The 133,149-nt window shown below is 38.8% G+C and overlaps 2 protein-coding genes across 2 annotated transcripts; both read left to right on the top strand.

Annotated features, from left to right (window-relative positions):
- The first annotated feature begins 45,400 nt into the window (after window positions 1-45,400).
- Window positions 45,401-101,812, top strand: HBS1L (HBS1 like translational GTPase). The gene is made up of 18 exons (XM_088529855.1): window positions 45,401-45,544; window positions 49,310-49,375; window positions 49,597-49,734; window positions 51,988-52,182; window positions 76,925-77,033; window positions 83,879-84,123; window positions 84,569-84,734; window positions 86,744-86,861; window positions 89,653-89,799; window positions 90,454-90,528; window positions 91,332-91,449; window positions 91,639-91,707; window positions 94,950-95,054; window positions 97,051-97,141; window positions 98,692-98,800; window positions 99,110-99,210; window positions 100,174-100,318; window positions 101,173-101,812. The coding sequence occupies exons 1-18, from the start codon at window positions 45,502-45,504 to the stop codon at window positions 101,182-101,184; spliced, it is 2,052 nt and encodes a 683-aa protein (XP_088385981.1). The 5' UTR covers window positions 45,401-45,501; the 3' UTR covers window positions 101,185-101,812.
- A 2,189-nt stretch (window positions 101,813-104,001) lies between these two features.
- On the top strand, window positions 104,002-111,839 carry ALDH8A1 (aldehyde dehydrogenase 8 family member A1). The gene is made up of 7 exons (XM_010214458.2): window positions 104,002-104,322; window positions 107,527-107,674; window positions 108,093-108,248; window positions 109,622-109,771; window positions 110,396-110,652; window positions 111,100-111,261; window positions 111,371-111,839. The coding sequence occupies exons 1-7, from the start codon at window positions 104,185-104,187 to the stop codon at window positions 111,821-111,823; spliced, it is 1,464 nt and encodes a 487-aa protein (XP_010212760.2). The 5' UTR covers window positions 104,002-104,184; the 3' UTR covers window positions 111,824-111,839.
- The last annotated feature ends 21,310 nt before the right edge of the window (window positions 111,840-133,149 follow it).

Here is a 133,149-nt window from a genome sequence, read left to right as displayed (position 1 = left end):
TGGGGCGCGCCCGTCGGGTGCAGCCCCCCGCCCCGGCACGACGGCGGGGAGCTCCGATGGGGGGACAGCGAAGGGGGCAGGGGCGCTGCGGACTCCCCCTCTCCGCGGTGTGGGGCAGGCGAGGGGCGCGCGGTGGCTCCCGCAGCTCGGGGGTCGGCCCGGGCGCCCCGTGCACCTGCTGTGGGGCGGGAGGCGCGGGCTGCGGGCACGGCAGCCGGCCGGGGGGCGGCCGCCCTCGGGAGAAGACAGGATAAACTGAAATAAAATAATAAAACAACATAAATAAAGCGGGGCCGGGGCAGGGGGAGCTGGCTGCCCCAGCCGCGGTGGCTGCGCGCCCCGTCCCGCGGGGGGTTTTTGCTCAGTTCCCCGCGCGGCTGTCAGGACGCGGCCGGTGCCCGGCGCGGCGGGCTCGGGAGAGGCGGTGGGGTCCGCCGAGCTCCAGAGAGCGCGTTTGCTGATACAGAAATGAGTCAGGACGTGAAAAAAATGGCGAAACATGCAAAGCTGCCGGGCTCGGCTGCAGCTTGAAAGCGCGGGGCGCTGCAGCGGGGCCTCAAAGGGCCGCCCGCCGCCCATCAATGGGGCCGCCGGGCCGGGCCGGGCCGGGCCGGGGAGGGGCAGCGCCTCCCGCCGCCGGGGCCGCCGCTGCCGCCGGGACCGCCCCGAGGTGGCGGCGCGGAGGGCGGCGCTGCCCGCCTGGCACGGGACGGGACGGAACGGCACGGGACGGGACGGGCGCGCGGGCAGCCGGGCGCTCCCCGGCGGGGGCTCTGCTTATCCGAATCAGCGGGGCGGGAGCCGCCATCCAGCCCGGCCCCGGCTCCGGTCCCGCTCCCGGCTCCGGCCGCTCTTCGCCCACCCGCAAAGCGGATCTGCTGCACCGGGGCCGGTGTGGCCGGGAGGGTGGTGGCCCCCTCGAAGAGTTCTGTGGGGAAGGGGGAGCCTGAGCCTTGCTAAGGGCGGGAGGGCTGGGGGACCACGGATGCGTTAGCTCTGTGTGGGACCCAGGCCGCTCTGCCAGGCGGGCGCTGGCATCAGCAGAGAGCGATGCTACGCAGATCCCCTGCATTATGGAGATTATTTTATTTTATTTTATTTTATTTTATTTTATTTTATTTTATTTTATTTTATTTTATTTTATTTTATTTTATTTTATTTTATTTGTAAAGGTCAAACCGTATTTGGGGAAAAAAGGAAGTCAGGAGACTGGAGAGAATGTACAAAAATGATGTTGGCTCCTAATAGCACATCTGGGTGTCCATGCTATATCTAGGCGCCCTTGCTGAGGATTGCGGTTGCTGTGTTCCCTTCATATGGAAAAAGGACATTAATCAGGCAAAATCAAAACTAGTAAAAATCCACAAGAGTGGAGGCTTTTTATTTTCAAAATGTTGCTTTCATTACTGATGACTAGAATTATACAGCTCTGCTCGGATCTAATCTTGAATTCCTGGCAGAAAGCTGTTTAAATCAAGAGTGACTTCTGAGTGCCACTCAGCCCGTGAGTGTGGCTTATGTAAATAGGCCTGGAGCGGGGCCTGCAGTCAATACAGCTGTAAGGGCATGAAAGGATTCAACGGATCTGCTCTTGCAAGCACCTTCTACCTACTGGGAATAGCTCCGCTACTTTCTGTGACTGAAAACACTCAGTTCAGTGAAATGCCATGGTCGTGTCACCTACCATTTCCCATAGAGGTATGACCTGAAGCGTGCAAGGTTGCATCTCTTCCTGCTTCCGTGGGAAACATTTTCCCATGTTGATTTTTGCAAATAATTCAATGTTAACTGAGACAAATCCACCGTCTTCCCGATTTGGATGTAAATTTGCTGAAATAAATGCAAAGAATGTCTATTATTGCTCTCAAGAGAACTGTTAATATGCACAATTTTCTTCTGAAGGTTGCATGTAAGACTACAATTCTTCTCCAGTGACTCTGAATAAATACTTTTTTTCTTTCTTCCTCCCAGAATATAAAAAAAGACATTTGGTTTGTAAAAATACATGAAATCACAAATAAGACATGGTTTTACTGAGCTTAAAATAAAGAGGGAAATAACACCCTGATGTAAAGATCAGTTTTCCCCTTGTCTGCATACGTAAAAGCCACTAAAATCACTAAGGCATGTGCGTGCACACTACTGCTGTTGCTTCATTCTTAATGTTTAGCTAAAATGAGCCACGACTATACTGTTTTTTTTTTCTTTTCTGAGCTTGTATAGCTTGAGGCAATACAGGGTGTGAGGGTTCTTCTTTATAGTATATCCCTGTCAAAGCCCTAAAGGAAAAGAAATCACCCTTCTACACCTGAACTTAAAGATCATATCCCCTAGATGGGCAGTAGCAGCCCTCTTCTTGTATTACTCTTCCAACTTCATTAATTAGTGATGTCTCTGAGCCTGTTTATAGTAATTGCATTAACTGACAAAGAGTAATCGTAAACAGTATAACTACATGTTCTGGTGATATTTTACTTACCCAAATTATATAAGCAATTTAATAAAAGTAATTATATAAATGGTAAATACACATTGAATTACTTGATTTCCTCCACCTTTACTGTAAACACAAACCTCAAAATGGAGTTAAAAGCATGGTTAGAAAATTTCAAAAATCTTAGTTAGACATCAAACCCAGGACGTTCATCCTTAATATTTTCCTGTTGCAATACGCTGTTTAGCTGGTATGATTTGGGCTGTCCTGTGTTATTCCTGGACTGCCAAACCGGGCCAGACGTAACCAAATGGATTGTAAAGGAAAGTTATCTGGGAGTAGAGGAATAATAAACCCTTGGATTTTGCAATTGGATAGGAGGTTGTTGCGTAACTTCTTTCCAGGCTTTGGAAAATCCCAGCAGCAGTCTTAATGTATATGTTGATCCTACTTTTTCTGATTTGTTTTTACAGAATCTTAAAGGAATACTGTCAAAACCGTGTCTTAAAATATGTGTGATTGTACCCTTTTTATCTTTCTTTTTTTTTCTATATGTGATCACATATGTTAGAAACAACCACCTGTCCTTTCCTCTGGTCCAATGGCCTCTCAGAATGCCAAAAGGATCTTTATAAATGCTTGTTAATATATGTGCTTTTTGTTTACTTTCTGCATTTCTCTCAGCCAGTGCAACGAAAATCAATAGACAACTTTCACTTTTTTTAGTTTCACTTTTAGACTCGGTACTGCAAAGTTTCAAATGCAGTCATGGTATTTTTATCATTGAAAATTGGAGTTTTGGGGATATTTTGGCCAGGAATGCTTTCAAGAACTGTTACTAACACATTTGAAGCAAAATGCCAATGTATGTTTTCCTTTCCTGTAGTCTTCGTGACGCAGTTTTTCATGAAAGAAGATTAGAGGAGCAATTGAAGTCTCTGGGGAGGTACATGGGAGGCTGGGGTTTAGCTCTGGCTGTGTCATAGACCACGTCCCTTAGAGACATGCGTTTCTCCAGCTCCCTTACCTGTGGATGTGGATCATGCTCATGGATCCGCGCCCACAGAGCCGTTCCAGGAAGGCGTGCGGGGAGCGCGAGCGCGGCGGCTGCGCTCTGGCTTCCTGACGGGTACCTGCCGCGGAGGTGCCGCGGGGCGTCCCCACCACATTTGCATGTGCCCAGGGCCTCTGCCAACGAGCACGGACGTGAAAACGGACCTGGCTCTGGAGTCGTTTGGGCCAAAACAGGTAGCAAAACGTGGGCCAGCGAGAGCATTTAGTGGTCCACACCATCATCGCCCCGTGCACGCTTGCAGGCAGGCTGGAAGGGCAGAGAAAGGGCCGCGAGCTGAGATGAAGCCGTCTCAGGAGCTTTCCTCCACCAAACCAAGCAGATCCCTTTCTGGGATGCAGATAATAAACACATTGGCCACGATCACCTCTGTGCTGCTGCAGCACTAGCTGCGGCTCCAGGTCGTGCTGGCAGCGCATCCACGTGTAGAAAGGGGCGAGGAGGAGCTCCAGCCTAGGCGTTAAGCCTGACACCTCCCTTGACAGCGATTCCTGGATTACGGACACACACATTTGGAGCCTGCTACCACTGTGCTCTCTCGTTAACACACCAGAGCAACTACACTGAAAATCTGCAGCGCATTGCGGCATAAAGCTAGAATGAGACAGCTATGATCCAGGCTTACCAACTGAGTGTGTTATTTATTTCTGTCTTTACATTACAGTTAGCCTTAGCTCAGGCCAGATAGTTATAAGAATCCAGTCCTAAGGCTAGATTGAATCAACTGAAATGTTATATGAAAAGGATAAACCCCAGAATGACAGAACTACTCCCTTTCTGGTGGGAAAATCTAGATTTTCCTGATGATAAAGCTTTAGATGATTCTGCTGGTTGCAAAGGTGCAGGAAACTCAGCCGGGACCAGAGTGCTTCATGTAGCTCTTGGGAGAGAACCGTAGGTGATGGCGGCCTAACGTTAGATTGAAGGGCAGGGACATAACTGGGTGGAATTAGGATCCTCAGTGCAGGAGCAAAGGCAAACCTTCCACCTCTCAGCAGAGGTGTTTTTTTTTTTTTTTTTCTGCGGTAAACCCTCTTTGTTTGTGTATGGCTTGGAAGGAGAGCAATGCCCGAGGCCTTTCAACTGCAAAAATAGAGTACTATAGGAGCTGAACATATGTCATACAAAAGCTGTTGTTTCATTTGTGCTGAAACGGCACCATATAGGAGGCGCAAAATGAGGCTGGGGGCAAAAGGCACCAGTTCCTCCGGCCTCAGCGTCTAATGGGCTGCCCAAACACAGCGGGCTGATGGTGCGGCAAGTGCAGTGCCCCCGTGAAAACTGCTCTGCTTCCACTTCAAAAACCTACATCGTCACACAGAAAGATGTTTTCTTTCTTTTCTTTTCAAAGAACAGTGCTAACACTAGGTCACATTTGTTGCCTATATGGCTCTTTCACCTACTCTTGTCATACAGGAAACTATATGTTTTCTTGCCTTTATTTTATTGCTAGCAGCTAGTATTTCAAAGGCAATTGCGGCACTTATTTATTTATTTAAAGCACGATGTGATAAAAAATATTACTCAATTTTGATTAATAATGCAGAACAGGACAAATAAATGTAAACAGAGGCAAATAAGTTTATTTTCTTAAGTGATTCATTTAAGCATGCTAATATGTCAAGGAGTAGCAGTATGCCGCTCAAAATGATAAAGTAAAGCCTGCTCACAAAAGAAGTGATTTGCTCTGCGCGCAGGGTTTACCTAGGAGGGTGTGGTTACTATAATGTATGCCCGGCTGGCAAGCACCGAGGCTTTTGTTCTGGGGCTGCTTTTGAACGTGGCCTCTGTGGGAGCTGCGCCTTTGCGCCGGGGCGACGGAGGAGACTCCGGCCTCCTCTCTTTCTCACGGCTCGGCCCTTGGGAAGGCCGAGTGGTGCCTGCCAGGCCTGGGCGGCTCTGAGGGGCTCGGAGCAGAGCTCGCGCCAGCAGCCACGGCAGCGTGGCGGGGTCGAGCACGTGCAAGCGAGCGCGCTCACTTGCTTGTGCATTGGAGGACCTACACCAATGTCTCATCCACGCCAGTTGCCGAAGTGCAGCCCTTTTTTTTCTCTCACACACCACTGGGGACACCCACTCTCCCCTTACAACAGGCTTTTCCCACTCTGCTTCTGTTGATTTTGCTACGCTGGAAAAAAAATTATTCGATATACCCTGCTTTAAATGAGAGGATGGACAGCCTCTTGTCCAACCTGTTGTCTATAACATTAATGGATTACTTTTTGTATTGGCAGATATGGAAAGGAGATGCATGTCCTTCTGTGGCCCTAGCTTGCCCATTGCAGTCTATTAGAGGTTTCGTTTTATAGATTAGACTGCTTTTAACCCCATCCTGTCACAGCTGTGTAACACATCACACACAAAACCCAACATCCCACTGTCATCTTGCTATTTTTGATATATATACATTTCAATATAAATCCACTGTTTTATTTACTTGTAAGCTTTTCTCTCTCAATCTTTCTGCAAACATTGCACTAACTTGGTTAATTCTTCTTTTTGTGTTCTTGGTACTTACTCTACCACTATGGTAGCCTCATGAAGGCTAGATGGTAAAGTTTTTCATTTCTCACCATATTTGTTTTACAACCTCAGGCCGTATGTCACTCCTTTCTGTATTAGTCAGCAGGAGGTGGCAAAAGATTGGCAAGAATAGTCTTTTTTTCAGGCGAAGACTGAATTAATCACCTCCATTTTATACCTTGCGACCCTCTCTACCCACTGATAGCTCTTTGACAAGAGCTTGTCAAATTATGTTTTCAACAACCTTATGTATACAAATAACATTGTGTGCCTTCCAGTCTTCTTTGCACTCATAAGCTTTTCCATTTAATTCAATTAAGCTATTCTTATGTCAAGTCACTAGTTTTGAAAAAAGTTTGCTGGAACCTCATGCTAGTGAGACTAAGGAATTAAATAGGTGAACTAAGTAGTTAATAGGTGATTGCTATTACTTAGACAACTTTGAAACAGACCCTGTGTTATTACTGAGTATTAGTGTCCAATAAATGTTGTATATTGTGTTTGAAAGTATATTCGCAGTATGTTTTTTGGCAGTATTTTTTTATTTTTTATGTGACATGGTATCTGCGTTCATTTACATTCACTGTGCTTTCCCAGTGAATTTGCTTTCCCATTTACTTTCCTAGGGCTGTAAATGCTTCGGGGACGTGCAAAATAATTCCTGAGCTCCCTTGTAACTGTTGATGGACAACATTCAAAAGCTTGGGGGCTTGACTGGAGAGGAAAAGGACGATGGAAAGTATTGAAAAGCCTTATCCTCAGATTAGGTCCTGAAGATACATGGGCAACTAAATAAAGCCTGGGTATTTATTTATCTTTAGGGATTTGGGCCTTCCTAGCTGATTTAAAAAAGGGGTTACTCCAGCAAAGCAATGACATAGGTGAATCGAAAAACAGGTCTATTGCAAGACTGTCTGGCTGAAAATGTTTGGTTTTTGTAGCTCTGTGGTGCAGGAACTACCAAGATAAATTGTGAAAATGAAAACAGCTTTAAAAGACAGGTGTCAAAATGGAATTTTCTGTGCTTTCCTTTACTTCTGCCTTTAGTGAAGACTGGTTAGTTATATAGAAAATGATACTTGGAGGACTCCTTTTACATTTCTTATTTAGACACCTTAGACTCTTGCTGTGCACTAGTTTGCACATGTAAAAGAAGCCATTAACTTTTGCATTCACACTTTTCAGTGCTTTCATTATGTCCATTATGAATGATGGCACTTTCTGGACACAACAGTGTTTGTGCCCCTGTTCTTTAAAGCTTTATTACTTCTATTTTGTGCTTCCCATATGTTTCCGGGGAGAATTCCCTTCTTTCTTTTGCTAGTCTTGTTTCTGCTTGCTCTTTTTGTGTATGCCAATTAATAATGAAGACTGTGTGTGTGCTTCCCCTCCCTATGGCACAGTGTGGTTTTTCTCTAGCTCTCACTTTCTGTGAAAAGTAGGCCATCTACTGTTGCTTTCTAGTATGGATTATAGATCTCAGTAAATGGTCATATTATGCATATAGCTTCCAAGGTGTGCTTCACAAGTGGAAAGCATGTTCTTCTGCTTTTAGGACACACTACTTTCTGGAAGTATTGGGAGGAAAAAGTCTCCAAGGCACACTGAAATCCTAACCAGTTTCTTTTTAATTTTTTTCCCTTTTTTTTTTTTTTACAGTGAATAATGTATTTGAGTTATATATCCAGTTCCCATTATCTTACTGTCTGTGATCGTGTAAAATAGCGGTCAGGTTTGTTCATCTAAAAGCCTTCTCAAAATGGAAGTTTTTCAGAGTTATACATGAAGCCCCATCCCATCCAGAGATGTGCCCCCATCCCACACAGGCCAGAGGAGATGGCCTCCTCTAGCCTTTAGACAAGTTTTAGTATCAGGTTTTGTCAGTTTAGCACTTTTCTTCTTTTTCTTTCTTTTTTTCTTTTTTTTTTCAAAGTGTGGTTACGAACAGAAAAGTGACTTTAAAAATTGAATCTTTGTACAACCCATATCTATTCTCCATATGTCCTCTGAGTCATATCTGGATAGTATGTTGACAAAAACAAGCTCTAGTGCTGTCAGCACTGTAGAGCGTTTAGAGCTGTGAAAAGGGAGCCGGATCATCATCTGCCCGTTGTATCACCAACCAGGTCAGCAGTTGGGTTCTGATTCCTCAGTTATTTTTGGTCATGTTACAGAAACTGAGCATCAAGAGTGCTTGAGTTTTCTGAGGTGAGCTTGCTGTGGGGACACTTCACAAGAAGAAATGGAAGAATTATCCAACTTTACCCTAAATGTAAGCTATGGCCAGAAAAGCTGTATCTAGCTGTATCTGATTCTTATCTAGCAATAATGATCTCATCAAACTGAGGTACAAGCAAGTGTCAATTGGCCAAGTGACCATGACTTGCCATGCAACATTATTATTGGGAAAAAGAACTTCCTTTACTTAGTCACCTATTATGCTTAAGTCCGTGATAAAGTACTACTTTGTCCATTGAAAATAAAGCATGAATATCCTACCTTTGTTACATTTCTTTTTTAAACTTTTTTTTTTTGTTCACTTTCTGTCTCTTCATGTTTTCATGTAGAACTTTAAATAAAATTGTTTATTCTGGTTTTAGGTAAATTGGAGTTCTCAGGGATATTCCATTTTCTCAATTAGAAATACAGGTATGATGGTAGTCTCTCCAGGGAGCACTTTTTTGTGTTTTTTTCTAAATACACCTACTTTACATAAGTAAAATTGCAGAACAATTCCATTTTCCCGAGTAAGTATCTTCTTATCTTTAAATTGGTCACCAACAGAGAGGCAGTAGAAGTACCTTAAAAAAAAAAAAAAAAAAAAAGCTCTGAGATTGGTAAAGTGAAATGGATCCTTAGTGGTTAGTGGGTAGAAATATAGGGCAAGTAATGGCAACCCACAGATCTTAAATAGGACAATTAGGGAACCAGCTGAATTGCTGGGGGGTGCATATGAATAAATAAAGCATCTACCCGTAGTGATCTTTCACTTGGCAGATGTTGCTTTAATTTGATGAGAAGGCCAGTGGCTGCTTAAATCCTCATTCTCTGCCCAAATTTAACTGGAATGCAGGACTCTTGAGTAGGAACTAAGAGTTTGCTGTGGCCTCACACCAGATAAGCGCCATTATGCATCTGTGACAAATGACTTCTTGACAGGCATGCAGGAACCATCTGATTACATAGGAAGAAGTAGAAACTAAGCTCAGATGCCCTTGATATCAATCTAGCAAGCTAAGGCACATGCACACTTGCTTTGCTCTGTGATGGCAGTGCCTTCTAGAGGTCAAGAACAAAGCAGAAGGCTTTTACTTGTGGTTAGAAAGGACTCATAATTCTTGAGGAACCTGGTCAGTACCGAGAAACATTTTGAACATTTCTAATATAAATGGTGCAATAGCCAGCAGTGCCAATGCTTGATATCAAACTGTCCAATTCTACTTTGCATACTTAGCCAAATAAATGCTACGAGATCTTCTTAGAGCTCATTACTTCCCTTAGAGCTGCTGCTTCAGGCTGCCTTAAACTTGGGAAGAAATTTTCTATCAGTTCTAGTTCACCTCTTCACAGGTTCCTTTGACTATGCAACTGCATGGGATGCAAACTTCCTGTTGAAATAGATATGCATTAAATATATTTTTATATTTTCACACTAGCAGTCTTTACTGGAGGTTGGTTCTGTGGCAAATCATGTGACTTTTTTGACCTCATATACCTCTGGGCCTTGCAAGCAATTGAGGCAGTGTTGCTGTTTCTGTTGTTGCTAGGTACTCCTGTTAATCATTTTCTGTAGAAAAGTACTGACATGATTTTACTGAGACACATTTTCGTGTGATTTTTGCAGATCTCATCTTTTTGCTCATCTTTGCTCCTCACACCAGTATTCCACATATTGTAAAGGTTTAAAGTCAACTGGACGTTGTCATAATAAGACCAGTACAAACTCGATCTTCTGCAGATAGTATTTTTTTTTTTCAGCTGTTGGTCACTGAGATGTTAAGTGCTTTTCTGTGAAGTCTGTTTGTTTTAGCTGACATAACAGGAGCTGATCTGCAGTAACTGTGCCAAGGAAGGATCATCTTGTCTACACAGTTCATCCAGGCTCTGCCTTTGCTTGAGGATATTGAAGGCTGGTGATAATGTAGTAGAAAATATATCTTGCCAGCAAAACTTTGAAACTTTGCCCTGTAAACTGTGGCCTTTTTTTTCCCCTTTTATTTTTTTAATAGTTCTTCTGGAATTCCCCAGTAAGAAAACTCTTAACCTATCCAGTGACATTTTAGTTGTACTTGGCAGCCGTACAGTTAATAAGTATTTTGTGTAATAGTCTAGCCCAGTTGGCTATTTCTGTCCACATAAAGACTTATATCCACTCTTCTCCCAGTGCTTCTCAGACAAAGGTGGCATTATCAGAACCACCCCCCCACACACACACACTTTGTACTGCCGTACCAATATGTCAGAATTCAGCGATTCTCAAGGTTTTTTCTTTTCTTTTTTTTTTTTTTGACTTGTTCCAGGCTAGTATGGAAATACTGTGGTTCTTTTCAGCAGTTTCTAAAACCCTCAGGGCCATCCTGTCTTCTATTTTCAGTTTCCTCTCCAGGCTTTACGGATTACCCTAACCCTACAGATGAATATGAGTTTAGCTTGTATGTAGTGATTCGCCGCTCTTTATAAAGATGCAGTATTTTGTGGCTATTTACTTTGTAAGGTTTTGGTCAGTCAAAAGTGTTTATTTTTTTTTTAAATGACATTTTTCAGAAGAACCCTGTAGCCTGTAGTTTACCCTGACTCTGTGGTGGCTTTGCTTTCTTCCACAAAATAAATGTATTTATAGTTCTGCTTCTGTAACTGGATACTGATCGTTATGAAAACTTTCCATGGGGCAACACTGCACATGACTTTGGAGTATTTGAGCTCAATATTCTATTGGCAGAAATCTTATGAAAGAATTAGTCAGAGAAGTTTTACATGATTTCATATATAAGAGGAAAGAAAGATAATTGTTGCAATCTATGTGAAAAGTAACAATACCAAGGATACTCTTTGCTTTATAAGACAAATTTTTAGGCTAAGGAGTACAGTAAGCAATATTCTTCTGTGTAGGGTATTAGAATGGTATATCCTTTTCTATATGGTATATCCTTTTCTTTATGATAGAGATGAGCTGACTGTGGAGAATGACCTCAGTATTGCTATAGACAGCAGTGAAACTCCTAGAAGATTCATTTGTAGAGTACGTGTCTTCATCTTGTGTCGTTTCACAGGAGAACAGCACAAAATGCACAAGCTACTTCCCTTTGCATGAGGAAGATACTCTCCACTTGCAGTTATCTCCTGCTCTCTCTGAATTAGTAATGGTGATGCAGGCCCTGATTCAAGGAAATATTTTTGTGCTTGATAACCTTAAGGGAACACTCAAACCTTCTTGACCTCATTTTAATTAAGCACATGCCTGAGAACTGTACTGCATACAGAAGAACTGAGTCAGCCTTCCTAAACTGGCCTCTTGCTGAAAATACTGAGCAGCATTGCCAGTGGCAAAAGAGTAACTTTAAAATTAAGAGTGTTGGCCAAATGAGGAAATCTGAAGGTAGGCACCAATAGCAAGGAGCAAGCTATGCCCAAGTCTTCTTGAAATATCACTTCTTGGGGAAGCATGTTTAACTGCCCCATGGCTTTGTTAAGAGTGGCTAGCTGAACACCTTGCTGTCTTCCCTCCTTGGATTTCTTCACATAGTTTTTGATTTTCATGTACGCTGTGTTGTCTCATCCTGCAGGTCCTGTTGCTGCTGCACTTTGATCTGGCTAATTCTTCTTGATGAGAAATGAGAGCTGAGACCACTCTGCACCACTGCTATAAGAAATTGTTTCTCCAGCTTTTTATTCTTCTTGGCTCGCAGTTCAAGAGATTCATGCTCTTTAGATGGTCCCTTCAAACTTCGATATCACTTCTGTTGTTACAGCATTACCACTCAACAGATTTTTAACCTATGACCTTCCTACACACAAGGAAGGTCCTGACAAGCAGTCCTTGTGCGTTGTCTCATCTGTAACCTGTCCTTTCATGACTGGTTCTCCCATTGAGCCATCCTGGATGACATTAGCGTGTTTTAGCTTGGGTTGGTAATGAAGACCATTACACACCAGCCCTGTCAATAGAAGCACCAGGCCTGTTTTGAGGCTCCTGGGCTTGCCATGAATTAGGAGATCCACTTCCAGGCTTCGTCAGTGCTGTCCACCTGAGCAATAAAGCCAAAGAAGAAAGGCTTGGCATGTTCCTTCTTAATGCCTTTCATTCAGCACACAGCTGAAAAATGACCTTTCCTCTGGCATTTCCTACATTTTGCATTTCTCGCATGTTTGTGTCCAAGATCCCTCTCTAAATGCTGCCTACATCTCTGATTGCACATGCTTGCATTTTCTGCATTAGTTGGGAATACTTTTGTAATGTCTGCCCCAAGTACTTTGCCAAAGCCTGACTTTTTATTTCTTAGGGTCATCTTAGTGGTATTCTCTAGGGTGCCAGTGGTGCATGACTAGAGAGCCATCCATCAATTCTTTTCAGAAATACTAATTACAAGGATGTCGCAAATTTAATCATTCTCAAAGTCATGGAGTTACCTCTTGGCAAGTATTTTGTAGAGTCTCCCTTTGGTGTATTATCATCTCATAGAGATTTATTTGGACATAAAGTTATAGTTAAGTTCGCTGGAGATTTCAAAGCCTTTCTTCTTGATTAGGAAAGCTCTGATTGGCAAAGCAGTGTTTGCCACTTCCTACCCCATTAGAGATTAAGGGATTTGCCCTACCTTTTACCACCCTTGTGTTGCAACATGATAGCCATATATGAGAATTTCTTCCCTTCTGATTAATCTATAACTTTGCCAATATTTTAATGCCTCAGAGGACGAAGACCAAAGTTAGATTTTTGTCTTTACAAAAGTTAAAACTGCTTAGCTTGAAATCACACAGAAAACACATTAGTGAAAACAGTACAAATCACGGTATGAATCTTCTTATTGGGGTCCAGCCTGAATTGTATTAATTTGGGTTAGCTATCAATTTAGGATAAAGCTTATATGAGTTACATTTAGATCATATAGGGTTTAAATCAATTTTATTGCATCAGTTTGAAGGTGCTGTTTTAAAATTATGTAATTTTTAATATAAACAAGGCCTCACTGGTGATATATAAGCAATATAATTTAAAGTCAATCAGACTCTCTATTTACATCCATTTCTCTTATTAATTTAATACTAAAACCCACAAGTCACAGTACTGGAAGATCTGACAAGCTCACTTCCAGTGATTAGTTGCTTCTTTTCTGTAGTGAGGTTTGGGCACTGGGCGCACAAACTACCATTCAGAAAGCAAAATTAGTAGGGCAGTTTTGGAGATGCTAAGTGAGGCTGTGTAACAAATAACAGAGAGGATGTAAAGGAGTAAATTTAGGAAAGGGATTGTTAGAACTGATAGAAAAATATGTGCACATATGTGCATATATTAGCCTATATATCCATTTAAATAGACAGAATCAAGGCTCAGATGTCACTCTGTATTTACTTCTTAGTTCTTTTACAGGCTCCTTTCGTGATGTCATATGTCTGCTCCTGTTTTGTAGTAGAGTCAATGGGAGTATTCTAGGCTAAATGAGAGTAGGACAAAGCACCAAACAAAATGAATGAAGCTTGATTCTAGGCAGGATGGATGACTTCCAGAGCTGCGAATCATACAAATATAACTTCTACAAGTGCTCAAGCATAGTCTTGAAGTTGCTGAAGTCACTTGTCAGGCTGGGAGTGTAAGAGGAGAGGACTGCAAGCTGCCACAGAGCAATTGCATGACCCAAGCCAAATCATTTAGCCTCAGTGTGTCTAGCTTAGGGACTGGTACAAAGGGTAATAAAATTTATCTTCCTTAGAGGATGTTGTAAAAATAATGCATTAAAGTTCATGAGAGTCACTGCAACTCTGGTGATATAAATCAGATGGAAAGTTACTGAAGCAAAAAAAAAAAAAAAATCTCTGAGAACTAGTTTTCTTGTAGAACAGTAGAGCAGTCTCTCCTGCTCCACTTCCCTCTTTTAACACAGTTGAGGTCAACAGAGGCAGAAGCAGCTGTTGTGTCTTTTCTGAGTGCTACAGAACTTTAATGAAGAGTATTTGTGGTATTTTCAAAAAGGGGAGCCATATTTATGTCCTTTTCTTAATGCTTCAACATCTTTGGTATGAGAAAGTTCAGCTTGGGTTTTATATCAGATATTTAAGTCTGTTTTTTCGTGGAACACAATGCGACATGAAGGATAATGGTATCAGAGACAACCACAAAAATGAAACCTGGTTAAGTAAAGTGGGGCTTCTATTTCATCTAATTATTTCGAACTGTTGTCCTTTTCCCCTAACACTTAATCACCTCAAATACCTAGACTATTTGTGAAAAAACTGCCCTTCTTCATTTTTAATATTCTGATCTTTCTGTTGAGATTTCAGAAATCTCAAAACGCAGGTAGGACCTCTAACAATGAAACTGCTGATGTTCAAAAGCAGAAAAGACAACAGAGCAAGCAAAAATTTGGATAAAACAAATAATCTCTTTAGAGGGCAAAGAGAAATATACCATTGTGTATATAATATATATATAATTAATATTATTTACTCTATGGCAATAACCAGAGCTTCAGCTACGAATGATAATAGTAATGATATTAATTCGGGTCCTTGTCTGAGGCCTACAGAAGTCAGTTAAAGGACTCCCATTGTTTAGAAAGGATAATAGATCAGGCCCTTTCAGAATGCATTTTGGTAAACTTTGTACAACCGTTATTTCATAAAAGAGAAATAGAGTTTATCTCCTTTTTGCACTCTGGGGTTCTATCAGCAGAATGACATCCAAATAAGCGATCCAAACACAAGAAAAGTCAAAATTGTTCTAGTATAGAGGGTGTAACAGTTTTTAAAGAGTAGCAACACCATGACACATGAGAGAGCAAAGGAGGGAGAAGGAAAGAGTGAGAGAAAATAAATCACACAGTAAGACTGAAAGGCAAAGAAGTAGAGAGGCATAAAAGCAATTCTGCAGCTTGTCCAGTCATGCTAAGACCTGAGCAGGTGGGAAAGTACAGCTTTATAGCTTTAAAATTTTATATTGTTTTTCAGCAGAAACACAAAAGAGACTTTTTGAAAAGTGAAAAATGTTCCAGCAAGTTTCGGAACAGGAAAGAGGTTATGCCAAATTATTGCTGATGTTCAGCCTTTACAGGTGTGCTTTCACCTTCTTGGGAAATCCCCCTCATTTAATCTCACAAAATGTATCAGAAAGATTGTAAGCAACTTCCAACATGATGTCTTTTTCTTTGGGTTTTCAAGCTGCAGTGAGAGAACAGGAATTAAGATCTTTACTATGTATGGATGAAATCATGTGAACTCACACAGTGTTGCTGATAATGGCGTTGTGGAGGGACGCAAATCGTCATGTTTAAGGAAACATTTAGCAGAGCAAGGTCCATCATAAGCTGTTTGCTGTGTTTGGTTTTTCTCTGAATACTTTTACCCAGGCTTCTCAAGAGAATTCTACCATTAAAGTAAGAATTATGTTACATATTATTGCATTTTAGTAGACAAGTGTTGACTGTAAGAAGGTTTGGCCTTTATTTTATATTATTTTCCAATGCAAATGATTCATAGGAAAAAAAAATTTAAACTATCATACATATCCTGTCAAAACAGGAATATCTTATAAGATACTTTTATCTAGTTTTTAAATAGTTTGAATCTTATTGGAACATACAATTTCACCTTCTGTATGTTATTTCAGTTTTCTCATGCAATTTCATTTTTATTTAAGTAATATTTTTATCTTTAAAACTTTTACATCGAATGTGTGCATGCTGTTTAACCTTAGAATTACCAATGGTTATACCCTGACATCTTGTAAAATCTTGTGTTTTCATATAGTTGTTTTGATATTTCCACAGAGACATTTTGGAATTTGTGCAATTCATCAAACTCCAATATTCTGAATCTTTGCCCCACATTTTGAAATGCATTATCTGCCATTAAGATAACTATCAACACCATTTTCTTCTCCCTTCTCATGTAGTGCATAGGAGATTAAAGATCCTTCCTGTCTCTTTTCATTTTTCATTTTTCTTTTTTTTTTTTTTCATTTTTATTTTCATTGCTCTTACCTTCTTATTCCCATCCTAACACTATGGCCATAGTGCTAACCCAAACCTCTTCGCTTGCACCCTGCACTCAAACTGTGTGCCGATGACACACAGGTTTTCCACCTGATCTGTTCTTCAAGAGGAAGCCCGAATCTTGCTTCACTTACATCTTAACCCTTCCCAGACAGAAGAAACTGAAAAGTTTCTGGTCTCTTTTTATTAGGAAGCTTCTCCATGGACACTGTATCATACTCTTAGCTATACTTGCAGTCTTTTAAAATACACCATCTTAATATGACTCTAACATAATTGCAACATTTCCAAAGACTATCGTGTCACATTTATCCGCTGTCTGACCACAGCGATGAGTGTAACCCGCTACACCTGGGACTCTTTGAATGTGCAGCTCTTTACTGGGGAACTATGCGACAGCAGCAAACAACCTACAGCCCAAAATACAGCAGAGTAAAAACACGACCCTTTTCCTTCCTGTAGAAGCTCAGTTGTTACAGGCCTGATATAAAAACCTAGGCATCTGGAACAACAAGAAGGCCACATCTCATTCTGTTTTGTTTTGGTGAGATACTGTCTTTTTTTTTTTTTTCATTGCTGGTTAGTATAAGCGACAGAATGGAGAATGAATAATTCAATGAGCTCTTGCAGTAATTGTGTAAACATACTGTGAGAAAATGGGCATAATATTTGACAGAAAGTCATATATATATTGCTTCTGTGTGTCAAAGAAAATGTACAACATATTCCCCTATCACTGCAATTAGAAAACATGAAATATTTAAAAGTTTACTATAAGCACAGAGAAAAATATTCCATTAATTTTAATTTATTTTTCATTATTACTATTATTTAGTTATACTCAGTAAATAAATTATTATGATTAAATACTGGAATAAGGTGAGAACTAATCAAGATAGAACATGCTCAAGAAAATATATATTAATAATTTTGATTAATTTCTGTGTCGTTAGATTCTTACTGTAAGGAAAGGCATAATAAAAGATTTTTCACCAAAAGCCTGATCTAAACCTCGTGAAAGGTAACAGGTATGTCACTGTTCCAGTAAAACTGAATGATAAGGTTCCTTCAACAGGAGGAGTTAGATTTTGAGCTAGAGGAACTTTCCTGACTTGTGAAAATTTCATGTTTGTATTTTGCAATTTAAGTTCCTATTCCTGTAAGTATAGCTGATTAAAAAAGGAAACAATAATATCAACAAAATGGGTGCAAATCTTCAAGTTGCTTGCTCAATTGTATTGTAACATTTTTTCAATAATGTTGCATTTTTGACAATTTTTTGCAATTTTATCAAAATATTATTTCAATTTTCATATTCTGCATATTGATATTGTAGTATATATGAATATGTATTACATACTTATTTTAACCTTTTCTGCCATAACAGAATCCAAAATCTCAAGGCCTAAAATAAATATTTTGAGTTCATCAAAACAAATATTTAGTGCATATCTCAATTTGGAAAAATAAATCTAATATTTAAGTTTTCATCCTGATTTGGGATGAAACCTGATGGTGCAATCTCAGCTTCTCAATGAGGTAACATTTCTAAGTCTCATAGTGTTGTCCCCCATTCTCTAGTCACAGGCTTGGCTGACCAACAAGTCTCTTTGAAGTCAATGGGATTTTTGCCATTGAGTGAAACAGAACGATTGCTGGGAACTTTATTTTGCTTTGCTTGTGAATAAATATATATTTCTCTTCACTTTTACTACCTCCTTTCGCCTTACACCACTTTTGTCATTTCTTACTGCCATGACCACTTCAGGCTTCATAGACTACTGTGGTCTGGGTACTGTGGTTCGCTTACGGTCGAAGTATCTCTTGCCATGTAAGAATTGTCTTACTGTGATGCTTCTTGATGTCCTATCTCTCTGTAATCAACAAATGAGCTTGCTATCTGAATTTAAACTGATGTTGACTAGCTGGGAGGAAGGACAAAAGAGGAAGGAGGTTCATGTGGTTATGGTGTTAGCCAGAGCCCCTGGGGATGAAGGTATATTTCCTTGCTCTGCCACAAACATCTGAAATGAGCTCAGACAAATTGCTTAGAATACTACCCAAAAGAGGGTGCAGGTCCCCAAAATGTTACTTAGGCAGAACAAGATCCTCTCTTAAAAATCATGGTACTGAAAAACATGCTTCTACATTTTTTTTTACCTACTCGTGTGAAAAAAAAAAAAAAAAAAAAAACACGCTTCGATGTGGACATGACTGAGCAGCTCAGTATCCAGCTCATGCCTAAGCTTGTCTGGAACAAAAAAAAGCCCTTGGCACTTCTCCACCTGCCTCCCAACAGTGCCATGGTCTGGCTGGCATGCTCATGTGCTCCCTGCCCACCAGACTGTGTCCTACACTAGGAGCACCTGCCAGGGCTTTGGAGAAGTTTTTACTTGGTAACCCTATGGCTAAAGCACTCTGCCAGGCTATGGGAAAAACAAGCACGAGGCCCTTTCCTTGCCTGTGTGCTTTGATGACCACTGCAAGGCTCTTAGGCACTGCTTTCTCTGGCAGTTATGTGCTGAAATTGAAGCACAGTGCCCTACCTGTATGTCTGGGTTTTACAGACCTATGACTTTTATCTGCACTTAAGGCTGTAAAATGGACTGGTGACTTCCTGAAGGACACAGTCAGGTCTTTGGCAGCATTGTAATATCTGTACATTGGAAGTAGGCTTCTTTACCTCAGAGTTTTTGGCCTGGTGAGCTCCAGATGGTGTCTTGTTTTGGGTGCTGGCCCCTTTGAGGGGTTCTGCTCTCTACGGGATGGCTGGGACCTGCCAAGAGGCTCTCTCTTCCCCTGCCATGTAATCACAAGTGTTCCTAACATAGTGCCCTCAATGCAGATTGAAGCCATACTTTTGAAATCAATCCCTTCACCGTCCGTCTCCACCAGATGTGTTCATGGTGCAGAGTGGCTTGGGAATGCAAAAAAGTGGATTCTTTTTCAAGAGGAACTAGGCAGGAAGGACACACACTAGGAGGGCACCCGATGTTCTGCTAATGAGCTTCCAGGATGTGACACCACGCTAGAGCTGGTCAGTGAAAACCTCCCGAGATGTTTGCAAGGTGTGCATGTAGCGTCAGCTTTTGCATGCAAAACCTCCCTTCCTCTTGAGCTACTCCAGTTGCTAATGTACACACAGTATGGAGTTAGGTGGTCAGCCCCATGACTATGTCCCTTTTTGTACTTAATTTCAATTATTATTTTTATCTCAGTTCCCTGTCTAGAAATGGGAATGACAATATTACTCTACCTTTCTATGGATAGTTACTGCATTTCACCCTGTGGTTGTAAATCAGGTATTATCCTGCTTGGGTAAAGTTTTCATGAAAGTAAGGAAATACTTTTCTTCTTACAAAGATAAATATTAGGCCAATTTCTGTGCTCAGTTAAATGCATGTAATAACTAAGGCCTTCAAGTCTTCTTCTCCTACTTAAACCTTCATAAAAAGAGTCAGAAAATCTGTTAATCTTGCCTCTGAATTGTTATACTAAAAGGCAACCAAATATTGTCCTCCTTTTTGCAACAAGATGGCTGGGGGGTTATGGAAATTAAACAATTCAGCAGTCTTTTACAGACTTTCACTTTACTCTGGTGTATTTTTTTAGTGAACTCTACTCCACACCTCCTTTTTCACAGGTGTATTTGATGGCTGTACATTTGACCTCCTTTCTCACCCCTGTTTGCACTCTGTCACTAATAACTGATGAGTATAACTTCTGCAAAAACTGGCTTTTGTCTGTATCTTTCAAGTCTTTTATTTTCATATCCTGACTCTGCTGGTGATAACTTAAAAAAATACAGCCTTTGTTTTATTGGGAAGAGGAATGGATTTAAACCTGTGTTAATTAATCTTAGATAAAATCTTGAGGAAAACAAGACAATTGTAGTTTTTAAGTCCTTTAGGATAAGGGAATTTAACAGAGCTGTAAATAGAAAAAGTTTATGCTATTTTAAGTTTTTAAACCTTATGAAATATATCTTTGAGTAGGATGAGGATGGGTTTGAAATCTGGTATCAGAATACTTCAATGACTGGTATCTACGTGATATTAATTTTGAAGATGCTTCTTAGCTCTAAAATATTGAAGAAAGTTCAAAAAGGCTAGGTCCACTTTTTCAATATCAGCTGAAATTATTACCATTTGAAATGATTTTCTCGGTGTCAGGATTGTAGCATAAATAATGAATAAACTGGATTAAAAACCATATTCAATTATCTTCTTTTTTTTTTTTCTATTTTTAGCTTTTTAGAGACGATCTGTACAATAAGTATCTAGCCAGGTGCACAGAAAAGCAATGTATAGTTTCAGTATGAAAATGACCATCTCTCTTTGGCCCAAACCCTGTAATATGTGCATTATATTACACATTTGTGATTATCAGCTCCAGAGACCTGAGAGTTAAATAAGTCTACCATGTCCTGCAGTAAATTTTGGATAGGATCATTGGTTTCCTTTTCTGAGTTGATCACTGGCTCACTCACAATCCTTGAACGTGTCACTTGGGGAAATCTTTTCTAAAAAGTCCCCCACATTTTGGGTTCTTCTTTTTTTACATAGCCTAATTTAGACACCTGCTGGTAAGTGTTTAAAGCCAGACAACCGTAAACAGTGGCATGCAAAATCAGTGAATACTTTTCAGACTTTTTGGCCTTACCTCTGTATGGCTGAATAATTTCTGGTATGATTCGGAAGGCCCAAATGAGTTACATCAGGGCTGAGTTGTGAATTTTAAGTTAATATTTATACATATTTTTGCAGAAATGATGATCAACATTTTAAGACTTAAAGGACTAAAGATAATTCTTCAAATCTACTTGTTTATCAATCTGTTAAACATATGTCCTGTTCTGACAAAGTTCTGTGACTTTCTTGATCAAGGATGAAGATGCTTATTTGTTAGCTTCCATAACTTTAGGGAGTTAAGCTAAGATTGAAATGAGCCACATACTTCAAACTGATGCTATCAACAAGATGAACTGTAGCTTAATTCACAAATATTAGGAATATGATGAAGAAGAGAAAGCATATTTGATGGTCACCTTTTTATTGCTAAGCTTCATCACTGTAATGAAGATTTAAAAGTAAAATTAAGAAAAAAAAAACCATTAAAAACCGAAAAATCCACAAGAAAAAGAGTCTGACTCATGAAAGGGATGTCCTTATTTTCTCTATTGGTAAAAATGAATCACTTGTGTGTGTGAAAACAGAGTGAAAAAAAAAAGATCAACTGTAAATATTGCTTTCTTTTTCCTCCCTTTTATCCTGTTCTTGCACCTCCAAGCTGTGGTTGCTATGAAAAACAAATGACATTTACTGAAGTGATATCCACAAAGGCAGAGACTCCATGATACCCAGTCAGCTAACATGGAAGTTAATCTATCTTCCTTTATTCTCTTTCGTTTTCTTGGTTTTGAGACAAATATAATTTCTGAGGCTCAGTTCACAGAATCACAGAATGGTTCAGGTTGGAAGGGATCTCTAGAGATCAACTAGTCCAACCCCCCTGCTCCAGTAGGGCCACCTAGAACATGTGGCACAGGGTGGCATCCAGGTGGGTTCTGAAGATCTCCAGAGAAGGAGACTCCACAGCCTCTCTGGGCAGCCTGTTCCAGGGCTCTGTCACCCAGTTGATCCATCCTTGAACAGAGAACAAATATCTTGCAGTTTGGGGAAACTGTATGCTCAGCTAAGGTGTCTACAGTGGTGTTTTGCTTGAGCAGGCTTTTGCATCTTTGATGCAGAAACCTTTTGCTTGACATTTTAGTTTGATCTGTTTATGATGATGTGTATCTTATTGTACTTTGGTCTCCATGAATAAGGCTAGTCGTTCTCTGTGGAGTCTGTGCTAGGAAAATAAGGAGATCTACAGCTAAAGATGATTTGACTGTAAAGTTAAGAAAAACTATGAATATGATTCAGCGACTAGCAGAAATCCTGCACCTACGCTATATTTCAGTGGATTTTGGTGTATGGTATAAAGGCCTAAGTATGCAATATGTACAAATGGCAGGTAAAAACAGAAGCAAAACCAACTTTATCAATTAATATTTTTTTCAATAAAAATGCCTTATAAATTTGAACTATATTTTCTTTTTTTTTCTCTTTTTTTATAAACCTCGCCAGTAAAATACCACCAAAAAAATCAAATATTGCAGGTATTTAACATAATAGCATTGAAGATTGAAGTAAAATTGAAGTAAAATCAAGCATTAATAGTCCAATTATTGTCCAAACTCTTCTTAATATACTTCAGTTGCTCTGCTAGTGAAGTGTCTTCCACAACATGTTCAAGAGACTTTTTCGCCTGTCTCTGTACTAGCACAATATTGTTTGTATTAGCTTCAGTGGTCTTTGAATCAGAGCCATAACGTTTTCTACTTCACAATAAAATATGCCTCTTCCAAAACTTTTTATTTTTTATTTTTTAACAAGCAGGTAATGTCCTTCAACCTCTTATTTAATAGAGGAACCAAGACAGCTCCCAAGATTTGAAAGAGGGTTGAGAGAAAAGCATACCTGGTATGCAACGTGGATGCAGGCAGGTACTGTATGGAACTCATAGTGTGGAAATAGATTGGCACTGTCAGAAAGCTTTCCAGCACACAGAAAAAGGAGATTTGTTTTTTTTTTTTCCTAGCCATGTGATATTATTGTCTTTCTTCCAGTTTGCAAACCACTTCAGTTCTTTTTCTGCCCCATGGCCTTCTGGCTAGACAGTTCCCCTTCCTGCATTTGCGGTGTTATTTCCACATGGAACATTTTGCAAGTTTCTCTCTTGCCTTTCCATTTGGATCACTCTTCCCATTCAACAAAATTAGTATGAACTGTGATCCTTTTCACTTTCAGCTGCCCACAAGTTTTGTAAGCATGACTTTCTATTGTACTGTGCAAGTCCCTATGGAATCATTAAATACACCTGGATTCAGAAGACCCATGGAGGAATCTGCTTCCATATAGCATGGCAAGCATACAGTGTCAAAACAGGTGTGCAGGCAGAAAGTAATACATTATCTGCCTCTCCCTTATCTGCTTGGTCTGCTGCCTGTCGAAAAATAAATTAGACTGGTTTGAAGTCAGCTGTTGTTGACACACCCTTGTTGCCTGTTTTTATCACTTGGTTATCTTTAAGGCGCTTAAGATGGATTGTTCAGTTATTTGTTCCAGCGTCTTTATAGACTTACTGGTCTATAATGTTCTACAGCTTGCATCTTCTCCTCTTTTAAAAGCAATTTTATTTGTCTTTATTTGTCCTCTTTTTGTTTGTCTATTGCAGCTTCCTTTGTCCTCCTCAGGTTCTCAAAGGCAATCACTAGTATTTGGGAAATGATTTTGGTTAGTTCCTTAATCTAGAGTAAATTTCACCTGGCTCAGGCAGCTCAAACACACCTCACCTAAATAGTTTTTAATCTGCTCTTTCTGTCCTTGTTAAAAAAGATATTCCCTTTCAAATGCCTGGTTGAAATTCATCTTTTATATCTGTGTGTGTTTAGGCACGTTTTCTCTCTTGTACTAAACAATGGATCTTTACCTTGTTTTCCTCTTCTTTCTAATACAGTCATAGTAACCTTTTTTTTTTCTTACATTTTATGCCTCATGAGAATTTCCACCTGAGGTTTTCTGATTTTTCTCCAGATGATCATGCTTAGAAATATTGTTATAAAGTAATATGCTTCAAAAGTGCTTGCTGTAACTGTTGAAATCCTAACTCAAAGGCCAAGAGATGCAAGTTTAATTATTGCTTAGAATTGCAAAAATAAACACAACATTTCAAAAGCAATGAGAATTAAAGCAAATGGGAAACAGATTATGATCATTATACAAAACGAAAATGACCTCTTCATGTGACTCAGAGCTGAAAATCAACAATCCAGCAGCTATTTGTTATATGGTGATATAACAATATGTTGTAATGCAGTATGCTAGATAATGCATTGGTATTTTAATATAATGAATTAGAGGGAAAAAAAAAGAAGTGACTGATGTTATCAGGAAAAATAATGTTAAGAGTACAATATCATAAAACCTCATTTTTTTTCATTTATATTTCCAACTATTTCCTTCTATTTTGGAAGGTCATAGTCATAGTTTTGACAGAGGAATACCATACCTACCTCACAAATAGCTTCTGTGAATATTTACTGTCTTGAGCATGATCATGCACCTTTCTTTCTTCTGTCCAGGATCCCAGAGTTTTTTAAAGAGTGTGTGTTTTCTTTTAAGGGCCTCTAAGCCTGTTATATTTGCTGTTTTGACTGGCTTGACTTCTTACTTCAGCAATGCAGCTGAATTACAAATCTCACATTAATTTTAATTCTTCCTTTTGATAACATTAATAAAAAGGAAGTCACTCTTACTGGGGGCAAGGAATAAAGAGAATTAAGAATTTGAAACTTGTAGAATAGAAGAGAGCGAGAATCAGGTTAGCTGGTTAGAAAACGAAAAGATGAGAAAGGAATAGGGGAGACTCATGAACAAGAAGAGGATAAGGATGACATTGGAAAACAGGGCGTTACTGTGACATTTTAGGCTTTGTGGGAATCCACAGGCTAGCGGATTTGCCTTTTCTTGGAGGCCCTACAATTGGCACTACAGCTCTGTTGACTACGGCAGAGAGAGGTGGTTAATGTGTCATTCTTGTACTGTATGAAGCTGGGTGCAGTTCACACATAGCTGCTATGGCAAGATTATGAGATATGAGTCCGTGCTGTGTTTGAATTGCTAAGCACCCCGGAAAAGACAGCACAGAAAGAAGAGGAGCTCCAGGCGCAGACATTTCCAGACTGTGCTACGACCTTGCTCCAAGCCCCTTCCAACCCTTTCCACGGGGCCCTGGTAGAATGAGTGAAGAAAAAGTTCCTTCATGCCCCAGCTGTCACCACTTCCTCTCTCAGGATCTCTCTATCTAGTCTTTGGCGATACACACTCTGAATCTTGCCCCAGGCAACATGCAGATTATTTTAAGTGGCTTAGAGGAGCAAGAGAGTTGGCTGCAATAGGGTATCAGACAGAGCAGCAAGGGGACTAGCTTTGAATTTCTGAATACTGTTGTGGCCATATTATCTTCAAATAGAGACTAAGTTATTAATATGTAACAATTCATAAGGGGATTTTGAAAACACTAAAGGGCAGTCAATGCCTAATCCCTGCTGAAAGTAGATGAGAGTTGGGAATTTGACACTTAGCTGTACTCCCTTCTGAATCACTTGGCAAGAGAAAATTAAATTAAGGAAGAGGCAGCTTAAGGAATGTTGCAGAGGAGCGTAGAAATAAAGTGAGGGAGTAGATGAACACTAAATTACATCTTGGGATTCAAAGGAGTAGTGCAGTCAGCACTGGGAAGTATGTGAAGCAGGAAAATACATCCGCATATAACTCATATAGAAGTTTTTTTTAAAAAAAAAAACATAAAGGGTTTTCGAGTAATTACAGGTTTTATTCATTAAAATCAGTTGTTGCTTCGTTAGAACATTTGTAGTGTGGCTAGTCAATGACTGTAATTTGTAGACTTGTATAGATACCCTTTCAGGGAGACCAAGCAGCTTTACTCCGATGTCTAGTATTATGTTTAGAATATCACTATGATTGTTACTATAACACAGCTTTATCTATACACTATTTAGGTTTGCCAAAATAAATGGAGATGTAAAGGAAGGAGAGGGATGGTGGCTGACTGAGTGATGTTCAAACTGTCAGATTCCTTATGAACAAATTAGCTGATCCTTATCTAGTTGACATTGGGAAACCATCCAGGATTTTTTCTCTTTTTTTTGGGGGGGAGTGGGAGGTGGATATTAGATGACTTTTTATTGGAACCAAAACAACTGTTTCTCTGGCTCTGATTACATCCTTCCTCATCACAGAGTGCTTAGTCTGGCTAGCAGAGTCTTACTCCTTTTTTTATGCATCCCACATGTGCATCAGCATGAAGGGTTTGGGGAAGGAGAGAGGGGAATCTCTCCACTAAAGGCAAGCAGGAGGGAAAAGCCTGAAATATGCTGATTTGGGTATGGGAATGCTGAAGCTTTCCCAGAAGACTAAGCTAGAGCTGGGCTATTGCACCACATTGCAACAGGCAGGACTTTTTTTGATCTTTCTCAAACGGACCTTTCCTTTCCCAGCTACTTGGGGATAATTTTGTGATCTTATTTTGTTTTCACTGAGTCTATTGAAACCAAACCCCTGAAAACAAATGCATAGAAGGCAACTTCTGATCTGATAGGCTTCTGTTGTTATGTTAGAAAGCTGTGCCATTTTTCAGTTGTCAGGGGAAATATCTCTGTGTGCATATGATGTGTTTAAATGTGTTGCTTGGGAGAACTCTGCAGAAGTCTGTTCTTCAAGTTCCATTCCAGTTCCAGCGGGCTGGTCCACCAGCTCAGCTTTCTCGTTGAAGAATGAACAATTTGTTACTTCAAATACCTCTGGGTTATAAATTAAAAGTGAGGTTTGGCTAAGCATCATAGTTGCTGGATACTGGGGAACTAAAAGGCCACAACCAGAGGGAAGAGAAGGAATCTCACGTCTTGTGTTCGGAGACAAAGACAGAGGAAAAAGAAAACCCTTGAAAGGGGAAAATTAAGAGCTACAGCAACCACATATTAAAGCTAATTGCCCAGACACTTTTCAAAAATTGATTTAAGTTGGTGGGGGGAACTTAATTTGCTCTTGGCAACAGGGTAGAATGCTTAATTCAACTTAACAAAAATACGTTTTTCGAAAGAGGAAACAAGACTGACAGAATTTTGGCATGTCAACAAAAGGCAAGAATACAAAAAGAAAAGGATTAGTGAAAATGAAGATCAAGAATGGATCAAAAATATATTGGCTAGAGTCCAGGAAACATTTGTTACATTTTATAAGCAAAGCTATTCTTTCCAAGTGTGTAGAACAGAGGAACTAGCTGATCTTTACCTAAAGGGATATTGGCCACCCTGTGTGCTAATGAACAGATGTCCCCATAAGAATCAAAAAAGCATTGATCTCCATACTGTAACTGAAATGGAGTAGACTGCCAGGTCCACGTGCATGAAAAAAAAATGAAAAATTCAGTAAGAATTTGCACAATTATATTGACTTATAAGTAAACAATAACACCTACTTAAGTAGGTGTCATGTTGTAAACATGGCACAATAACTGTTTTTTTACTTTTATGAAAAGCTTTGCTAGGCTTTTCTTTCTATTTATTAGAAGACAAGGACTTGAGGCATAAAATTATAAGGCAGCAGACTTGGGGAGAAGCCTGAAGGGAAATATTTTTTTTCCATGTGATGCACATGTGTATTGCTGGAAAAGCCATGCCACACAATAGGGAGAAGACCCAAGTATAATTGAATTATAACAATTCAGTAGAGGATGTGTCCATCAGAAGTTTTCAGTTTAAGAGATCCCAACCTGCTGCTGGTCACTGCTGAGACATACCAGCATCACTCAGTATGTGCTCTCATTCCTTCTGTTCCTGCTTAACATTTTTGAGGGTGCACCATAGATGCATCATGCACCATGCAGCTACAAAAAACAGATGCTGAATACTGAGCTGGATCAGTCTTAAGTCTGACCCAGTCTGCATATTCTTGCAGTTTAGTCTTGCATTCCTATGACCTGCTTTTTTCCTGAAATATTTTTTCTAACAAGCAATTTAGGACAAAGTTTTTACTGACTCCCAGCTGAGACGTGGTCACTGATGTGTAAGCAGACCTTCATAAAGTCAAGGAGATTAACTCATACCTGGCTGACAAGGGTTTAGTTAACCTCTTCGATATTGATATAAGAGCATCCAAGTGGTCAGCAGCTATGACTCAACACAGTGCAATTAACCCAACAGCCAAATACCCTGTTTTCTTTTCATGTGGTTGCAGATACCAAACTCAGAGTAGAACAAAGACTTGGAGCAGAATTTCTGGAAGAATTGTCCGCTATTCGTCCTCTCCCTCCAAAATTTTCAAGCTACTTCTGTGTAAGGAGATGCAGTAGACTGAATAAACTGAAGAAATTGCACCTGCTGTGAGTTCAGAAATGTCATTTGTTTTACTCAAATAATTTATCTCCAAAGCAGATTAAACTCAAGGAATGACTTTCCAAAACTATTCAAAGGTATTGCAAAACCATATAATGGCAATTTTCAAATCAGTGGCCTCACAAAATTTGTATGAATACTTTGAGACCTCTGTGACATTTTTATCATGCCTAAACTCAGAGAAGGCGACAAAAAAGGCAGAGAAGGCGACAAAAAAGGTTAAGGACAGAACAGTGTGGAAAATGTCTTGCTAACAGGGCTAGTAATAACAGATCTGAGTCTTTCACTGCTAAACTCTTTCTACATGGGCATTGCTGAATGTATGAATTTACTTTGATTTAGCTTGACTAAAACAACCCACAACTGTCTTTTTTTTCTGAGATGGAAAAATATATATTTTTTCAGTTTTATATTATGTCATTTGGAAAGGGATTCATGCTTGACTGGAAGAAACGTTATCATACCTGACAGAACATTTACTGATCTATTTTTATGTGTGTAATGCTATTGGTGCAAATAAGTAATTAAGCATTCCTGCACAAATAAGGTATGAGTCACTGGCTTAAACAGACACCATGCTATGATGGTACAGAAGATACAACCAGATGATATTCCAGTGGACTATGAGCATGAGCTCCGTTGCCTTGTTCCACTTCTTGGAAAATCACCACCACAAGTAGAATTAAGAGCAAATTACAGTTGGAATTGCAGCAAAGATCTTAATGTACCACATGAGGAATGGCCTCTCATGATACAAGGAGAAAGAATAACATAAGCTTTTGATAGGAAAAGCTGCCCAAACCATTTGTTTGAAATAATGTTTCTGGAAAAAAAGTTGAGATTATTATCAGAGTGAAAAAAAAGAAGTCAGTGAATCATCAAAAGTCACTTGCAGTGAATCATATTGTGGTCAGAGTCTTCATATGCCAAGCAGGTATTTTTCTCAAAGAATAGCTTTTGGGGTTTCTTTTTCTTTACATTTCAGTTAATCAAGTTAATACTTAGTCTTGACACTTTTACAGTGGTTCATAGGGTTCAGGTTGTCATACTATTCTATTCTGCATGATTAAATTATAAAGGGGTATTCTGCATCCATTTATAAGCTCTAATCCTTTTATAAGTCAAAGCAAAGACAGCTGAGCCTGCGGATGGATTACAGTGATTTGAGAGAAATCTAGGTATAGATATGTACCCAAGAAGTACTCTCATGCTGATTGCTGTAAGATGGTTTGTGGCATCTTCCTTCCCAGACCCTTGGTGCAGCCCCTGGTGCACCCCTGAAGCTAGTGAAGTGACTCATGTTTGACTGTACTGGGCCTTGGATCTGGATCTGGTCCTGTAGACCATAGTAACAATATTGTGCATTGACATTATTGCCTCTGATGTTTCCAGGATGATGCTTTTAGCTGTTGGCCACATCCGTGTCTCAGGTCTTGAAGCAGAGGAATGAGCTTGTGTCCCAGATGTCCTTCCTAACTCCTGCCATGGGAAGCACCTCTGCAATGACGGTTCTTGGAAGTTCAACAGCAGCTAGGTGGGTAGGATTTCATTCTCCCGTAATGTGTGATTTATTGTGATATCATGCTAATTCTGCCACGATATTAGCTTAAAACTATTTCCAACCTATTTTCCATAACACATTAATTAATCAGTAGAATTTTCTATTTTTACTGCAGTCTGTTATTGCTGAGACTGTTATTGCTGATTTTTAAGATGATTTTTCATTTGTCTGTTTTGTAGTTCATTTTCTATGTTGTACATCATATATTTGTCTTTGGAGTTTTTCATTTTTTAAACCTATTAATACAGAACTGAACCCAATAATTGATTTACAAATGCTGTTGCTTATAACTGCAGTTGGAAGATGTGAGTACATATAACTGGTAATTGCGCAACTGAAAAATGTGAATGAATATATGTAATACATGTGCCAGACAGTTTCTCTGGACATTTACTACTTTAGAAAATATTTTTTGATGAATTTTTAAAGTTGCTGTGTATATTTTTTAAAGATTAAATATACAGTAACTATTTCATTTTAAAATAATTCATTGCTGTCTTGCTGATCTGGGGGAAATACTCTTCACCAGGACAATACCTTCTTTCACATACAAGGCCTGATTCCCTGTGCAAGCTCAATTTAATGTCAAGAAGATTAAAGCGGTAACATAGCTTTTCTGCCCTCGCTTCTCCCTCCTGGCATTCTTGGATTGAAATCCAAGGGTTTGCTCTATGTGAAATAAGAACAGCTTGGCCGATAGCTCCCAGGACTGCACAGCTGGGAGCACGTGCTAACCTGCTGACCAAGCTGACTCCCCACAACCCTTGTTACTGTTAATCTGGTTTTAAGGCAGTTTTGCCCTTTTGTCCATCTCACTGAGCCTTGCCCAAGGTGGCACGTGGAAGCAGTCAGTTTGATTTTCTTCTCACATATTAGAATACAGCCAGGGAGGCTTGTATGAAACAGTGTGGTTTGCGAATGTGTTATCTCCTTTCTGTTGTTTGACAGACTTCTCATCCCCTGCTGACTCATAAAAAAAAAACAAAAGCTGGCAGAGAAGCCACGATGGGCCATGTGCCCCACTGGTGATAGCAATGAAAAAACAATGTCTTGGACTGAAAGTTTGTTTTAGCCTTTGTTTCAGAAGATACTTCTTTGTTATCAGTCTTTCCTTTGAAACATAATTTATTTCAATGAATTGAATGAAATTTTGTCCTTTGCTAGTTTTGAGAATGCTCTTTTCATAAATATATTTATATGTATACACACACGCACAAATACATGAATGATTTCGGGGCAGCTCTTCTTTTTAAATTCTACTTGAGATTTTTTTGTTAGTTCACTTTGGAGAAAATTGATAATGTCAATCAAATTGAAATGATAATCAAATTTCCTGGATGCCTATTTGTGGATGAAGTATTTAAATGTTCAGTATTCCATATTGGCACATTTAAATAAGCCTGCATAAATATATTCAAAATATTAATTAGTCTTTTTGTACATGTATAATTGCATTTAAAGATCATTTGGGGTAATTCTTCATGCACATGTTTATTGAAAAGGCTACTTCATGCTGAATGTTTTTGGTGATTGCAAAGAGTTTCATGTATTTAATATGTTTTGCCATAAGCAGAACTGCTGACTTTCTGCAAGTTTGAATCCTTTCTCCCCCAGCACTTTCCACTACAGCAGCCCCTGCTCTACAGTAATTCCCTCAATACCTCAGTTGTGAAGGAGATAATGGCATTGACCTAGAGATATCAATGTACTTGGTGGCCAGCTGCAGTGGCTGTGACTATGTGACTATGTTGACTGGCCAACTAGGCAAATGTTCTATGCAACCGCTGAGTTCCCATGGCCTTTTGCTCCAATGGAGTACTATTTTGGGACAGTTTCTACCCCATAACCATTTTCTATGAAAGAATTAGTATCACACTTATCACCAAGATTCTTACTTCATTTTGAATTTTGCAGAGACTGGCTAATGAATTCAGAATATTCTTGGCAGGAGACACAGAAATGAAGGGACAGACAGACCTCCCGACAAATAGCACAACATAAGAAAATAACTTCCCTAGGAAACCAGGCTAAAAAAGGTAAACAGAGCAAGTATCTAACACCTGACTTACAGCATTTTCCCCAGCTTTTCGAAAATTCTAGGACTACATTTGGCAGTCCTTGAAAACACTTTTCAAAACTTTTGGTGTTTTTGTATCCTCTTGGCTGATTTTGTATCCCCTTGGCTGACTTCAGTCTTTCTTTTCTCTTTTTTTTTCTTACTTCTAGTATTCAATGACTTTTAGCACCTGTTGGCTCTCTCATTTCCCACACTTTGTGTCATCATGTGATAATACCAGCTGAAGGACTTCTTCTAAAACAACAACCACAGAAGCAGACTGTGGTTTTGAGAAAGGCACATCTTGCAGAGGGTGGCATCTAACAGTGTTGTGATACCACCTGCATCTATGGTTGAAGTAGTCTCTAAAGTTATGTGAATCATATTTGACTTCTTATGAAAGCCAGGTCCAATATAGGATCTTGAAAATAAAAGTAATTAGCTTTAAAAAACATTTAAAAAGGAACATATTTTAAGCAAGGAGGTCAATTACCTCGGTTAAGGTAATTTGAGGTCATATCCTGACATGCCATGACTCCTATTCCTTTGTTTTTACCCCAGATTCTGGCCACAATCTCTGTGGCACATTGCAATCCCATTTTGGGATGACCGTGGAGTGGTTTTAGGATGGGATCAGTTCTATTCACGATGCTCCTCATTCGAGGGCTGCAGACATCCTCTTTCCTGAGTCCTCATTCCCTGCCTGCAGGCTTGTTGACTGAGGAAGGAAGTGACAGCCTTCCCCTACCAGAGACCAGGACATGCCACCATCATGACAGAGTTATGATTGGATAGCGACAGTCAAGATCTCCCTCCTCCTTCCCCAAAAAGCCAGATAAACCTAGGATGCCATCAACAGGAATTTCTCAAAGCTCAGCAGCTCTGCTTGTAGAGTTGGGTCTTCTCTTCATTATTAGTTTTAACTGGAACATACAACGATGTTTGAAAGTTAGATACTACCTCTTCCCCCCAGCCTCCAAACGGTAAGAAATAGTGACAGAAAAAAAAGAGGCTCTGATGGATAGATAAACCTTTCATATACTTCCTGTTATTCCCTGATATGAAAGTGAATAATGGATAGTCCTTGTTGCTAACCTGATCCTATGGAGAAAATTCAGAAAAGAAGAAAAATGCTAACAGTATATCTAAACTCATACTACAGTGTTATCTACATGGTAAATATTGATTTCTCCATCACACTCCAGAAATATAGTTCATTTTAAGACTGTTTCACAAACAGCTGTATAGAGTTGTGACCAGTTTGCTTCAGCATCCTTCATCTTTCTGCAAATTCTCGCAATTTCCAACTCTTACAGTTTTATGGAGACTTCTAAGCTATTTTGTGGGTTCATTACATTTACCATGATCTCATGATCAGATGCATCAAAGCTACGACTTTTCCCTTATACACTGGAGTTACTTGGAGTAAAACCAACCTACCATCTGCCAAGATTGCTGCTACATGCTTATCTTCTCCAAACTAAGATGTCCATAGGTAAGGTAACTAACTGCTCCATCTCTCTGCTTTCAGCTACAGCCAGCCGACGTTCAAGTACAGTTTTCATAATACTTTTTCTTTTTTTGGAAGATAAACAACAACAACAAAAAAGTATATGCAAGAACTGGAATGCAGGTTGTGATTGTAAGGGTAATCATCTCAGCAGTCCTAAGGCACCCAGACTCTGTGTATTATTTAAGTTTATTAGACACACAGTAGTCAAGACAAATAGAAGGGAGGAGAAAGGGGAGTATGTACACAGAGAGTTGCTTACCAGACAAAGTAAATTGCAAATGGAAAACCTAAGAGAAGAATGACTGGAAGCTTAGAGAAAGGTCACGGAGCTATTTTTACACTTGTAAATAAAACAGGGCCAGGGCTCATACTCACACACCCTTCAGTGGTCAGGGATTTTTGTGTGCTAGTCTTGACCTTTTTTTCTACCTGTGAAATATTTACTGTATAAGATTAGGATAAACTAATATATCTAAAAGTCATGCACTAATCCAAATAAGACTCGATTCAGATAGTTCATATAGGCAGTCAGATTGTGTGATAACACTGATCTCTCTCAGATTTATAATATGAAAGGATCACTATTCCTGGCCATGACAGAAAAGAAAGTTTGTCAGAAAGGAATATAACCTAAATAGAAAGAAATAAATCTAAGGAACAAATATATATGGATGGTAGCTGCCTCAAGTTTAAAGATGGTTTTATAGTTAATGAAAGCAGAATCTAAGTAGAAATGAACTATTTGTGGGTTCACAAATTTGTGGATTACATCATAAAGGAACATAAAATATTCTCTTCCAACCTTAATGGGTGTTACTAGAAAAAGGCTCAGAGTCTTCACTAGCTGTTGGATGACGCATAAATAAGTGCAGTAGTTCTAGTTTAACATGTTAACGTGTTATTCTTGAGAGATAACTTTTTGTCTTTTTTGTCTTTTTTACATCAAGGCCAGCTATTTAATTAATCTTTTTGTAAATGTTTTCATGCATTTATGAAGATCACTTTTTTTCTTTCTTTTTTTTTTTTTCTGAGGGCAGAACTTCTGATCTTTCAGAATCGGGTGGGTTGTGAGAGCAAGAGATGGAAATACTGAAATCACCTCGTTTTTGTTTCTGGGTGGGAGGCCCACAGGGAACAGAAAAAACAAGTTTCCTCAGCCCAGACAAGTTTAAGAAGATAATGTAAGGGTGAGGGTTGAAACACATTCTCTGATCGTCTGCAGGCCATGCATTTGATGAGCATAGAGCCCTTATTGTTGGGGATGTACAAACGCCTCAAGAATCGTCACACTAAAATTGCCAAGCATTCACTCCTCAACAGAACAAATTTGCACTAATAAATGGGGAGATTTGTTGAGAAACTGTGTGGATTCTCGCTTCAATATATCAAAGAATGGAGAAAAAGTGTTTCTTAAGGAATCTATACAGTCAACCTCTTCTGATTTATGATGGCTTAGCTGTAATTCTTTATCAGGAGGGGATGTCGTAAGTCGTGAGAGCACAGTTAAGAGTATCCTCTTAGGTAGCTGCATGCAGAGCATCCTCATAGCTCCCTGTCTCTTGCACCTAGGCCCACGAAGTCCTGTGATTCTTGCTGTGATCCCGTCTGGCTCTCGTGCCAGTGAGTCACAGCGGCATTTTTCTTCTACCTCCAACCACCTTACCACTTGAAAAGCTCTGAGCTGGCTTCGCTTCCTGGTTTTCTGGGCTAAGTTTAGTTCACGAGAGGCTGCTGAGCTGCTATAAACAGGTAACGTGGAGCTGGGGTTCACCACAGTTGCCAAAGGTGAAGCCAGGGTCACAGACACGCAGCAGGAAACTGCCAGCTGAAGGAGGAAACTTGCTTAATACAAGAGCTCTTCAAAATCTGTGAATATACTGATAGCTGGTTAGATGCACAGAGATGGATTTTATGTCTTCAGACTGTCCAGTACATTACAAAGAGGGAGTAGTGCAGGCAGGCTGTCATTGCCTCCAGAAAATGTCGTTACAGCCCCTAACAAAGTTGTGTCCTTCTCCCTGTTAACGAGGTCCAACTACTATCACCAGAAATCTTAATAAATAGCAACTGCAAGCTAATATTTACACACTCTGAGAAAACAGGTCTACACACAGAAGAAAATATACAGCCACTTTGCTCCATTGATCTGCTGAGCTATGGTTATACAATACTCTTTGTGTTTTGTTTTTATCCCTCTTCTCAGGAAAAGAAGGGAAATAGAATAGTAAGCAAACACAGGCTACACGTTCTGCATAGACCTGGTAAAAATGATTGATTTTGAAGTAATTATTTAATGAGTTGGCTTTAAAAAGGCAATTATTTAAAGATCTGGAATCTTTATTATCACCAATGTCCCTTTTCCTTGAAGATTCAGTCATGGGGAAAATGAACATAGAAGAATCCATTATTCCTTTCTTCCCTGGGGCTGCAATTATAATGTTAGGCCAGATAGTACCTATTACCTGCCTGCTTCCTGTTATTTTTGGAATGATCTTGAAGAGAGTGAAAGTGCTTGTTCACAGTGTGGGAATAGGAAGGTTTTATTTTATTGTAAGTTGTGTATCTGTCCAGTATTTTACATGGATCAGAAGGATCTAAGGATCAGAATCCATTGAATTCTATGCGAGCCTTACAATAACGTCAAATAAATTTGGGTGGCATCCTCAAATAACAAGAATATGCATTGTGTAAGGATCCTAGGATGTTGTGTTATCATTCTCAGCAAATGCTGCACACCATGTGGCAGTGCTTGCAAACAGCACTATTTTCACTTTCTTAACCTCACAAAGTATTTACTGTTCACACAGTTAAGTGTGTTAGCTTTGTATTATGCTTAGACTATAAATAGTCACATTTGCTTAGACCTTGAACAGACTGCTTGAAATTCAGCATTCTCATAGGAATAAAACTTGTTACACTGAAGCAACACTCTAACCCATTCACCAGCTAAAATAGCGTAACTTTCCCTCCAACCTTGCTAATGCAACGAGATTGAATTTAAACAGGTTCTACCTTTTGTTACTGATAAAAAGCACTGTTAGAGACAAGTTTAGCTTCCAAAAAAAAAAAAAAAAAAAGAGTGACAAGATATTGTAAAGACTAGTGATTCTTTTGGGTAGGATAGCATGTAGGCACAATCTTACAAATGTTTTTGTTTCTGCAGAAAATATATGCAAAGACTTGACGTTCCTCAATCATTATCACTATTTTCCTTTTTTTTTTCTTTTTTTGATTTATATACCTTTTCCATGGATACAGTTTTGCCATCCCTTCTCATTTATTTGATCTCCCTAAGTTATTTTCAGCAGGAAATATTCCCCATAGATCCCAAAAGCTCACTGTAGGACCTTGGAGTAGATGGTAACCAGTGCCAGTAAATAAGGCTTCTTTAACTTCCGTTGGTAAGTAATGTGGTTTTCCACTATTACATATACAGCTTTGGAATCTGCTCAAAATGACTGCATGAAGTAAAAGACAGGAAAATCAGTTTTTCTGGATCTATATCCAAAATAATATTTCTTTTTTAAAGAAAGAAAAGCATGTCACTTGCAGTCAGATTATGGAATGGAAACATTAAATCCTGTGAAACTATAATTAATCTGTGCCTGCATATTCATTAATTAAGGTCTCATTCTCATAAAGGAACATTTATTTCAGGAACCTAAATAAGTTCTACAGCTAGTACATATGCAAAATACTCTAAGATTAGAACTGGACTCTCAACACACCGACAATCTTTTCAGTGGTCATGAATAAATGCATGTTTTTATTATTTGAGTTACTGCTGTTCTACCAGTGCTGCTTTTGTGAGCCCATCTGTACTCAATATGGTTCAAAGACAGAAAAAAACCCACAATCATCCTTGTTCCAAGGAGCTTATGCCGTGGGACAAGCATCCTCTCTCATTGAGCAACAGTCACCTTTCAACATAAGTTATGCTTTTAAAAATTCAAGTCAATGGATCACAAACAATCTCCTCTTCCTTTTTTTTTTTTTTTTTGTTCGCAAATTGATCCTTTTCCTTGAGGTGCACTCAATGATAATGTGTCAAGTCTGCTTTAAAATACCGGAAAGCTTTGTGTCTTTCTTGTGAAGGAAGACTTGTACGAGCACACAGTATTTGCTAAACCCCTCTGTTTTTGTAAAGTGGCAGGTTCCCTCAGGAGGCCGGGGGAAAATCCGGTACCGCACCCAAGCCTCTTCAAGGCCCTTCCCTCAGGCACAGTTTATTATCTCAAACGCAAACTTTGCAGAGCTCAGGGTGATTTCCCTGGACTAAAACTACCCACCAGGGCCCCCAGAGGCAGGAGCCGACCCATCCACCCGAGTCCCTGGTCCTCAGCAGGAGTCACTGGGCGCCTTTCCAGGCAGGTCAGCGCCTTGCCCAGGGCTGGCCGGGGGCAGCGGTCCCCTGCCAGACCCCGAGGGGCAGAGGGCTCCCTTCCTTGCCTCTTCTTCACTAGGTTTCACTTTTCTTTTTTTTTTTTTTTCAAAAAAAACAAACTATATCTTGTGTTTTCACAGATAACATCCATTGACATTTTTTCTCACTGCCTGAGAAGACAGATAAGAAATTTGCTCTACCTATTATTATCTTTTGTCACTCAGCTCATGGTTCCTCTAGTAGCGATAGGGTGTCTCCCTAAAACAACTTACTCTGCCGGAACCTGATGTACAGTTTTGCAGTTTTGTGCCACCACAGTTGTCCCCTTCGTAGGCTTCGCTGGTACAGCTAACGTGAAATTGATACGTTAAAGCCAATGCAATTTTCTATATTCTCTCTTTGCCGTGGCATTTACTAAGAATGAAATGTAGATTTTGACATGAGCATCACTGAATTAAAACTGAGTAGATATATGTTTTGTTGATTTCATTGATAACGTTCACCCTCGTCCTGCTTGCAACACTTCCCATCGTTCTAAACTTCCGTTTAACAAAGTTAAGTGGCCAAGGTGGACGTTGCATCACTGCTGTAAATTACAGTTCCAAAGTTATGGCCTGAAAACCAGCAAAGCACTGAGGCATCCATCTAATGTTTCACCAGAATAGAGCTATTCATTGGCCAGTAGATGCTAAAATTTACTGCTATGGGGTTAAATTAATTCCTGATTGAATTTCACTGAAGTCACTTTTACCTGCCTTGCCAAGTAAATTATACTGATCTAATTAATCCATGCTTAATACTGCTGAGTATCCATCATTAAACATTGAATAGAAGTCATGTCATTATCTCCTGAACATCCTACCATCAACTTAACTAATGTGGATAGACTGTGACTAGATAGATACATTAAATACTTGAGACACCAGGAACAGTTTCTGCCAAATAAAACAAGCCGTTCAGCAAAGTGATGAGACCTGGATTCTTCTGCACTGCCGGCCCTGTCCCCTACCTACCCTTCCCAGCAGTAACCAGAGCTCTTACCACAGCTCCGGGACGCCGTCCCTGGGCAAAGGATGGCACACGTTGTGGCTAGCGTGAAACGCTGCACACACAGAAGGTGGAATCATTCAGTTTCTGAGCATTTTCCATTTTTGTGACTACTAATTTGAGTGCCTCTTGTATCTTACCATTGCATTTTATGAACATTGAAGGAATATGAGAGAAGTTTTTTCCTTGTGACTTGTTTCTACAGAAGTTTGTGAAAGAAAAGCCGACCAGATTACTGCATGTAGAAGGAAAATGTACTTAATTCTTGAATTCCATGAGCACAAAGGAGAAAGAGACCGTGTCGCTCTGTTCAAACAGGTAGTTGTTATTAGAACTTGCATGTGGTAGTCTCTGCAGGCGTTATCTGCAGGAACAATCAGCGCACAGTACACATTGAGCATGAACTTCTGTGCAAAATCACCTTATGCACAATACAGGGATAGAAAGAACCACTTTTTTTTCCATTGTGTTCATGCATGTATTGGGGAAAGTGACTTCAGTGCTAACCAAATTCAGCAGCTATAGCACTGCTGGGTCTTTCACGGAATTCTAGGGAATTCTCTGTATGAATACAAGCATACAGAAAACTTTATCATAGGCTTTAATAGAAGATGGAAGTACGGCACAATCATAAACAAATTCACACAAAGCAAATTATAATTTCAATTGTGTCAGCAGAGTTTGAATGTAACTAATCTGCACTCAGAGGCAGCTCAGGAAGCAAGACATTGGCCATTTAAGAACTGGAGGTAGAACAATGTTTAACTAGAAGAGCAGCATCAGTTAAGCTCCTGGCGCCAGTATTAAAATTTTCATTCATAAAGGCTGGGTCACATTTCCTTTTATAAAAGAGGCGGATAAGAAAACTGGTGAGGTGAGAAAGATATCTCCAGTTAAAATGAAATCCTGCCATTGCACACAAGGAGGTTGTTGGTGAGCCGTAAGACCAAAAGTTTACATGTTCCTTTTTGTAACATAAAATGTACAGACTAGGAAAGTTTTGACTGGTATTTTTTTTTAATTGGTGTTTCTCCTTTACACTTTGTGGCTAATGTTTTCCTTTTATCAAGGTCTTGCATATTTTCAGCACCCACCCAACTCTGTGGTATTATATGCATTTTTTAAAGGTCTGAGTGACAAGTACATTGATATAAGTGAATCATCATTTTGCAGGCATAAAATTTTATCAGATTGGTTTTCAAGTAGATTTATACATTTAAGAAAGTGCATCTGCCACACATGATTAGCCCATGGAAGATAGAACATTTGTTCTACTAGTGAGTGACAGAATTTTGTACTTCAAACACATGAAGCAAGCTAGATAGATAGTAAATTAGCATCTTGTTAAGTAGCTCCTGGTTATCAGATACAGTAATCAAAACTAAACTAAAAGGATATTGTGTAAGATTAGGCTAAGTTTCCATTCCCTGCTAGTGTCACTCTTTTATGCTCCAGAATACACAATTTGAGTCTAGGATGTAAAAAAACATAAACGAACATCTGAAGTGCGTTGTTTCCTGCAGGATGCAGGATGAATTAGCAATGTCTGCTGTTGCAAAGTCTGCAGTAAATGAGAATTATTTCAGAGAAAGAGAAACTTGCTAATTTCATGTACAATTACCCCTTTAAAAACAAGTTTTAAAGAAAACAGAAATACTTCAGTCAAAGTCTGAAGCACAGTATCAGTCCGAATGAAGCCACATATCTTATTTATCTAATGATGCTCCCCATCACACTTCATGGTAACATACATCTCTTTTCAGCCCTGTCACAATTCTGTAGGTTCACTTATGAGTCTCATGTGCAAACAAGGGCGGTTCATTAAACCCCTGCATGCACCAGATCCCTCAAAGAGGTGACTATTTGGGGTTTCCTCGACGCAGCGGCTGCACCATCACTGCCTTCCGCATCACGTAGAGTACCCAAAGTGCCTGCTGCAGGGTGCGGACGGCTGCACGGCCTGCAGCGTGGACGCGCGACGCCGCTCCACGCTGCCCAGGACGGTGCAGGTTGTGTGAGCCCGGTGTGGGAGCAGGGACGTGCTGCAACGAGGCTGATGAACAAACACCATGTACCTGAGGTTTGTCTTTCAGGGCATCCCAGGGCTTGCCGGGAGCCCCTGTGTGAGCGTGCACGTCAAATGGATACGTGTTTGAGGAGTTTGCCAGAGCCACAGTTCGCACAGCAATATCAAATAGCATTTCTCCTGAAAGCCTGAATTTCTTCTTCTAAACACCTCTGATGCTTACCATATGCCAGGTATATGGTCTTCTCTTTAGAGGTAGCTTTTCTTTAGGACAATAACCAAGCAAGTGCAAAAACAAAGTCCAAGAGAGACTAGCACATGGAGTTTCCTTGACAAGACACTCAGTCTGTCCTGCCCAGTACATAAAGCTCAGATTGCCAGTGACAGCCCCCCAGAATTTAAAAGTGCAAAATGGAGAAAACTAAATAATTACAAGCTAACACTCTAGAGTTTAAGAAGCTGGAATCTGCTTTCCCAACTAACCAACTCTAATAGCCCCTCTCCCTTGCAAGCATCAGCATATTTTCTAAATGAAGTTTGCACGAAGAGATTGGTAGGGAAATGTCTCATTAAGATTTATATGTTCAATGACTTTATCCAGGTGGGTGAAGGATTTTTCAAACTGTACTCATCCTGACTTGATTTATGCCTGTCGGTGCTTGCGTAATGCTTCTTAAAGGATATTTTCCAGAATCCTTTTTTTCTACTGAAGTAATAGATAAGATCCCATCGGCTTTACCAAAAGCCTGAGTGAGGCTTTGCAGTCAATAAACAACCTGCACCACAGATGGTGGTGGAGGTTTGTGAAGGTTGGTGAAGACACACATTTTATTGCAGTGGCTAGGTTCCGTGACAAGCTGTTTTGGTTTAGTTTTAGTGCTTGCTAAATTTGTGTATACATATATACACACACATAATATACAGTCATATACAACTAAATTCTGCTTTTACGTATGTATTCGTTATAATATGCTTTAGCATGGATACGTGCATCATATTTAACCCTGAGTCATAATGACAGCCTTACGCTTTAATTGGCTCTTCCTTATGTCTGTAGCTCCCACTAACGCATCCTGTCAGTCAACTGTAACAATTAGAAGTGAATTTAATCTTTAACATGGAGATTTTTATCCCTTCCAGAACTTTTACATGTGTTAAATATTTTCTATATTCAACTCTTAAGTATTCTTGTCATCTGCACAAGCAACTAAGCAGTTTGAATCCCGGCAAGTTTTAGGCCTCAGTCATTTCTTCTGGTAGTGAATCTAACTCTGGGATGAATGAAAATTGTTTACTTTTATTGGTTTAAAATTTTCTTCCATTCAGGTTCAAGGAACTCCCTCTTTCATCATGAGGAAAAAAAATAATGGTTCTTTTTGAGCCATCTGCTAGTATATATTTTGGTTATGCCACATTTTATTCATACTCTTGGTAAGACAAAGTCCTAATCCTTTCTTCATGTAATAAGTTTTCCATGGGCCTAATGATTCTCCTCACTCATCTCTCACCCCATATCAATAGCACCCTTTACAGATCAAATGCCATGTTGCAGGGCGGGCCCAGAGCTGACAAAAGTAATAGCACAATAATATTACCATATTAGTCCAAGTTTTAATCACATCATATCTTATCTTTGGGTTTGCATTCAATGGCAAAAGCAATTTATCAGAGATTTTCAGTGAGTAGTTCACCGTAGCACTATCTCCATTGCTCTTGGTAATACTCTCACACACTGCATAGTGAGGTATGACATCTGGAATAATGCTGGTTTTTTTCCAAATCATGTCCTGCTTAACAGTTGTTAAAAAACAGATAGAACACTGAAGTAGACTGAATGCTTTTTACCTAGGAAATCCGAAGGTACTAAGCAGATAGGTAAATTCACCATCCAAGCGATCTTCTGCTCAGCTAAAATAATTATGAAACATTAGCTGAATCTTACTATTCTCAAAAGAAAAAATAGTGCTGGGGCTGCGAGCACTCGGGGGAACTGCTAAAAAGGCAGACTACGAGCACTGCTAACTGCTAGGGAGCAAGTCCGTCAGTGGCAGCTTTAGGTCACTATTACTCTGACACCTGTATTGAGGCAAGTGGTCTTAGTCCACCTCCTACTGAACACATCTTAGAGTATTTCTGATAACCGCAGTGGCCAAGGAAGCAACCACAGTCTTTTGCCGTGGGAGTGACCTGATCAGTTAGTCGCAGGTGAGAGGCGGCTGGCACGGTGCTCCCACGGAGCTCGAGTGGCTGCGGAGGGCAACGCTGCGACTGCTTTGCTCTCAGAGGAACACCTTTCACGAGCTTGTCTTTCGCTAAAACACAGCTCTCATACAGCCTATAGCTAACACCATATAGCTATGCTGAGCTATTAGCAGGGCTTGAGAACCAGAGCTTGCCAGTTCTTAAACACTCCGTTAGCTGTCCGCCTTCCTGAAAGTATTTATACAGATCTTAGAGTTAGCAATGCCAAAGGGAGGATGACTGTGTATTTACGATTCTGTGAAGAAACAGTTTAAGAAAATATAGCAGCCTTCCAAGTTTACTGTTAACATCATGTAAAGATGTGTCTCCCACCCTGGGCTGAGATCTTCTTTTTACTATTATTATTTTCTTTATTTTAAATACTAACTGCTAAATCTTGACAACAAAGATGGATTTGAATATCAGGTAAATGAAGTGTGGGTCATATCTGCTGAGATCACATTCCCTGAAAATCAAGGACTGATAAGCTAGTGAAGGCAAACATAAAATTCAAATGTGAAAAAAAAAAGAGTATTTGATGATTTGTGTTAAAAATACAATTAGTAAGTATTAAAGAAACACCCTTGCAACACCACACAGCTTGAAAGAGAAAATATACTGTATTCATTTGATTAAGATCTTCTGGAGTTTTTAACGTTTGAAAATGATTGGGAACTAAGTAATTCTGCGGGCTGAAAAAGCCAGAAAGTTTCATTGTGGGTCAAAGTTGTTGGAGGCAGCTTGGCAGGAAGCAGCAAGGCTGCAGTGCTATCGTTATCTTGAGTTATGTCAGTAGAGGCACAGCTGGAAGCAGCACGCGCTGGAATGAGCTCTTCAGTTTAGAAGTGTGCTACACTGTAAAGCACATTGCTTAGCACTACACGTTGTCACACAAATCTTTTAAGAATCTTCTGTTCAGCATCACATTTTAGAATTTTCTACAAATGTTCCTATTCTGAACTTATTCTGAACTTATCAATTTACTTATTCACTTCTGCTGTCAGCAGCAATGAGCACTAGTTATTTAGAAAAGTCAGACATTTTTTCAGAGAATCACCACTGTTACAAAAGGTTTTGGATTTTTTTTTGGCAACAGTTTTAACACTTTAAAAATAAAATTTGTAAATATTCAAGACTTCTCAGAAAATGTTTAGTGCTATGTAGAACTGACCACGCAACCAGAGTAATATTGAATCTGTAATATTGAATCATAATGTATAATAGCAATTCTTTTTTTTTTTTAATCTTTGACCTATATCAAGAGATTGAGACAGATAAAGATCAACAAAATGTCTGTCAGACCTTTATAGAGAACACTGGGTCACTAAAGGTCAACAGCAAATCAGCGTGAATTAGAAATCTTAGTTTCCAATTCTATTTTACTCTTAGTAGCATATGAAAGATGTCGTATGGATGGAAAGTTTGTGCAGCTGCATGTGCTGTTCTGTAGAAATTAATTAGGAGTATGCAAATAATATAAGGAAACAATCTGCACATTTGCATACAATTTGTATATGAACACAAATTTTGGCTTATGTTTAACTGATGCTGCCTCTGGCGGTGACCAGGAAGGATGTGGAGCTGGTATGGACACCCTGGCATGTGGCCCAGGATGGTGCAGGAGTAGCACACTGGTTAGCAAGCCAGGGTACATGGATTTATAGGGGTGCATGACCAGAAGTTTGGATCTTCAAAACCCGCCTGGATGCCACCCTGTGCCACATGCTCCAGGTGTCCCTGCTGGAGCAGGGGAGTTGGACTAGGTGATCTCTAGAGGTCCCTTCCAACCATAAACATTCTGTGATTCTGCATCTTGAGGACATCCTGGTTACATAGGTCCCTGGAGGGGGCTGGATCTTGTCAAGACAGAGAAAGAGGTTGGAGAGACAAATTAAGGGTCTTGGCAGGAATACTGAGGCAGCTGATTTGAGAAATAGTAACAGGGTGATTCTCACAGCAGCTCCTGGGCAAGGTGAGGAGCTGGGGAAAATAAATGCTTGAGGCAATGGAGTCTGTCGGCACTGGGACTCATGCAGGACCTCTATGCACAGAGCCGCCTGGGAGCCTGGGAACGAGGAGCTGCAGCCATGGCGAGCTCCTCTCCTTCTCCCGCTTCGAATCCATTCCCAGCCCCAACGCACAAGCCCCACGTAATGGCGGCCGCCCCCCCGCTGACGTAGCGCGCGGCGCGCCTCGGGCCCGCGCTCGTGACACGTCACGCGGGAAGCGGCGGCGCCGGCGCGTGCCGCCGCGCATGCGCGCGAGCGCGCTGCGGACGGAAGGCGAGGCGGCGCGCGCCTGCGCACCAGCCTCCCGCGAGGCCCCCGGCGAGCGCCAACATGGCGCCCTAGGCCCGCCGGTGCCGGTGCCAGCGCCAGCGCGGGCGGAGCGACGTGGCGGCCTCCGCTGCCGTCACCATGTCCCGGCACCGGAACGTCCGGGGCTACAACTACGACGAAGGTAGGGGCGAGCGCGAGCCGGCGGCGCGGCCGCGGGGGCCACCCCGGGCTCTCCGCCCCGGCTCGCTCCTTCCCGCCCGCCCTGCCGCTCTTTTTTCCCCCGCCGTGGGCCGCCAGCGGGGCCGTCCGGGCTGCGCGGAGCCGCGGCGGCTGCGGGGACGGTGAGAGGGAGCGGGGCGGCTCCCTTCCTCCCTGCCAGCCTGCCCCGCGTGCGCCAGGCCGCGCTCCGCCCCGCTCCGTCCCGTCCCGCCCGGGGAGGCGCGGGCCGCTCTCCCTCCCCTTCCCCCCGGCCTCCCGTGCGGCGGGATGGGGCTCGCGCTGACGGAGCTCGGGGTGTATCGGGAAGCCTGCTCGTTACATGCGTTTCTGTCGTGTTTAACTTAATATTGCAGGGAACGAGGGAGCTCTGAGAGCTAAGCCGGTACGTGCCCCGCAGCAGGCACGCTGCCGTTTGCGTAGGTGCTCTGGTGGTTGCCCTTTTCCTGCAGAGGGTTTGTTTGCATTGGCATGGAGTGTGGAAAAATGAACGCTTTTCCAGCTCACACTACTCTTTTGAAGAAGCCTTTAGAAAGGGTTGCAGCTCTTTTGTTGGCTGACTTTGTCAGTCTGTATAAAATAATGCAAGCAATACTTCTGCCTGCCTTTGGTCTCTGAGTGGGCAGGTGCAAGGTGTGAATCTGTACAGGAACAGGACAAACTGGGTGGTGGTGCACCGTGTTCTCACAGCTTGTTTGGGTGCATGTGAACCATTTGTGGCATATGTGGGGTGACTCTATCTAGGGAGTTTTGCTAGTGCAAATACACCAAACACAGGCAAAATCCTAAACTGGTTGGGGATTCTCTCACCCTCTAGAGATTTGCTTTTCTGGCTGTAATGCTGATTTCCACGTGGAGTTCTCCGTGAAGTGCCCAACCTGTAGGATTCATTTCAACACTCGTACACTCCTCAAAAACTTTTCATTGAAATTGCCGAGATACATAATAACTTGCTACAACCATTTGAGTATCGGTATGCCCTTGCTGTCTGAAACTATGATCTCATTATGCTCTTGGTAAAACTTTGATTCATATGTGCATTCTTTTAAGTTTCTATAATAAACTTCTGTTTGAAATGAAGCCTATCAAATACCCCGTTTGCCTTTTTTTGATTTAATATAATGTGAGATGTTCTTGTAATGCCATTTTAGAATCTGTGTTCCTTTGTGCCAGTTGTTTTATTTCTAAAGTAAATATAAGTAATATTTTGGACTGCTTTCATGGGAAGATTTTTTGAGATCTTAGTTCTTGTGGCCTTTATTTGGTGTTATTCTATTTATTCTGTCACATTTTTTGACATTGTATGATCAGTAGTGAGCATGCTAGTCACCTGAGAGCATGCTCATGGTGTAAATATTGATACTGTGCGATGCTTCCAGTCTGTCCTCTGGATTTTTTTTAACACTGCTTAGTAATTTTATGATACTGCAAGTTGAGCAATTTTCACAAATTAGCCTTTTTTTCCCCCCCTTTAGTCTAGATATTAAAATTATATGAAATGTACAAGGGATTTAAATGATGTGCACTGACAAAAGACTTGTGTGATTTTACCTGCTCTTCTGGTAAGTCCTCGGGGAGTTCCTGATACTTTCCAAGACCTGGCCAAATTGGCAAAGGTGTGCCTGTCCCGAAAAGTTGGGTACTTAGAACCACTTCCTAGAGAATTTGATCCTCATAGGGAAACAGGATGCATCAGAGAGTTGTGTCTTTTTTTTTTTTCCTCATTTATGATAAATATGTCATTTTGTTCCTCGAGAGTATCAGAATTTCCAAAGTAATTTACTGTCTCTCTAGTCTTCCGCTAAACTTCTCATACAATGTGTCAGCCCTTTTACTTACTAGTTTTATTGACCATTCTTGGAAAATTGCAGTGGATTTTAGAGTTAAGTTTACTTTGATTTTTGTCATTTCATGTTGAAAGGCAAGCGAATCTTTCATTACTTGGCTAATTCTGAAATTTTCATAGATAGATGCAGTAAGATCCCAGATCCATGGTCTAAAAGTTAATATAAGAGTACAGATTTTTTTTTAGTGTTTTAGCCAGATGTTTTTGTGCTTTAGCTATTTGTTCTTCTGATTCTTTTAAAAGGTTATTTGTGAAACTGCCAAGAGTGTGCAATAGCATCTTTAAGAACATTCATATTTTTATTATTAGTGAAAAATATATAGATGTATTTTTGAAGTTTACATAATACCAGAATAACTTATTTACAAGGTTGATATAATATTAGAGTAGCTTTTTAATTGGGAATAATTTATTTTCTAATTGTGATTCTTGATGACAGTACCCTGTTAAATACTGATGACAGTACTTAGTTAAATAAGTCTTTATAGCTCTCACGTATCCAAACTCTTATTATTTTAAGCAATTTTTAATCAGTGGTCATAATATTTTACCATTTCGTAGATGGTGGACTGAATCAGGAGGTGAGTGCTAATAGAAAAAAATCAGATAGTGTTTGCTTCCATTGTTTTGTTCATTTCTTTTTGCATAGATTTCAATTCATGCAGAGGTGGCCAAAAACTTTATTTTGCTAAGGATTTGGTTGTTAGCTGCTTAACAACATTTTAAATCTTTGTTCAGGAAAAAGAAAAGGAAAAAAATCAATTCAATATAAAGTGATTGTTGAAGAGTTACCTTTTAAAGATAATGTTCTTTCTTGAAAGAAAGTTCTTGTTCTCATAAGTTGTAGAATAAGGATATGGTGAACTTAAAGGTGTAGATTTGATAGTTTTTGTTAGGCAGACAAGAACTAGCCTTATATGACAGAATAATAAAAGGGAAGACTGTGCAAGGACCTGTAAGTTCCTTGTAAAGCATTGAGAGGCTACAGATATCATTGTTCTCTGCATTTCAGGTGTGATACGCAAAGAAATCATAAAGACAAAAAAAATAGAGTAAAATTAAGAAAAGGCAGAACAAAGTGGTCCGAAGAGCCAGAACCTTAAATGCTGTAAATGTTTTAATGTAATAATAAATTGATCTTTAAAATAAAGAGCTGAAAGCAAAATATTATTATAATATTATCCATATTATGCTTACTAGGGCAGACTACACAGTTATTCTTTGATAACTGGTCAGTGGAGAAGTCTTTAATGTAGTATAGATCTGACAAGTCAGTCTGTCAAGATGCTGTGCTTGACCTTTTTGAATTGAGGAAGGGTTATGGTTATATTAAAAATAAGATTCTTCCCTTTTGCCTGAAGTGACTTGACATAGACTGAGGCATTGTGAATTGTGATTTCTGCCTTGCTGAATTTGAATTGACATGGAGCTGGCCCCGAAAATCGATCAGAGAGAAAAGATGAGAGATAGACATGTATGGAATAGAAATGGTGATCCCTAGTTTTTGGAGTAAAGATTGAACTGTCTGTGTGTGCATGGCGGGAGGGATCTAGTGAGAATATCAAGAGAAGTACAAGACCATGGATGAAAATATGTGAAACTGTAGGATGCTGGGTTTGAATTATGATGTAAGTCTTCCAAAAGAGATGCCGAAGAAGGATGCATTGCAACTCTTGAACATTTTCTGCTTTCATAATAAGTAGACTATTAAATACTTAAGATATATCTTTGTAGTATAGCATTGTAGCATTTCACCTATGTAAATAAACACTTTTGGAATACTGGAGATGCACAGTAACTTTCTTAAAACCTTACATAAAAGGTTATATTTTGACTAAGCATTAAAAGATTACATAGATTAATCTTACTCTGTCTGCTTCATAGATTTTGAAGATGATGATGTATATGGCCAATCAGTAGAAGATGACTATTGCATTTCTCCTTCAACAGGTTAGTTCAAGTGATTACAAATAGGCATTCGTATTCCGTCATGAACTCCTGTATGTTCTGTGCAGTCATGTTTCCCTATCCTGCTCCTTTCCTCTGATCTGCGGAATCATTGCAATCATTGCAAAAAGTTAGCATCCTAGCTTTTCTGTGCATAGGCTTCCTTTTTAAAGGAAGAAAAAAATTAAACGTACTTAATCCTTTTTTTTCCCCCCACAATGTAGCAGCTCAGTTTATCTACTCGAGGAGAGACAAGCCAGCAGCATTTGCTGAGCCGTTAGAAGAGGAATATGGCTATGAAGGAGCAGAGGATGCTGCTGATTACTTTACGACCAATCACCAGTTGTCTGGAGTTGATAGAGGTAATTATAGAGCAATAATAATTCGTTTTAGAGATGTTTCTCTTATGTGTAAAGACTTGCTGAAATAGTCTCAAATTAGCATTTTTTTTCCTTGACTGACTTAAACTACTTACATTTTGGAATTTCATACTAGCACAGCACCTTCTGTGAGTATATCTGGTGGAGAAACACCTCTTCAGCAATGATTCTTTAAGCTCTTAGCTACCTTCTCATATATTACTTAAAATTTGCTAGCACACTCTAGAATATGTTCTGAGTTTCAGTCTGAAAATAGTGAAATTGCATATGGAATTCAAAGTTAAGAACACCTCTCCTGGTTGGACCAGGAGTCCATCTAGCTTAATAACTTGACTCCACAAGTGGGTGCGAAGGAAAAAGCATGAGAAACAGGGTATTTGTATGATTATTGTCCTGTAATGCCTTCCAGATTATGGCAATTGGCAGTATTTAAAATGATTTCAAAGTCAGATGTTTCCTTGAACCAACACACAATAGCTTTGGATACCTGCGCCATTTACAATCTTGTCTGATCCTGTTTTGAACCCATTAGACTTTGATTTCCATTCAGTCCTGCAGCCATGAATTCCATGTTATATGAGTTCTGTATGGAGGGAATAATGCTTGATTTTAAACTTGTAAACTTGTAAACTTTTAAAATTGATTGCTCAATTAATTACAAAAAAAATGCCCAACTCTTTCCTAAGTAGTAATGGAATAGCCAACTTATTTTGTGATTTTTGTAGGATAAATCGGGGTTATTTTTGATGTATTAATGCACATAGAATAAGGCATGTTTCTGAATGATGAAGCAATAAACTTCCATGAAATTTTAGTGCAGCAGACAGTTCTGGATTCAATATCAAGTAAACTGGTAGAAGCTATGATAATTCATAGACATATAAGTAAATATGGTAAATTGGAGTTTCCTTAAGTAAACTTTGCTCAAATTCTGAAAACAATTTTGTTATATATCTTTGTAGTAGAATTTGATTGTCTAAGATCTTTGAGAATTTCGTTTCCATTGATAGGAATACAGAAAGCTGCTACAAAGCAAAAAAAGGATTATATGACCCTGAAAAAGTATGACAGTTCTAGGAAAGGTAAAGATTGTAGAAAATTTGGAAGCTGGAGTGTTAATCCAGAGTCACTATTTATATAGAATCATAGAATCACAGAATGCTTAAGGTTGGAAGGGACCTCTAGAGGTCATCTAGTCCAACCCCCCTGCACACGCAGGGTCACCTAGAGCACGTGGCACAGGACTGCGTCCAAGCGGGTTTTGAAGATCTCCAGAGAAGGAGACTCCACAACCTCTCTGGGCAGCCTGTTCCAGTGCTCTGTCACCCTCACTTTTAATAATTTTTTCCTTATGTTCCTGTGGAACTTTTGATGCTTCAGTTTCCGGCCATTTCCTCTAGATCTGTCGGTGGCCACCACTGAAAAGAGGCCAGCACCATCCTCCCTGCTGCCTCCCTTGAGGTCCTTATAGACACTGATCAGGTCCCCTCTCAGCCTTCTCTTCTCCAGGCTGAACAGGCCCAGCTCCCTCAGCCTCTCCTCATAGGGCAGATGTTCCAGGCCGCCGATCATCCTTGTGGCCCTGTGCTGGACTCTCTCCAGCAGCTCCACATCCCTCTTGTACTGTGGAGCCCAGAACTGGACACAATACTGCAGATGTGACCTCACCAGGGCTGAGTAGAGGGGCAGGATCACCTCCCTTGGCCTGCTAAGGAAGTTGCATTGATTTTATTTACCTCTCAATTCTGGGCTACCTTTAATTTCTTTACCTATCTTTATTTCTATTTTGAAAACCCGAGACCTGAATAAACACTGTTTACTTTGGATGTTAATTATAGCATTTGTAAACACTTAATTTGTGCTGTTAAATGGAATTCCACATTGACATGCTAAATTACTATGAATAATTTTAGGGTGGTTATTTGCACCTCTTCTCGGCAGTTAAACTAGTTAATTTTTATAGGATCGAACTATTTCAGTGTTGAAAACTTAATGATCAGTATATGGTAGTGAATAATGGTTCTATATTGCAATGTTTTAAATTAATCAAATGTTCTGCAGGTTTTGAGGGTAAAACCTATTATGAAAAAAGTGAGATTGAAGTTGAATTAAGGTTTTATCTCTTAACATGATAATTCTTTCCAGTTTTTATTATCAGATGTGTGGTGTTAGTGGTTAGACCACTTTATAAGCTACAAAAGAAATGTTTTAATAACACTAAAATGTCTCTTTTAGCCCGTCTTAATTCATGCCTTGATCAAATGAGAGAAGTTTTGGGAGAAACTGTACCAGAGCAAACAATGGTGCAAGCAGTATTGGACAGTAAATTTGATGTACAGAAGGCTTTGGATCTTGTGCTTTCACAAGACACTAAGCAAAATGTGAAGACGAAGAATGAGGACCCTGTGATTATAGGAAAGATGACAAAAGGTACACTTTAATTGTGTGTGGCTTTAGGATGATTCATTTCTATATACACTGTAAATTTGGCTTTAAAAACCATGAAGGTGGCCATGCTAGTCATTCATAAGAATTATGTAAGGCCATCTTTTCTAAATAATTGTATCCTAAAAATTTAGAGGAAACAGCTTTACTTGAGCTGCAAGTCAGAATAAAACCTGAATCTCATCTTAAATACAAACTGTAAGCAACCACCTGCAGTTCACAGTAAATTTCTGTCTTCTAATAAATGACTTTAACTGCGTGAATACATGTCCTAGAAGTGGGACAACATCTTTAAAAGTTTTGTGTACTTCGAATGTTTCTTTGTTCAGCAAATACTCACTCCTTCCCCTTTTTCCCCGGACCCATACCTCTCCTTTTTGATAGTGTTTTTATAGTAATTTCTTGTTTTGATTCATATGTAAACCATAATATCTGTGCTGACATTTCTTAAGTTTTTTTTTTTTTTTTTTTTTTTTTTTTTTTTTTTGTAAACTTCCATGGTACTTGAGTAAATATCCATCATTTAATTGAATATTAGATCAGGTTGCCCAGAGAGGCTATGGGGTCTCCGTCCTTGGAGATGATCAAAACCAGACTGGATGTGGTCCTGGGCAACCTACTCTAGCTGACCCTGCTTCAGCGGGGAAGGTGGGCCAGGTGATCTCCAGAAGTCCCTTCAAACCTCAACTGTTCTGCAATTCTGTAATTGTGTGTATAATGATGCACATTTTTCAATAACATTTAGTAATTAAATGCCTTTCCATGTTTTTTTCTTTGCTGCTGCTGTCTACTTAAAAATAAAAATGGATGTTTCATTGCGACCGTGCTTCTATCCGAAAATTATTGGCTCTTGTAAGGTAAGGAGACTTACTTTGTTGTCCAGAAGTATTTGTTAATACAGAAAATGTCTCTTGTGCAGTAGAAAATGTTGCTGAGAACACCAACACCTCTGGCCTTGGAAACCAGACAGCCAAAAGCAATTCAGCTTCTTGCTCTTCATTTACCAATGACAAAATGCTTCCTAATGCTAAAATATCCAATATACCTTTACCTGAAAAGAAAGGTTTGAAATCCTCTTCGCTTGCTATATCATCTTGTTTCAGTGATGATTTGGGTAAAGGATTGTTGTATGAACCTGTGAATAAGCAGGCACGGGATCCACTCCCAAAAAGTGCTAATGCAGTAAGTTCGATTCTTGGCAGTGAAAATGCTTACTTTGGTATAGGAAGTAACACATCTGGAAAGGCTTCCTTTAAGAAGCCGGAATGCAAGGAAATACAGGACTTGAAATCCTTGCTGATGCAGAATGTGATTTGTGAAGACAGCATTTCTTCAGATACTTACGATTGTCATAGTAATGCAAATTTTGGTAGTCCTCATGGTTTAGCAAGTCCTTTAGGAAAATTAGCTCTTGATTCTGGAGTCAGTCATCCTGTAAATAGAAGGAATGAACTTGAAAATTTGTCTTCGCTTAAACAAGATAGAAAACAGGAAAGTCCCTCTTTAGCGATGGCCACTTTGCCAGTGTCCAAGTCTGGAGGTGCCTCACTGGCTGACTTGCTTCAGGCGCACCAGGAAAGCAGTGCAACCTGCTGTTATTCTTTGGCTGATCTTTATGCCCAGTCAACAGCGAGTCTCACGGATATGAAATTGGGAACCTCATCATTATCACAACTAGTAAGTCAACCTCAAACTTCAGGTGTGATGCCAGAACTAACAGAATCGTTGTCTTCTCTAGCCCTCTCCAAAGTTTCTCCAGTGAAGGATTTTGAGAGTTTGTCACTGTCAGATTTAATTGCGGAGACTATTGAAGTAGATAAAACTCAACAAGGAAAGGACTTCTCCATGCAAAGTGTAACTGAGGCGAAGCCTTCTAAAAGAGCAAAAATTGACTTGAGTAGCACTATAAAAAAAGCAGATACATCAGTAGAACAAAATGCAGTAGGACAATCAAATGTCTTAGTCCCAGAAACTAAAGATTTAAATACAAAGCAAGGAAAATGTTCTGTTTTTGCTAAAACAAATAAAAAAAGCAAAACAGGGTTCATTCCTCAGAGGCAGGGTTTGACCCCTTCATGGGTGAAGGCACTGCATGCGAGACCTTCACCTTTCGCTTTAACCTTGTGTCTCTGTTACCCGCCAAAAGGTTATAAGCGGCGTGTGGTGGGTGTGCATAAAGCTTTCCTATACAGTAGACAAGTGCAAGAAGTGAAACCCGAGGAAACTGGTCCTGTAGTAGCCATAACACCTTTTGACTTCCAATCAGCCTCTCCTGATGATATTGTGAAAGCCAAACAAAAAAAAGCTTTTATAAGAGAGTAGTACAAAACATGGGAAGGAATCAGTGCTTATGTCTTTGTATCTTAAAAAAATCAAGAAATAAATTTTATATGGAATCTATTTATAGTCCAGAATTAAAATTGTTTATTTTTTTAACAATATCTATGACAATTACCGTTACATTGGTAACTAATTTGTATGTGAACTTTTAAGCTGTTGCACTGGATTTCTCTCCTTTTTTCTGTAATTTTCACTGACAATTTAACATTTTTAACTTTACAAAATCTTGGACTTTAGAGAATAGGAATTGCTTGTATAAACCTCTATAAACACAAGTAGACTTCTTTATACACCTTTCTTGGTGTTCAAAATATACTTCATTGAGAAGAACGCTAAATTAGTGTTTTTAAAAAATCATTAATTTTGCTATATGGTGTATGTTTCTGGGTAAGGAGAACCTCTGTTTATCTTAGACATTTATTTTATTAAGTGTTCATGAAGTTTTCTGATAAGGTATGTTATTAAACTGTCAGCTCATAATTGGTATTTTCAGTTGATGTCACTTCTGTGATCGTTCTGGTTTCAATGTTATAACACAATTGCCTTCAATTTTTAATAGGCTCACTGACCTCTGTTTTTAATAGTTGTGGCTATGATAGGACACACAACTTTTGATAGGACACGTATAGCTTTTGACAGGACCAAATTTATAGGGCATCACTTAAAGTAGAAATTGTGTGCCTGTTCACTTTCCCAGCAAATGTCAAAATGGCATATTGAGAATTTTGGAATACCTATTCTGCAGTTGTTTCATGTAGCCTATGTTTCATGAGAAGTTTCAGTAGGATTCTGTGGTTTATTTTGGAGTCTGTCAGACTCCAGAGGAATTTTGGAATAACAGTTCTCCTCTCAATGTTGGCATGACAGTCTTCAGTTAAGGAGGGGGATTAAAACAAACAAACAAAGAAACAAAAAAAAAAACAAAAAGAATTTCAGGCAAAGCAGAGGTGATTTTTGTATCTGTCTTGTCTGTTTTGGAGAAAGCTCCCTTAATAGTGGAAATGTGTTCTCTTCCATTGTCGGCCTTTGTGGCTCTTACTTTTAAACTTTAGAAGATCAAAATCAGACCATTTAAGACTCTTTTTTTTGTTAAGATGGTAATTAGCAAGTTCTGATGCACCTGTTAGGCATGCATGTTAGACATATGTTCATACATAAATTGCCATACACTTATCCATCCTAAAGTTGGCAGCTAATATGGAACAGTAGGTTCAATTTTAAATCTGATTTTAGTTCGCTATGTTTTATCAAAAAGATGACAAACACAGATTTATTCCTGATTTCAGGTTGCACTATAGTCTTATTTTTAAATAAAAATAAAACATGTTCCAGTGCTCTCAGGTACAAATTTCCTGTTGTGTATATTTTGTCTCATTGACGCTTTGCTTTAATCTCATTTAGAGGCTCTGAATAGGATATATTTTATTTTTTTAATAATAGTTTGACCTCTCACCTTTTGAATGAATGTTTCTTATCCTAACTAATAAAAATTTTATATAATGACAGCGTTGCAGTGTTTATGTTCTAGACGACATGTTTGGTCTGTATTATTGCATATTTTAGGTGCCTTAAAAGTCTAAATTGTAAATAGTGCGGTCTGATGTACATACTGTGCTCTGAGACCTTCAAGACCAGGATTAGATTTCTTTCCCTTTTGCTTCAGGACCTCTCTTTCCTCTATAAACCAAATCCTGGTAGTTTCTCAAACCTGCTTCAACAGATTGTGATATTGCAATCTGCTTAAGGTTTGAGGGAATAAGGTTTGTGAAAGTCTGGTTGATACTGATGGTACACTGGTTGTATAATTAATAAGCCTTCATATCTAGTTCTGCTTCTTGACTAATATGCAATGCCTTTCACTTCAGCGGTCCTTTTTCTGCAATTAGTCCAAGTATGAGCTTTTCGCTGTTTAAAAGTGCAAGTTTATTTTTCCCATCAGGAGGAGAGATCCTATTTGGAGTATTTAGAAGTAATATTTTTCAAAAATGAAGTGTATTCTTCTAGTAGAGAAATTTTATTTTATTTTTAAAACAATGCAAAGTCTGCTACAGTTCTGCCTGTTAGATGATTTGAATTTCTTATGTTCAAAATTCTCATAGGGCCCTACTTTATGTTTCTGGAGGCAGGGTTTTGTAATGCGAACGCTTTCTAAATTTTCGTAGGATAGCTTTTTGCTGTCATTGTTGTTTATCTAACTCCCAAATCCTCTCTTTTGTTCTTCCTGCTGGGCTTTTTCATTATTTTGGTCTGTTTTCTCATTTGACTGCTGCTTTTTTTTCCCAAAACTTTTTAGCATTTCTAGTAGTTATAGAACATACACCTAAGTTATAACCTGTGGATTCATTCGTAAAGTATGTATAAATAATATGTGTACTTGGAATTTTTTTTGAGGGCATGGGATTTATGTAGATACAGTGTTGGAACAAGTAGCCGAAGCCAGAGGGCATCAGCATAGTATGTTTTTTATGGATCTTTCTGGGGAAATAGGTGTCTTAGCAAGCAACTTTGGATCTTGTTAGGTAACTAGATTTTCATATATTTGATGGTATTGGTGGGGTGAGGGATTATTCTTCGGTGTGCGATCCTGAATCCCGAAGTAAACCCTGAATTAGTACAAACCTGCAGACTGAACACAACAAAAATGCAAAGTAATGTATAAGCCTGAATTCCACTTATTTTTCAGCAGAGATTAGTTATTTCTGTGTATGGAAAATTACACTTAAAAAAAAAAAAACCCAAAAGATAATGTGTTATTGTATCCGCTTTTTAAATGAAACAGGTATGTTAATTTTCTTGATGAGAACCAGGTTTGGGTGATCGGTGGCAGTGTTTTTTTTTTTTTTTTTTTTTTTTTTTTTAAGTTTGCTGCTTAATACGACATGTAGTGTTCTTGTATAAGAGCTGTGTATATGGTCTTTGTACTGAAGTGTTTCTGCCTAATGAATGCTATGAATGCTAAAATTGTTAATCAAACCTGTGTTTTTATGCTTAAAATAATCGGCTTTTCCCATTTTGCAGTTAGTTTGCATCTCTGTATAATATGGTTTAGCTGTATTTGTTTTAGAATTTACATATTAATATTGTACGAGTGTCTGTGTCCATATATGGGTGTACAAAAGAAAATATTAAACTACAAAGACATGCAGCTTCTAGTGTTCAGGCTGTATACCTTCAAGGTATTTTGTACATTAAATTTAATTTGTACATAATTTTTAATTACTGACTGCATAATATTTTAATATAAAATTGTCTTGTGGATATTGCTTTATGTACCTGAATAAAATGTATATTCTTAAAGGACTGACTTTAATTACAATTTATTTACAGCTTATGGAATAGTTATGACTGAATGGGCTATGAAGATTGCTTTTATTGTGTAAGCAGCCTCTGGTCTTGGCTAGGGTTGCCTAGGCATATTTCTACCACGGAAGATCTCTTTGGAGAATGTCAAAAACTGGCATCTACCACTATCTTCCAATACTGTATTGGTGCTCCAATTTGCTTTTGGCTAGAATTGTTTTTAAGTAGCTGATAAAATTTATTAGAGCCTTAAAATGGACAGCGTAGTAGTGAAGTATGGAAAAATAACTGTCTAATACTAATTCTCCAGCTCTTTGCTACCACTGAAATTGATCATTTCAAGAACTGCTACACTTGATTTGTTTAAAAACTGTTTATAAATGTCTCTTCCATTTTTCTTTTAGGCTTACTTTCTCTGGGCTTGATTCAGAATCAAGCTGAATTCTAGCTGAAGTTGTTTTGGAAAATCAGAGCAAAGTAAAAGTCAAACAAGTGTGAGAAAAGTAGGAAGATAACTACCCCCACTGGGAGATCAGAAATGATTGATGCTTTATACTCTCTAGGGCTTAGTTTAGTTTTATTTATTTTTTATAATTTTTTCATAACAAAAGCCATCTTTTTTGAATGGAGAATGTTACTGGAAATCTGTGCCTCAAATTCAGAAACGCATAATATTAAAAGTTGAAATATGTGGTTATTAATTTTTATTCAGAAGTACCTATATGAATAATGTCTCATTGAGCTGTTGAGACAATTCTCAGGATCTTAAGCTCCAAATGTAGCAGGCTACCTGAATACCTTGCCTAGTAATATTTTTGATTTTAGTGATCCATAAGTGAGAAGAGATCAAGATCTCTGTAATTGTGCAATTCTTGCAGGGGAAAAAAATACTGTGAACTGAGCAAGAGAGTGTGTTCAGTTTGATAGCTGCTGGGGTAACCAGGATTCTTTTTGGTTTGCTTTGCTTTATTTATTTATTTTGTAAGTCATTTTCAGCTATCTTTGTGCGGGCAGCGCATACTTTGCGTTAGGGTTGTATCTTAATACTTTCTCCAGGAACAGGGCCCTTATATATGTATAAATGCTTAGTAAGAAGGAAGTTTCACAGTAAAAAGTCAAGATTAATAAGATAAATATTTTAACAAGATAAGTATTTTGAAAGAAAGGAGTAGAAATTGAAAAGCTAGGAGTACAGTGTAGGTGTCAGAAGCTCAAGTTCAATTTTTTGAGTGTTGGACTATGCTGCTCTGTTTTAGGTGCTAATAGAGAAGTAGATATTTGCTTATTGGTATTTGCTGTTCTCTTATGATTTCTACTAATAATAACTGTATTCAAGATTTTCAGGTACTTAGAATATCTGAGAATTGCTGAATACCACCCATGAACTAAATGAATAGATGCTTTGAATACATTTTGTTAGTGATGTTTATCTTTCAGTTTTATAGAATTCTGTTTTTGTCTCTTCTGTACAAATATTTCCCTTCACTTTATTTTTACATGAAAAACAGAAATTCCATGAATGTTTCCAGAACCTGTTGGCTTAGATGTGAGTTCATGTAACCATCCTTTCCTCTTTATTCAGTTGAATACCGCTGGGTTTGTCTTTGGTTTGCAGTAATGAGGGATTTCCTAAGCCTGGGACAAATACTTGTTGGCCTTTTGGCTTTTTATGCTACAAAAGATCCTTTGGTAGCCAATACCTACCAGTGCACAGTACCAAAATGCAGATGGTAGCTTTTTGGTGCATCTACTTTGTTGTTATGGACAGCCAAAGTGGGGAGTCTGACTGGAAAAAAATATAGGTACAAAGTAACATTTTCTTGGATGTTATTTTTAGACCTCCAAAGATATTCTGGAGGAAAAAACGTTATGAATTTAAGTGGTGATGTGCCATATATTTTCATTGGCCTAGAAATCCACTTATTTTAATTCTGCTTGTTATACTGAGCTGTAATGCTTTGAATTTTGCAAGTCTGAAAATCAGTTATTTACACTCAGATAGCTAAGAAGAGTTTTCTTCCCCACCTTTTATTGGCTATGCTAATTATTCAGTAACATGACAGTTCTCAAATGCCTGCTGTTGTGATGAAAGCCCATTGTACTTAATACTCTTCAGATACAGCATGAATTCAGTCCGAGTTCAGCCAAAGAATGTATTCTTTACTGAATGGAAATGTTTGAAACTTGACAAGACTGGTAATTTAGTTATATCTTAAATCATGGAAAATAATGAGAATTTAAAACTTCCGTGTTTTATGTAAGAAAAATATATACGTAGACTTTAAGAGAAGCTACTGAATCTCAACACTAAGGTACCGTGTGGGTTTTAGAAAGGAAGTGGCTTATTTCAGGGAAAAATGTGTCATCAGCAGTGAACAGCTTTTTAAAATCCTTTGAGATATCTTTTTAAGATTCTCCTCATATATATTGCACACCTACACTGGAAAAAGTGACACTCCAGGCGTTTTCTGAGTTTTCTTTTATGGTTCTTTAACATTAGATTACTTTTCAAACAAAGAATGTAAAGCAATAAAAGTAGACCAGTCATTTTCATAATTAACTGTATCACATATTTTGGAAGCTGGGAGAGCTTAGATAAAACAAGGATTTTATCCTCCTCAGAATTTCCTCAAGAGATTTAACAAGAACCAGAGATCCTGGGGAAATGGATACCCAGCTTTTTGTGCTTACATTGCCCTTCTGTCTCAGTCCCTTCAGCTCATGATAAAGATCAGTCATCTTCTAGTTTCCTCTGTCTTTAGAAGATAAAGTGAAGAATTTACCAAGTTCTCTTATGTGCTGGAGTGCCAGGAAGGAATGGTTGCAGTCATGTTTTATTAGATCCTGTTAAATTAAAAAGGTATCCAAGATAATATACTACTCTTCCAGTTTTAATAGGGCAAACTTTTTCTGTCGTGTATGGGAGATCCTTATGTTTATGAATCATCCTCTGCTAACATGTGAGAGTTGTCTGTAGGTCTGGAAAATATTTTAACCACATCAGGATTCCCTGTGAGTATTGAAGAGGAGCTTTCATCCCTCAAAATGTTTATTGGAAAGTTGACATTAAAAATAGGCACAGTAAGAAAAGGAAGCTTTTACTGCTTCCGTCCTTGTACTTCCTATTCTCTGGATAAACCAGCTGTCTAAAGTAGCTTAATTCAAGAACTTTAGCCAATCAGAATCCTTGGTAAATATTCATGGTTAAAATGCTAGAAGTTTCGGAAAACCTGGGCTGCCAGTAACATTGATACGAAAGATATCTATGCCTGTTGAACCTGTGAAGCCCAATTAGAGACAAGGAATAACTGTTTGTTGCCTTAATTCTTTTTCCATATCTTCTCTGCATTTAGAAGGTGAGAGTAAATGGAAATTTTATATCTAATGGAATCCAAAATACAAATTGAAGTTGTTTTGGTTACTACACTCAAGCACTTGAGTGCTTGTTACCGCTTTTCGTGGTTTTATGACCACATTTTCCTATTCTTCTAATCTTTTTGTCTTCCCTGTTGTTGGTTCACATAAGCAGGAGAATGACTAACTTTGCTTGTCAAGTTGGCAAAATCATGAAACTGAGTATTCACAAAGTGCTACTGAATGCTTAAGTTGAAAAAAAGAAGGAAGAATGCCACTCAAAATGTATTTGCTGACATAGTGAAGAAAGCTAAAAGACTTTTAAAAGGAAACATTATTCAGGGGAAAAAGTGTTTCTGAATTGTATTCTTTTAAATGCTATTTTGTGATTGTGCATCTGTGCTGTCTATGGATGGGGATGCTCTCTGTATGCAGGCAATTGCCACTTTGCAAATACGCTTCAATGGTGAAAAGGAAAACATTAAAAATCAACTTGAGCCTGTGGAGCTACCTCTCTGAAATCAAAGTAGCATGAGGTGTATTTTTTGAGACTGACAAATGAACCTTCTGTTTCTTGCTGTTATCTGATATAATTCTGGAAAGTTTACTTAAAACTATTCTATATTTTACTATATCTAGTCTTTTTTCTAGTTTTTGTAAATATAAATCAGTTTGCTACGGTAGGTAATTTTAACAATGAGAAATAAAGCTTCCAACACTGTGCTTCACATCTGTACACAGGATACTATTATCCAGATTTGGGACTTCCTTATTCAGAGGATAGTGATATCTAGACACTTTTTGTAGCCTTAGGCAAGTTTGTCTTTGATGCTGGAATTAAAGTACTTTTGGCTTGGGCCAGGTTACTTATGCTTATAGGGAACTATGGAATAATTAGATAAATTCTTGGAGAAATAATGTAGATAACATGTATAATGCAGAAGAAGTTTCTTTTCAAAGAGTTGACTTAATTCTCTGTAAATGAATACATTCTTTATGATGAAGAGGAGGGCAATTTTTACAAATGTTTTCTGTCTTTTTAGTGCAAAACAGACATTTTGTGTGTATCTTTTGCTCCTCAAATATCATGCCATATGTGTGTGTGAGATAGCTATATATATTTTTGACTTGCCCAGTATCTCCACATCTCCTTGCAGCAGTTTCCCTGAGCCAACTCAAGCTTTCTTAGAGCTTTGTAGCTGTTTCTGTAAGAGTTTCTTATGCAGTGACATCTTCCTTCTGCCTGATCTGTTGTAGCTGCCTGTAAAAACTGGTGGTCCATGAAAACTGTTGTCTTAAGTGTTTTTTTAAATAGATTTGTCATTGTAGTTATGGTAAAAATGTGTGAACTTTGTGTGCCCTTTTTTTTTTTTTTTCCCTGCTAATGCATTGTTTTTAATACTGCTGAAGTTCTGGGATGTAGATAATTGCTTAATCAGCCTGCTGCATTGATGCAGCTTCAGTTTGCTTTGCAAGTTAGATTGAAATATCTTTAGCAGTTTCACACCCAGGTTTCAAATGTATTTAAATAACAAAGATGTTAAAGCTTTTCTTTCCTCATGTTCTTGGTATTTTTTCAATAGTCGCTGCTTCTTTTGCATTTTGCCCTTCAGATGCACTTTCTGTATAAATAGGGTAAGGTAGCAGAGTGGCAAGCTAATTCTGTTTATTTTGGAAAAGGGGAAGGATGCCTTAAATTCTAAAATAAGAATTAAAAGAAATAGCTGAAGTTGATGTTAAAGACTGTTGACTTGACAAATAAGACAACTGAAAACTTAACAAAACTAGAGGAAAATAACTTAGCAGTGAAGTACACCTCTCCTTTCAAACTCCTGTATCTAGCAGCTTGCTTGTCAAGCCATACTTGGCGAATGTGCTGCTCCTTGTTGTGTGGACCTTCTTACATAGACTCTTGATAGTGCAAAGATACATTTAATTATTTTAGTACTATCTTTGGGACTTCATTTAAAGGTGACCATTGTTCAATAAACCAACACACTTACTGAGCTTTCCTTGGTGTAGCATGGAGGTCAAAACTGGATATTGTACCCTTGAATAGTAGGAATCGCTAGGGTGTGGGGAGGCATGTACATCAAAAAGGCCTTTATAGCACAGGATTATCTACCAAGCTTACTAGTAAAGAGGGCCTAGTGTGACATAGCTCCTTAGTCAGAAGAGCTGTGTTTCGAACTTTAAAATATGGAATAAAAATGCAGATTTGTTGCCATGATGATGGTGAAGATATTAAGGACTCTCCTTGTAACACAAGGAATATCCCAACTTCAGATCCCAAACTGATACAGATGGCCTGAGAAAAACTGGTAGATGTGCACATGAGTAGACTTTAGCCTTATTTCCCTTTTTCTTCTGGTGTTCTGCCACAAGTGGTAAATAGCGTTGAGGAAAGGTGCAAGACTTTGGATAACACTGGAAAAATGTTCTGTCTTGAGAAGTGGTTCTTAATATAGAAATGGGGAATAACAGCACAATGTAGAATGTAAGCTGTAGTTCTCAAGTAGTAGGATATAGGAGTACTGTAGAAACTTCCTTTTTTGATGGCATACTGCCAGCCTTTGGCATCATGATATGTGTACATGTCGAAAACAGAATTCAGCTAGTCTTGAGCATTTTCTCCTAGCGTTATCTTCTGTTTAATTAATGCAAAGTGTCTATGTGGAATACTTAAGCTGTCTCATCTACGTAGATATGATAATTCTCACTACTTTTATTACATACAACTCAACTGAAAAATTAAAATGTTAAAAACTTTGTTGGGTAGCTTTGCTGAAATTGCTGTCAAAGAATTGTGACCCAATAATGTTTTGTAGTGGAGGGACAATGTAAAACTGATCTAAGTAAAGTCTTAACAGTTTGGAGCACTCCATAATTTGGGCAGTGATGGGGAGCTGCCCCCTGTTAATTGTTTTACATAGCTGGATGAGAGTGTGTTTTGCTTCATTATTTTAAATTTAATCCTAGTAAAGTAAATACTAGAAGAAGGTGTAGGTTCACTCAGCTAATTTTATTTGATTTGGTTTTGTGTTGAATGTTTGACTTGATCTAATTTACACGTGCAAATGAGAACAATGCATGTGTAATTATTTTAATTTCCAACATATCCTTTCTTAGCTTCTGCTCTTTTTCTACCTGTTTTGATACATTAAGAATGATAAGAATTGGAACCTGTTTCCACCTTTTTTTCTTTTTCTTTGCCTATTAGTTGTGTTCAAAATACATTTTATGGGCGTGAATGAGAACTCTTTAAGCTTCAGAACTTTATGAAATGAACTCAACTTCTTTCAGGGCTGTGCATTTCCATTTTTTTTTTTTTTTTGAAGAGCTGTATCTTTAAGAGACCTTTTGGAAGAGTCAAAAGGCAGGAATTTCAACTTATTTTGCCACCTGTGAGAAGCGGTGTTTTGGAAAACCTTGATAAAGCCATGTATAAAATGCTTTTCTCTTATTTTTGTAGTACAGTTCTTACCCTTATACTTAAGGGCTTTGTAAGGTGGTAGATGTGGCGGCGCTTTCGTAGTGTGAACTGCTTGGCTATAAGGAATGCCTTGTACACGGTCAGCTGCATTATTAGGGTATGTGAACTATGTAAGATACCTTGTTTTTTTTCTATGAAAACTCTGTTTACAGTAGGTAGCTACTTAAGCAGAAGGGATTCATATGTCCAACTATGAATAATGGCTCCGAAAAAGAAATTCCTGTTGTTTTGGGGACACATGCAGGAAACGCTCTGTTCTGTTAGACTGCCTTAAATTTGAGAGCCCTTGTGTGTGCTGCTCTACTTGTTCATTTTTCATTGCTCGTGCTTGTTTATTTGGAAGCTTTTTTCCATCCAGATTGTCAGGTATTGTTTATGCACTGAATATAGTAAGACAGAGGCCTTGCATATAACACTACCATTTTTGCTAACTAGGCAAAATTTTAGAATATCCGTGTTGCTTTTTACTGGTTTTGTCTTCATTTGACCCTATGTCCCAGTGTCATTATTTCCACTCTGGTAAATACTGCCAACTTTTTCCCTGGCAGTTTCCTCAGTTTATTAAAATCACTTATGTCCAAGAAACACACAAACTAAACATACCTCTTTTTTAACTGTATTTTGCAGTCACTTGGAAAATCAGGGTCTAATTTATTTGATCACAATACTGACTTTTTAATTTTGAGATTTATAATAGCGTAATAACTTTCATAATATCACAGTTCTTTGACAGTAAACCCTTTTAGTTTACATTTCTCTATCTAAATATAATTCTGAATAAAGAGTTGCAGGAGTCTTTGATACTGTTTTTGTAAGAATACTCTTGGTTCATGTAGAAACGGCTCTTTAAGTGTCTGCTTTTTCCAATGAGGCAGAGTAGTGTCCTGACAAAGTTATCAAGGTTTTTGTATGTTCCTAGTGTGACTGTAAACTGAGGAATTTAATTGGCATTTAAAAATTTGTATAAAATTTGCAAGAGCAGTCTGCTTTAACTTAATAATATGAATAAGTACTGAACATTCCACACACAGATAGTTTTTAGGAGTCTATAGTGAAATAATTCTTTGCTGGAAGATGATAGCTTGCCAAAGCACAAAAAAAAAAAAAAAAAAAAAAAGTGAATTGAGAGCCTCTATGAAGTATGGTAAAGACTTTGTGCCTTGTTTTACTGATTCCAGAGAAATGCCTTAACTGCTGGTTTGGGAAGATGTGTATCTCTGTCTGTGAGCTGGGGTGGGCAATGAGGATAATCAGGAAGATAGTTTTGAGATGATACGAAGTAAAACCCTGAAGAGTGAGCGTGTAATCTGCTCTCATCTTGTCAACACCATTTCAGTGGGCAAAACTAGTACCATTTCTACCATACCTGGCTTCACGACTAATGATATTCTAATGCAGTCTGTCATTTCATCTTCATTATAGGTAAAGCTTTCAAAATTGGAGTGTGTTGCTGGCTCTTTGTAAAATATGTAAGTAGAGTATGTCTACTAAACTAAAAACTATGAATTTGCTATTAAATTAGCATAACCTTGCAATCAGAAAATGCAAAATCACTGCCAGTTTGTGAACCTATCTGCCTTGTACCCAGGTATGGTTCCTGTTTCTGTGATTAAATACTTTTTTTTTTAAACACCTTATTTAAATAAAAAACACCCTCTTTATATCTCTATGTAGTGTTTCCAGTTATTGCTGTACTCCTTGACCTTAGCCTTTTTGCAGACCTATTCCCATCAGATTACTGATTCTTTGCAAGATAGCTGCTCCCTTTTAGTACTTACTGAATTCTTGGCATATGATTAAGTTAATCTTTTGGTTTTCTGAAGTCACAGATCTTCCACTCTGAAAATACCATGAATCACACCATGCTGTGACATTGCAATCTACTAGCAAATCATGGGATACATGGAGGGCCATCGAGTAGATACATTTTTCTTACAGAGGGCTAACTTTGCAGAGAAACAGAAAAGTGAATGTATGGAGAAGTAAAAGCTGTCAAATTTGACTGTCCTTAAGAAAACATTGATGAATTCTCTCACACTTGCCATCACGCTCACCCACTGGGGGTCTAATGTGGTTGTAATGGCATAAGCAGAGTGGTGGGTAAACTATTCAGAGAATCTAAACTAAATTAATAAAGTTTAAACTTCGCTTACGTTAGAGTTTGCACTACGCTAGAAGCTGACAAATACAGTTTTCCTGCATATATAAAAGCTGAAATTACCAGCTATTTGCTCAGTTTCAAAATGGATATTTGTGGAGGACTAGTAAACACGCTCTTCTACAATTGTGACAGGACACCTCATTGTATTTCTGAAGAAACTTTATTGAGTAAATTGAGAAACTGAGTAAGTTTGGAAGAGTTGAACAGCTTTAAGATCATTTTACTTTTTGTTTACTAGCAGTCAGGATGATTTCTTGCTCTCTTTTTCCTTTAAAATTGCTGTGTGGCTTATTGAAGGATTTTGGTGCCTAAATAGAATCTGTGCATTAAGTAGGCTAAAAATGCCTTACGCTCCTGTAATACAGTCAAGATACATGTGTGCAGAGATGCTTGGAATATGCTTGTGTAGTTCAGGTTCAGTATGTAAACTCGTGTTTCTGTTTCTGAATTACCTGAACGGTGTGCAGGCAGATAGCACCATCCTCTGGCATTTTAATACCTGTTAAAGATTAAACCTGAAATTGCCAACTGTTATTTTTGGAAATTGAATATAATTGTAATAGAATATACGTATGGTACTTTCAGTTTTACGTTCTCATTTTGGGCCGAAGTCTTAACAGAAAAATCTGTTCATTTGCATGGGCTACATGCATTCTGTTTGATTAGGTAGCTGGCTGGTGGATAGGGCTGTTCAGGGCTGCCCTGCACACAGTGCTGACTCTGCTCTTTACATGACCATTTATGGCAGGAAGTTGCACTTCAGAAATACCAGACCGAGCTTTTTCTAAATCTCAGTGAAAGACAATTCACAGTCATTTAAGAAAAATTCGTTGAATTAGAAAACACCACCAACGACTCACGGTTGTACGTCTGTGGGAGCGTAAGAGCACGGTTACAGAACGACTGCGAAGGTCTGATACATAAGTTATTTTTGCAGCAAACCATAACTTCAGCAACGGATTGAGAAGGGGGCAGTGCTGGCATTGCTAGAGAGTCGTGCAGAGAAGTGCACGTCCCGCAAATAAGGTTTCAGTAGTTACTGAATGAGTTGTGCTGCGTTATGGTTCTGTGAAGGGTGGGATTTTAGTCCATTAACTATAAAGGGCAGGCATGAGAAATACCACGGGGACATTGCTGTGACAAAAGTGACGGATGAGAGAGTCACTGTTTTGATTGTTGCGTATTCCTATTGGACCTTTAAATTTTTACGTATCGGAAGCATCAAAGGGGGACAGCTGACATTGGCGTAATCTCTAGAAGACAACGCACATCCCACAGTCCGTCATTCTATACAGTAGACATTTGTTCTTTCACACTGGGTGTTGCTTTCCTGAAAGTGGAAATTGTGAAATGAGTTTTACTCCAGTAACAGCGCCTTTCTTGAATATATTAGCTGTGAATGTAAACCAGACTATATGTGGATAGACCATACAAGTGGTGCGTACACAGAGCTAATGTATGGGTTCCTATATTGACAAATACTGTTTCAAAAAACTTCTTAAAGGTGGTTGCTGATTGGGGCATTAAGCATCCAGAACTTTAGAACTAGGAGTTTTAATTGCTCAAAGCTGGAATGCTTACAATGGTAACAGAGATCAGTAAGAAATCTAATACAAAATTCATGCAGGACATCGGATATCCCAAATTAGAGTGTGTGTGGTGGTGGTGTTTTTTTGATCACAATGTCTTTACCTCATGTGAAAAGATAAACCTTTGAAAGTGTTGATTGTGAAGCCTGCAGATACCGTAGTGATCAATAGAAAAAATCTGTGAAAAAATGAACTATTTTGTGTTTTATAGGAAGGATTGGCTATTGTGTAATGATCAAAGAGACAGGACTGCTGTTTTAAATGAGGAAAAAAAAAAGGAAATACTGGTAGCTCATTAGATGATTATCACTTAATGGAATAAGTGCAATAAAGAGTCATAGAGAAAAATAGGTTTAATAGGCAGACTTAATTCTGTAATGTTTGAATATTTGAATACATACAATATGATTAATTAAAAAAATCCCTGCTGGCTTAAACAGTTCCTTTGAAAAGTCTTTCAGCTAACGAGAGCAGGTTGCAGTAGCTCTGCTGTTTTCTGTATCAGGGGGCTTTGGCTGGGGGGAAGTGTTAATGGCAGCAGGAATGGTGAGACTCTGGAAACGCTGGCCAAGCGCTAAACGGGAGGGAAAATGTGCGGTCGTAGCTAGATGCCTCTTCCACTCCTGCTTGAGCTGGTACCTCAGTCTTTCTCATCTCCTCTTCGTTTACAAGTCTGTTCTCCTAATTTAGCTATGTTCTCAGTTTTTAATTTAGTTTCTTGTTTTGCCCTAAATAAAAAAATCTGTCATGTTACTCCCAAGATGTTTTTTCTTTTTTTTTTTTTTTTTTTGCAGTTGCACTTTTTTTTTTCTGCTTTATTGCGCCAAACTCTGGTTTTAGCCATTTCCAGTTTTTTCTCTTTTTTCCAGTCACTATGATTTTTTTTTTTTTGCCTGTTCAATTTCTTCAACCTGTAGTTTGCATTCATCTTTAGCTCTGGCCTTCTGTTTCTTTTGTTTATGTTCTGCAGTAGTTTGTCACTTTAGTATGTGTCCTCTTGCTTTGTTTTGCTCCTTCCATGTGTTTTTCCCCAAAGTTTCATGTGTTAGTCTGACTCATATGATGATCTTTTTCTTCACTACACCTCTTGTCCTCTCTGCCTTGTTGATTCTTTCAGCCCGTGTCTGTCCCTACTAAGCTGTTCATCTTGCTCCTTGCCAACATTTATTTTAATGTTTTTCTTCTTACTAGCTTCCAGTATTTTCCTCTTTTCACTTCACCTTTTTGTTTGTTTTTTGAATTGAGCATCCAGTTTGTGCCCTTGCATACGACCCATCTTTGCTCCACAGTCTTATTTACTTCTTGTTTACCCCAGGCAGATTCTCCCCTTGCACTTCCTAATGCAGGAAGAAAATACTGAGACCACCGGAGAGGTAGGATCTGCTCTTGGCTTTAGGTAACAGCCTGGTCAAGAACATCTGCCCTTGCAAAACCCAAACCCCAAATCTGTGCAGAACCTACATACATCGGTGAAGTATTTGGGGAATTTAGCTGTTAAACTTTAGGAAGTCATATGCTCAGAGAGACATCTGACTTGGACAAATGAATGTTTGAGCTAAATAGTGCAGCCTGAGAAATGATGTATGGACTGAAAGCAAAGCCTTAGCAATGAGGAGCACCAGCCAACTGTACCAGGCTTGGCTGCTGGCCCTCTCACCGTGCCCACTGCATAGTCCATTTGTTGCAGCTGGAAGTGGTGAAGGAAACTCCTTTGGACTCTAGTCTTGGGGTGGTAAATTGTTGTGGTTGTTTGTGTATTTTGTTCCACGGAGAATTTGGCCCAGCTTGGTGGTCCTTGGGAAAATCACTTATCAGGCTGCTAAATCACCTCAGTGTATCAACACCGAAAAAATACCTTGTAGTCAGGTACAAGTAAATGTTTTTATTTTCAACATTTTTCAGTGAAAATGTCTACTCCTAATTTCATGGAAAAAAAAAACATTCACCACTTGAAACTTTGCAGAGAGGGTAATACCTACAACAACAAGACCAAGTTACCTGGAAACTCCCCATCGTGGTTTTAATTAGGAAATAACCTTTCTTTTATAAAGAAAAAGTTCAGTGTTCTTGTTTGAGGAATTGTTTTTAATAATATGTTTTGGGGAGGTTGCATCTCAGTCACTTTAGTATGCTCCCTTTTTTATTTTGGGCTATCATGTTCAGAAGTATTGGATATTCGGTCACAGTAATTGTACTTTGCATTTCTTAATAGTGTATTTGGTTGTCATGTTTCTTCCTAAAAATAAGTGTTATTAGAAATTAGATACAAGAGTGTTTTTTTTTTTTTTTTTTTTTTTTTTTTAGCATATTCATTAGAGCTAAGTGGTATTTCTTTGCTAGTTGAGATGCTCTTTAGAGAGCTACTGCTGTTTCTTACATAATAGCAGACTGGCAGAGACTTTTTAATATCGTTTAACTTTTCCTTTTAAACTTACCTTGTATTGCTCTATTTATTTACATGAAAAAGGATTTCTTTATTTTGCACTTTTTGCTTCTCACACACGTAGCAGACTGCCACTAGACTTTTATGTTTGTCAAAAGAAGTTTAAAATGCTGGGATTATAGGGGTGAGTACATTGCAAACTAAATGTAGTCAGACTCTTTTAAAGGTTAGCAAACTGTGTGAATTTAAGAGGTTTGGAATCTTCTAAATTGCGTAGTGGTAACATGTATTTGAGAAGCCTGAACTTCTGAACTCTATTCTCAGCACTGTTGTGTGTTGATACTACCGATTCTCTGGCAGTTATCTGTAAGAGTCTTGCCAAGATGTTTGTACATTGTGAGTTAGCAATACACATAACTGCTGCTGAAGATCCCAGGTGCTCTATGCAAAAGCTTAGCTAAAAAATGCTCTGTAGAGTTTGTGATAGTTTCAGATAATTTAATTCATACTGAAAAGATTGTATTTAGTACTGTATTTCCCTTTAACATATTTTGTATATCCTAGTTTCTACAGTACTTGAAGAAGAATTCAAAGTTTTGTTTAGGCTAGAACTGTTGAGTGTCATGGCATATGTAGAAGGATACAAACAGTTTGAAGCGTATCAGCTGTGTAGGTTTTGGTCAGCATTTCAAAATAGTTGGTTAAAAGGGCAGATGTGTGTAATTAGATGTTAATGTGAAAATGTTTCCCATACATTTTGGGCAAACAGGTGATAGATGCTTTTGAGTGTAAAGTTGCATGTAGTCACACTGGCATCTATGCATGTTGCCTCGTGCATTGCCCAAACTGGGAAGACTTTTCCCGATTGCAATGCCTTAAAATCAGTTTAGATGATAGCACAGCACATAGCAAGGAAATTATTATCTTGTTATCTTGACACAGGACTTGATCATCGAATCTGCTTCTAAGCCAGAACTGGCTTGATTTTGCTTCCATTATTACTAATACACTCAACAGTTGAACACTGCCAGCAGCGTAAGCAGAACATATTAAATATATATATATATATATATATATTTTTAATAAGGGAGTCACAAAATGTTTGGAACAAGCTCATGACACAGTAGTATACGCACAAAACCAGTGCACTGTCTTTTATCTTCTATTCAATTGGGAGATGTTGCTGCTTAATGGGTAGACAAAGGTGCAAGTGACTTGCTTGTGGTTATATAGAAAGTCTGCAGCAGAGCAAGGATGCAAACGTTATCTTCTAGATCAGAAGGCATGGTTACATGTATACGTTTTTCATGGTGGTGCTGGTTTACATAGCTCCTAACCACTCCCATAAGGTTGTTGTATACTTTTTTTCTTTTTTTTCTTTTTTTCTTTCTGTGCTAATGTTGCTTTTGAGTGTGGCTAGACTGGATATGCAGTAATGCAGTTTAGGAAGCCTATTCAATAGAGCTTGTGGTTTGAGAATAGCCATTAGTGCTTAATACAAATTAATAATAACATTTTTTGTTAACTAGCAAAATGATGGAGAAGAACTTGGCACTGAAAAATCATTTCATCATATTTCAGCAGTAAGAGTGTTCTGCACAGAAAGAGAATTGGTTTATCACTGGTATTAGATGCTTCCTTTTGTCACAGAAATGAATTTGAATTTAATGGGTTTCTTAGGAATATTTATTCTTTAGTACAGAAGTGTCTGTCGGAAACTGGAGGATGTTTTTGGTTGCCAGTGGAACTAGAGGAGCTAATAACTGCGTGCAGAACTTTGCTGGAGCTAGTACACTGCTAGATATTTTGTGTGAATACGTTGTTTTTTTGACACACTTTTTCCCTCACAAAACTAGGTGCAGGGGTGTCTTGGTTCTTTACTACCCTCCCAGTTGTAGCAGTGCAGCTGTTACAAACACACCAAAAGAAGAATTGATGAAATAAAGTAAAACCTCCCCAAACAAACACCTGGGTGTTCCAGCGCCACTGTACAAGTTAACAGAGAGGAGTCCAGTTTGGAAGGAGATGTGTGAGAATTTGCTGTGTAAAAGTAGGAATAGAAAGCAGTGGCATTTTCTTTTCTTGTTAAAAGATAAAGTCATCTGAACTAAGCCAAAGTGGATTTAAATGCTGAGCACTAGTATATGTTTCTCCAAATGTGCCTGCAAAACCCTTTTTTACACTCTACTGTTATTTCGTATCAAAATCTTTTACTTGAGATGATTGTTGTTTGGCAGTCTAGCAGTCTCCTGTTATTTTTATATGCCTCTAAAGTAACTGGGAATAAAACAGACTAGCAATTGACTGCTCCAAGCACTAAAAAAATAACTTCTACCTCCAGCAAAATTAGAGAAAAGAGCAGTATTAACCTATTATTTTCAAAATGTGTGTGCGCGTATGTGTGTGTGTTTGCGCATATACACACATGTATATAAATATCTAAAGAGATTCTCAAACCTACGTGTTTCATAAAGCAGCCCATGCAGTAGTCTTGTCAGTACCATCATAGTTACACTGCAGTAAGGTCAGCACAGGTCTGTTTCCTTTGGCATTGGGCTTATCCTAATTTCATCCTCAACAAAGTGCTCGTGGACGTTTTGTTTCTGTAGTAGCGGGTATCTTGTGGACACGCTGCGCTGTAGTGCAGCTACACTGACGTGAGTATCATCGCAGTATTTATCTGAAAACTCCCGTCACTGAAATAGGAGGGACTAGAAGTTTGGTTTTAAGCATTTTGAACTGTTGTGACTGTCAAGGCAACAAGCACTTATATATATATAATTAAATATATATATGTATGAAGTATATATAATCACCAATATATGGTTTCTGTTTTCATAGATGGAAGATTTCTTTAATTTCCTAGTATTAAGTTAGTTAATTGGCAGCATCTTTATTGTAGTCTCATTTTCAGTAAAATCGCTTGCTCTAGAATTTGACAAATTGGAAAATGATTGTATATATTTTATATGTATGTGATCCTCTCTGTTTTGTGTTTTTCTTTTATTTTTTATTTTTTGTAATATGAGGCCCAGCTAAATGGAGTAAGGAGATGTTGGGGCTTGCTTAGGAGGCAAAAGTATGAATATTAATGAATCAATTTAATAAAAATGCAATTGCCAGTATGCCCTTTTTGTTTTTATTTCGTGTATTCTCTCATTTTAGGAAGTAGGCTGTCTAGTTAGCTTTGGGTCTAGGGATGCCCAGATAACTGGTCGTAGGTCTGAAGGATGTTTATAAAAGACTAATCCTTTCCCTTCAGAGGTTGGTCTTCCCAATTATATTGGGATTACTGCTTTTTGCAGGGATGCAACCCATTTGGTTGCCATGGGGTGCTCTGCTTGATGATGATGAAGCATTCCTGGTGAGAATGTACCAGTGTTGTGTGTTTGGCTTCCATTGAATTTCAAGGTACAATTTAAGGACTTGCGTTTGATCTGTGAAGTGCTAAATAGTTTTGACCTTGTCTGCTAAAGCAGATAAGAATTTATCACGCAGTTCTCTGCAGTGCCCTATAGATTAGGTAGTAAATTATACTTCTTTCCTGGACTTAGATTCCTCATACTGAAGTTCATAATTTTTGACCTCAGTAGGACAAAACAGGGACAGTTGGGTTTGTCCTCCCATCTTGCATTTGAAAAGCATTGTGAGTCTGGAGACCATTTATACGGAGTAACATTTCTTGATCGTGTTAATGATTGCCGATGGTGTCCGTAGTGCACAAAGTTCTTCGAAGAAACAGGCTTGGTCCTTATCTCAAGTGTGGAGCACTGCTTGATTTTATTGTGCTTGGTCATAAAAACATAGAAGTCGGAAAGTGCTGTTAGACACTTCCTCCTGTCCGTAGGATTACTGATAATTTTTGCGTTGTCTTTGGGTTTCTTGTCTTGCCTCCTCCCTGCACCTATATTGAAGTGTTCTGGCTTAGAAGCAAATCAACAAACTACTCGGTGTCAATGGACAATTTTATTTTGTCCTGAGCATGTGTGTTTTTTTTTCTTTTTTTTTTTTTCCTTCTCCACTTTTTTTTTTAGTGCTATTTCTTAATATATTACTGTGGTATAAAATGTAGAAAATACATGAAAATGGTTGTTTAACTTTATTTTAAACAAATGTTAAATACTTGATACCTTGAAAGTATTTGAGTCGTCTTATACATTTAACTTTGGATCAGTGTCAAACACCCCAATGGTTGCTGCACATAATGAAGCTGAAGATCTAAATCATTTAAAGAAAATGTGTTTTGCAAAACCTGTAGCTTTTGAGCTTTGGATCTTACGCAACAAATATTGCTAATAGATTTCAAGTTATATGGTACCAATTGTTACCTTGGTTTCCTTCAACTAATCTCATTTTAATTTCATAATTGTTTTTGTCTATTTTCATTCCCAGCAGCCACTCTTCAAATATATTTTCTGAGAATTATCTGCAATTTAGCTTTCTAATAGCAGCTAAAGCATTCTTGTTCAGCAGCTGAAGGAAATGGCTGCTTGCAAGTTGTTAGGTGAAGTGGAAAGAAATAAGCTAAGTTGGCAACAAAATTGGTGTATTTTTTTTAATGTAACTCTAGTGATTAACTTCTCAGTCAATAAATACTTGCAATAAAAGGTTACCTGTGTAGGAACTTGAAGGTGATCTGGAAACTTTGTATTTAACTGGTGGTCCTTGTGCACTAACTTGAATTTTTTGACACTGGCTCTTTGTTTGACAGCTACATAATTAGTGATTTTTGTAAGACGTAATTTGTGCTCTTGCCTTTATATTTTTTTCAGTTATTCCTTATTTGCAGTGTACTTAATATGCAACTGTTAATAATTCCCTTACAGATTAATTCTTCCATGGATCTCCAGGTGGCGTACAAATAAAAATGAGACAAATAAACAAGATGAAGAGTGATCAATTAAATAACAATGTCTCAATCTATTGTGAGAATCTTTAAAAAGAAAGGGGGGAAAAAAAAGTCAGCTATTTTGGTGTGCTCTCTATTATAGACCTGTCTGCGGTATTCTGTTTCCTTACCTGAAACATATCTTCAACAGACTTGACCACAACTTTATGCATAACCTGTCTAGCAATATGATGATGTGGTTTTTAAGGTAGAGCTCTCATATTTTAGGCTACAACACCGAGTTAAACTGCATGAGTAGGATCAAATGACTGCAGCAGCTCATCTTTCCTTAATGATCTAAAGCACTTAAAATATAAATTTGGTTTTCAAAATAAGTATTCACGTGACTGACTGCCAGAATTTGAAGGGTTATTTGAAGAGTAGCTGCGTTTTTCCAAAATTATGTTCAGATGCATCTATAGGTAAAAGGATTTATAGGCTTAAAAATTACAGTTTAATTCTAAATTCTTAAAAACAAACAAACAAAAACTTCTGTGCCCCCCCCCCCCCCCTTCCCACCCCACAAAGGTAGATCACTTTTCATAGATTTCTGGTAAGATGCTCTATTATGTATGTTGAATTTGATTTAAAGACAAAATAACCTTACTGTGACTGTGTTTTTATTTTAGTTATAGAAAAATTAGCACCTGAAAGGGAATTATGTTATCTGGCTCTGATAATTACTCCTAAATTACATCTAAATTAGCTAGATTTGGAATTTCTTTGCTACTTTGATATATTTCAGTTCGACAAAAAATATTTTTTCCCATCTTTCAGGGAAACTTGGTAACTCATGCTTAGCTCTCTGCTGCTGTTAGCAGTAGTTGAGTTAGACATGTTACTGTACAGTAGGTAGCGATGTAACGGCGAAAGCATAGGTTTTGTAGCTGCTTGCTGGCTAGTTAATTCTTATTTAGAGCTTACTTCATCTTCCTTGTGTAAAATACTACTGGAATCCTGCAGAACTGTCAGATAATAAGGGTGTTAAATGGTGTAGCTGTTACCTGAAATGGAAGAACAGATAAGATTTTTTTCACAATAAATGTTTGTAGATGAATTTGTGTAAATATGTAATAAATGCAAGTAAGAAAACAAACTCTGAGAATTCACCATTATCACAGGCTGGAATTGTTGGCTTGAAAATAATGTATTTTCTTTTTTTTAATTTTGTATTTACTTGCAAACCTTAAGTTCAAACTTACTTTTTATCTATTATTAGGAAAATCAAAGGATTCCCAGTCAGCCAGAATGGAATCTGAAATTGTGCCAAAAGTTACCAAAATGACAGTGTCTGGAAAGAAACAGTCTATGGGATTTGAAGTTCCATGGTAAGCCAAGCCCTCCTCCATCAAGGTGCATCAACAGCTCTTCTTTCAGACTGATGCACCTGTAGCAAGTTTTCTTCTTTTTTTTTTCTATTTTTACAGCAGTTTTAGTGTCACTCTCCAGAACGAACCATCTCTGCTTCTTGTTTGACTCACAATTACTTTCAGAAGATGGTACCTCACGTTTTGAGTTTAACAAATCCTTTCACTATGAATCGTGCGGAGAGATATCAGCTAGTCAGATTGTTTAAACATCCGCTTCATAGAATACTGAACTTTCTTGGTGTTCGTTTATTTTAAATTTAGTTCTCTAAGTGGAATTATGAAATCAATAAATCTTAACTGTAATTGCCTGTTCTTCAAAGGAAGTAATACATTTAAGAGTAATTTACGGGGAAAATGTTCACTTATGGCTAAATTTTACCTTCCTCTGCAGCTTTTATTAACCTTAGCAGGTGGCCAGGGTACAGCTGTTGTAGATCAGAAATTTGTCCTTCTTATAGAGTAAGAAAAATAGAATAGAGTAGTTGATGGAAATTTAGAAATGCTGCTCAACACTTCCAAGTTGGGTATATCTTGCAAGGACATAAAAATTATGCTGAGTCAAGATCCACCTTCAGCAGTAGCCAGCAGTGAATGGTTAGAAAAATATTTAAGGACAAGTCAAGTGTGCTGGGAATACATTCTGTGAAATACCAGAGCATTCTGTGGTGCATGCACCCCATTTTGGATTAGGTTGTTTTTTTACATAACATTTAATGTGCTTGGATGAGCTGCTTTGCTTTTGAAACCAATCTTGTAATAGCCAGCATGTCTATATCAAGAATTTCCATCGTTTATGTCCAGGAAGAAGGATTAGTATGGATAAGCAGTGGGTTCTTCAGCACTCCCACAGTTATTTGCAAATCTGATCTGGAGAGCATTTCTAGGAGTAAGAGGGTAAAAATCATGATCTTTCTTTTACCGTGTGTGTGTGTGTCTTAATGAAACTTCATGGAAGGCAGCAGTTGCATCAACTTGGTATTTACGTATGTTTGATAGGTGTGAGGCTGATGTTACCTAAAGCTTCCTTGAAGCTGCAGGCTGGCGTTTAAGCAGCAGCAACAGCTGCTAATGTCCATGCAACCAGCTCTTAGGGAAGGAGGAGGTGAGAAGAATGTTCTTCCATCTGTAGGCTACTGTCATTCCTGGATAGGCCACGGTGGTGGCTTGGTCTGTGAGAAAAATGGTTGGTTCTAACATGTGTCTCAGCCACTTTGTTTCTCTTTAGTGACCCTGAAATGGAGTTACCGTTTTGCTTGCTGCCATGTTAGTGACAGAAATGCTTGCTGTGGCAGAAGAGTAACTCTTGAGGAATCTGCAAGTAATCGCTCTGACTAAATCTTCATTGTGGTTAAAGGTATTTAAATTCCTCGGTGCTATTGCCAAGCCGTTATTGCTCTAGAAATTGGATGAACATTGTAGCAGCTTTTATCCTATAGAATTTTCAGTCAGATTAGAAAAAGTAACGAGTACAGGAGGAGGGTAGTGTGAACAGCATGGTGGTGGTAGATATCCTATTAGCTACACTGGGGGAGTAGATTTAGGATTAGTTTAGTAGATTCAGTAAGATGAATGGAAAGTAGTAGAGGAGAGGTGGTCATAGGTTTCAAGCTGGGAAGACTATGATTGGAGCAGTTTGTAAGAGAAGAGTGTGAGATTTTGAGCACAGTTGAGCCATATGGAAGGAAGTCCAATTGAAACTGGCAAGTTATCTGCATGTCTAAGGACCCCTGCTTCAAAGATCTCCAATAGCCTCCTTTCTTCTTGCATCCCCGAGGATGCTGTGGAGCCCCTACCAAGGTACAAGGCCTTGACTTGAATAATGGAGGTTTTGCTCCTCCACGGTTCTGATTCTGCACGTTCTGGGGAAGAAGCCCTGACGGTGTTTGCATTGTATTTTTCCTCCCCTCTGCAGGGCACTGGAGTTTGCGCTGCCTGGTTGCTCTCCTACTACAGGCTCCTTTTCACACTTTTGTGTGGAGTCTTGCTGATGTGCTAAATACCATGTGGTTAGCTGAAACGCTAGTGTTGTCTTGCAAGCTTAACATGACTTTGTAGCTGTCACATATGCACTTCTGAATTTGAAAAAGCAGAAGATTAACCTCTCTCCCCAGCTTCCTCTGTACCAGTGTTTCTTTAATTCTGCAGTTATTTCCTGGAACACTGTCAGCATAAGAGAGAGTTCTCAGGGAACAGAATTAATGTCTGTTCAGTAACATCTAAGAAAGGCTATTTCTATAAACTTTTTTCAGTCCATGTTTTTCTTGGTATTTTATTGGTAACTGCAGTACCAAAGGGTTTAAAGACAGTGAAGAACTCAAGTACGCAGTGGGTATCACTGACCAAAAAGCACAGCACTGTAAACTGTTCGTAGCATTTACAGTAAAGTCTGATTCCAAAATTTTATCAACTTTTTTCAAATTTATCAACTGTGTTTTATCAACTTTTTCAGTTTTCTGCCTTCTTCCCCATCAATAGTTGTATGGCATTGGTACAGACACCACAAGGAACTTAACTGCAAGTGATTATATAGTACGTATGAGCTACATTTGTACTCACCTTGTATGTGATCTCAAAGATGATTCACAGAATCACAGAATGGTTGAGGCTGGAAGGGACCTCTAGAGATCATCTGGTCCAAGCCCGCTGTTCCAGCAGGGACACCTGGAGCATGTGGCACAGGGTCGTGTACTATGTTTTTAAAACAGTGGCCTAGAATTAACAAAAATGACCCTTTTTTACCTATATAGTCTGTACAATTCAGTCTTGTTATGAAGCATGTCCTTTCCTTAAAATGTGAATGAATTCTTCGGAGTTGTGAATTTCTATGGGCATTGGTTGCTTTTGATGCTACTGCTCAGTATGCTTAATAGGATTGTCAATGGAAAATGTGGTTTATTTGACTCTCTTTGACAAACTATCTTTCTGATACTCTACCAAAACTAATAACCAGGCTATTTCTTCCTGTTTAGTCACGAAGGAAGCCAGGAAAAGACATTAGCAAAAATGTGATTATTTTAACTATCCTGACCAACCCTGCGTAATTAATAATTTTGAAAGGGGAAATAAATGTAGACATTTCTGTAATGACTGTTAGTACTCCGAAAGAGTCGGTTGTATAAAAATAATTCACTAAGCATGTGGACTAGAAGATTGAAAATAATGCTTAAACGTTAAGTTATGCAGAGTTGGTCAGCAGCAGATAAACGTTTCAGATTCTTCTTCGAATGCGTGATGGTGCGAGTGTGAGCATGAGTGACTTCTAGCATCGTTTTCAACAGCGTGTGCTGCATCCCTCCGTCCCCTGGTGCTTCCAAGAAACGGTGACGGAACCGTCATGTTTTAGGGAGCTTGCTCTTGTCAGCAAGGCGGAACACGGGAAGTTTCTGGTGCTACGCTGAGCCTCACTGTCCTCGCGGCCTGGGCAGCCGGTGGTCGAGTTCGGTGGGCGCCGGGGCCCGCAGGAGGCGCCGTGCGGCTCGGCCTCCTCAGCGCCACAGCGAGCGGTGGCTGCGCGGGCCTGCCCGGCAGGGCGCCCGGGCTGCCCTCGGCACCGAGTACGGGTGTCGAGGAGGCACAGGAACGGACTCGCTATCGGCCTGCTCTCCTGCGTGTTCTATCTTTTGGCAACTCCTTTCGGTAGCATCGAGTAATTTTGAAAAATCTCGGTGGAAAAGACTGAAAATGGTTTTCGATGTCATTCATTTTTCATCAACACTTAAAAATGCAGCTCCTTAACATCCTTTTGAACTTCTTTGAGTTGTTACCAAGCTCTTCAATAAATTACTCATCTGTTTGCTGAGGGTTACATAACTGTCAGGGTCTTACTTGCTAGATCTCTCTAGCCATACTTCTGCGAGACTTGAATTGGACATTTCACCAGCCAATCCTCTGATTTAGAAAAGAAGGGCCATATAATTGTGCTCATCAATAAACTCCCTCTCTTGTACCTTTAACGTGGCCCACTAAAAAGCTGAATCCTGTCATCAGAGAGGATCTGTAAGTAGATGCTCTGTATGTCTCTATTAGGATGTTTTTCCTTTGAAAGAGCCAGTCTTGTTTGTTCATGGCACAGACGGTTTTCAGATTTCCAAGATGTGATAGTATCTGAAACCTGGAAAACAGCAAGTGGAGGAAACTTAACTTTTCATATATTATACCTCTGAAATAGTGGCAAGGCCTAATATTATGATTACCAGACTGATGTTTCAGTCTTTATTTCACTAGTGTATCTTGCACTTTTTCCTTGCACTACCCAAAATAGAAATTACTTTGCAGCCATATTGTACTCAGAATAAGAGCTGCTTGTAAATGAGAGAATGGTTATTTATCTGTTAGTAGCCTTGATTCTCTGAAATGCTGTAATCCATGGGGATTCTGCAACTCAATGTCCATACAGCTTTATGGAGTCCTTCCTGAAGTACAGTTTGACTTGCAAGAGAACCTAAGACTAGGAAAAAAAATTACATAGCTAAACAAATAGAATTTAGGAGCTTACTAATAGTTTGTCTTTCAAGGCGCATATTTTTGTCTTTTGATAGGCTTGATGTGACAATCTGAGGATTTTGGAAAGCTGTAGAAAAAGTCTGAGTTAGGTTTTTGGTTTATATTAACTCCAGTTTTGTCTAATGTCTTCTTTAAAATTTTTTTTTAGTTCTGAAAATTTGGCTTTGGAAATAGTGTAGACATTGAAAGGGGAAAAATGGGTTGCTGACTTCGAAGGCTATTTTGATATCACTATATGAATAAAAATATCATTATATGAATACTTATTTCTAGAACTTCAAGTGTCAGCATTTCAAGGAAAAACTCCTTTTACCAAGGTAAAATATCATATCTGCATTACAGTATGACTTTTGCATATTAGTAGTAGTCATAGTACTTCAGTGTGAAAGTGACAGATGTTATTCTAATGCTGTGAACTGAAATTTATCTGAAAAAAAAGAATGACTTGGAAGGCCGGAAGATTCTCAGTCTTGACGAATGATGTCTAAATGCAAATAAACTGTGTATATATATGACTCTTAACACATGACTTCAGCCCAAACTGCTCTGATGTACTTTATAACATTCAGATGCTTTAAAAAATACTACTACGATATGTAGAAAGGTTTGTCACTGCAGCTCTGTGCGTATTTTCTTTCCACTACCTGAACTTAGTCCATTTCAGTGAGGTAAGATGCCTCTGAAGAGATACTGGAGGAGATGAACCAAGCTTTACTAATTCGAGAGAAATAAGATTTATATTTGACTTTGATCAAAGAGCCAGCCTAGAGTTGTGGATGCGCAGCCAAGAACAACTGCTTATGTTTCTGCTTTTGGGTCTTAACTGGCAGTCAAGCAAAAGCTTGAACCGAGCCTTATAAAAAGGGTGGCACAATCAGCAACACATTGCACTGCTATGGCACTGGATGTTGAGAGAGGCTCTGAAACCAAGGAGAGAAAAAATAGCATACTGCCACAATAAGGGGGTAATTTTGCATTTGGTCTGGACATTTCCTAGGTCTAAATTTTCAGATCATAACTCTTAAACTATTATGCTTGTTAGACTGGCAAGCTTGAGGTATTGTTTCTTGAGATGTATAAAGAGAAGGGACTAATACGAAGGAAATGCTCCCACTAGGACTGAAGCAGATAGGAAATGAGAAGTGATGTTTCATACTGTTGTTTCAGTGTTGCAAAATAAGAGACGATGCTGTTTCTTCTTGTAGTACATAAGTCTGAGGCTGCTTGAAATGAGTTTCACGGAAAGAAGCCCATAACATGGTGGTTCTGCATGGAAAAGGATTTCCAATTTTCCATGGAGGAAGCCGCCTCTTATTGGAAAAAGTTTTAAATATTGTATTTTATAGGAATTTTTGAAATGTATAATGGTCAATGATTTATGTATTTAAGTGCTCTCCAGCATGATGGTGTCATGGCTTCTGTTCCTGCCATGCTTTGTAGGTGAATGTCTCATCTTGGAGGTCTGTCAGCCTGCAGGAGAGCTTTTGCTCTTTGGAGATGCTGCTTTTAGTGGTCAGCTTTGCCACAACAAATGAAAAATCCTATATTGCATTTATTCTCAGAACATTTAGGAGAGTTGAGAAGATATCCTCACAAATCGGAGAGGAAGCAGATGAGAGAATGGAAGAGAATGATGTTCATAGCTTACTCAGTTTTAAGATTAGTATGATCTGTGGTACAATGGAGTGGAGGAAGAGAGGATCTGGGAAATCCAAATCTCCCTAGTTCTAGATGCCTTGTTATTTTATGCATAAATCAGTTCTGTTTTGATGAACACAACTTCTCTGCTGTGGCTCCGTATGAACACTTGACCCTAAATTGCAATGCAGATATGCTTAGTATTTACTCTGTGTTTAAGTTTTTGGTGTTCTTACAATAGAATATCACCACATTCAGCTGCCTTCTAGTGTAAAGGAGAGCTATTTTAGGATTGATATTTCAAGCCAACATGAGCTTCTTATTTCAGAGAGGACTAGTTCTCAGTGGCTGTTCTTTATAGCTGTCCTTTCCCTCCCTGTTAAAAGAAGGGTCTGTGAGAAGCTCTTGTTTATCTGAATTTCATGTGTTTTACAGGATTCTCTCTTAACTTGCTTATATACCTAATCCTTTTTGGATAAATTCAGAGTTGATATCTGTGTAGTTTGTGTGCAGTTCCTTTTTTTCACCTTAATAGACTTCTTGCTATTTACAGAATACTCTGTCTGGAGCTTACATGGTAGTACGGAATACTGCTTTTACTCCTGTATTTGTACAGACTTATATGACATTTCTGTTCTGTGTGTTTTCTTTGTTTTCCCTAGTGCTGTTGCTGAAGAAAATGGCCATGTTAATGCACCTCAAAAAGGACTGTTAAGTGAAGATGCTGGCGTACCTGAGGCAGTCTCAAAATCTGCTCTTTCACCCCAGATAGTGCAGGCTTCAGAAGAGCAGAATATGGTGCCTACTCCAGTGAAAAAGTCAAGCAAGACAAAACCACAAATAGATGTGAAAGCAGAGCTGGAGAAAAGACAAGGGGGAAAGCAACTGCTTAATTTGGTGGTAATAGGTAATACTGTTAATTACGTATTTATATTTTAGGCAAGTATAGAGATTACAAACTGATTAAATCTGGAAGTGATTCAGAAGCAAAACTATCCTGTCTTTAGGGAAGAGAGCTCTCATACTGTTTTCAAGCACATCTGCTTGGTCATTGTTTTTTGGAGAAAGTCACATTTGGGCTTCATTTACTAGAATAGGAGGTTGCCTGGGTGCTTAGTCTTGAAAGTATAGTAAGAGGTGCTTCGAGTTGGTTTCATTTTTGCAATTTTTAGCATGAGTTTGAAGGTGCATGTGACTGTCACAAATTACCTGCCTCTCTGCTTCTCAACCTTATATGTTTATAATGTGGATTGAATATGTGTTATTAATACATATGTTTTGTTTTCAGTATATTTCTAGTTCTGTCTAAAATCTGTAAATTAGGTTAATAATATGTAATTTTCCCTCCTTAGGGCATGTTGATGCAGGTAAAAGTACTTTAATGGGTCATCTGCTCTACCTTTTGGGAAATGTGAACAAAAGAACTATGCACAAGTATGAGCAGGAATCCAAGAAGGCTGGTAAAGCTTCGTTTGCCTATGCATGGGTCTTGGATGAAACTGGGGAAGAGAGAGAAAGGTAGAAAAACTACTTTTTAATGGAAGTTTTTGTTTTTTAAGAAGAGCATTTGTTAATAAATATAATTCCATGAATTATGCTTTGGTAGAAGCATGCTAACTGTTCGATGATGTTACTCGATACTTGCTAGGAAATATTTGAATAGTAATGTATATAAAGCATCCATTATCCAAAAGAAATAATATCCTCGTTTGGCTATATGAATCTCATTGAGAAGCTGAGTGTTTCTCAAAATATTTGTATGTTATAGACTGTAGGGTAGGGCCACAAAATAAATGAGATGCACTAGCCTGGGTAGTAGAAGCATTCTAAAGTTGTCTTACTGATTCATTGCTGCCAAGTTATTTTCTGGTGTGTTATCTCTCTCTATAGAAAAGGTCTAGGTGACATCCTTTGTACAAGGGGTGCCAGGATTTGTAAGTGAAGCACTGTAAAATTTTAGTTTGCCAGATGTAACTTGCATTGCATTAAATATCAAATATATTCATAATAAATTAATTATATTGGTACTTTTTGATCACTGCCTACAACTTACTAACTTGAAATAATAAAATTAAAATTGAATTGCATCACTGAAGGAATATATAAGGGGGATGCAGTCGAGCTCATTTAAAAATGCTCTTTAAGAAAATCATATATTTTTACAGACATGACATCATTTGTTCACAACATAATAACTACATTTTTCTTTGTCTTACTATAGTGTTTGTAACCATTTATCTTCTGTGTATTTAAAATCACAGAGTAAAGTTTTTTTTTACCTAATATAATAGATATTTTTAACAATTGCTCATTTCCCGTGGTTTCAGAGTATAGAGTCTGTAGAGGTTGCAAAGATAACTTTGACAATGTCAAGTGATGCTGAAGAACATGGAGTAAAGCAGCCCCCATCAAGCTGTTTGTAAAGGCACCATATGTATAAGTAAACTTTTCCATGTGCCACTATTTTCACTTACACCATGAACATACAAAGTTTGTTACCTATGATAGGGGGTAATTAACGCGTGAAAACCTAGGCAGAGATGAGTATTTATTCCTTGTGGGGGGTGGGGAACCAAAAGAACCTTAATGGAAGGTAAGCTTTGTGAAAAACTCTAATGAGTATAAAATTATTTTCATGCATTTAGACAATTAAAATCAGGAATTTTAAGTTCAGTTTTTATTATTCAACAGAGTTATCATTTACGTTTCACACTTTTGCTTCTTCTTTAATAAATTAATAATTATCCTCAGAATTTGGAATTGGTGTTTCTGCTTGTTTTTATTTTCTCTGTGTTGGAGTTTTGTATTTCTTAAGTCAAAGTTTTTACGGAGCCATCTCTAAGTGCTTCTTGCCATTGAACATGGAATATTTTAAGTATCTAGTAAAATGAGTGCCCTTGTACCTTATGTGCCTGTGTCTGGTCGTTGGCTGTAAGGGGAGATGCAGCTGACTAGCTCAGATAGACACGTGCATGAGAGATGTCTGCATTTGCTCAGGTGAATCCATCCCGTGCCCTGTGCAGAAAACAGGGTTATTAGTGAGATGTGGAACTGAGCCAAAGACCTGTGATCTCTCCTAGAAAATAAGTAGTTCTGAATGAATCTTTGCAAACATTATAACCTTACTACTTTAGTCCCTATCTTCTGTTTTTATTTATTCTTATGCTTCCAATATTAAATGATGTCTCTTTCTGAAGAGCAAAATATTGAAAGTAAGACTAATAATGATTCAAATGCTCATTAAAGTTTTCTGTTCGTATTCTCAATGTGCTTGCATCTCGTTGTCCATTGGCATGGAGTTAACATTGTTAATTCTAGGTGTTTGTTTTCTTTCTAATTAGAGTTACCCAAAGGCAGCTCGAGAGGTCTGTCAATGCAAGTTGGCTTCTTTCCATCTCTTAGTGCAGGCTAAGTGAGGTTAAAGTCATAATGCATATAATCTCATGACTGCATTACCTTATTTTTTTAATTTCTGTGAAGCTTTCAAAGCAGTTGTAATGGTGTGTTCTTTGTGTGCTTTGTTTAAGGGGAGTAACAATGGATGTGGGTATGACCAAATTTGAGACAAAGACTAAAGTAATTACATTGATGGATGCTCCGGGCCATAAAGACTTCATTCCAAATATGATCACAGGAGCTGCACAGGTAGATATATTCTAAAACTCTTTCTACAATAGCTTTATTATGTATAACATTTTTAAAAATAAATAAATAAATAAAAAGACAAAATTTTCTTCTTCCTTTGAAGACAAGATAGAATCACTGATGCCACTGATATAGCTTTAAAGTTTTCATGAGCTGTTCTAAACTTAAAAATATGTTAAACTTTTTAAAAGCAGTTACTTCTCTTTTTTTTTTTTTTTTGGTAAGTTATCTCTTTGGAGGAGAGTTTCACACTTACTAGGGAAGTAATTTGAATACTAAGTTACAGTTAGATAAATCAAAGAGTTGTTCTTAAAGCTATTCAAATGTGGCAGTTGTACTAAACAAGTAGTTCTGTGAATTTTTTTTAGGGGTAAAGATTTCAAGTGGCTTTCAGTTGAAGCAAAAAAAAAGAAAAAAAAAAAAGGTTGGCCTATGTCAAGCACAAGACTTCTTTTGATTTAAGCAAGTATTTTGTATGGGGTGACTAAATACCATGTAGATGCATTTATACAAAGTGCATATATATTCTTCAATAGCTCATTTTCAGTAACTACATGCCCCTGTTGCTTTGAGAGAACTGTGGGTAAAGTCTGAAGTGTTAGGGCACTACCTAGTGAGTTCATTATGGTGTTTACCATCTTCATCTAGGTCAGTTATTTAATTTATGTAGATAATAAATCCAATAGAGTGAGTAATCCATCTGGTTGCATGAAATAAAATGAGTCATAAAATGAGTTTTAAAAATAGTGGAATTGGATCTCAGAAGTAGTAAAATTGGTATGATGACTCCCTCTCCCCCTAGGCAAGCTACTGTTCAGAGGTCCTTTTTTGTGTGTGTTTGTTATTATCACAGTCTCAAATGAGTTTTATCTTAAGAGCTCAGTATGCCTTGCAAAAGGTGGGTAAGTATTGTTATCGGTTTTACAGATAGAGGAATTATGCTATAGGAAGACTAGTTTGCCCCAAATTTTTCCCTAGGACTGTAACAGGCCTGGGTAAGAATTCAGGTCTCGTGGCTCAGTGGTTAGGCCACAGGATAGTCAGAGGTTCTCAAATTGTGGTGTAGGGCTTGTATAATCATGCACACTGTGAAACACGTGTTACAGGAAGCTGCTTTTTTTCTTTTTAATTAGAAATGTATTTGTAGTTCCAGAATCCTGGAAAATGACTTTTTGTTTCCATTACAATTTTAATTCAAGCTGGGTTGTCTTTTGAAATAAGTAATGCAGAGAACTGTCAGCAGTTGTGTCAGTTTGACAGAAAATGAGGCTGTCTAAATAGGACTTGATATATCTCTGTGTTCAGCCCTCAGGACTGTGAGGGGCCAGGCTGTTCTGACATGTGTTAGGGGAATCAGTGGAGCTTTACAAGCCCTCTGATGCCTGCCAGAGCAGCCTGAACACTCTCAGGAAATGGTTGGAAGAAAGCAAATGTGAGAATGCCCCCGATGCCTCTGTGTTGCTGGGAATTCCACCACTGCAAGGTGAATCCCCAACTGCTGTTATACAAAATGCAAATCAGCCTCATCAGGGCCAGGATCTGGTACATGGCATTAATAAATGGCCAATTCATTTTAGTCCCTAGGTATCGTTTTTACAGTTCAGAAAATGCAGATGTCCTGTGAGGGTGTCCTTTGCCTCCCTGTGAAGGAGGGGTTTACCACGGTGCACACTTGAGCTAGGGTTGGGGGAAATTCATCCCTCATCCCTTTGCCGTTCTCACACTTGCCCAGTTTCTCTCTTTGAGGTGAGGGGAATTCAGAACTAGGACAATGTGCTCTCTCTGGCCTCCCCTCCTGGCATCCAGAAGCATGTGTGTATAAGGACAGGGAGAAAACACTGTTTTTCTTCCTCTCTTTCCATTATGTCCTATGAAGATGACTGCTTTGAATCTCACCTTTGACACAAATGCTTTTCCTGTTCATATTTGTTGCCATCGTTTGGTAGGTGATGGTATTATAACTACCTGTTACCTTCTGAAATAGGTGGAAATTGTGAACTAGTAGAAATATTAGCAGATTTTAAGGCAGTCTGTGCTATTTCAGTTTTTTCCTATGCTTAAATGTTAGCTTTTGTTCAGTGCTGTAGACAGCACAATACCTATTTGCTCTTAATATCCTGGCAGAGATTTGTCCTGGGTGATAAAATACATAATAGGCTATGGAAGCTTTTTCCACTTGTATTTGAGAGCCTTGGTGTGTGAATCACAAATTACCAGCCCATGAGCTTGGCATGCTCCAGCATGTGGAGTAGACTGTGAAAAGTCCTCATCCCATACGGAGTGTACTGGTTCTCCTAACTGTGTGGTGAGGTGGTTTATTTTTGCTGGTTCTCAGTATTGACTGTGCCCAGGCTCAGGCTTCTGTGCAGAGTCCTGGGTATACACAGCAAGGGGAACAGAACATTTTACTCATAATCTGTTCTTAAGCTTGTGGAGCATGAGCGTGGTGGGGAGTTTAAAGCAGATAGGTCCCCCAAGGAAAGAGCTGGCTGCTATATTACAATATGCTATGTAAAATTGTCGTTTATGACACGAGGTGATACAGTGCCATACTATTTCACTGCCATACTATTTCACTGAGGTGAGCTTGGAACAGAGAGGTAGAAACAAGCAGTTTCAATTGCGTTTGGAGCATTTCAGTCTTCCTTCTGTGTAAAGTAGGTTTTGGTGAGTTGTTGTTGATTGGCTTATTTACCTGAATTATTTTCACCTCTTAACTAGTTTTAATTGCGTGTTTCTTTTGTTTTTTTGTTGTTGTTTGATTTATTTTTTGTTTGTTTCCTTGCTTTAGGCCGATGTGGCCATTTTGGTGGTGGATGCCAGCAGAGGAGAGTTTGAAGCAGGGTTTGAGACCGGTGGCCAGACTCGAGAGCATGGATTATTGGTGCGTTCTCTTGGAGTGACACAGCTAGCTGTTGCAGTCAACAAAATGGACCAGGCAAGTGCTTAGTTTTTCTATGTAATGGAAAAGCTTCCTTCCAGGGTTTTTCTTCCTTAAGCGTATCAGTACTTAAAAAGCTAAAAAAGGTTTATTTCTTCCTTTCTTTGAGTCTCAGGCCTTGTAGTCCCTGTGTTTACAATATTTTTCTTTCTGTTTATCAATGCGTTTTCATAGCACAGAGGAGGACAGTTTAGATGCTAAAATGAGCATTTCCTCCACTGTTCGTGTGAAAATCTTCTTCTAGATTTCAGATAAGCAGCTATTACTGTGCCAACTGCAAGGGTGGACATCCAGGGGAAGGCCCCAAGAACATTCTTCAGACTTTTAAACTGTTTTAAATACTGTTGTTTGGTTTTCAGATTATTGCTACATCATGTATCTTGCTGAATCTAAATTTTGTGTGAATTAATAAAGGTGCTAGTAATTGGCAAGTCAACTAATGGACTTGGAAATTTGTGGCTGTGATGTTTGTGATCACCCAAGTGTTCACAAAACAAAAAAGTTATCACAAGCTATCACAAAACAAATGAAAACCCAGAAATCTACTGATTTGGTGATGTGCAGCTATTTGCTCAAGTCTAAAGCTTAATGTAAAATGGCATTTTTTAACAATCCAGAATTTTATTCTTATAATCTTTGTTCTCTTTTTAGGTCAATTGGCAACAGGAAAGATTTCAGGAAATTACCAGTAAGCTTGGCCAGTTTCTTAGACAAGCTGGCTTTAAGGTAATGTGTATTTCTGAGGTCTTTGTTGCTTTGTTCAGGTTTTGGAGTGAGGATAGGAGGAGGTTTGTGCACTGTTTCAGCCAGGTTGTTATTTTGTGACACTTTCCTTCAGGTAGTATGTGCATGTAGTACAGCAGATTACCTTCTTAGTGGCAGGGTGTTCATTGAGCCTTGGATAAGGCTTAGTTTTTGATACTCTTTAGTAATATTCCCTCCTCTTTTTTTAGGTCTATTGAATCTTTTGGGTGCTCATCTATTTTGCAGTCCATTGGGGTTGTTTTTCTACAAAGCAGAACAGACCATCTTAATGTTCAGAATCACATGGATTATAGTAGAATGTTTTATAACAGTGCAGGTTTCATTGTGAATTATGAGCTAGTAAGAACATTTTTTATTTGTTATTCTTGATTATTGTTGTTGTGTTTCCTTGGTTCAAACTCCTATCTAATTGGTCAGTTGAGGCCTTCCTGAAATTATTATGCTAGAATCAGCAATTAATACTGGAATGTGCCTGTCAAATATGCAGTTGGAGTTCTATACGCAAATTCAGCTTCCAGTTAATATAATTGCAATCATCATTTCAGATATATCCGGTTTCTTGCTTTGGTAAGGAGCCCTAAGACCACCAAAGAGTGGAACAGAATGGAAATATATTGGCCAAAGAATTCATCTCCTCCATAGGAGGAATATAGTTTTGCTGACTGTTTTTTTTCATAAATTGGAAGCATAATGTTGAAAAATACACCTGTCTCTTAAAATGTTGTTATAATGTACTTTAACTTCTGCTTGTTTTTCTTTATTAGGAGTCTGATGTGGCTTATATCCCAACAAGTGGTCTTGGTGGAGAAAATTTAGTTACAAGGGGTCAGTCAGATGAACTCACAAAGTGGTATAAAGGAAAATGTTTGCTAGAGCAAATTGGTGAGTGCAGTTGTTCTAAGTTAAGAACTAATATGATGTTGTAGTTGTATGCATGCATGTCAAACTTTAGGGGGAGAAGTGGGACAAATATTTTGGAATGCAGTATAGCTTAGTTGCCTTTAAAGGAGGAATTATTGAGATAATCACTGAATACAGAAATTCTAAAAAGTATTATCAATTTATTTGCAGATGCTTTCAAGCCACCTCAAAGATCAGTGGATAAACCATTTAGGTTGTGTGTCGCCGATGTTTTTAAAGGTTGGTTGGTTGTTTTTGTGGTATTTTTGCTGTCATTTCACTAATATTTATGACATGACTGTAAAGATGTGCATTGAAAGATTATATTAAAGTATAATTAAAAAAAAAAAAAGAAGGAGCTTTGTGTGTTAGGATACCTGAGCAGGAATAGGAATCTTTCTAACACTTTTCTTCATGGAATATTAGATAGTAACACTGAAGAAACACACTGAGAAGAATGGCAGCTTCTAGAAGGCTTGCTAATTGACTGTGTAATGAATTGGTGGTCCTGTGTGACAGAGTTGAGGATTTCCTTTTTCTTCAAAATTGGTTCTTATTCCTTAGATGAATGTTTCTTAAACTTCTTGCAAATGTGTCTTTGGACTCTTCTACATTCCATTCCACTTCTGCATTTAGACAGAGTTTGACTTGGTCCTTTTATGTTCATTGCTGTAGTTAGTGATGAGAAGTTGCTCCATTTTCATATTACAACTTTTTGGGTTGATAAACAAAAGGATGGTGGCGTTAAGGATGTTACAACCAGCAGAGAATGCAATTAAAGGTCCCTCCTTGTTCCCTAGCAGCCAGTAACTATAATCAGGCTTTATTTGTATTGGCTGGAGGAAATAGGCTGATGTGAGCAATTAAAGCTTTTGTGGTAAATTTTATTTTATTTTATTTTCTCTCCAGCTGAAGACATTTACATTTAGGTTTAATTTAGAAAAAATAATAATAATAAGGTTTGTAACAGTCTTACCTTGTTTTATACTCTCTGTAACCCCCTCAAGAAATATTGCAAACTAAATAAGAGCAGGATTTGAAATACTGTGCATACTTTGTAATTAAATACCTGATATTTGGACTTAACTGTTTTAATAGAAATTTTACTTTTATATATTGGGTGTTACAGCAGAAATCCTAAAGTCAGATGAAAATAATGATCATAATAGGAAAAAAGGAGTTCTGTGTAGTTTTGATGTGGGTCGTTCAGAAAGAGATTGTGTTGTGTGCCCTAGGATAGCTTGCTTAGAATACTGAAGTTATAATGGTAAACATTGAAACCATATGTGAGAACTTATCCCAGTGTGTTAACACCAAGTCCTTTACTAAGGCCATCACTGTATTTTCTTTTTCAGTCCTGTGATCTGTGAGAAATTGCGTTGAGACTTTTGATTAAGATCTTTCAAGATAACATTATAACTTTTATGCTGCAATAATCATTTTAATGTCACAATAATAGTTTTTGTGTTGCGTTTAGTTTCACGAGATGAACAAGTTTGACTAAATTTGCCCTGGAAAAGAAGGCTGATAGGCCAAAGAAAGAAAATAAATAACGGCTTTGTGTAAAGGAACTCAATTTACAAATATAACTTTTATCACTTTGAAAATGTCCTTTAGGTGTTTTTTAGTTTTGTATCTCCCTTTCTTCACCCAGCTTGTGGGTTCAAAAGCAAACCAGCTTGAGTGCCATCAGAGGAAGTACCTACAGGTACCACTACATGAAGCAACATTTGCTGTCAGCCCTATGCCAACCTGGGCACATACTTGGGAAGAGCTGTCCATAGAATTATATAAAAAGTGATAGTGCTAAGCTTACTCTTACATAGCTTGGAAAACCCCTTGCTTTATTAAGGCTTTCTTATAACCTTAATTCATCTACCTCAGCCTCTTTTTATCTGCTTTCCTCCTTAGCCCTCCTAATATTCTCTGCAGTCAAACTTACCTCCTGAGCCAGGAGGTCCCTTTAAGCTCATGCACCTTCAGTCTCCATATACAATCTAATGCTGTTGAGGGTATGACTTGACTTAACTTTAGGACAGTCTTTTCCAGCAGCCAGAAGCTCTTGGGAAATACAGGCAGAGCCTAAGTATCAAGACAGATGTAAAAGCAGGCTCTTTATACCCAGGTTGTGTCTGCCTCTCTATGTTTGTGCTTGTGCAGTGGTTTGCTGTGGCAGCTGAAGGAGCTTCACCCTTCCCGGGCTGTAGTGAGCCCGTGGCAAAGCGGGGTCCTAGCTGACATACAGGTTTGCCAAACAGGTACTCGTGGTGTTAAGGGAAGGAGAACTGGTGCTTGATTCCTTCTGGGTGAGAGCAGGGCATGGCTGGGAGCCTGGGCCCAGCTCATGGCTCTGGCTGTCTGCAGATGCTTGCAGAGCCAGTGTTGGGTTCTTTGTGCACAGTATCCAGGTGGTAGTTGTACCATGACTTGCAGGTTTTTTTTTTTTTTTTTTTTTTTGTAGCAAGTCTCTTTTTCCAGTTTTCAGTTCTTCTAATATCTGTGTATCTGTGTCATCTGTTAACTGGTTGTGTTCATCTAACTTGCTGGAATGAATAGAGGAAAAATAGTTTATTAGGTGTACTGGTAATACTTTTACAGCTAGATAGGTGGAAGCATTCATCAATAATTGTAATGAGAGAAAAGGAATTTGTAGCATGTGGTTTAAGGTTAATATGACACACAAAATACTAAGTTCTTTATCACTGAATTCTAACGTTCAGCAAAAGGCCTCTTTGCCATTTGGAATTACTGTGAAAGTCTTTATAAAATCATGTCAGAGGGTTCTTTATAAACATACTGCAGATGAGGCATTTAAGTTGTGTATGTGTAAATACATGTGTGAAGCACTAGAAGTACAGAGCGGCTTTGTATTGCACATTTTTTAGAATGTGCAATTAAAATAATAGTGTATTAGGTAAGTATAGGGGCTTTCCAGAAGAAAAATATATGTAAATCTTGTACTCGGAAACACTAAGTCATCCATTGTTATAACAACTTCTCATATTAGAAAGAACAGAATTGATCTTTGACTTTCTAGGAGTAAAAGAAACTTGCAGATGGAGCTTCTGGGATTCTGAGGCAGCTGAACAGTGAGGAGCATAGGAATTGGGGTCTGTCCCTGAGAATTTCTGTAAGGTGTCTGTGGAATATTTTTGTCTGCAGTTGTAATGAAAGTGCTGAATTAAATAAAATTGCTAGAAAATAAGAAGCTTAATCTAATACTGAAAAACTAAAACATGCTTCTTCATGCACCTACCTTTGTTTAAAGAAGGATATAAGTTCTGAAAAATTTAAGATCTAGAGGTTTTGAATTTAATGTTTCATTTTCATTATGAAGCACAGTTGTCTAACTTGCAAGTGCTGAACTCTCTGTTAGGGTAAAAGCTTTATTATATTTAAAACTGTCTGTACACTGCTGAAGTGTTCGTGGTGGGAAATTGACCTTGCTATGAAATGACTTTAAAATATTACTGTTATTTCAGATCAAGGATCGGGATTTTGTGTGACTGGTAAAATAGAAGCAGGCTATATTCAAGTTGGAGAACGACTTCTGGCGATGCCTCCCAATGAAACTTGCACTGCAAAAGGTACGGTCTTCAGAAGCTTGTTTACTTTCAGGTCAATACTGGGCTAGGAGCAGTTACTGAAATGGTAACGGATTGTCAAACTGATACTAACTGTCAAACATAAAATGTGAAAGCATAAAACGAATTTCTTCAGATGTGACTGTGTCTGTATAAATATGTCTGAAGAGTTTGAGAAATGTTTCATGCTTTTTACCTCTTTTAAAGCTTCAGATACTCCTAATGTTGTAGCCTTTTTTACATTATTTCATGAAGAATCCATAAAAGCATCTGAGCTCCACAGTTCACTGCTGTAAAAATATGCAGTACAGGAATCATTAATATTCAGCTTGGTTGTGGAGTGTTACTGCTGCCAGAAAGTGCGAGCATGTTGAACAACATTATTGTTGTTCTTCGCAACAATATTCTTTATTCTTTACGATTATTCTTTACAAACGAGATGCAAAAAAATTGAAAATTTGTGCAGTTGTTCATAACATTTGCCATTGATCCTTCCATACTTTTAGGTTAGGTGTGGAGCAGCTACAAAGCAGTCAAAAATGCAATTTAAAATACTACCAATACTTTTGATATATGGAAAAAGGAATATTTAAGATAGCAGATAAAGATTTTATCTGTTTCATAATTAAGCTTACTGTCTTTGTACTGCAGAGTTTTTTTGTTTGTTTGTTTCTTATGCAAAATCGAAGATAAAGTTGTGAATTTCCTGCAACATTGACCAATGAATTAACAACGAAGTCCTCAAAAGGAATGGGCTTGTGTGTCTAGCCTGGATCCAGCAATTTGCCGATGCAACTGTCATTCTGATTTGAAAATCAGTTTATTCAGTGCTAATTTGGGAAACTCTTTGGTATACTGGATTAGACCTTTGTAAATATTGCTCGCCTCGCACGGGAACGTTATGATAACTCGAGCGGATATCGGACTGCCCTAGTCACACCCCTCAGTCAGCTGTGGCCGTGGGGGAAGTGGCATCGGAAAAGAGAAATTTTGTCTGAGAATCCTCCAGTGCATTTATGTGATTATTTGTTTATTTATCCTTACACACATTGCATGTGATATGGTTCAAATGTAGATAAAGGCTGGGAATTAGTTCATTAAGCATCTACTTTCAGTCGTATTAAGAGTAGGTAATTTGTCATACGATATTAACTGAAGGTCGTGTGTGCATTAGGATTCCAGTTATTCATTTCAAGAAGCTGAACTTCAAATGCTTAACATGCTTACAGTTGCATGCTGTTTTCTGACCTATCTTGATAGGTGCTTTTTGGAACAAATTTGCAAATCCGCAATGAAATACAATTATATCCTATAAGTAAGTGCAGTATTTATAAAACACGGTGCTTTTTTGGCTAAGAAATTTCTTTCTCGGAGTCTGCCAGAACTTCCAAATGTAAAATTGGGAGCAGTTAGTTTTGTCTTCCCCCACCAGCAAGGTTATCTTTAAAGCATTTGGAATGCATTTAAAAATCAGAATAAAATTACTTTTAAAGATGCTTTCTCACAGATGCAATGTCGTTGTGAACGAAAGGCGTCTGTTACGCTTTTTTATGAAAGAGTCAACAAATCCACTTAAGGTAAATGAAAGTTGACACAGTACTATTAAAGTATATGAAAGATGCGGTCTAGGGTGTGCGTGCCCATCAAAGGATGGGTGGGGCAGGCAGAGATATCAGTACTATGGTATTTTCGGGACTGCGTCATCCGCGCGGTGACATCCGCACTGTGACATCCGCACTGTGACAAGCGCCAAGTCCCCTCTTTGCTTAAATAGAGCCATGCTCTTGTGTGCAGGGTGGGGTGAGAGAAGAGAGTCCCGCCAAGGAGAAAAAAGTGCTTCCTCAGTGTTCTCAGTTGAAAAGCTTTTACTCTCAGCCCATTCATATTGAAAACTGATGAGTAATGGTTGATGAAGCACAAATGGCCCAAACAGAGCTGTTTGTTTGTAGCTCAGAACCTAGGTACTTCACTGTGAGGTTCTGTTCTTACTCATTTCCAGGAATTACACTGCATGATGAACCAGTTGATTGGGCTGCAGCAGGAGATCACATTAGTCTCACTTTGACCGGCATGGATATCATCAAAATCAAGTGAGCAAAACTGAGTTTCAGTCTAAGTAACGGTTTGTTTTTAATGAAAAGCTTTATAACTACTACCCTTCACAATCAGCGGTTTACTTGAAGAATGATTTGGCTACCAGGATATTTAAAACCAAAGTGATGCATATCACCTGGCTTGCATGTACGGACGTTGGAAACATCTGCTATATGTACAACGGCAACTTCAGAAGAATACTGTTAGTGTTCTTACTTGGCCCGAGTGCTGACATTGGTAACCTTCGAAAGCTTTTTCTTTTAAGACTTTTCTTCAGATATCCCAGTTGCCTACTTAGCTAAATTTTGCTAAATGAAACAAGATATTTTTGAAGAACTTATCAAATCATTAATCGTTGTAACAAAACTTATCAAAACAATGACCACTGCGTGCCAGTATTTAAAACTGAACAAACTGATTGATGGGAAGCTGTTTATTTGACATACTTAACCTTTATCAAAACAGAAAGAAGCTTTGCTAACCTTATTTTTATGTATTTTGTAAGACATTTAGCAAATAGCTTTTATTTAGTGTATAGATTTCATGCTAAGCATAGCCTCAAGCCTTGAGGAGTATGTATTTGCGGCTGTCAATTCTTATTCAGGCTGGATAGCTGGTTCCATAAGTTGAATAGCTTTTCTGCATTTTAGTTGGGCTTCAAACATCAAGATTTCAAGCTAGTGCTTGAAAAAGTCCTTGCTTTAATAGTTCATTTTAGGGAAAAAGTACAGGATTTTTTATTCCGTGTTTCATTTTCATAATGGTTTTTCATTTACCACACAGTGGTAAATGAGGAAAAGATACACTGTTCTACTTGTTGAATGGAGACTTGGATCAAATTTTTACTTTAGATGTCAATTTTTCTTGAGGGGCATTAAATTTGTCAACAAGTTTTAAGTGTTCCTTGAAATTCCATTTCATTTGACCTACAGATTTGTGCTGTTCATTCCCTTTGGTCATGTGTTTCTTTGTGGGAATAGTTTTCATTTCATTTTAGGTAGCAAGTTAGCTGCTCTCAGAAAGCTGTGTCTAGTCTACTTTAATGACTTGTAACAGGCAGTAACTTTCTTGTGACACACCTTACTAGTTTTTTTGGAAATGAATGATGATGAGGGCTTAATTTTTTGACAGTTCTGATTGTGATCATCTTCTGTTCACCAAATAGTTGAATTTTGGCTATTAGCATTGCAATTTTGGACAACTCACAGCATTTTTGTGCTCTTGGTCTGTAACAGAAAATCTCTAACGAAAGTCTAATTCTTCAAAGTACAGGAAATAGTGACATTTTTAGAAACTGGCTAGCAATGGATGTAATTGTTCATTGAACAATTGAACAAAGACAAACTTCTTCATGCCTACCAACAGAATACCATAGACATGATCTAGGAAATAGTTTGGCTATGGGTTTTAATGAGGTATTCTGATTTTTGTTCTAATTACATTTTAGTGTTGTTATCTCTTCTTAAATATTTCTTTTTCCAGTGTAAGTGATTAACAGTTTTATATCATGATGTGCATCAGCTTCTCTTATTCTCCCCTCTTATAGTGTTGGCTGTGTATTTTGTGATCCCAAGGAACCCATTAAAGCTTGTACCCGTTTCAGAGCTCGGATTCTCATCTTTAATATTGAAGTTCCGATCACTAAAGGATTTCCTGTGAGTCTCTTGAAAGTTATTATTTTCATTATACGTGACTGTCTCTTGGCTCCCCCTGCCATTTGGTCCTCTTAAAAATGAAAAATATATTTATAATTAAATAGTAATCTTTGGCATATCTGCAGAGATAAAGAAATTAGATAATAGAGAAAGTTATTGAAACTGAGGTGCAGACTCCTGTGAGAAACTATGACACATTTGTTGAGAAAATGAGTCTTAATTAAAAAGAACTTAATATCTTCAAGTATTGACAAGTAGAATTTGTTTGTTTTAGAGACTTCAATAACTGACAAAATAAAACTCTTTTAGGTGCTTTTACACTATCAAACCGTAAGCGAACCTGCTACTATTAGAAGATTATTGAGCGTCCTGCACAAAAGCACTGGTGAAGTGACAAAGAAAAAACCGAAGTAAGTGTGTTGAGTAGTTAATAATTAGCAGAGGAATGGGCAGCTGAGTTTTGGTTAATGTGTGGCAAATCAAGTAGGTTCTATTATGAAGCAATAAGGAGATGAAAGTATATTTTCCTTTTTGGATTGGTTTCACATTTATTTTTTTTTAGAGTGCTTTATAAAGGGCAACTACTTATACCCACTTACTAAGTACTGATGACCCAAGAAGTAAAATGACTTGCCTAAGGTGTCTTGCAGGGTCAGGAATCAATTCCAGGTCAACAGCCCTGTACTTTAAAGGGGATAAGATTAGAAATACCTTTGTCATTACATTCCGGGGGGATTCCTGGTATAAATCCGAAAGTGTGTTACTGCCTAAAATAAACTCTGCTAGGCAGTGGGGCTGGAGAACAACAACAGATTTAGGTTTCTCTGAATCTGTCTTCTTCCAGCAGTTAAGCTATGGGAACATCCCACTATGATTTAAAGCTGTCTTTGGGTTGAAGTGCTATTTGAGAGCTGTAACAAAATCAGAAAAATCCTTTGCCAAAAAATGCGTGGCTAAAGTTGTTGCTGACAGGTAATGGGAAGGAAGTGGGAAAAGAAAGACTTCCACAAAATAATGAGCTGGTGAAGTAAATGAACCCCACATCCTCTTTAGTTGTTAGGACTGGGTTTGAAACAAGACAGAGTTGCACTGGATGTAAAAAGTAGTTACTAAATGGGATATTTAACTTCGAAACAATTTGCCAAGTGTGTCCCTGGAAAGTTTTAAAACAAACACAAATGTCTTTTAAAAAGGTATGTTGCAGGCAAATGTGTTTTCAGTCCTGTGGCCTTTGTTTTGCTTGAGATTGACCTTGGTCATTGTAATTTCTTTTGGCTTTACAGGATGATTTTTGTCCTTTATTCATTGTTCTCTTTTTAAATTAATGCATATATGAATTAGCAATAGGATTTTCTGCTTATTTAACCCTGCAGGTTACTGACTAAAGGACAGAATGCTTTAATAGAACTACAAACTCAAAGGCCTGTAGCTCTAGAGTTATATAAGGATTTTAAAGAGCTGGGGAGGTTTATGTTACGCTACGGTGGTTCCACTATTGCTGCAGGAGTTATCACAGAGGTATGATGCTCTTATGGCTTTCTCTACACTCACCATGCATGACATAACGTTTTTATAATTAAGTCCTATTTGATTTTACACCCTTTGACTTGAAACCCTTTTTCTTTTGAAAAAAAGACTGTATGGGAAGTTTGTCACAGTTGTGTTCAAGAAGCATCTGTTTAGAACTTCTGATTTTTTTTTTCTCTCTCCAGTTAAAAATAACCCTTCAGGATTTTAATAATACATCTGCTGTTCTGAAATCAAACTGTGTGTCAAAAGATGTTTGTAAATAAGAAATGTTAGCTATTTTTGCTGTTGCTAGTTTTTGTGCCATATTTTACTTTGTCAATGTTAAAAGTAGCTATGCATTTGATTATTACTGATGTCTGTAGATATTTTCTGGTCCAATTTCAGTGGGAGAAGGCACATATTGTGGAGGTAAATACCAATGTTTCACCTTCTAATAGAATAAAATAAAAATGTCCTTCTATTATTTTCAAAATCTTGCTATTTTTGGATCAGAACTTAAGTTAAAACTTTAGGTACGATGGAGAGAAATATAATCTCACATTGTCTAAAACAGCATCCAGAATCAGGCTTTAATCTTGTACCCGTTTATGCTTAGATTTAACTTCAAGTGAATAGGTCTTATTTAAATCTGTGATGCTTGATGTTTGTAGAACTGGGGACTGAATAACTCTTTAACTATTCTCTGGGAATTACTACTTAGTACCTGCAATCTTGTTCCAGAGAATGTCAGAGCAGAAGGAATTTTGTGCATCAATCGACTGTGCTTTGAAGCACATGAAAAATCTGTGACTGTTTAGAACTTTATTTTTCAATGGATTTCTTTCTTTTGCTTTTGTTTATAGATTAAAGAATGACAGCAGATCCAGAACTTCCGCAATCCAACCAAAATGCAGTCAGATACCCACACTTTTAAGAATCCAGTTACTTCAGTCGAAGGAACAAGTGCAGCTAACTGGGGGCAAAACGTGATGACAAAAGTCATATCATATTAGATTTCTGGGGAGCCCTTCATCAGTCTCTCCCACTGCAGAGCAAGATGCCAACTGACAAGGAAATGTTAATTTTGCACTTTCTCATCTCAAAAGTCCATGTGTTTCTCCATGTGGAATTACCCCTTAAAGAGCCTGATGGAAACATGCTTAGAAAGTTCAATTAGAGAATAAGATGATGAATTATCATGAAACAAACTTCTTCCAGCCATAAATTGTTTACATATTTTCTTTGATTTGCTTTTTTGCTGCACATTTAATTCAGTAAAGTAACTTAATTGGTCTAATATATTTTGAGGTTTGAGTTGAATGCATATTCAGGGAAAAAAGAACTATATACTTGCAGAAAATGGCATGTAGTGTTATCTTAGGATTGTTTTTTTCTATCCCCAAATTTATTTAAAGTTTCTTTTGCGGTGTAGTGGAAGCTGTGCCAACATTGGCTAATTTTATTTTTTAAAATGTAAGAATAATAAAGTAGCTTTGAGCATAATTTTTGCCTTCTTGATGTCTTATTTAAATACTTCTAAACTCTGTTAAATCATTTATTGATTTCCATATGTGAGTTAGTGAGCTAAGATGAGAAACTGGCCTATGGCTTCTTTCTATGGAATTAATTTTCAACTCATGTTTGTGTACTTTACAGTCTTCGAATTCGTGATCTTTTGAACACCAGTTGGGTAGTTAATTTTGGAATATATGCTTAAATCAGATTATTGTGCTTCCTGAAGCCTGTAACTCCTTCCCATTTTTCAGTAAGAGATTTAACCACTTGACAGATAAATCCTATCAGGCCTTTCTGCCATCTCCAGCTTCAATCCAGGAGAGGCATATTTTCCAACAACTTTGAAGGTTTTTATAGGAACTGAGAGAAGATCCCATATATCTTGGGAACCATATATATGAGTGCAGTATGGAGAAGACTATAATTTTTATCCTGTGTTATAGTGCAGGGGAAGAACTAAAATACTCGCTTCAAAGCATCAGTCATTTCAGTTTACTGAAATATAGCCACCCCTTGTGTAGTGAAGAGCACAGAAAATTATGACCTCTGTTTAGTGCAAAGTCATGCATTTGTGCTTGTCCTGGTGAGAGGTTACTTTTTTGTAGTCACGTGCTTAGCTCCAGTTCATCATATACATGCACTTGACTTATGTAAATTGTGCTGTTGACTGCATGCATGTTTGTGGAAGTATCAGTAATGCTGTATGTTGAAATGAACTGATGTCAGATCTTACAAATGAACTATATCAAAACTGTTACTGCCCAGACTGAAGCTATCCTATGAATTATGTACTATTTGTTACTTCTCATAGTCTGTAAGTTTTATTTATTTAAATACTTCCCAGTGCTTACAAGACAGGCATAAAGGTTTCTGTGTTTGTAGGATTCCAGAACTTGCTGCTGCCAAACTTTTGTGTTGAACCTGCTCCACTTGAACTTGCCTTCAAATTTAAAAAATGTTTAAATTGGTTTTAAGTCCAAGGGAAAGCTAAAACGCTGGAAGTCGAAGAATGTTTCTTCAGTTTTAAGACTTCAGCATAACCCTTTTTGCTTATGTGTAAGAAATCACAGTTCTGAAAATGAGCTTCCAATAACCCCATTCACATATGGATGCATGATAAATTATGAGGCTCTGTACTCTGTGACTAGAAAAACTATTTCATGGTTTCCTGATTTGTAGCTTGGGATAGCTAGAGGTATTCCCCAATATTATAGTTTTAACACAAGGCTGCCCTATCTTTCAACATCGATCTGAGCTCTGCCCAGAGGCCTCAGATGGTTGATGAATAGATTTGTTATTGGGCAATAAAGCCATATCACCTTTATTCAATCAAATTGCAGTTCCATGTTGATCCACAAGAAGTTTTATGAGTTGACACTGGTCTAGGGTCTGAAAACCTCATAAACTGCTGATCTACATGTTCAGTCTCCTGGGATTAAAATACTGCTCTTGAAAATGGCAATAATGGTTGGAATAAATGGGTAATGCAGGGATGATAGACAGTCTTGAACAATTTATAGGAATCTAAAAAAAATATATCTTGAAGAGAAATATCTTCTGGCTGCTGTATTACAGGGATTTCAGGTTCTTGGGATGTCAAAGCAAAACTTGAGTAACAGAATTCTGTGTGTAACATTAGTAAGATGATTTCCACTGGAATATCATGCTTTCCATTCCAGGAAAAGCCCCTGTTAGCTTCTTTTTCAAAAACTAAATTTAAACAGTATGCCGGCGAGGGTGTCGTGTAGGATAGTGCAACTCCTCATCATTTTTTAAATGAAGCCTCAGCCTCTTGTACTGGTTAATGTCTTGGGGATTATTCTGATTGAAAAAGATTACAGTCAAAAATATTCATGACAAAGCAGTAAATGACCTACAGACATGGCAGTCAAAGCACCTCCGCTATATGTTGTCTGGTGGCAGACCGTGGGTCCCGGGCTGGACTTGGAGGTGCTGAATTACTTGATAACAATAGTTACAAAATAACTTTCTGCTTTCTGTACCTTTAACAACTGCTACAGAAATAAATTTCTGTGCCAAGCCATTATTTTCCTACCTTCTTTAGTGTTTTGCTTTCTGTACATGCAGAAGAGCAGATTTTTAAGATATTAACTTATTCTGCCTCTGTGCTTGAAACTGTGAGGAAAAAAACAAGTATCACAGACCTGGCAATTATTCCTCCTTTCCTCTTTGTTTCTGCTGTTGCTGCTGGGGCTCCTTCCCACTTTTGAGTGAGCGATGCAGAGAAGACGGAGAGAGAGAGAGGGAGGAGTTCAGCTAGCAGTGCAAATAATACAAAACTACTAATCTAAACTGACACCTCTTAGGAAAAAAATCATAGATAAAGCAAGCTGCTAACCATGTCTTCCTCAAAGACTCTTTTAGTGCTGGAAAACTTCATAGCTGGCAGATTTGTTCCCTGTTCGTCCTACATAGACTCCTATAATCCGTCAACAGGAGATGTCTACTGCAGGGTGCCAGACAGTGGCAAAGAAGAGGTGAGTAGTATCCAAATGTACAAGAAAGTAAAAAGAGAGTGTAAAATGTGAATAGTGTGAATGTTTTGAGTGGGGGAGTGTGAAAGGTGAGAGACTAGAAAAACATTTAACCCCTTAACATTTAAATGACTAAGTTCTTGACTGTATGACAATGTCGTTTTATTGCTACTGCAACAAATACCTCTATTTTTACTTTTTTTACGTTTTGCAGTTAGAAAGGAACAGACTGATTCTTAAGCTAGTGTAAATCAAAAGAGCTTCAGTTAAGTCAGTTGTAGTATAGCTCTTTCAGCTTGCATAAGAAAGAAAAGCTTCGTACAGGCATTACCAGTAATACTTGTAATGGCTGTAAGTATAAAGAGCTCTGGAAGAGAGAGAGAGGGTTTATTGGCCTCTTCTGTATCCAAACAAAGGTGTTCTCTTCCAGTGTCTCAATTGTTTGCTGTTGTCATTTAAAAGGCTTTTGTCTTGTTGGCTCTTCCTTAAAACATTGAAGGAAAATATGGAAGGTTGGAACCTTCCAGTCCTTTTTGGTTTTGAAATTTGGAGCTGGATGTTAAGCGTGGGTGAGGAACTGGCTGCAATGAGTGTATGTTCCTTTATAATGTAGCTTGATGTCTTCATCAATCAGTAGGAGCAGCCATGCAGTGTTTTTGGTCCTGCACTCCCCATTGAGATGAATGTCTTTTGTGTTCAAGTGAGGTAGGGCAATAGGTAACTCATTTTGGGAACTGCAATTTCATTGATGCTCCTCCTAAGTGACTGAAAAGAGTGTGTCTACTGTAGTGTTTCGGGTTCGTTATGGGAAGAAATGGCTGGAAATGTTGGATCATACTAAAGGCTTGGAAAATGTTGGCTAATAATGTCCAGCCTTATTTCATTTTCAAAATATTCTTGTAAAAAAGCTGCATCTGTGTGTACTTGTTCACTTCATTGCATTTCAGTCTTATTGACCATTCGCTTTTTGCTTCCCTCAGCAGAAACCTTTGCACTGTAATTTCAGTTGGGTAAATATTTGATAGATGTTGATGATCAAGGGTTAAAGTGTAACAGGTTGGATTCGCTAGAATACATTTGTGCAAGTTCATTGCAAAAGTCTTTATGCCTGCAAAGACTTTTCTTTGATGTGCAGGTGCAAATCTCCCTGTTTATTTGCAGAATCATTAAAATGGGAGACTTGTGAGAGTGCAAGAACAGCCTACAAAAATAGGCTACCAACCATTCTGCACTATAGTCCTAACGAACATAAAGTAACAGGTATATAAAGAATGATGCTTTTTTTTTTTTTTTTTTTTTTATCTTTTATCTTTCTAAGTTAGTGGTTTTGTGGGGATCTGGAACTAAATTTAAACACCCATGAAAACAGTTTATTCCTTCCCTTAGCTGCTTAGGGAGGTTTCTGCAGAACTGATATCCACTGATGCTTAATGGAATATACTGAAGAGCAGTCCCATATTGCAAAATGAATGTGGAGGTTTATGTTCAACAAAGCACTCAGGCTGCTAGTTTCTACCAAGAATAGATGTCTTTTTGGTTGGTTTCATTGGAAAGTAGAAGGCAAAATAGGAACCAGTCAGAATCTTTTCTTGACCCCAGAATTTAAAACTCGGTCAGCTGCACTGGCCATTTCAGTGGTAGAATCCCACCTCAATGTTTTTCAGGATTTTCCTGTATCCCTTAGATGGATGACCTGAGCTCTAGACAGCCAGCATCAAAACAGGTTAAGTAGCTGCTTTTATTTTCAAAATGCAGGATTCTGATGGCTAATTAGGCCTGGAAAACCTCCCTTTAAAGGAGAGATTGCTCCTCTGCATCATCTATCAGAAAAAAAAACAATATCCTGAGAATGAATGCTCTTGTATAATGTGTAATGTATAATGTATTTTAGTATTAACCTTTTTGATAGTTCTGAATTGTATGTTCTTTGGTGTTTAGTCTTTCATGTGCAGGAGGAAGTGTTTCAGACAAAAGTTTATAGCTGAATTCTTATGCATATTTTCTTTATGGCTTGACTTTCTTTGCTTCTTTTTGTTAGTCAAACTAAGTAATCGTGTAACATGTCTTCCCTCAGAGTTCTTCTGTACAAGTCTCTGTTTTTTTCCACTTACTTTTTTTGAATCAATCTACTGCCACTTCATTCCTTGCTCTACTAATTTTCTCTCTACTGTTTATGAAGCATTTCTTTTGAAGCATGCAGCACCAGGTGGAAGAGGCAGCAAAGAGGAAAGTAGATGAGATGCAGCACCACAATGGCACCTAATGACAGAAGGAGGGAAAAACAGGTTAATTTGTAGGGGAGGTATAGATGTTTCCAGGGCAGTGTGCCATATCAGACTTTTCTTTATGAGGTTGGAGGTATGTATTCCACTGAGTTTCTTTACAGAGCTGGGAAGCTCTGCCTGGTTCAATCACCTCTTGCCTCTACATGAGGTAGAAGCTTCTCTGTCCTGCTGCATGTAGAAGTCAGGGGCTCAGGCTCCAGAAGCTCCTGTTGTTCATACCTGGCTCGATCAACACATGAGATGTGGGACAAAAAAGGTTGTCTTTTTTTGCAGACCAGTTTTGGCCCTGCTCCAGCTGTTCAGTAGCTGATGGCCTGCAGACTTCAACCCCTGAGCTGCAGGTTTTTGATCTGTGGTTGAAAGAGTAAATTGAAGGTTTCTGGGCTTGACCAGTGGTCTGTGTGACCTTATGTGTGTTGGTTTATTTCCTGCCTTGCCCTTCATACCGATATCTCTCTGTCCTTTCGTCTTTGGCTCTTATTTTTAGGTAGACTATAAAGTCTGATTTGCAGACACAAATATGAACAATATTTGTCACAATATGAAGGAACAATTTTGGAATTCAGATTTGCAGAACGGATAAAAAGGAATATTTGGTGATTGCACAGGAATCAGTGATATGACAACATTAGTAACAGGCCAGAATCATTTAATATATCAATGTCCTCTTAGCTACTGACCAGGGAAGCTTTCCCTAGGGTGAAGAAATTTATTAATAAAAATAATGAGAAACCAAGTAGAGAAAGGTCTTAAACTATAAAAGTCCACCTTAATGCTTTTGTTAGCATTATGTTAGTATTATGTTAACTCCACCTTAATGCTTATGCATTAGTAACGCCTTAAATGAGTTGATCTGCTGATTGCTTGAAGCTGTGTCTAAAACTCTCCGTGAATATTTGCCATCTCTGCTTCACTTTTTTAGGTGGAAGCTGCTGTCAGAGCTGCCAAAGATGCCTTCCCAATTTGGTCCTCAAAAAGTCCATGGGAAAGATCTCAGATCCTGAACAAACTGGCAGACCTGATTGAACAGGATCTAGAAGCATTTGCACAAGCCGAGTCAAAGGATCAGGGTAAAAGTTGCAGTTGTTGATCCCAGATCCTGAGAAAATGAGTGATTATCAAAATTGAGGGTCTGATCCTCTTTTTTGCTATAGTGTAAAGTGTTAGTGCAACTTCCAGTTGATGTGCACTCATAACTGTTAATTAATAACTTTTACTGTAGAAGCTGTCATTGATTTTTGTATTCCTGTGGCAATTTAAGTCTTGCTTTTCAGCATTTCTACATGCTGACTTCAATTGTTACATTCTTGTCATGCTCTAGAAAAGGAAGCTGTTTTCATGGCGTGTGACTACGCTGTGTCAGGGACGGGCAGAGAAGAAAAGACAGTTTCCCTTACGGATGCAAGCTGTAGTTTTCAGAGCAGTGGTGTTCAGGTGGGCCCCGTTCTGCCCGCGGCAATACAGCAGTGCGCTTGCTTTACATTTCAGGCAAAACTATAGCATTTGCTAGGACAGTGGACATCCCGCGGGCAGTGTACAACCTCCGCTTCTTCGCCTCTTCCGTCCTTCACCGCACGGCGGAGTGCGCCGCGGCGGGAGCCGGGGGCTGCCTGCACTACACCTCGAGGACGCCCGTCGGGGTCGGTAAGGCAAACCCGGAGCGCTGGAAGGGTTGGCGGCCTGTCTGCCGTGAAGGGAGGTCAAAAACGAAAGAGGAGCTTTGGAAAAGAGCTTTTCCAAAGCTAACTTCTGCTGTCTCTGAATTTCATGTTAAATATGGCCAGTCTGCTAAAGCGTGAGCAACTTAATGTAAAATAATTTATGCTACTTGGATAATTCTTTTTTTTCCCCTCAGTAGCACCCACTTTCCAAATTTCTCTTGTATTTTGTGCATATTTGCCTGTGTGCATAACTACGCATTACTGCTGTGGAGAAACAGGATTTTCAGAACCCTTAGCTGCAGCTTCTGCTGTGATAGCTAAATCCTTCTTGGCTTTGGGGAGCAGCAGTAGTATATGCAATTGGACATTTCCGCCTGTCTGGCTATAGACAGATGTTTGAACCCTTTTTGATTGGGGAATTGCTGAAGCCAGCCACTAGATGTTGCTGTTGTTTCAGAAATGCTCCCTATGCTCAGCATAAGTGACGCGTTCATGATTGTGTTATGTATTTTATACAATTATGTATGAATGGTCCAAATTATTTGAATTATTCTCAAGAATAAAATCAGCTAAGCCAGAGGACTCTTTTAACAGTTTCTGTGACAAATGGGGAACATATAATTTACTGTCATTCAAAAAAAAAAAAAGGTTGCTCAAGTTCTGAAGCTCCTTTCCTGTGTCTGCACAGTCAAACACCAAAGAATTAAGTTTTTGAGCAGCTATACCTGCCAGTCACAGCTTGTTTTTCACTATTTGCTACCAATGCATAGGAAAAAATATTCCCAAAGGCAACTACTGAACTTTTTTTGTGTGTGTGATTCAGTAATTTGTGAAAATAATGATTTGTACTGTAATCATTTTGGCTAGAATTTTTCAGGAAAATATGCACCATATATTTTAATTGAAAAAAAATACAGAAGGAAGAATGGGCTGAGCTAACCACTACTTTAACTGTTGCTGTTGTCTGTCAGAATTTGCACACAGGATATTACCCCAGACTAATTGGTGTAAATAGTCTGAGTGGCTAGCCTTGTGTTAATGTTCCTAGAAAACACTAAAAATCAAATGGGGAACATAAGATTCTTCTCCAAAACAGCAGCAAAATTCACTTAGAGGGTACAGATCATCAGGATAATTTAGCTGAATCTTTTAAAATTATTGTTTATGAGATATAATCTTGGCTGTGGTTTTCTTGCACAGTTGTATGAATGTAAAAAGCCATAGCCAATTTCCCTCCATTGGTTTATAGCCAATAAATCTCCATTGGTTTATACTTGTTTTATAACTGAGATTAGAGAATCAAATTTGCGATTGCAATAAGACTGAATTTCCATTTTTGGGTCCTTTGTTATGTAGCTGGTTTAATCAGTCCTTGGAATTTGCCACTATACTTGTTGACATGGAAAATAGCTCCTGCCATTGCATGTGGAAATACTGTGGTTGCCAAGCCAAGTGAGATGACATCCGTCACAGCTTGGATGATGTGTAAGCTCTTTGAAAAAGCAGGTAAATCCCTTGGTGTTAGGGATTGTGGTTGAGGTGGGTCTGCTGATTCATGCACTGTTTGCTGTAGAAATCAGAAAGCATGCAAAGAATTGAGAAAGATGTCTGCTGTAGTTGAATATTGCATTGGAGAACTGAAAATGCTGTTCTTGTGTTCATGCTATTCCATCTTTCCATCCCAAGCTATTTCCCATTTTTCTCACTATCTTTTTGTGTCTCCTTCCCCGCTCCTGCATTCTCCATAAGGATTCCCCACATCCACAGAGCCAGCACAGGGAACCACAGGAGAGTGAGATAGTGACAACCAGCTCTTGGTTCCTGTGTCAACATTGTATTTGGTCTGCAGGAACTATTAAGAAGAATCTGGAGGATACCTGCTTTTGCCCCAGGACATAATAACTAAAAAATGAACCTCTGATGATGGATATTAGGCAACTGTGATATATCAATGAAATTATTTTTTGTCTTTCAATCCATGCCCTTCAAAGTTATTAAGCATTATGTATTCCAGCTACCCTGTAAGTTAGGGATGAATCTTTGTTTCTCTGGAACTATTAATAACATCATAACTTCAAAGACACACAATGAATTGAAGGTATGGTCCCTTTGTGCCTTTCTTTCCATGAGGAATGCCACATGGGGTGGTGAACGTGGTGTTTGGAACGGGCTCCAAGGCAGGAGAAGCCATCGTGTGCCATCCCGATGTGCCGCTGATCTCCTTCACCGGGAGCACGCTCACGGCCCAGCGTATCACAGAGAAAAGTGCTCCTCATTGCAAAAAGCTTTCGCTGGAGCTGGGAGGTAAAAATCCTGCCCTCATCTTTGATGACGCTGACTTGAGCCAATGTGTCCCTGCCACGGTGCGGTCCAGCTTTGCCAACCAGGTACCTCTCCATTCTGAATGGTGCTTATGGCAGGAGTGCTGGGGAGGTGTGCACATGCCTCTGAATCCACATCCTAAACCATCAAGGTTTGCTTTAGGATCCTGTCTTGTCAGCAAGCCGTAAGTGGAAAAATGGGAGATCATATTCTTTTTCCTAGAAACAGGGAAGCAAAATAATAAGGAATATGATCCTTCCTAGGCATTTGTAAGGCAACAAAATGTCGTTAGCCTCACGTACAGATAACACTTGATATTCATTCAAGGAAGTAGCTGCTTAACAATTCTAGCTTCAAGTTGACATGCTGGAAATAAATTAAAAGGCAGAGCTTTGCCAAAGATGTACCTCTCCCGAGGATGCAGGACACATGTATCATTTTGGGGAATTAACTGCTAATAATTGTCAGTAATAGAAGGTGTTGTGAACAGATTTTTTTTTTTTTTTTGGTAGGGTGAGATCTGTCTCTGTACCTCCAGGATCTTTGTTCAGAAGGGCATATATAATGAGTTTTTGAAGAGGTTTGTAGCAGAGACTAAGAAGTGGAAGGTTGGAAACCCTTCAGATCCTGCTGTCAACGTGGGAGCACTCATAAGTAAAGAGCATCTCGAAAAGGTGATGTCACATGAAGCTTAGCTGCTCTCATCTTTTATCCAGCCTGGAAAGATGAAATCTCAGAAGTAGGTTTTGTCTTAGCACTGATGTTTTTCTGCTACTTCCCCAGGTAAGGAATTATGTGAAGAAAGCTCAGGCTGAAGGAGCCAAGATCCTCTGTGGAGAGGGAGTGGATTCCTTAACTCTCTCAGCTGGCAACCAGAAAGGATATTTCATGCTGCCCACAGTTATTACAGAAATCAAGGATGAATCTTGTTGCATGCAAGAAGAGATCTTTGGTCCTGTAACATGTGTGGTAGCGTTTGATACAGAAGAGGAAGCGATTGAAAGAGCCAATGGTGTCAAATATGGCTTGGCAGCCACTGTGTGGTCCAGCAATGTGAGCCGCGTTCACCGGGTGGCACAAAGACTCCAGTCTGGGTTGGTGTGGACCAACTGCTGGCTTGTTAGAGACCTGAATTTGCCATTTGGTGGGATGAAGGCCTCGGGTGTAGGAAGGGAGGGAGCAAAAGATTCCTATGAATTCTTCACTGAGGTCAAAACCATCACAATAAAGCACTGACACATGTCAATGGAAATGATTCAGGGTGAAATAAATGATAGTCATAATAGTGAAAATGCAGAATGTAGCCTTTCATGTTAAACAGGAAGGTCGGTGTGGACTTCACAGCTAATCCGTCCCAAACCAGAAGAGTTGGTTATCTCATAGATCTTAACCTTTTTCCAATATTCCTATCCCAAAAATCTTTCCCTCTAAGACAGGCTGGAGGCAGGATGATATGTAGCCGTGTCTATGGTTGGAGAATTACAAGGAACAATAAGCCAAGTACAGCGTGAGGTAGATATTATAATGGGAATCAGCCCTTTTCCACTATAAATAGTATGTTCCATGAACGAATCCATTTTCACACTTCACTGATGTCAGACAAGGACTATATCCCACTAAATGCCTGAGGCAGTGTCTTTAATCTATTAAGTTATCTAAAGCTGTAGGGTAATGAAATTCTCATGACAGACAATAAACATTATAATTATAACCTCCTTTATGATATATAGTTGAATCATCACAAGACTTGTCCTTTAACTATTTTGGAATTATCATCTTTTGTCACTTCTGTGTCTCAGTGATGATTTTCACATCCCTGAACAATGATTTGGCTAGAACATAGGCAGTGTCATTCTTTACTAATAAAGGCTGGAAGTGACTCTTAACGGTTGGAAATATTTGTCACAAAAAATAAGAGTACTGGAAGTTTTCCCTGATTTATTTACAGATTTTATTTTCTTTTTAATCAGATATCTTAAAGTTATTCACACTTAATAAAAAGATAAGTAAATGTGGATAGACATATTCTCCCTTCCCCCTAAGATAACTCTGTTGCTGTTGCGTTTTTAAAGCAGCCATCTGTGATTTGTTTTTCAGATTTTGAGTTGAACTTCACAGTAGAAAGATGTGTATGGGGCTTTACAAAACCCTGTGTTCTGAGAAGGGTTAACGTGTCATTTAGATATTTTTAAGAGATATTGAGAAACTGCTCCTCTAAAATGGAGAAAGACTGACAAAAATGGTTACTGTTTGTAGAAAAAAAAAATGTGGGAAAATGGAGTAGCTAATTGCTCTACTGTTCCTCAGCACTCCAAGAAATTTAAAAACATTTCCAGTTCTGATTCCACTCATGATGGCCAAGAAGCTTTATAGGATGGGGCCAGAAGCCAAGTCCATGTTTCCTGTGTCTTTGATAGCAGGGAAGCTGAGCAGCTCCGGCATTGCTGCCTGCTTGGTGAAAGTACCCCAGAGCTGAGATATGAGGGCAGGGTGCCCCCTGAACCTTGGCTGCAGGGCAGACCTTCTCCATGGCCTGAGAACTATCGGATGGATTTGGGATCAGTATCCACAGCCGCAGAGGCGAGAAAATAAATAAAACTGATAGGCTCAATGAATTGGTGCCTTATGAATTGTAAGCATTTTTTTATCCTAAAATTCTCTCCATCTCTACTTATGACCATGTGGTGGCAGCGCAGCCCTTGCTTTGTTTTTTAGCCCTCAGTCATCTATTTTACTAGGAGGAAAATGATGAGATGTACAGGCTCCAATCTGCCATTTTTTTTTTTTTTTTTTTTTAAGTGCTTCATTAGTCTGTGGGCAGGAGTTTCAACAACAACAGCAGATGGGATATTACACAAGTAACAGGTTTTGAAGGATTCCTTCTCCCACCTGGACTCAGTTTTAATGAGCTGACTTTTCAGGTGTTGATTTTGGCTTGGCGTTAGAGGAGGTGTGAGATGTCTGCGTGTATTCCACGTTCAGCAGACAAATGTGTGCCTGTGTCATCTGTCCGTTTCTGGCTCAGGATAGCAGAGGTGCATTACAGAGAGGAGAGGCACTAGGTGGGGAGAGGATGGGGCTTTTCTGAGTGCCTTGGGTGAGGGATATGGAGGTGGCGGCTCCGTAACAAACATGGCTCCGTGGGTTGCTCTCAAAGAAGGTCTCCTAGAGCAACTCATTTGGAGCAACCTGTGGTGTCCAGTGCCTCAGAGAGGTAAAGGAGCTCCTCCGGCTTATATTAGGGCAGGAGAAGAGTCCATGTGGGGATACACATATTGTCTTTAGCTGTGTTTTTCTACCCACTATAGATTCCTTTCTTATGATCTGCACTTAAGATGCAGTTCAAATATCTTGTTTATTCTTCTGTCTTGCCCTTTAGCTGAATAATACATGTATCTATATGTGTGTGTGTTGGGGTACATTAACTGGTGGAGATAATTCTTTTCCTACCTGTAGAAAAAAGGGAATTTATGTATTTCGCATGTTAACATGTAGCCTCAGAACCTTCAAGAGAGCAGCTGGTGCTTGTGGCAGCAAGGTGACCTGTGAAGCAGCTTGCATGAGAGAGGCCAATAGAACAAGGTGTATGGATAACTTTCTTTCCTATTTTGCAGATTAAGTTATCAAAGAGGGAAAAAAAACCTGAAAGGTCACTCCTACAGCAGGTTTGCTCCCAGATTTTCTGCTCGCGGTCTCAGTGTGCAGTGAGAAGGATATCCTGAAGGATGAGGCAGTGGGCTGGTGGGGCTTGTGGAGCTCTCCGGGCTGGGCAACCTGGAATTTTCCAAGCCTGCAGCAAAGTGTTTTTTTTTTTTTTTTTTTTTTTTTTTTTTTTTTTTTGGTAGGCTTCCCCAGCTTGTGAGAGAAATCATGTGGCCATTGTGAGGATTTGTTTAATTACTGTTACATAAACCCTGGAGAGTTGCTCCATCTGGTAATTCTTACAAATGGAATGAGCACAGTTCTGCTTAACACCAGATTATCTCACTGGCGTGAGATGATTACTTTACATAGGTAGATAGTCATATATTTGCCATCGTTTAGAGCTTTCAATTAATTTATATACTATTTTTTCTTTTACAATTTTTTGATAGCATATTTGCATCTTTAGCTATTGCATAGTGCTTAAAAATGATTTTGCCTGGGGAGAATCTGTGCAGCCTGCAGAGGAGATGGATCACTTATAGTGTTTATATTTAAATCAAATTACATCCCTGTTCCTACAGTGTTTGTAACTTTTACAAGTACTTCTTGTTTTGCCTAACTCCCAGTAATGAAAACAGAATTCAGACTCTTGCCTCATTGGGTCAAACAAAATTTCCTGCTTGACTTAAAAATACAGAATCAGAATGTGAGTTAGGAAATTTTTTGATTTTTGGTATTTCCAAACTTGAAAAGGCAATGCCTTAAGATATCTTTGCAGATTGACTCAGATCTCTCATCTTCTTAGTCTTAGGGAAGAAAAAAAAAGAGGAGAGGGGGGGAAGATGAAGTCCTAAAGAAGTTTAGGACTTAGGGGATGTGGGTCTTTGTCAGGTGGTGATGCTTGCCCTTACGGCCCCAAATGCACTAGTTTTGTTAAAGCATGTAAAATCCTCATTGGTAGCACTTGCAGTGTAGCCGAAAACTGCTGAATAAACATGAAAAGAGGACAGTCCTGCACAATTATTGGATCACTGGGTGAGCTGGATGCATTTTAGTCCATCTGAAAGTTAATTTGCAATGCAACTCAAGTGATTCCCGGTTTGGAAAAAGAAGTGCTTAGTGCGGAGCTTAGGCCGCAGTCCATTTGCAGTGACATTTTTTGCAGCATCTTTAAAGTAACAGCTTTACTAAGGCAGCTTGGGTGTGCAGCACATACAGAGGTGAGGGGAGGATGCACATGATTAGGCTGGCATTTGGAAGGGCAAATTTTGTCTTACAAAGCACAACAGCTGGTGGAGTGCATCTGGCAGACTTCCTCTCATTTGGATGGGTGTCTTAACCAAGCCAGTGTCTGGCTTATGATGCTTTAGCATGGGGTATCTTAATTGCTTCTTAAAAATGGCAATGCTCCTACAGGAGGAAGCCAAAGAGTCCCTTAAAAGTTGCTATAGGTTACGAGCACACTCCTCACAAGAGAAGGAGTTGTTGCAGCAACCACTCGGTCTTCATGTTTGGCTTTGGGAACGTCAACTGGGCCTCCCAGCTCAGCTGGGGTGAGGAGAGGGACACGGTGGGGCAAGGGCAAACGTAAGGCAGAGGCCAACGATAGCTGGTACAGAGGCATTTCTGAGTATACCATCAAGCAGAATATGAAGTACCCATGTAACTTTACTACAGTTACGAGGGCTAATTTTGGGTGGTTATGTTATGACAGTTAGATAATATAAAAATGTTTCCCTATGTACCAGAGGCCTGGTGAAGTGTTCAGATACTCTAATGATGAGGTCTGTGCAAGTCCCTCTCAGAGCAGTGCTAAGAGCTATCTATGGCTTCCAACGAAGAGTTATAAGTAATTATAGACCATTTATTATGAAGAAGTAAGGACACGGATTCATTTGCTGAATGCTGAGCATGTCCTATTAATTCTGTGCTCTTGAATTAATAAAGAAAAGATTATACTGCCATTTTAGTAATTGAATTTTCTCCTCCTTTGGGAACAGTGCATATTGAAGTGAGAGTCTACCCTGTATTACACAGAGATTTTTTTGATTTTCTCTAAGTTTGGCTGACCCAACACAAAAGTCAGGCAAAAGTCACACTTTCTGCAGCTGTAAAATAGCATTTGCAAGGGTTTGTTTAAAACAGGAAATAAAAGAAACGTTTCTTAATCTTGCCTTAATTTTTTAAAATGGACTTGTTTACAGTTACTTGGCTTGAGTGAATTAACTGTGTTTACCTGCCGAAATGCAAGCTTTTGTCCTCAGCAGGAATGCCAGAATAGTTTTAGTGGAAATAACGGGGCATCAATCTGGGGTTCGGTTTGAGAGCTTGTGCTAAAATATCCATGTTTTCACATGAGTACTTGGTAGCTGAAAATGAATAATTTCACTCTTGCTTAATAGTTACATTTCAGTCACCCTTTTCCAAGGAGATACTGGAGCCAGTTCGGCATGGACAGGACATTGAGTAGCTATGATAAGATAGTCATGGAAATTTGATTAGGAAATTACCTCCTTCCTGTGCTATTTTGCTTCCAGTACAGAATTGTGCTGTTTGAGAATGGAAAGATTACTTTTGTAGCCCATAATTATATTTCTACAGTTAATCACTTTTTTTTTTTTTTTTTTTTTTTTTAAGAGCTGTCACTGTCACTTTGGCCTCCTCAAATGCACAGTTTGGGGTTTTTCTGAGTGTCAGATGTGTCTTTGGACTTGCTCGTTTGTGGCTTAGAGTTATAGGGCACAGGGCTTAAAAATGGTGTCCTGCCACAGCCCTGCGCACGAAAGTTTGTTGTCAATTAAAATAGATTTTTGCTGTTACAGTCCTCTGAGATTCTTCTAAAAGAGTTGATCCCTATGAGAAGCCTCAGGCTGCTTCTTTTGTTGGAGAAAGGTTTTGTAACTTTTACTTTGTCTTTAAAATATATGTAGATGTGTGTATTGGTATTCAGATATGTTATTTCATACTTTCATACTTTGAAATACATCAGCAAAGAAATACCCATTCTAAAACCTGATCTTCCAACTACAATAATTACTTTTTAAAAGTCCTGTAGTCAACCTGTGACTAGACATTCTCCAGTTTTACTCAGTGGGAAAGATATTATTTGGAGCTGGATAAGCTGAGGCCATTAATTAATTTGCTTCTAAAGAGACTTTCACTGTGGTTTGAGGCCTTGCCTCCCAGTCCAGTTTATTTCTGTGAATGAATATAGGGAGAATACAACTGCAAAGAAAAGTAATTTGGATTTCTGAGCACTTCAAAGTACAGGCTGGTATGTATTTGTAGCGTTCGCGCTGTAGACTCACTTGAATAACAAAATTCCCTTATCTTCAGAAGAAGGGTTGAAGAGAGGTGACGTCCTTCTTAGGTGATAGAAATTGGTATCTACTTTCAATCATCTGGTGGTTTGGTCCTGATGTTTTTGCTGACAGCTTGACTTGGACTCACTTTTCCTCCCAGGGTCTAATCAAAGTAAATTTCCCCGGTGGGATTAGAACTAAGACAGTAAAAAGCATAATTTCTGAATGGAAAGTGGTAAAGTTAGGCACGTGCTTTGTTTTCCAATAAATATTGTGGAGAGAGAGGGTGTCTCCAGCTGTTCTTTTGGAGATTTGGCTAGGTTATTGCGATTTATGGAGTCTGGACTTGAAGATGAGTGTTCTATCCAAGAACAAAAATGAGCAAGATGTTGCCTGTCTGTTTTTTTAAATATGTATGTACTCTTTCTCCCTTGATTAAGGAAAAAAAATATCATGCACTCAGGTTCACTTGTTTTGCTCTTAGGTACCATTTTTCACTAGTGTTATTCAGAGATATGGATAATTCAGTAGAAATATTTGCTCTCCTTAACAAACAGAATTTGTAGCTGGGCTGAAGACATTAAAAAAAATCATTTTTGGGGAGGATCTGTCAGAAAACTTCTATATTTAGAAAATTATAAGTCCTGAATGTTGAAGAAAATGTCATTGTGTTTTAGCAATATTTACTCTAATGTCCCTGTCAAAGCTATATTGTGAAACTATGTCTCTTATTGAGTTACAGCTTGATTTTTAATCCCTGCAGATCTGAGTAAAAGATTTTAAATAAAAATAAAATTAATCCCTGAGAGCCTGAGTAGAAGTTTAATCAATAATTCTATGATTGGACAATTTTACTGGTATACATTTTCTATGCAACATCAATCTGCTCTTTCTGTTTTTATACCAGAAAAGATGTTTATCTGTTCTTAGTACTTCATTCAGAGGTTTTCCCATCTTCAAAGCAGTGTATCACCTTTAGCTAATTAATCCTCTTCACACATCTTACATCTGAAAGTGAGAAACATTTTTCATTTTACTACTGAGGCAAATTATGGACAGCATATAATCTAATACCTGCAAGATATTTACTTCAAAGGGAGTTGAGGATGTCTGTGAGGTTTTTTGTTGTTGTTTTTCCCCTTTCTTTTCTTCCCTCATGCAGTCATATCCTAAAGGACAGGGACAGCCTTGACAAAGAAGAAAGTACCTTTGGAGAGGGGAGTCAGAAGCGTCCTGAGCAAAATCATTTTCTTGTCTTCTCTTTAGCAGCAAAGTGACTACCATGGATTCTCCAGGAATCCTAGAAAACGTTCGCTGCCAGAACCCAGGTAAAGTGTGTCTGCTGCTGTGTGTCTAGTACGGATACGCTAGAGCAGAGCTGAGGCGGGACAGCTAGGAGGGAAAGCTCTTGTGCTAATGAGAGGAAGGGCTGCTGTAACTCAGCCTGCCTCTCTAGATAGCTTGTATTGCCCTATAGGTGGCTCGTGTAGGTGCATTTTTGTGCTGCTGAAGTGTAACAAAACCTTAAAATACCAATAGATGGTATGAACACCACAAGACACTTGATAGACATAAAGAAGACAGAATATGAGTGAGAATTAGGCTCAGATAGTGCACTGGGGTATTATTACCTGCCCACAGAGGGAAAGAGCCTGCTAGCTGACATCTAAGCATAAGCAAGAAAAATCTCACAAATCTACAACTGTATTCTGAGCTATATTAAAATTTCATTTGGATTTTAGGGTCATTAGCAGTATAGAAGCTGAAAGTATTTTTGTCTAAGGAAGGACCCATTATGGGCTGGACTTGTACTTCATGAAACTGCAATTGGGATGTTATCAGCTTCTTCCTTGAAGCTGGGTGAGATCACTCCACACCTTCACTTCACAGCTTTATGGATTACCTCACGGCTTTATTTCTCCTTCCATGCATGGACTACTCGGCTTTTTTACCAGCTGCATTTAAAAAGTAAGATTGAGATTGTGATCTTGCATGGACTAAACCCTCCATGGTCAGAGCAGTAGTAGTACTGGGCACGAGAAATCAGGATTGCAATGCCTTATCTAAACTGGAAGTTGCTCAGGGTTTCACATGCCACCTGTGAAATGTCTTTTTGTATGCGGTTCTGAACAGTTTTCTACCTACAGGCCTAATTTCCAAGCCCGTAGATCTCCATCCAAAGCATTAATGACATCAGAAACAGGAAAAAGTAGGAACGGGAGTAGCTGGTCTTTTATTTCTCTGTCATTCAGACTGCTGTATCCTTAAATGTTGCTAATGGAATGAATGAAGAAAATTAGTCCTAGAAAGGGCTTAGAGTGCAGCATTTTGTTCTTCCAACATGAATGGGTGTCTGCTTTTGATAAGTGGCAGCTATGGTCTGGCCAGGGGAGCAGAGTTCTGGTGTTCAGACTGGCCCTGCAGAATTGAGAGGAGTCAGGGCGCCGTGACTAGTCTGCTTTGGGTCATTGCAATAGGAAGCTTGGCTGAACACAAGTTAAATCGGCAACTCCAGCTCTAAATTTTCCGCTTGGAGCTACAGTTACCCACTGGAGTGGGGTGGTGAGGGGGGCAAAGGTAAGGAGGCAGTCACTAGACTCTGTGACCGAAGTATCATTTAAGAGGTGACTGTATATCCCGGGTCGGCAGGATCTCCCTCCTCTCTCTCCACGAGCTCCCCAGGAGGTTAATGTAGTTCACAGTGTCCGAGGGCGGTCACAAGGAGCCGTACTGCACCCTTTCCTCAGGATGTGTCCATGGCAGTGTAATCTTTATGAAGATCGTGTCCTGAGCTATGGGATCAGGGTCACTTTGCCACACAGGGAAATGAGGAGCCTCTCCCTGCACTTCTTGTAAATGTCAAAACTGAGTGATGAGTTGCATGAAAGGTGAGAGGAATCTTCACAGCCTGCCCAGGAACCTTTGCCACCTCATTGTGTCGTGTGAAGCGCGGGGTGATGAAAAGCACACCTCTATTCCTGCCCCTTGGCACTGCTGTCACAGCCTCCCAATGTGAGCAGGGCTACCAGCTCCTAGGGGCGAGTGCTGCTCCGGGGCTGCCCCTCTTCCCATTGCACTGCGCGGGAATGAGGGGTGGATCCTGCTCGTAACAGCCTGTTTGTGTCACCTTCTCGAGAAAAGAAAGGGGCAGGGTCACACGCAAAACGCTTGTTGCCTTGAAGTTACAGCTTCCAATGGGGCATTCTTCTTGCCGTGTAATTTCAAATTATGGCTATGCACCACTGTGAAATGTTTGCACTGGAGCTATGTGAACTTGTCTCCCTCACTCCTCGTTCTGAGGCAAAATGGTGCTATGAAGAAATGCTGGTAGAAGCTGCAGCCCGAGGGATCTAAATTTGCTTCTTCACAGAGGCAGACTGGACAAAGACATCTACTACAGAGCCACATCTCTGCCTGGATATGACTAAAAACAAGAAACTCATTCTTAAGATGCACAAAAAATGTCAGTGAAGGTACTGGAAAACTATTGATTAAGGTTGGATCTAACCAATTCACTTTTGCTGCCAATGAAAAAGATATCAGACAGTATCAGCTTTTGAGCTGCAACACCAGCTTGGTTCAGGATGGTGCCAACAGGCCAGTTAGCAGAGGGTCTTGCAGCTTATGGCTGGCTCTGAGCTATTTCATAAGACGTGAAGAAATGTGATTTTGCCGCCATGATCCAGTGGGTGCCCACATACATACCAGATCCATTCAGTAGGGGTCTTTTTATTCTCTCTTCTGAGAATAACTCTGTCTTAATACTTGGAGTGGTAGCATCTCTTTTTTGAGGGCTGAGTAGTTAACTGCTGAACCGTGTATATAAACACACATACTCTTCTCTCATTCCAATCATCTGACAGTTTTCCAGGGCAATCAGTCCTTCATTTCATGCTGTGTTTGCTCTTGTTACAGGTCAGAAAGAACAACTGAGCAAGTAAATTAAAATCCCAGGTTCCTTCCAGCCCACTGAGGAGCAGCCTGAGCCTCCCTGAGTACAGGTCATAGAAGTGTTCCTTATTTTTGTTAAGCAGGCTGGGAGCAACAAATATGCCAGTTCCATCCCCTATAAACCGCCCTCTACCCCTTTTTTATTTTTTTTCTTATTTTATTCCTGCGCGCCTCATGTTGAGGGCAAGGAACTGATCATCAACTTTTGGCACTTTTTGGCAGTTTGGTTAGCAATTTGTCTCTGTTCCTTGGTGTGGCTAAGACGGCAGTCTAGGAAGTGTATTGCAGTCTTTAATGCCCTTACACTAGTGCCCTCCCTTGCGTCTGCAAGCACCCGTGAAGCTGGACAGGCTTGAGCTAGGCTCACAGGAGACTTCACGTGGACATGACAAAATTCAAATGAAATTTAAACAGCAGCTTCTTGCCTTGCAATTCCCCAGGCCTCACTTAGCCAGCACCATAACTTGCAGTCTCCAAAGGTCTGTGGTTCCCTCTGTTTTCAACATCAAAACGTTCCTGGTCCTGAAATCCTTGCATGTGTCTGTCTGTAAGTTCTGCTAGTTTTGCATGCCGGCCTCATCAGTATTTTTAAGGGGGGGCATAGCGTCCCTCCTAAAATTTTACTTTTCACTAAAGATAACTTGTGGCAGAGAAGGAAAGCTGGATTTTGAAAACCTTTTTTCATGTTTTGCTTCCAGGAAATTGTATCCATTTTGTCTAACGAAACATAAACACAGTGTTCAGTAGAAATGCCTTCACAGTTCTTGGCATAGGAACCCAGAGTAGCTCTTTCCCTGCACTGAGCAGTTGTGTTCACTTTCTCTGGTCTATTCATCTATGCCCAGAACTATGCAGTTTGATTTGGGAAGAGGTGCATAAAAGCCTGGAGTTACCATCGTGTGAGGCTGGGTGCTTAAATGTGTCTGAAAGGTTAAAACTGAGAGGAGAAACTGGTGCCATTATCAAGGGAAAGGAAGATCACACTTTTCCTATCACTCTGTATCTGATTGCCTGCTCTCGCCTTCCTCTGCCCTGCCCAGGCTATGAATAGGGAGTTCGGAGGTGCTTCCTGCAAGCCGGTCGCGCTATCGCTGCTGGAGAGGGAAGAGCAGAGGCTGGATTAGGAGCGGTGACTGATCTCAGCTGATGGGGGGGAAAAAATGACTCCTCCGTGAACTGGGCCATCTCCCAAAAAAGAATCCACCACTTTGGAAAAGAGATTAATGAGGCACATTGAGCAGCTTTGCTGGACAGTGGACAGCAGCTCGCCTGCAGCCGTCGGATGAGGCGTCCCATGGTGTCACCCGGGGATTATTTATATCTTCCGTTGACTAGCATGTTTGTTTCTCTAAAGCAGAGTGGGTGTATGATTTGCTATTTTTTATTCTTTACTGAGTTCTAAATATAAAGCAGCGCAGAAGGGTGTGTAGGACTGTAGCACTGACTGATCTCAATGGGATGGGAGCAAGCGAAGGAACTCCCCCTGCCTCTAATGATCCCTTCCCCTTCTGAACATTAAAAAAACTTTTGAGACAAGGAATTAATTTTCCTTTCTGCTTGGATGCCCTTTATTAAGTGTACAGTTTGCTGTAGTCTGCAGAATTAAGACCTTTCAGAATCTCATTTTCTCAGAAACTGCAAGGAATTTTACCCATAAAATCATTTCCAGTACGGCATGTGTTCATGACTTTTGCTAGAGCGAGAATATTTTCTGACATTTATAAGTCTCTTTGGGAATAAATAGCAAGGAGGACTAAGTATGGAATATTTTAATACTCTTGAACAACAAAGTGAGGTTGTCTTGAACCATAATTGTTAATATCTAATGAAAACTTACCTTACTAGGTCTTAGGAGAAGAAAGTTTCCTTAGTTCTATCTCTTCCTCTTTCACTAAGCTTTTTTCAGTCTTCGATGATGTTGTGTTTCAGTCTTGTAGGTACTGGAATTTTAGATGCGTAATTGACACTATATATATGTATAAAGCTAACAACTGTATGTCTCTGGTAATTCAAACATATGTTCTTAGCTCTGTATCACAGTGGTGTTCTTGCCTGCTTTACCTTTCCCTCTGCAAATTCAAAGCGCTGCAATGCAAGAGGTCAAAGCACTGAAAACATTACTGCTGTGGGGGACCTCAAAGACAGTCTCAAAGACTTAAATTGGTTATAGAGAAAATTCAGATGTGATATTCATCAAAACATTAGATCTTTGGCAATCTGCCTACGGTTAGTGTGAACCTGTGCCTATGTAAATGTAAGAGGCCTTCATCTCTAGTGGCTGCGAGTATTTCTAGAATGTTATTTTCTTCAGCTTCCTCTGGCTAGGCTGAGACTTTACCTGATGTCTTTTAAGTGGAAGGATTTATGATTACTGCAGTTGTATGGCAAGATCTGACTCGGTGGTTACAGATTGGACAATAGACAACAGGTTTACAAAGCACAGATTGGCTGAAATGTGGCAAACTCCTTTAGCATGACTAAGAAGTAGAACAATATGAAAGAAGTATGTGGAGGAAAGCAATAAGTATTTTATCAGCTGAAAATGGGAAAAAACTAGGTGATACGACCAATTTTTTGAGGAAACTGTGACAAGTCCTAAAATAGGTGGCAGAGACAAAAGAATTTTCCACCTATGTGTTCCTGTTTCAAAACTAACTTTGTGAAGCAGAGTCAAAGAGACTTTTTTTCAACTAGTATGAAGTAAAACTTATCAACACTGTCCAGTCTTTGAATTTATTTTCTCTGATTAAAAAAAGACTATTCCCTTATATGCAAACTGTCAGTAGTGGTTCCTTTAGGGATATGCATTTACTGGTTTTGTCCAGCTATTCCCATGGAGACTTTGTGCTTGCCTTGTGCCATTGGAGGTGTGTTTGAGTTGAATTTCAAGGATATTGTCTATACTGTACATCTTTGAATCATCAGTATGCTGGGTTCAAAATACCGGTGGGACCTGACTTGTGCTGTCAATATTGTATTTTGCAGCAACCTTTATTCAGATTCAGACACAAATCCCATCTGCATTCCTGGAAGCTGATACCAGCATCTTGGCAGGGATGGCCCCAGGGTGAGTGAAGGAAAGACAGCTGACATTTTTCTACCACGCATGGTCACTGAAGGCACAGATGGGATCTGGAAGCTTCAAAAGCCCAACCATGCTTGAGTTAACTGAGTCATGGCAGGATTCTGGGGAAATGAATTTCAATCCTAGACTCCCTGAAAGTAGTCCATGCCTAATCTGGAGGATATCTCCTAAAAGCAGACAATTTAGGAAGTTAGTTTTTTTTCAACACAGCAAAACAGTTCCAGAAATTTATATAAACTTGTCTGTGACCTCAGGCCAGGTAATAATTGTTCCTTTCTTATTCTTTTTGTTTTGATTTTTTTGATAATTTGATATTTCTTACTTTTGATAATATTTTTTTTCTTTTTATCCATTGTGGAAGTTTCTCTGCAGTTAGACAAGTTGATTTTGTATGTGTTCTTTGCTCTATAAGCCTTTGACAGAAAGTGAATGAATATTGTGCAAACACAATAAAACTATAGATCTGTGATTATGGAGAAGATATCCCTCCTTATGCCTGCTTTGATCCTGATTAGTGTTTGCATAATGGAGTCCGGTAAGTTTTATGTTTCAAGGAGAGGAAGGAAAAGGATTTTCTTACCAAAGACAAGATAATTCCCTTGTAGAGTAAAATATGTTCAATAGAGTCACCTTTGGGTTGCTGTTTTTTCTTTTTATCTTGCAATCCTAAATAGTCTGTTAGAGCATATTGTAGAAGCACAGTCTTGGTGCATGCTTATCAGAGCTATGAAGACTATTGAGCAGTTAGGAAGGACACAGGCTGTCAGTAAAACAGTTTATTTCTGAAGCTTTGAGTCTTCCTTTAATAATCCAAACACATTGCCTTTTCACCATAGGCACTGTGCTACTGATTGTTGCTATAGCAGCTATTATATTATATTGAAAGAAAAGGCTGATTAAACAGTTAATCTTGGATTTATTTTTAAACATAAAATTCTGACTGACTTCAGAGGACAACGTGCATGCTTAAATTTAAGTATATGCTTAAATATCTTGTAGGAATTGAGCGAGTCTTTGAATTATTGCTATGCTTGAAGATAATCTTAAATTTAGCTGAGCAGGGGTGCCTCTTTAATAGTCTGTTGTGGTAATAAACAATGGAAGCCATAATCTGGCATTCAAAGTTAATAACCTGAAGTTAATGAGTGCCTATTTGAGTTTTATATTATATTTAGACACAATGGGGAATCAGGAGCTGTGCTAAAATAGAAAAAGTAAGCACACAATTGCCAAATAATGCATGAAACCACAAAGTTATCACACCATTCAAGTAATAACACTGTTGTTGTGGAAAGCTGTCCTCGTTTAGTATCCTATAAACCACCGGCGTATGAATAACTTCATCCACGATAGATCAAACGGTCTTGAATCTAAACCATTAAGAGTTAGAAGTGATGAAACCCTGTCCTAGACACCACTGGTGAATTAAGGGCAATTTCTCCACATGTTCAAATACCTGCTTTCTAGTAGGGAGTCCAGTCAAACATGGGCAACTGCTGTAAGGTGATTTGTTCATATCTTGATATCCATAGATTCAGAAATATCTCACCTCCTCCTTGTCTTGTCTTCACGCTGACCCTGATAAACTTTCCTCTATTAGCTCCTGGCATATGAGAGACTTCTTCCTGCTTAGTTAACTCACATTCGAAACTTATCTTCAGAAGTGGGCTAAGCAGGAAAAAGCCCTTGTTATTTCTAGGATAAGAGTGTCCACACATGGAGAGTTAAGAAAATATAATCAAGTCCCTACTGTTGATACTCCATGGTGTTTGTGTGGCTGAGCAGATCATGCATCCACTTTGCTCCTGAGTAGTGTGACTTAGGTCATGCCTGGATGCAATAGCTGCATTCTGCTTGGTACTGGATGATTAGGCTCATCATTGCCAATAAAGCAGTCATGGATTGTCTAAAACAAATAAACAGGAGAAGAAAAAAAAAAAAAAGCAAAATGATCTGTGACTCAAATGTGATGTCTATGTTGCCCTTTATGCTAAATGGAGGGAACATTTAAATGTCTATGTATGGAAGGAAGCTGCTGCAGGTGCACAAAGGCAGTGCCCAGCATTTTAGAAGGTGAGGAACAAGGGAATTCCCCTGGGACAGGAGGCAAACACAGGAGTAAAAGGATAGGAGGGTGCCAGGTGTGTCAGTAGGTGTCAAGCATTCTGGAGACAAGGTGAGAAAGTGTGAGCTGATCCTGTTCCCAGCTACATACTTTGGGAGGCTCTTAGTTGTTTTCAGCAGAGATGGCAATGTAGATCTAGGAATAGAAATCGGATCTTCCAGTCTCCCATCAAAAGTCCACAAATAGCTTTAGCATAGCTACTACAGTCTAATTTGGTAAACTGGAGATGTGCAAAACACCCTAAAAATGTGAATGAACTAATCCACCAGACTTCTGGGGTGAGAAAAATATGACCTGCATGTTACAGATATGGAAAACTGGGGCACAGAAAAGATCAAAGATTTAGCCTAGCTAAATCTTTGTGTTTAATTAATACACTTATCTGTGCACTTATCTATGCTAATGCATAAAATTAACCAGCTTAAAAAAAAAAAAAAAAGGCTATGTGGAACTATATTAACTATGGAAGTCAGAGAGACTGTTTTATTAAACAAAATTATTTTTAAAATGTATTGATCTCCAAACCTTTCATTGATAGGTTTCTGAAACTAGAGTAGATGTATTGAATTAGCTTATTTCTCTTCTGGTTAATATTATTTTCCACCCTACTTAATTACTCAGATACCAAGGTAATAAGATGATAATAGTGTTGCTGTCATTAAAAACAGAAAAGAACAGGACAGAGAAACTAGTATGGGCACAATAAATATCTCTAAATTGCAATTTGTGGCATTACAATCCATTAGCTTAATGATCTTGAATGTCATTTTAATGGACTTTACAGGAACAAAATTCTACTGCCTTCAGCTGAGTAACTGCTGTTTTACACTGATGCGTGTAAAATCAGGCTGTATTTATAATTTGATTCTTGAGTATAGGGTGGGAAAGCAGCTCATTTTCTGTAGGCTGGAGTTTTAATATAGAGCAACTGGGCCTGAAGAACCTCACAAACTTGTCTAGATTTTGCTTCTTCCTAAGGCCAGAGTTTACTAGACTTGCATAATTACTAAATATGTCCTTAAAGACTTTGGATGATGAAGGCTCCACAGTCTCTCAGGTACTCTATTCCAGTGTGTCACTACCTGTACTGCTAATGTTTTTGTCAATAAGCAACCTGATTTCTCCTTACTATAAATTAGGGTCATTATATCTTCCTCCCATGCAGGATTGTTGAGAAGATCATAACTCCTTCTTTCCTCCTTTTTAGTAGCTTGTTATAAATGAATACATTGTTTTTACAGTGCACAATTCTTCCTTGTGCCATACTTTCTGGATCACTCTTGTTGCTCACTGCTTTTCTTTGGATTTTTTCATATCCTTCATGCAGGTGGTACCCAGTCCTGGCTGCAGTATTCAAGGGGGGCCTTGGCAGTCCAGAGAGGACAAGTGAGAATTTGTGTGTCTCATGGAAACTAATCTTGCATGTATGTCTTGGTATGTTATTTGCATGGTATGCTGACCAGATATGTAACCACTGATATATGTAACATATGAGTCTGATAAATTACAGCCCTTAGAACCTGTTTCTCCATTCTCCTCTATAACTGAGAAGTCTTTTCTCCATTGTTTTCAATAGACTTGCTCCAGTTCTGTATGACAATGTCATTTCTATGGCCCAACACACCAAATATGTTTTTCAGGAAAGTATCCCTTGTTGAAAGGAGAAATGGTAGCAGTGGGAAAAGGTAAACACTGTATCTGTAATGAAAAATTAGCTGAAACACAAATTGCGCACTGGTTTCTATCTGGTGCTGCATCAGGAATTTGACTTACGCTGTGATGTTTGGATTTCTTGCTAAAAGGACACAGGAAACTGTTGCTGGCAGTCTTTTCATAAATATATTCCCTCCTCATTAGCATTTCACATGCTGAGGAAGAAAACCATGTCTCTGTGGGAGAACCTTCCCCTCTCTCCAAGTCCCCAGATTTGGGTTAGTCATGAAATCCTCACACAGGCAATAAAAATATGTCAACATTTTTCTCAAATTTGGTTTTTGCATTTCTAAGGATCCCTTCATCCTCCATGTACACTGGTGCTGTATTAGCAAGCCCTAGGAATGTTCTAGTCAGTAGTTTGACTTTTATTTCAACATTTCCTACTTGAAACATTGCTATTAATATAATAATGAACGGTGCTACTACTATTCTTGAATATTCCTAATGGTTTTGAAAGGTACATTTCAAAATATATGTTTAATGTTCAGCATTTTAGTGCTGCATTATTTTTTATCTCCAAACATAAAATTAGTCTTTTTGTTTGTGTGTGTGTGTGAATCATGAAACTGTTGACATGGACATTATTTGCTCCTCTAAACAGTAATTTTCAGTTCACGGGGTTGTCAGGAAATTTCTGTTACCTGTTTTTTGTTTTATAGTGCCATTAGACAAGCCGTGATAGAAATAGTGCTAGTGCACATTGGGCACAAATGAGCAAAGATGATCAGAATCAGTACAGAATTGTTTACATCTAACTGATGTACTGGCTCCCTCCCCGTGCCAGTTGCACACTCAGTGTGTCTCCAACATAGGATGCAAAGAGACAGAATGAGTTCTCTTCAACATTCAATATCTTTTTTTTTCTTTTTTTTCTTTTTAAATAGCTGGAAACCCAGAGGGAAGGGATAGTTTGATAGTTTGATATTTCTTGAATTTCAAGGAGGAACACTGGTTGAAAGTGCAGACTATATCTCAAGTTATTATTATGTACATATACATACATGTATACACACATATATTCTCAAATAAATATGTATCAGGTTGCATATATTTTATACATCAGGTAATATTCCTGATGTGCCAAAGGCACCACTTACTTGAGGAGAGAGGCACAGCTGTAGAGTCTGCCAGATTTGAAATAGACTTAATGCCTGAAGGTTTTGATTGCTCCTTGGTTATCTTATTCTCTTTGATGACTGACGACCGTCTTTTAATTCCAATCCTCATTTTTTCCCGTCTGTAGAATGAAAAAAAAAAAAATGCTATTGACTTCCCTCATCGCAAAGACAAGGATGCCTTGAGGTAGCAGCTTGGAGACCATCCACGCAAGGCTGAAGTCAAAATCGGTTTGTATTCAACCTTGGAATTCCTCTGCTCTCCTTGCCTATAGTCCTCATTGCATCTCTGTATGTTTCAGTTTCAAGATTAAGCACTCAAACTTAGAATAAAAGCCTAGACTGTAGTACTGCAAGGGCCTCCCTGGACCTTCTAGTCCCCTGCTCAGAATCCCCAAGAAGGCCAGTTAGTCTTCCTCTCAGGTAGGAATAAAGAGGATGGTTTACTGATGAGGGAAAGCTAGTGGTCCTTATCTGTATCTGCTGATGCAGTGGGTGCATGTTGTCCCCGTGCCCATGGTGAGAGCATATGCCTGCCTCCTGCACATCAGTTTCCAGGCCTGGGGTTTCCACGGCACGCCAAGGCCAGGGTCTCTTCAAGCTAGGGGGAAGCAGAAACAGAAATATGTGGCATTCCCTGGCACCAGCCCTGTGCTTGCTTCGGGAGAAGGCAGGGCTGGAGAACACTCACACAAAGGCTGAGGGGAAAAAATCAGTAGATTTAACAACATCTTACACTTTTCTCCAAATTTTGCGATGGTGTAGTTGCTGCTTTTATTAAAGGCAAACAACCAAACGTGTTCTCATGACTTGCCACAAAAAAAATAAAAGAACACGGACAAATTTCACACCAAGGGACCAGAAGCCTAGAGAAAGTCATTTAAGTCATTTTAACTGCTTTGGGCTGGCAATGCTGTTTCCAACACCGAGCTGCTGCTTTTCTTCATGATCTTTCAACCACCAGCTTTTAACTGGGTTAAAGCCTTGGTGCACCTTTGGAGCTGTTACTTACTGCGACAGCATCTAAACAAACCTTGGGAAGCCAAGCACTGGTTAATCATAGAATCGTAGAATCATTATGGCTGGAAAAGACCTTCAAGGCCATGGAGCCCAACTGCAAGCCCTCCGACACCAGGCCTGTTAAACCATGTCCTAAGTGCCTCATCTACACGTTTCTTGAGCACTGCCAGGGACAGTGACTCCATCACTTCCCTGGGCAGCCTGTTCCAATGCTTCACCACTCTTTCTGGGCCTAACCTGAATCTTCCCTGGTGCAACTTGAGGCCTTTTCCTCTTGTCCTATTTTCAGTAGTTTTCAGTAGTTCAGTAGTATTCTGGAGAAGAGATCAACCCCCGCCTCACTGCAACCTCCTTTCAGGTAGTTGTAGAGAGCAATAAGGTCTCCCCTGAGTCTCCTCTTCCGCAGACTAAACAACCCCAGCTCCCTCAGCCGCTCCTCGTAAGGTCTGCAAGAGAAGCTCCGCAGCATCTGTCAGAGCTGCGCAGCTCTTTGCACAGACCTCTGGGACCCTTAAAACCAGACTCTACCTACCTGGAGAGGTAATTTAGTATACATACATAGACACATACACACACACACAGCCCTCTATATTAATATAATCTTTTCTTTCCATGAAAGCAGCCGCGGGCCCTGCCGGAGCACGCGCTAGGTGGCAGTGCATCCCTGCGGGACACGCTGCCTTGCCCTGTGTCTGCGGTGGATGCAGGTAGCGCCAAGTTCCTCCTTGCTCCTCAGATGTTTTCTTTCAACATTTACCAGGAAGAAAACAAGCAAACAAAAAACCACCCAAACCTTTGTCTGATAATAAAAGGTGCATTAGTGCAGATTCTCTTAGCCTCTGGAGTGCTAACCCTTAATCATTTCTCTGTAGGAGTTTCTGATTAGAATAATACCCTTTATATGCTCTGATCTCTTTCTTCTAGCTGGTTTCCATCCCCCTGTTGTCTCCAGTACAGACTTGGAAGCTACAGCGGAAGAGGTGGGGTTGGGTGTTTAGTTTAAGACTACAGTTCCCCAGCTGGGTGTTGTTTGGGAATTGGAAATTCATAAAACAAATGAAAATAAAAATAAATGGATGTACTTAGCACATAGAAGACTAATACAGAGTCATCCACTGGCACATGAGTAAAGATAACAGCAAGCTGTAGTTTCAATAAATTATTGCCCGTATGCACAGTAAATGGCTTTCTGTAGAAGTATCTCTAACCAGAGGCTTTCACAAAATTACTTTCAACCACTAAGCCTACAAAATAGGGTACAGACTTGCTTGCAGTAAATTCACATTTCTATGCCCAGGCAGCATCTATACATTCATAATCTGTGAGACAGGGAGAATAAAGTGATTTAAAAAAATAAATAAATAAAATAAAACCCCAAACATTTGAAAATGCTTAATATGTTTACTTTGGTTGGAGTCCTGAATAACACGGTTTTGGTCGTTTCCTATCTCTTCAGCAAATCTTAATATACTACTGTTTCTGTCTTCAGGAAACCTTGCCAAGTAGTAGCACTTGGAAAGAGTGGATGTTGGAGCTCTTCTTTGTAATGTCAGAGGTTCAGTCTCACCACCATGCATTTTTGATGAGTAGCTGATGTACCTCCAGCACAACTACTATGGGCAGAAATTTCTTTGCTGGGAGGAAGACAGGGTTATTTATACAGTCTGAGAAACTGCACTGCACATGAGTGCATGAGTCCAGGCTTAAAGCTGGTTTGGTTTAATCCATTCTTGTGTTGCAACACCATTGAAAATAAAAGCATTTTAGCTTTAAAAGGGAAAGGTTAAAAGTAGAGGTGCCACAGCTGCGTACATTGTCCTTTCTTTTCTTATTAAGGGGGTTGATGTAGCCATCTAATCATAAAGGATGGTAGCTTCATCAAGTAATTCATCAGTCATATTACCAGCAGTCATATTTTCTAGATTTTCACACTAGACACAAATTTTCAACTCATAGACAACTCATTATTTAACTCTGCAAAATTGAGCTGGCTTTGCAATATTGTGAGAGTAATTCTAGACTGATCACTGGGAGAGAAAACCTGGGCATGTTTAGGCATAAAATTATAGCAGTGCTAGACAGAAGAAATGGAGGTATGCACTAGGGTTTTACAATAGGGACACAGAGGGTGATTTTCAAGGCCAAAATGCAAATTATGCTTCTGAACATCTGCTTTGCTGTGTCATAGCACTATGGAAACTGGTGTGGGGAACTCTAAACTTAATCTCTAGTGCCTGTAAGTCTTGTTAGCAAGATCTTTTCATTCCCACAGCAGTCTGGATCACTGAGAAGTGAGAATAGCTTTTTTTCTCCTGGCATGATGTTTCACATGTCTAGAACAGCATCTGCTGAGCAGAAAGATTATAAAATGCAAATAAATTCCTCTGAAGATCCAATTCAATTGCTAGAATATGAAGCTGTCTTGTCACTGTGCTCTCTTTTAGTATTGGTTTCTGTTGATTACTGATGTTTAAGCAGTAATTCACAATAATTGAATCTCGATCAATTCTATGTGTGCTAGAAAGGACATCGATTATCACTTCATTATGATATAAGTGAGTTTCTATTCATCATTGTCTAAAAAAACCCACAGTGGCAGTCAG

The sequence above is a fragment of the Tinamus guttatus genome, unplaced genomic scaffold (assembly GCF_059628265.1).
Source record: "Tinamus guttatus ecotype Peru unplaced genomic scaffold, ASM5962826v1 Tinamus_guttatus_pri_ptg000351l, whole genome shotgun sequence".
NCBI lineage: Eukaryota > Metazoa > Chordata > Aves > Tinamiformes > Tinamidae > Tinamus > Tinamus guttatus.
This window is presented reverse-complemented; position numbering and strand designations above follow the sequence as displayed.

Coding starts and splice junctions, on each gene's coding strand:
- HBS1L (XM_088529855.1), top strand. CDS start 45,502: ATGTCCCGGCACCGGAACGTCCGGGGCTACAACTACGACGAAG. Junction 49,735..51,987: donor GTTGTCTGGAGTTGATAGAG/GTAATTATAGAG, acceptor TGTCTCTTTTAG/CCCGTCTTAATTCATGCCTT. Junction 84,124..84,568: donor GCTTAATTTGGTGGTAATAG/GTAATACTGTTA, acceptor TTCCCTCCTTAG/GGCATGTTGATGCAGGTAAA.
- ALDH8A1 (XM_010214458.2), top strand. CDS start 104,185: ATGTCTTCCTCAAAGACTCTTTTAGTGCTGGAAAACTTCATAGCTGGC. Junction 108,249..109,621: donor GAGGACGCCCGTCGGGGTCG/GTAAGGCAAACC, acceptor TTTGTTATGTAG/CTGGTTTAATCAGTCCTTGG. Junction 110,653..111,099: donor GGTCCAGCTTTGCCAACCAG/GTACCTCTCCAT, acceptor TTTTTTTGGTAG/GGTGAGATCTGTCTCTGTAC.